The sequence below is a fragment of the Phaseolus vulgaris genome, chromosome 3 (genome assembly GCF_000499845.2).
Source record: "Phaseolus vulgaris cultivar G19833 chromosome 3, P. vulgaris v2.0, whole genome shotgun sequence".
Classification (NCBI taxonomy): Eukaryota; Viridiplantae; Streptophyta; class Magnoliopsida; order Fabales; family Fabaceae; genus Phaseolus; species Phaseolus vulgaris.
Window position 1 is genome coordinate 30,102,365 of NC_023757.2, and position 121,896 is coordinate 30,224,260.

At 33.1% G+C, this 121,896-nt stretch overlaps 9 protein-coding genes across 16 annotated transcripts; 3 read left to right on the forward strand and 6 right to left on the reverse strand.

The window, feature by feature from the left end:
- Nucleotides 1–2,493: 2,493 nt before the first annotated feature.
- LOC137805530 (uncharacterized) lies at nt 2,494–3,540 on the reverse strand. Its single transcript, XM_068605474.1, has 2 exons — nt 3,162–3,540; nt 2,494–2,903 (listed from the first exon to the last, which is right to left on the reverse strand). Exons 1-2 carry the CDS (start codon nt 3,538–3,540, stop codon nt 2,494–2,496), a joined length of 789 nt encoding a protein of 262 aa, XP_068461575.1.
- Nucleotides 3,541–46,223: 42,683 nt separating this feature from the next.
- On the forward strand, nt 46,224–73,150 carry LOC137807049 (E3 ubiquitin-protein ligase UPL6-like). 4 transcript variants are annotated; one of them, XM_068607469.1, is made up of 27 exons: nt 46,305–46,700; nt 48,542–48,639; nt 48,798–48,925; nt 49,244–49,355; nt 54,372–54,552; nt 55,225–55,263; nt 55,387–55,569; nt 55,758–55,940; nt 57,365–57,431; nt 57,663–57,778; nt 57,888–58,171; nt 60,125–60,221; nt 61,309–61,452; nt 62,038–62,121; nt 62,201–62,287; nt 62,464–62,604; nt 62,717–62,842; nt 63,072–63,170; nt 63,366–63,433; nt 64,259–64,325; nt 65,614–65,784; nt 65,878–65,967; nt 67,387–67,467; nt 67,725–67,798; nt 67,882–67,953; nt 68,062–68,151; nt 72,824–73,150. In XM_068607469.1, the coding sequence occupies exons 1-27, from the start codon at nt 46,542–46,544 to the stop codon at nt 72,888–72,890; spliced, it is 3,108 nt and encodes a 1,035-aa protein (XP_068463570.1). In that variant the 5' UTR covers nt 46,305–46,541; the 3' UTR covers nt 72,891–73,150. The 4 variants fall into 4 exon arrangements, with proteins under 4 accessions (XP_068463572.1, XP_068463573.1, XP_068463570.1 ...); XM_068607470.1 differs by having other exon boundaries at nt 68,071–68,151; XM_068607471.1 differs by lacking the exon at nt 55,225–55,263 and having other exon boundaries at nt 46,224–46,700.
- A 796-nt stretch (nt 73,151–73,946) lies between these two features.
- Nucleotides 73,947–77,428, reverse strand: LOC137807051 (small ribosomal subunit protein bS1c). Its single transcript, XM_068607473.1, has 7 exons — nt 77,030–77,428; nt 76,644–76,919; nt 76,468–76,548; nt 75,681–75,962; nt 75,502–75,612; nt 74,624–74,710; nt 73,947–74,208 (listed from the first exon to the last, which is right to left on the reverse strand). Exons 1-7 carry the CDS (start codon nt 77,327–77,329, stop codon nt 74,104–74,106), a joined length of 1,242 nt encoding a protein of 413 aa, XP_068463574.1. The 5' UTR covers nt 77,330–77,428; the 3' UTR covers nt 73,947–74,103.
- A 7,548-nt stretch (nt 77,429–84,976) lies between these two features.
- Nucleotides 84,977–87,244, forward strand: LOC137805531 (protein MAIN-LIKE 1-like). Its single transcript, XM_068605475.1, has 4 exons — nt 84,977–85,044; nt 85,467–85,700; nt 85,775–87,004; nt 87,077–87,244. The coding sequence occupies exons 2-4, from the start codon at nt 85,467–85,469 to the stop codon at nt 87,242–87,244; spliced, it is 1,632 nt and encodes a 543-aa protein (XP_068461576.1). The 5' UTR covers nt 84,977–85,044.
- A 562-nt stretch (nt 87,245–87,806) lies between these two features.
- On the reverse strand, nt 87,807–90,686 carry LOC137805532 (protein FAR1-RELATED SEQUENCE 6-like). The gene is made up of 4 exons (XM_068605476.1): nt 90,555–90,686; nt 88,293–90,452; nt 88,026–88,217; nt 87,807–87,953 (listed from the first exon to the last, which is right to left on the reverse strand). The coding sequence occupies exons 1-4, from the start codon at nt 90,684–90,686 to the stop codon at nt 87,807–87,809; spliced, it is 2,631 nt and encodes an 876-aa protein (XP_068461577.1).
- A 960-nt stretch (nt 90,687–91,646) lies between these two features.
- LOC137807052 (uncharacterized) lies at nt 91,647–94,286 on the forward strand. Of its 2 annotated transcripts, none has more exons than XM_068607476.1 (5): nt 91,647–91,825; nt 92,323–92,403; nt 92,535–92,659; nt 92,768–92,953; nt 93,534–94,286. In XM_068607476.1, exons 1-5 carry the CDS (start codon nt 91,813–91,815, stop codon nt 93,903–93,905), a joined length of 777 nt encoding a protein of 258 aa, XP_068463577.1. In that variant the 5' UTR covers nt 91,647–91,812; the 3' UTR covers nt 93,906–94,286. The 2 variants fall into 2 exon arrangements, with proteins under 2 accessions (XP_068463577.1, XP_068463576.1); XM_068607475.1 differs by lacking the exon at nt 91,647–91,825 and adding an exon at nt 91,865–92,174.
- A 942-nt stretch (nt 94,287–95,228) lies between these two features.
- On the reverse strand, nt 95,229–98,223 carry LOC137807054 (leghemoglobin reductase). Its single transcript, XM_068607481.1, has 2 exons — nt 97,659–98,223; nt 95,229–96,675 (listed from the first exon to the last, which is right to left on the reverse strand). The coding sequence occupies exons 1-2, from the start codon at nt 97,908–97,910 to the stop codon at nt 95,425–95,427; spliced, it is 1,503 nt and encodes a 500-aa protein (XP_068463582.1). The 5' UTR covers nt 97,911–98,223; the 3' UTR covers nt 95,229–95,424.
- Nucleotides 98,224–99,627: 1,404 nt separating this feature from the next.
- LOC137807055 (probable protein phosphatase 2C 13) lies at nt 99,628–102,212 on the reverse strand. Its single transcript, XM_068607482.1, has 2 exons — nt 101,716–102,212; nt 99,628–100,971 (listed from the first exon to the last, which is right to left on the reverse strand). Exons 1-2 carry the CDS (start codon nt 101,875–101,877, stop codon nt 99,973–99,975), a joined length of 1,161 nt encoding a protein of 386 aa, XP_068463583.1. The 5' UTR covers nt 101,878–102,212; the 3' UTR covers nt 99,628–99,972.
- A 1,682-nt stretch (nt 102,213–103,894) lies between these two features.
- LOC137807053 (hydroxyproline O-galactosyltransferase GALT3) lies at nt 103,895–111,979 on the reverse strand. 4 transcript variants are annotated; one of them, XM_068607477.1, is made up of 8 exons: nt 111,546–111,979; nt 109,719–110,539; nt 109,109–109,341; nt 108,741–109,019; nt 107,990–108,118; nt 106,937–107,113; nt 106,744–106,851; nt 103,895–104,355 (listed from the first exon to the last, which is right to left on the reverse strand). In XM_068607477.1, the coding sequence occupies exons 2-8, from the start codon at nt 110,503–110,505 to the stop codon at nt 104,149–104,151; spliced, it is 1,920 nt and encodes a 639-aa protein (XP_068463578.1). In that variant the 5' UTR covers nt 110,506–110,539; nt 111,546–111,979; the 3' UTR covers nt 103,895–104,148. The 4 variants fall into 4 exon arrangements, with proteins under 4 accessions (XP_068463578.1, XP_068463580.1, XP_068463579.1 ...); XM_068607479.1 differs by having other exon boundaries at nt 109,109–109,308; nt 111,546–111,734; XM_068607478.1 differs by having other exon boundaries at nt 109,719–110,823; nt 111,546–111,694.
- Nucleotides 111,980–121,896: the final 9,917 nt, after the last annotated feature.

Consider the following 121,896-nt stretch of genomic DNA (forward strand, 5'->3'; position numbering starts at 1 on the left):
AACACTAATGGTCTTGCTACTTGTGGAGGTATTTTTCGTGGGAGTATGAGAGTTTATTTGTGGTTTCTTTGTGTTTCTTAAAGTTATGGTTACTGAGTTTTATTATACATGCTATGTATACCAAAGTTTTAACTACCAACTACTTTAGATTCTAAAATTAATAGTTAAAACTTTGATAGTTAATTAGATATCAATTTTGAAACTAATTTATAAATTTAGAAATTAAGTTAGATACCAATAATTTCGCAGTCTATAATACAGTATTTAATTTAATCAATATAATAATAAATTATTTTATATCTCTAAAATTAGTTTATATTTAATAATTTTCTAATAATAGTACTTCACATTAAAAATTTTAATTGAATTTGAAGACAATAATCAATCAATTTAAAATTAACTATTACGAGTCGTCATATTTTTATCAGTATAGGTTTATGTTATTTTTCAACTAATATTAATAAGAATTTTTATGTTAACATCAATAATTTTTTCGGTTATTGTCAAACACTATTTGTTTTTGGAAACATGTGCAAAATGATATTTTCAGTTGATGTTAATTGATTTATTTTTCGACCAAATTTAATTAAAAGGTTGATTGATATTATTTCTTAACTAACATTATTCAAGATTTCCTCGATGAATATTGAAAGGGTTAGATTTTTATCAATGTTACTTAGAATTTTTTATTCTCGCTAATAAAATTATTCTTTGATTTATGTATGTTAAAGTTTTTTAGTTTACACTTATAGAAATAATTTTCTAGTTTATTTATTTTGAGACTATCATTCTTTTATTGGTGTTTATTAGGATTTTGTCGATTAATGTGAATGAAGATTATTTTCAGTAGAAAGTCAAATATTTTTTTAATAAAATATATAGTGATTTTTATGTGTGAATTTGAATAGTCACTACTAAAAAATAGTTTAATAAAAAATAAATTTTAAAGAAAAAAAATAATTAATTAATTATTATATTAATTAAAATAAATAATTTTTAATTTAATATCTAATTAATTATTCAGATTTTAACTATTAATTAGTTATAAAATTGTTAGTTAAAATATTAATAACTAACTAAATATCAATTTAGAAACTATTTATTAATAATATAAACTAATTTAAATATTAATATTTTTTAATTTGTAAAATAATATTTAATTTTGTCAACTAAAACTTTTAGAGTTAACTATATATTAATTTAGAAATTATTTATCTATAATATAAACTAATTTAGATACTAATAATATTTTAAATTTTTAAAATAATATTTAATTTTGTTAATATAACAATTAATTATTATTTTTCTCTAAAATTGATTTCTATAAATTAAAATTTAATAATCAAAAGTTTAAAATAAAAACAATTTCAATTTAATATATTTAAATTTCCTTAAAATCATAAAATTATCTATTTGTTGAAGGTAAAAACTTTAATATAGAGTAAAGTACAGTATAAACCAAAATTTTGTGACTTTGATCCACGTCACACGAGCAAACAATCTAGCTTTGGGAGTTTTTAATGCGAACTTAAAAGTTCCCCAGTTCTAAGTTACACTAAAAAGGGATCAAATGCAAACGAGCAAACAACCTAGCTTTGGGAGTTTTTAATGCGAAATTAAAAGTTCCCCAGTTCTAAGTTACACTAAAAAGGGATCAAATGCAAACGAATTTTGAGTGTCTGTCATAAATGTCTTTTTTTTTATCAGTAATAAAAAATAATAAATGAGAACTATTTTAAGAGTGGTTCAACCTTTATATATAATACTCAAAAAGACCAACTTCATATGATTACTGTCGACTGACTACAAAACCTTGCCCGTACTATACCCTGAAAAACAAACTTCAAGACACCATCCTCTTACACACTATTGGTTCCAAACACCAATTAGAAAAGGAAAACAAGAGCGATTTTTAACTGAAATCCAAGACCACACCTTAACTTGTACTAGAACGAACACCTCAGACGCGTCAGCCACACCCTTTTTGAAAATGATAAAATTTCTGTGATTCCAGATTTTTGTCACCACCCTGACCCAAATTGTGCTCCACACATCATTTACCGAATCTAAAGACATGCTTATCCTGAATTGATCAAAGTTTGACTTAAGGTCATTGTGATACACGAACGAAACTCCAAGCCACTTAAAGCATAGACACCGAACATGCCAAGCAAACCTGCAATAGAAAAACAGATGGCGACAAGACTCTACGTCCTCCCCACACAAACAGCACGCAAAATTTTCAACCAGCACCCATCTTCTTAACAAATTGACCCTAGTAGCCAACTTATTTTCCAACGTCCTCCACGCAGTGAGAACAACAGAAGGAACTGCTTTACATCTCCACAACTTACTGAAAACCGGAGAGGAGCCCACCTCACTGTATTTCCTAACAAGGTTATTGGAAAAGTTAACTGAAAACGTTTGAATACCCCCAACCTTCCAAACCCAACTATCCGCCACTCCTTGAACCAATCCAGCCTCAAGCAAAACCTAACTCAACTGGTCTACCAAAGGCTGCTCCCAATAAAAAAAGGATCTTCGCCAAGCAAGCTGCCAAATCCACACGCCATTAGCCCAAAACCCAAGCTCTGCCACCTTTGCGTCTTTTGCCGAACAGATAGAAAATAGTCTCGGAAAAACTCTTTTCAGTGCATCACTACTCAACCATCTGTCATCCCAAAAAGAAATATCCTTTCCATCCCCAACTTTCCACTTAAAATCATCCTTAAAGCTTCTCCCCCAACCCTCTGAAACCCACACCTCTTTCAAATCTTTCCACCAAAGAGAGCTTCTATGACTTCTTCCTCCCTCTCCCAAACTTCTCCACTCGCTGTATTTAGAGAAGACAACCTCCTTCCACAGACCTCCCTTATCCGCACCCAACCTCCAAATCCACTTACCTAGCAAAGGCAAGTTAAACAACTTTGGGTCAATGATACCCTGCCCCCCAAACTCGCGAGGCTTACAAACCATTTTTCAAGAAACCCAAACGATCTTCCTTCCTTCAGAACCCCACCCTCAGAGAAAATTCCTTGGAATCCTGACCAACTTTTCTGCCACCCCGGAAGGTAATTTGAATAAGGACATAAAGAATAACGGGATAGAGGAAAGAACAGACATAATCAAACAAATCCTCCCAGCCATCGACAAGCACCTACCTTTCCACCTGCTTAATCTAACCTGGACTTTCTCTATCACCCCGTTCCAAAAAGCACTATGCTTATGATTCCAACCAACTGGCAGACCCAAGTAGACGAATGGAGAAACCATCGTGTCACAGTTAAGGATAGCTGCAAAACGCTGAAGCGAAACATGATCCATCCCCGTCCCGCCAAGTCTACTCTTCAAAAAATTAACCCTAAGTCCAAAAGCCAACTCAAAGCAATGCAAAATTGCCTTAATGTTAAACCCACTTTTGGAGTTTGCTTCGCAAAAAAACATAGTATCATCCGCATACTGTAACATATTTACCTTCACTTTATCCTTGCCAACTTTCAGACTGTCAATCAACTTCTTTTCTTCTGCCACCCTTCCCATCCCAGCTAACCCTCTATGTGAAACTTTATTGAATGATAACTTGAAAGCTCTACATGTAAGATGGTTTTTCTTTATTTGTTTTCTCTCTTTACTTGTAAAGCTCTAGGTGGCATGTCCTTAATGATGAGGTAGAGGTTGATGGGAAGATGCCACGTTTGAGTGTTAGGATGATTCTAGAATCCGATTGCAAGATAACATTATTTGTGAAGTATATGAAATTTTTGGTAAGTCATTTCGTAATCCGTGATTGAAGGTTGGGAGACTATGAGTCGCTTGGGTTGTTGAACCTGTTGTTCAGGGTATTAAAACAATCTTTGATAAGCATTTTTGTATTCTTTGGTTTAATGTTGGAGGATGGTGAGTCGTTTGAATTGATGGTCGAACCTATTATTCAGGTTATTAAGACGATCCCTAATAAACCTTTCCACACTCCTAGACTCAACGTTGAGAGTTGTGAGTCATTTGGGTCGATCCCTAATAAACCTTTCCACACTCCTAGACTCAACGTTGAGAGTTGTGAGTCGTTTGGGTTGATGACTTAACTTGTTTGAAATATTAAGTTGATCCTTGGTTAGGTTTTTCGCACTCCTTGACTTAAGGTTGGGGGTTGTGAGTTGTCCACGTTGTTTAGAGTATTAAAATAATCCTTGATAAACATATTCACACTCATCAACTCAAGGTTAGGGCCTGTGAACCATCCAGGTTCATTGATGGATGGGCCATCACTAGTCTTAGCCATAGGACGAGTCTTAATAGTATGAGTTCGAACCCTAAAAAAAATATGATGATAGTATGTGAGAATTGCAAAAATATTTTAACTATAAATACCTTAAATATTACTACCAATTAATGGGAAATAATGATTATCATTTATAATCTGAACGATTTAGATGCTATCTGATATCATTAATAATCTATCAAAATGTAAGAAGAAAAAAAGATAATGTCCTCAGAGCATAACAAAAACTAATACATCCTTAAAAACAATAAAAAAACATAATAACAACAAAAACGATATAAAAAATAATTAGTGACTGAAATCCAAAAATTCTTAGACCAAATCAATAATAATAATAATAATAATAATAATAATAATAATTGTTTATGTGCTTTTACATGAGATTTATTTTTTAGTATTAATTATAGTAAAAGTTGTGGAATTTTCTATAGTTATTTTTATATTTATAATTTCAATTTCATTTTCTATTTTATAAACAAATTAGATAATCTCATATTTAAAATTACAATATAAATGTACTATTTTGACAAATATAAATATATTGTTAGAAATATATAATAAAAACAGTAAAATTCAATACTCACACGGATATTTATTAATTGTTAATTAATTCAAAATCCAAACCAAATAAGGTTGAAAAAATGTTATTTTGATAAATTTCGTTTTTTATCGATTCAGTTTTAAGTATTCGCATATCACTTTTTGTCTGATGCATTTTATTATAATTTAATTTAAAGCCTAGTTGGAGTAACTTAGGAATGAGCAAAACCAACAGAGTGTCGGAAAGATATGGAAATCTGTGTGTAAAAGCAATTCAACAATGTTTAGTAGTTGGTGAGACATGTCCTTTTGCAATTTTAAAAATGATTTTTCTTCACGTGTATTTTTTCTCAGGAAATTTGGAAAAAAAATGTTTTCTTTATTGAAGGTTTGTATATTTATAAAAAGAAAATAATACTTTTGACACTTCTTTAGAAATTTACATCCACTTCACATCTACTTTAATAATATAATAATATATTTAAATTTAAATTAAAAAATAAAATAAAAATTATTAAAATACAGAATTAATGTATGTTGTGTGAGAGCTACATGAAGGGTAATGAATTTGTATACATGATAGGGTATCAAGCTGAAAGTGACATCATTCACTACTGAAATTACTCTTCATTTTTGGATATGAATTAAATAATGGTTCATAAGAAATATTTCATATTCTTTTGTCCATGACAGAGGAATTTGGATATGTAAGCTCTATAGAGTCAATAATTACTGTGTTGATTAGTTTATTTTAATCTTTTATATTATTAAAATGTAAATATTTGATTGATGGAGAGAGAAAAAGAAGAATGAAAAGAAGCATATAATGTGACAATAAGCAAGCAAATGATATTTTAGTTTAGATATTTAGAAGATTGAAGAGACATTGAAAAATGTTTGATAATGGGTTTATTGAGTGTGAAGATAATGATTAAGCCTATGAATTAGATAGGACTTGTAGTTAGTTAGGCAGAGGGTTCCGTTGGCTGCTTTCAAAAGAGAATTGAAATTTCATAAAGTTGATGGAACCCTCTTAGCTTCTTCTTCAGCTACAGCAATTCCTCTTCTTCAACAATAATATCCTTTTTGGGAAATTTTCAATTCATATTCTATGCATTTCATTCCACCTCACATTTTTAAATAGCTTAAGCTGCACCAGACATTTCAATATCTCACTTTCAATTACATTGTTTTGATAGAGAATTTTATCATTTAAGCATACATGAGAGTTAATAGTTGTATTCCTCGTGTGAAGATATTTTTTTTTAGTTTTTTTTTTTTTTTTTTTATCTTATTGGTTTTTTACTAGGTTTTAAGACTTTAAAAAAAATGAAAAATAAAAAATAAGTAAACAAAAGCATAATCACCATCTGCAAATATACCACAAAATTTACTTCAACCACCACCATCATTTGAAAATAAAGAAGAAGACATTATACTCTCTATCATACTAAGAAGAATATTGTTGAAACTAAAAAACATGAAGGTGTAAAGGAGAGAGAATTTGTCTATACTTTTTTGTAAAAGAATTTGAGTATCCCTTAAATACTCATATTTATTTATTTGTAATTTTTAATAAAAAAAAGGTATAAAACAAAACCCAGAATCATTTTATTTACTTTAAATAATTTAAACAAAAACATATGAAGCATGCATTCAACTAATTGTTATATTTAAAAAATAAAAAATAAAATAAAATAAATAATTACACATTTATCTTCACAAATATCAAATCAAAAAGTTAAAAAATATATTATATTTTATTATAAAATAAAATTAATTAGTTATATATATAAAATAATCAATTATCTTATATAACATAACATCACGTTACCCACGTAATCGATTATATCAATAATATAATCAATTACATCATATATATACTAACGAAAATACAAACATAATTGTGTTGGTGTATCTGCATTTTTTTCTTTTACTCATATTTTGCGATGATAAAAATTTAACATACATACAAAAATAAATTTAGATGAGTCGAAATTGAAAAACAAAATTAATATGTAAAAGAAAAATAATGAATTGATTAAACAACATTTTTTTTCCTGATTTAGGTCTCTGTTCTTCTTCAAGCTTCTTCTCTTCTTATAGTTGCTTGAAATGGAGTGAAGAGAGTGATTGGAAATGAATGTTATTTTATTTGATATGTGAGATTTTGTGTGAGAATGAATGATAGTATGCTCTCTCTATATAAAAAAAATTGTACATTAATATTAATTTAAAAAATTAAACAATAATTTTATTTTTTAAGTAATTCATATGAAATGACAAAATATTTCATTATACTAATAAAATGAGATATATTAAAAGAGGATATAATCAGAAAATATTTGTATACACAAAAAACGGTTATAATGGAAAATATCTTTTATATATATGTATAGATAATCATTAATTATATAATATAACAATAATAGTAAAGTTATAAAATAATAATAGGATTATTTATAAATAAAAAGTATTAAAATAATAATATTTTTATTAAAAATAAAATTTATAAAATAAAAATAAAATTATAGGATAATAATAAAATTTATAAAATAATAATAATAAGACAATAAAATTTGAATAAATAATAATAATAAATTTATAAAATAGTAAAAAAAAAATTAAGAAATAGATTCTAAGCTTAATTCAACTTTTTTTTATCAACAAGAAAAAATAAATAAATATGAATCACGTAATCCAACCCTTTTAAAAAACAACTCATTTCAAAAGAGAAATCCTATAAGCTTACCAAAGCTGCCAACTCAAAATCAACAGGGACACCGAAAGGAAAAACACCACAAAATCAACTTACTCAAATTCCGATAGTAGCCCAATAATGAGTGACATAATAAATCCAACAAAGTTTCGTTAGGATAAACTCTAAATGACTTTATAAAATGATATTTACACTCACTTATATACTATTGACACTTTTACTTGACGTGAGATCTCCAACATTTAATAACAAGAAATGAAATAAACTTATAAAATAATGATAATATAATTATAAAATAAAAAAAATGTAAAATTGTAATAAAATAATAAGAAAAATTTATAAATAATAAAAAAATTAAATTTAATAATAATAACATTAAATTTATAAAATTACAATTTAATATTTAACTGAAATTAATTTATAATAAAAAAATATAATTGAATGGTTTTAAAGATATATTATTTTATAATTTTTCTAATATTTATTATATCAATAAAATCATTATTTATTTTTAACTCACTTTCCCCAAATCTAAACACCTTTATTTTCTACTTTCTCTCTCATTTCTTTTTCTTAATATTATCTATCTTAACTCCACTTCCTAATCCAAATACACAATAAAATAATGAATCCAACAACCTTTAATTTGATGTATAAGATTCTCACATTTTACATAATTTCCAAGGGCGTCCCCACCCCATTATTGATTTTGATGGAGAAAATTGTAGGAATCTCTCATAACTCAACAAACTATCCCAATTATTGTTCTAAACAGTTTACAATTTGTCTGATAGTAACTGCAAACTTTTTAGACTGTATATCGATTGCAATATCCTCAAACCAAAACTAGGGTAATGCATTCGTCTCAAAGTTCCATTTTGCACATTGTTTTATTCACCATTTGTAATTACAAAAGTGCAACAAATGACTGTTATTATAAGAACTGAAACCTATTTGGCATGACTGGTTTTTGGTTAAATAATTTGTATCAGACATGAAACGATAATGTTTTTATAGGAAGGAAATAGAAGAAGGAAATGGATGACTAAGATGTTAGATTAGTTTGAGAATAATATAATATTATGTTGGAACAGCAGTGTTGTATAGAGTGTGAAAAGGGGTTTCTGATAAAGAGACAAGGTGTGTAGGTATTCTGGAAGGATGAGTTGTTCCTACACCCCACAAGGAAACTAGAGTCAGAAGTTAGATCAGGATTCTCATTCATCTAAGACACGTGCCATTAGCCTCCCATCCTATGCAACGCTTTTTCAGGATATCATCTTGTCAAGCCCCACCAATGGGAGCTTTAATTATCAGCATTATTAGTGCTATACTAATTTTAATTGTGTTTCGTTTTTCATTGCCATTTTATCTTCCACTACCTTTTATTATATTATATTATATAATAATACACACAAAAGGAGTTGAAATTTACACCACTCATTATTCATTTACATACATACCAAACTGCTAAAATGGAACACAAAACAAGGGCTGAGATACAATAGGAGTGAAAATAACAATTTTTTCTCTAAATTCAAAATCTTGATGGTATATTGTTGAGTGAAAATTATTAGTATCATCGTTAAAAAAAAAATTATTAACAATAAAAAATGAAACATTTTTTTTATCAGCAAAGAATTAAATAAATTGTAGGAGACATTAATGGAGTGTCTCAACCCAATACAAACCAGAACCCATATCAGAAAAGACATAGGTTTCTTAAAAGCATTTTATAAATGTTCTAATCTTATTACAATCTATACAAGTTATTGCATAACTCTAAAAATTCAACAAAAAAAAAAGAGTATCTTTCGAACTACAATCAATATATTTCTTGCTCGGCTGAACAAACTATATCTGTTACTGACTAGACGGATACAGAAACAAATAACTTGTAGTGAACTTAGTAGTCAAAATACAAAAAATTTTATCTAAGAAATTATATAGCAAAAATTATGATTGATGTCCAAAAATTAGTTTAGAATTGTTCAGCATAATAAAACATCAACATTAATTATTTTTCAACATTAACAAAACTAAGATATAGTATGAGAAACACTAGTTATTCAATATTCAAACTTTTAAGGCAATATTCTAACTTTTAAGGCAGTTTCTTTTATTTTCAATGGTTAAAAATAACAATACTTTGTTATTTGAGTATTTTGGTTAATAATGAAAGCGCGTTTTCTTGTACTAACATTTTTGTTCATACTAAAAAATAATGGCATAGTTTGAAAACATATACCACAATGGTTGTTCTTAATTAGCACTAGTTGAAACCGCAAATGTATATGGTTTGTTAGGTAAAGATGGCAAAGATATTATGAGAAGGAAGTGATGAAATTTGGTGATATAAAAGCAGTGATTATGCCATAAAAGGACAGCTATGCCAACCCCATCTCTTGAAACTGATAAAATTATACTTAAACTAATAATTAGTGAGTGAAAATTGAAAAAATTGACAGAATATAGGTGAGTTTGTTGGGAGGCATGGCACTAGGAATATTTAGGGTTGAGTGAGGGTGACAGTTAAATGAGACATAGGTTCCTGTTATTTGGTCAAAAGATTGCCGGATTTTCAGGATTTATGGCGTTGACTTTTCTCTTATGGACGGCGTTCTCCATCGAATTGCAAACAAACACTATCCTCTATGAGTTTGTGTGACATTTTCAAATCAAAATTTAAAAGTCACTACACTTCCTTCTACTTCTTCTTCTTCTTCTTCTTCATCCATCTTCAATTAATTATACATCTTAATTCATCCGAAAGCGTCTTTGACTTAAATTCCCCACTTCACTTTCTTCATCGTTACCCTTTTTTCCCCTTCTCCCTAATCTTTGACCTCTTTCAATTTTAGCCAAAGCGTGTGTTTTCTCCCCTCTCTTACCAATTCTATGCCCATGTTAGGTATAAAAGGTGAAGAACAGTGGAAAGAGTGCATCCAAACTCAATCAAACAAAAATAAATGGAAACAAAAGAAAATTCAACAATCCATTGTATTCACGCTATGGCTTACCATTTACTTTAATTAATTGTTCTCAACAAATGCCTTATGTGATCTATTGTCTTTAATCTAATGCCAATGCACACTATATTGACTACTTTCAAATGCAATATATGCTTAAATTAGGGATTTCTTTATTATTGTTCACCAATTTCATTTCCACCCATTTTGTTGCTAGGAAAAATAAGTCACTAATCAATGCACATTATATTTCTCATAAAAATACTATGTTTTCATAAATTTAAATTAGATTATGTATAACTTAAAAATATTTTTTAAATGATATAATCTTTTCATATATTTCCTAAAATTTCTGATATAAGAGTTGGAGTATTTCTTGAATGTTTCAATTATATTCATTTAATTATTTTCATGAAAAACCTATATATATATATATATGAATTGTTAATTTTTTTATCTTAATGGATCGTATTTAATTTTTTAATTGTACTGATACATTAAATATATTTAAAAAATTACTGTTTATACTAGTTTATTTAAATAAAATAGAATTATCCGATGTAAAAGATATTTGTGACCTAACTAATACTAAAAATATAACATGGTTGTGATGGCTAATTCTTCTCAGTTAAACCTGTTTTTTTTTTCATGCTATTGGTTACTCAAAATTAAATATCTGTACTGTGCTTGAAATATGGAAATGTACGAATTATACAAAAACCTCTTTAAAACAAGAAAAAAAAAACATTATTAAGCACCGAGTTTAGCCACTGTAAGAAAGAAACAAAGTTTCAATACAGACGGTGTTTTACTTAGTTATTTATTAGTAACGTACAAGCTATAATTTGTTTGAGATTAATTAAAATTTGAGGGCAAAAGAACTTATTTTAAATAAGCTACAATGGACAAGTTTTGTTATTATTATTAAAAGTTTCTTACACTTTCATATTTCTAACGTAATAAAAAATCATTTCTATTTAGTGACAACGGAATAAGTTGGGTTCCTTTTACTTGAAAGATGCAAGTACAACTTCAAGTGAATATCACTTTACTTCATCTAAATATTTTTTGTTAACTTTTCTTAAAAATAAATATCATCAAATATTATTTATGTTGTGTATTGAAGATATAACATTAATTAAAAATAAAATTTTATTATAATATATAAATATAATGCAATTCTCACTTTATAAAGTAATAATTTCTAAGAAAGAAAAAGTTAAAGTAAAACTCACATATATATTAGAAAATGAAAGTTAATTTATTTTAACGATGTAAAATTGGATGGTATATTTCATTATTCGTTTAGGTTTTTTTTGTGTGTAGGCATGAGCTTATTTTCACACTTGAAGCATCAATTTTATGACAAGATCTTTTATATGATTTAGGGTTTAGAGTAAACTCAAGTGTCTCATATAATATAATATAATTTTTATTATTGATAAAAAAAAAAGTTTAATATACTAAATTATATATTTCAGAAAAAAGCATGCTACAAACTTTAAAAAAAAAGTAACTCACTCAAATTAAATTGATGTGAACAAATAGTTTAAGTTAATTCAGATGCCCATCTACCAACCCTAGTTAACCATTATGTGCATTATGAAACATATTCTTCCTTTATATTCTATTGAAGACAAGAAGGGTCCTCCCATTATTCCATTTATTTAAATTAATTTTGTGGGCTATCTTTACTCAAAGTTATGTAAGTGCATAATCAAAGTTCATTTGCAATTGTGGCCTTCTAGTATAGTCCATTTTAATTAAAACGTGAGTGCTCTCGTGATTGAGTAACATACATGAACATTAATTTCTTGAGAAGTAGTATATGCAAGAAAGAAACTCGTAGAAATCCAATAAAACGTGGTAAAAGAAGCCGCCAAAGCAAAACACAAAAGAAAAAGAGGAGCAGCGTTGTCGTGTCCTTTCGACGCACACTAGGGTTTGGGAACTAAATTATTAAGGTTGCAAAGCAATATTTAATCCGAAGCATGAATCTGTGTTCCCTAGTCTTTGCCGGTTTTTGTATGATATACGTAACTATGTTGGTTTCAAACTCTACAGTCGCAACATAAAATTAATAATCAGACAGAAGCAGCCCCTCGTGAAGCCTGCCAGAGCGTGTTGTATATGTTTCATTGCTCTCACTATTCAAATTGAAAATGTCCACCACCATCATCATAATTATAAACATAATATACCTTATAAGCTTGGTCTTGGATAATTTAATGTCATCAACTTGCACATGTACCCTCTTCTTTCCAACGTATTTGATTGTTCAATGCTCAAAATTAGAGGGCTTGCCATTATCTAGGTTGTTGTTCACACCATGGTAATGGAGGTTTCTTGAGTTGTGGCCACCTGCACAGTAACAGTCTCATGCCACGACACATGTCTTTAGTTTAACTAGGGGCTATGTGGGGGACCATTAACATGTGTTCATTTTAGTTTCTCAAACCCACTTTTGGGTTTGGTGAACTTTTATTTGAGATCGAAGACATGTGTATGATTGGATTTGGTTCTTTTTTTTTTTCTTAAAAAAAGATCGCAAGATATGATCTTTGGTTGAAACTATTCGTATCTGGTGCATGGTTGATGTCGAACTGTGATTGGTGCTAGAGAGGGTTGTGTTGTGTTGAAATAGGGTGTTGTTTTTTGAAAGATTCGTAGGTTAGGATGAAAGATTGAGGATATCTAAGTGTAGATTATTTAGATAACCGTTAACGTTGGTGGTTACGTTGTGAGATGGAAAATTGAGCATCATCAGTGGTAACTATCGCATGTGTCGTTTTAATTACTTGGATCCAATACAAAGCCTAGTCATCAAAACGTACACTCCCACTATCAATAATAGATGCTCAAATCAATGCCATTATAAGATTATCCTAATCAGAACACTTCCTTCCTTTTTTGTTTCTTTTTCACGTTTCTAACTATTTCTCACTACATCCAAAAAAATTAAAAATGTCTCATTCTTTACTTACTAGACAAAACATAATGAAAACTTATAATCGTGTATCTCATATGGGATGAATTTGAGGAGTTACTACAACAAAATCATCAAATAGAAACTAATTTTTAGAAACCAAAATAATTGGTTACAATAATAATTAAATTAGAGACCATTTTAGAAATTATATAAAAAATTAGTTTCTAAATTAGTTTCTATTATTGTTAAATAGTTTCTAAATTGGTATCTAATTAGCAACCAATGTTTTAACTACCAATTATTTAATTTATAAATTTGGTCTCTAAAACCTTGGTTGCTAATTAAATACAAAATTAAAAATTATTTAACAATAATAGAAACTAATTTAGAAACCATTTTTTTTTAGTTTCTAATATGGTCTCTAATTTAGTTACTATTGTAACTAATTATTTTGATTTCTAAAAACTGGTTTCTATTTCATGATTTTCTTGTAGTGAGTAAAAAGAGAATTTGTCTTACAAAACACTAAAGACTAATTCTTCTTTATTTATCTTTATTTTTTTTAACCACACTAAATATTTATAGTCGGTTAACATCGTGAATTTAAATTTAACTAATTTTCACAAATAATTTTTAAAATAAGAATTGGGGTGTAATTTAGTTTTATTTTTAAAATAAGAATTGGGACGTAATTTAGTTTTATTTCTACTTGATCTAAAATGTCTCACAAATATCATAAAAAATGAAAATAAAATAAGAAAAAACTAAGGATATATTTATAAAATCCATTAATTAATTTCATGCAAGTTCTTATGTGTAAACATAAAGTAGTGTATATACCTACTTTCTTTAGAATATAAATTAATTGATAACTAATTAGATACCAATTTAGAAATTAGTTTATAAATGACTAATAATAAAAATTACTTTAAATATCAATAATTTTTTTTAGTTTCTAAAATAGTATTTAATTTAGTTACTATAATAATTAATTAATTTTTTTATCTTTAAAATTAGTTTTTATTTAATGATTTTATTTTAGTGTAAGAAAAGTTGATTTGTTCAAATTTGTATCTTTTTTATTTTTCCTTTTTCGCCTGTATATTGTGTTAATTACCTTTTTTTGGATTTTTGTGTTTCCTAATATGTTTTTAATTGAATTAACATAAGACTTACTCGAATTTTTTAAAATACATATGTACATGCTCTCCTCTTCACGTTTAGATCATTGGTGATAATCAAGTGAAGCATGGTATTTTCCTTTTTCATTACTTAAGCAATGTTATGGTGGAATTTGTGTTTTGGCCCAATGAGGGGAGAATACGGAAATAGAAAAAGATGAAGATAGACGATAAAGATAAAGAGGGAAAAGATGAAGATTAAGACGAGGTGGGCATGGAAGTACACAAGTTGTGACAAGAGAAAGCTGAAGAAAGTGACGTATGAAAGTCTTCAAATTTGTGGAAAAAAAAATGTGAATAAGATTGGAGAAAGGTATATAGGAAGTCCAGATTCAATGGCACTCATGAACTCAACTCCACGTTATGTCTTTTGGAACACACCACTTTCTACTTGTAATTTTTTTAATACATTGCTTTGCTTTCTTATAATGCTAATATATTCCCCCATTATCCCATGATTGGTAATTTCCTTTTTCGTTTCTCTCTTTTCATGCCTCGCTCTAAGCAGAAACTTATTTTCTCCCTTTCTTTTCATAATTAGAAATCAACTCTTTTTTTTTTTTGGCTTCAAGCTATTTTGTCATTTTGCATGATGATCTTCTTGTGCTCATCTATTGTTATTGCTTGTTTGAGAAATACTAGTGAGTCATCATGTTACATGTCTAAGTTTTTCCTTAAGTGATCAAACACCAACATCATTTAGTGGTGCATACTGTGCTATATAACTCAAAGGTTCATCTGTTTTAGCTCCATGTATATTTGTCCACCTGAAAATCTTATGTTGAACTTCTCAAGTGTGAGAGATTCACTTCAAATTTAAAAGATAATGACAATTTTTAAGGGTAATATTAGAATGTAAGTTACTTATAATACAACAATCAGGTTTGAATTTATCAACAAGGTGCGAAGAAGTTTGTTTGTGATTTGTTGTTTCTACTAAGTTATGCATACTACTATTTTTATGAAATATCTCAATAGCACTCATTTATAAGGGTTTATTTGTTTTTTTTTTTTATTAATGAATGTCAAGAGGTATTCGTTTATTTTTATTTTTAATTATATCAGAGTTCATGTCATTACTTTGTTATTGTTTTAATTAAATATTAAAGTATGATAAAATTCAGGATTGAGTCGGTCCGTCATCATTTAGACTGAGTGAGTTAATTTTTTTAATCTGTCAACCCACATTGGTTTGGTCCGCCTAACCCACTAACCCGTTGGATCACAGGTGGAACGGATTGGCTTTATTTTGTAATAAAAGTTGTTGGTGGTCAATGTTTTATATACAATTTTATTTACATTAATTTCTTTATATATTATTTGATTTATTGAAGTATTATTGGTATTTACTTTATTTTGTTAGGTATTAAACATTCTTTCATTAGAATATTAAAATTTAATTTAATTTTATTTGCTCTTTATTGATGGGTCGTCCGCCTTCAAGCATGGTGGGTTTAGTCACTAATTTAATTAAAGACTAATTTAGAATATGAAGTAGTTGATAGTCAATATTGTTAGAATATATGACTTTAAACTAGAGGGGGGGTGAATTGTTTAAAGAGAGTTTTCGTATACTTTTCAGCCTTGAATGAAATTATTTCAAGAAAACCTTGATTAAGAAATCAGTTTTTCAAAACATAAAGCAAAAGGCACAACACTAGTATAAACAATCGGTTGTTTTACCGAAACAATCGGTTGTTTATACCATTTAACAAATATCAAAACTGAATTTTAAAGAGTTAGGGATAAAGAGAATGCACACAAATGTTTATAATGGTTCACTCCAAATCCAGAGCTACATCCAGTCTTCTCAGAAACCCTATGAGGAAATCCACTAAGCAATCACAACTTGATCACTTACACCACAACCAAGAAAGTGACCTTGAACACCTCAAAACACACACTCTTCTTGGCCAACACACCAACACTAAGATTGCTGATCTTGATCCCCTCAAGAACACACAACCAATCTCAGCAAACACAGAAACGAAACTTGTTCAGCAGAGTACAAGGATTACACTTGTTACAGAAGATAATATGAAATCAATACAAGCAGAATCCTATTCCACACACTTTGATCAATCACAAACTCTAAGCAATCTCAGCTCTCTGAAAAACTCAAAAACTCTTTTCAAAATCTTGTAAAAGATTGTTACTCAAATATGTTTTTCTGAATTTATTCAAAGATGATGTTTGTTATCAAATCTTAACAAACTCTTAAATTGCATTAAAAGATTGGTCAAAGCATTTAATGACCGGAGCGTAAGTAGTTAAATCATTTAAAGCTCAGTCAAAGATAAAACAGTTTTTCTATTATGGTCCCAAAACAAACAATCGGTTGTTTCCTCGAATCAATCGGTTGTTTTGGTTTTAACAGCTCAACCATTTGAAAAACAATTTTCAATATTTTCTCAAAACATCTAAGTATAAACAATCAGTTGTTTCGACAAAACAATCGGTTGTTTTAACTTAGTTTGAAAAACATTTTACTTTCACAAAGATTGAGAATGCCTATGCTTTAGATTCGATCAAGGGGTGGATTACAACACTCAAACTACCCCAGAACTAAACTAAACCAGCACAGCAACAGCAAGCACAGCCAAGGCTTCAACATCCTTCAAAGGGTTTGGATTCTTCAAAGCTTGAACACCACTTGGTTCAACAAATATTATATATTAATTTAGAAATTACTTTATAAATTTTTATTAATAATAGAAATTAGATATTAATAATTTTTTACCTAAATTAATTAATTGGTTCTAATTTAGTTGCTATTTAATTATTTTGTTGTTGTGAAGTCTTTATAATAATATGAAGCTTATAAGGTAATATGATGTTTATGTATCTTAAGGTGGATAAAAATGCTTTTTCATAAAAGAAAGCATGTCAAATGTGGAAGACAAACATTTTTTAAAATCCTTTTGTCAATAAAAAAAAATCATTATAAAAATGAATAAATTAAACAATGTTAGAAACTTGTAAATAAATTTAAGGTTTTAAGATTTTGATTTGATGCATTATAACATATGACTTATTAATATTGATTTGTTTAGCCCCTAACTCTCTCACACACATAAAAATATATATATATATATATATAATATTTAAATATTAAAAAGATGCAATTTATTTGATTTTGGAAAATATTTAAATTAAATAGAGTGATTATTTTATAAATAGATATAAAAAAATTTATTCTTTATTTATTATAAAATTTCACTCCTTTTTTTTAATAAATTATTATAATTTTTTCTAAATTTAAAGACTAACCATTAATAATTTTAAAATTAGATCGCACTTATAGAACGGGACGAAAATAAAATCAAATACATCTTATCATAATTTTTATCTTAGCATATTATTGTTATTTTTTTAGACAAATCTTTTTTTTTTATCTTTCCTTTGTTTGACCTATACCTGTCAGATTCCATGAAGAAGAAAACCATCAATGGCGGTACAAGGCAAGGAGGGACTGATAACATCACTTAAAAATAGTTTTTTTTTTTTATATATTAATGAAGACGTTTTGATTTCTAGGTGTGTGATTTAAGGCTTTTATGAAATTTATGTGTTTTTTAAGTATTTTTTTTTTAAGAATAAGCTATCTTCTAGTAAGGGAAATTAATCTAAATGGAATTGAGAAAGATGATTACATCCTTTGTTTAGAATGATGGTGAAGAAAACTATATAGTGGATTATACGGAGCATTTGGAAAGAATTGGAATTTGAAATTACTTAGATTTAATTTTGTTTACTTAAATGTGTTATTGGTATTGATGTTATTACAATGGTTATGAAATCAAAATCAAAATAATCATGTAAATATTGAATATGTCTATTTAGATAGTATATTAGTGCTTAAAACTAAGCTAGTTGGTTTGAATTGAATAAAATTGTTTTGGAAGTTGTCAAGAATATGTTTTAAAGTGGAGTTTCATTTTCATCTATGTGTACTATTGTTTTAGTGTTAGGTTGGTCACTCGAGTGAAGCTCAAATAGTAACATTAAATGCATGTACAAAGCATTTATGATCACTTAAGTGATATAGCTTCTCGCTCTAACCATAGTTTAAAATTTGAGTGAGAGAGATGCTAAGACAAATATCTCTCTTGTGAAATTTTAATCATTCAAGCAACCATATTCAATAACTTGAAATGATTTTTTGTGATTTTGAATAAGGAGTAATGTTGTTAAAGCGATAATTTGAGCAATAAGAGTCGACTTTGATTTCCTCTTTAGTGAGAGTTGGTCACTCAAATGTTCATTTGGACACTTAAGTGAGGAATAAGCTAAATCTATTCTCTTTTCTTTAAAGATATATTGTTTAAGTGACATATCATATTGCTTAAATGACATATCCTATCACCAAAGTGTTGGTTCATAGGTTGAGTAAGGGAGAATTAGTGTTAATTCCTTATCCTCTTGAAGTATGGTTCAAACAATGATGCTCACTCAAGTGACATTACTCTATTTCCACATGCATGTCTTTTTTATAAAACTAAAATGTTATATATATGATTAATGTTTGTTTGAAAATTTATGAATTAATTATATATGAACTTGATTGAATGATAAATAATATATACTTCAGATGATAATCTCACTGAGTTGTGGTTTGTTGTATTAAGTAAATGAAATATCTTAATTTTACTCATATAATTAAGATATCAAGTGGGGGGAAACAAAGGAAGTTATAACACAACTTTTATAGATTTTGTGCAAAGAATTACCTTTACTCATAAGGTTGCTATATCAAAATGACTTGTAGTGAATTAGGCGTTAATATCTAGTAAGACATATTTAATACATATCTTTTGAAAAATATCATTTTTTTTATTAATCACCGTTATTTTACTTTGATGAGGTTGATATACCAAAATATTTTGATTCATGATTGTTAATTTTGTGGTTGGAGTGATTTCTTGAATTTTATGAGTTATGATGTCGATTATGATAATGAGAGTAATGATTATGTATGATGATTTATAACGAGGAGTGTTAGTGTTATAAGTTTGTATGTGTATTTCTAGTGGAATATTAATTCAAGTTGGTTTATCCTTTTATGTGTTTTATTTTGTGATGATTGTTAAAGTCGTATACAAAAACATATAATAGTGTAAGTCAGGATATCAATTAAAACTAGACACATAAGAGTTTTATGTTTGTTTTCTTGTTTCCTTTTTAATATTTTTTTTATGTAGTGTCATATAAGTACGATGATTTAAAACATTATTATATTATATTATATATATATATATATATAAAAAAAAACATATATTTATACACTTAATATAGTTATAGTTTATGGAACGTTACAGTGGTTAATATTAAAAATATGAATAATTTTTTCAAGAAGCCACAATGATAAAATAAGTTATAATTCTATAAGAGTAGTGAAATGGGTCATTGGGATGACATTCTAGTTGTCTTCCTGTCCTCCCGTTTGGTCTCCTCTTCTACTTGTCATTCTTCATCTCTTTAGTTAACTTGCTTCTCAGCTCCACGGTGGGCGTCAAAATGTTCTTACAGGGTCTTGGAAACAATTAACTCCTTCTTCTCCTCCTATCGGATTCTCGGTCTCTTGTTATTGACTTGGGCTTTCGGTTACTGGATCAACTTGCTTTGACTTTGTTATATAGGCTTGGGCTTGTTTTCAGCTATTGGATGTAGGTCAACTCTCGGCTTCAAGGTCCAAGATCACTCTTTGCAAGGGGCTCCAATGATAAAGTTAGAATCATTTTGTTCAGTTATCAGATAAAAACACTCTACTTACCTGTTAAACAGACCACCTATTTATAGTGGTTGTTGTTGGGCTTTAACTTGTTTGGACTTTTACTTTTCACACCTTGCAGTTACTAAGTATATTTTTAGTGTTTTGGGCCTATTTATTAGACTTTGATACAGTGTTATTATTTATTTATATTATTTTAACTTTCAGTATTCTGACATGATAAGTGCAAAATTTCAGTAATATTTTCTATTAAAATATAGGTCCTTATGAGTATTAATTTTTAAAATAAGTATAAAATAACCCCTAATTTATTATACCTTTTACCTATTTTGTGATTTTTATTTAAATAAGAGCGATTTATTCCCAAATTTGTGTTAATTTCAGGATTTTAGGAAAAAATGGAGAGGATTGGGCAAAAAAATATATATATACAAAGCTAAAAAGGGAAAGTTGGAATGCACCAACATTCACCAAAGTTGCCCCAAGCTAAAAAAAAAGCCAAGACGCCACCAGTGAATCTCGCTCAAGCGAGCTCAATAATGTTGGGCCTTTTTATGTGAAACTCGTCCAAGCGAGCCCATTAGCGCCCAAGCGAGAAGTCACTTAAGCCCAAGATAATTAGGTTAAATAGGAGGTTTGAGACAACCCTAGAAATCAGTGATTGAGAGCAAAACATCATTGAGTAAACTGTAATCCAATTGAGAGAATATAAGGTGTTAGAAAACCCTAGAAAAGGTAGCCATCAAGGAGAATTATCCGGAATCTTATTTTCTTGCTCTCTCTGTTTGTAATAACCATCATGTGTGGCTAATTCTACCCGTTGGGATTGGGAATAATTTGTTCAAACTCTTATGTATTGAGGTGATATCTAAACATAATATTTTGTTCTTGATTGAAGATTGATATTATTGTTTTATTTGTAATGCTTGGTTTTCCATGATCTCGAAACTTAGATTTGACTGGAAAGTACTTCTAAGGTTCTGACCAAAATGATAATGCTTAACAGATTTGAATGCTAGGAATAGATTTGAAATGTTATTTGATATCAACGTATAATCTTAATGATATGTTGTTTTTATAAATATGCAAATAATCGATATTTAGGAAGCATCTTAATAATTTTATATGCGAGGAATCAATATAAATTATTTTTATACGGACATCAATATCAATAAAAGGATACAATATTGTCATGCTAATCAAAATACAAAAGAGTGAGAAAGATGAACCTCAATCCCTATTTTTTCAATTGAAGCAACAAACTCTTTGACTTGTTTTCTTATTAATCATTGACATCATAACAAATCTCAATAAACTTTTATTATTTTGTTTTATATTCAGTGAATCTTTTACTTGATTATTCAATTATTCTTTGTGGGCTCGATATCCATCCTTAGGGACAAATTCTTAAATATTGTGAATATTCTAAATTTTTTTAATTTTTGTTTATATTTGTTATTGTGTTTATATTTTTTTACTGTTTTTATTTTGTTTTATTTTTGTTACAAATTTTTTTAATTTAATTTAATTTTTATTTATTTTAATTTACAGATTTGATTTGATTTTTTTAATTTATTTTGAATTTATTTGTTTTTATTTGTTTGCAATGTTAAATTTTAAGAAAAAAAATATTTTGTTACTGCTAGTGAATCATTGTGTTAATCCTTGAAATAGTTGTCTTATATGATATTAAGAGGTCAAATTTCCAAAGACCAATTATTATTTGAAGCAGGGATTGAAAGGGCAACCAAAAGAAACAAAAAGAAAAGACAAAAGAGAGACAAGGAGACACTAGACATGAATCCTCAACCATTTCTTCTTTTCCACTAATTTTTTCACGAGGAAAGCAATATGGCAGAAAAGCAAACACCACCCCCTAGAAAGATCCTTGGAGATTATGCCATGCAGTAGGGACTAAGACATTTTTCTAGTATTGCAATACCTGCTACCACCAGGGCCTTAGAGATGAAACTTGTTTTCTAGTCTCATCAGTACCCACCAATTTACAGCAATGGATCATGAGGATCCATATACACATTTGGCTACATTTTATGAATTGGTGGGAACAATGGGTTTTCAATTAGCTGATATTGAAACTATTTATATGTGCTTGTTTCCTTTTTCATTGGTACGAAAAGCTAAAGAATGACTCAAATCACATCCAAATTAGAGTCTCACTAGCTGGAAGGATGTAAAGGAAAAATTTATGCAAAGATTTTTTCCAATCTCTCGCTACATCAAAACAAAGTCTCTAATCTCTATATATTAAATGCATTTTGTAAGAAAGATCGTATTGTTTCGTGTGCGTGATGATTATTGTGCCTTTGATGTGAAAAGTCTCTAACCCCTAGCTATTGGATTCACCGAAATTTAACGGTCAAAATATTGTGTCGTATCGTTTGGAAGAGGATTTTTATTTCTATAAATAGTCGTTCTTGAGTGACAATGGCCCATTACTTCTATTGGATTTGTCTTCTTGTTGCCAAGAAGTATTTCTTCAAATTTTTAAGAAGGTATTATGTCTTCCTCAAGCTTTGTTTCCGGTTCTGATGGGGATTCGAGGTTTTCGAGCACAAGTGCACAAGTAGTCGGGAGAGTGATTGAAGATATCAATAGGAGTATTCATTCGGCTGCTTCATCAACAACTTTATTAATAACAAGAAATAAAGCTTCTACTGATTTAATCTCAAGTAATGAAGTTCCAGATCTTGAGGCTGAAGAACGAGCCCAAAGGGCGAAAGAAAATTGGAGCCTCATAAGAGGTTATGAATGAGTCGACTATAGAGTTCGAGAGTATTTTCCCCAGTATTGTTGGTTGTCTGCATTTCAAAGTTTTTTGTCAAATATTTCCATTTATTCTCCTGAAGCTACTGAGGAAATCATTTTTTCTAGGCGTTGTCGGGCTATCGATAATGTTTGCCATGGTCGTGAGGGTGAGGCTTGATTTTTATTTAATTTTATGACTGCCTTTTTACACACATTCATGTTCGGTTTCCTCTTGATGACCTCCAAATGGGTGTTCCTCGCCTTTTAAATGTAGCTCCTACTCATTTGTACCCTAATAGTTGGGCTTCTATGCAAGCTTTTCATATTGTTTGTGAATTTCTTCCATTAACTCCTACTCCTGAAGTTTTTCTTCATTTTTATAGCTCTCGGCCTGACAAGCGTTGTGGTCGGCTGTCTTTCATCAGTCGATCTAAGGCTTGTTTACTTTCACCTTTCACTTTCTCTTATAAAAATTTCAAAGGAGAATTTTTTAAAATTCTTATAGAGGAAACCAGGAAAAAATATTTTTATGATGAAAATGTTCCAAAGTTTGCTTTCTATTGGACTAACAGTCCTTTGAAGTTAAACTCTTGGTTGCGCCATTCAATGAAGCCGAAAGATCTTCAAGTCCTTTCAGTTCTTGATCACTTTTCCCATAAGCTTCCAACTTATGGCTTGCTATGAATTTACCTTTCCCCCAAACCGGAAAGAGACTTTATCAGTATGTTTTATTCTGAATTGACTTGCTTTATAAAAGAGTTTTAACTTTTTAAAATTTTCTCTTGAATTGTAGATTTAAAGGCTTCTACTCATCTGAAAGGTCGGGCATATTTTCCAAAACTTTTGAATAAGCCTGGTGCCTCTACCTCTCAGCCGAGAAGAGAAGTTGAGAATGTTGAGCCCATTTCTCAAGTTGAACCTATTCTTGAAAGCGCTAATGTTGAACCTCAAAAGAATAGAGAGAAAAAGGATAGAGGTAGTAGACGGTTTCACTCCTCACCAAGGCGTCATCGTCATGGTGTCGGTAACTCTTCTCTACCTCTTTTAGAAAGTCTTTTGGTGCCTCCATGCGGTTTTGTGAATCTATTAACATCAATTTAAATGGACTTGAAGGTCAAGTTTTTCGGTTAACAACCATTCTTTCTTTGGCGGATGCGGCTATTGATCTTTCAACTTGGTGTTTGCTAATTTTGAAAAAAGTTAAGGAAGAAGCTGTAAATGGTGTTTCTACCACTGAGCATGAAAATTTAAAGAGAGAGCTTGTTGAATCTGGGAAGAGTGTTCAATTTGCTTTTGATGCAAATTTGACTTTAATTGCTTAAATTAAAGAGATTTCAGATGTTCATTTTTGTTGTGATGCCGAGAAAGATTCTTTTAAAGACGAAATTGTTGCCTTGGTTTTTGAAAGACTTTCCTTGCAAGTCGAGAATGAAAAATTGAAAGGAGGTTTGAACGATTTATCTACTTCCAAAAGTGTTGATGCCGAGAAGATAAATCAGTTGGAGAAAGATTTAGAGGAAGCCCAAAGTTTTTAATAGAACAACATAAGTTGGGTTGTTCTAAAGCTCTCCAACAAGCCGAATACTTTTACAAAGTTCCTTTGAATGAAGGAAATTTGATGTTTGAAAATATTTTTACAATGACAACCTCATTCCTACTCAAGAAATACCTTATGAAGAAGATCAAAAAGAAGAAGCCGCCATCACCAATGATGTTGTAGTGGATGTTGAATGATTAAGATCATTATATCTTTTTTTCTTTTTGATGTACTTCTCGGTTATTAGTTACCGATTTTGTGTGCTTTGGTTTGGCCTTTGTTAACTATTTTGACCTTATTAGTTTTAATATACTAGTTTCAACATTATTGTTTGATTACCTTTGTCTCTTATTTTTCTTTCAGTCTTTCGACATCTCTATTGAACAAGATGTTTTGATGTCTCCAAATCCAAGTAGAAAGCTTGAAGACCTTGTTGCGGTGTGTGTGTTGTCTAGTTGTTTGAAACTTGTTAATGCACTTCTTAAGATGATCAAAGTTCATTTGAATCTTTAACCTTTTGAAAAGATGGGTTTACTAAAAGGAAGTTAAATTTCAACAGGTTGAAATTTCGAATCAACAGGTTGTTTGACACTTAGTGGATTTTAAAATGTTTTGGAAAAGCTTTGCCTTTGCCTTTGCTATTAAACAAAAATCAATCGATTGTTTCGATAAATCAATTGATTGTTTTTCTGAAAACCTTAACAAAATTTATTAAGTGGTTTTTATGTTTTAAATGATTCCAACAACTTTTGGTTTTTTGTTTTAACCATTTGATTGAAAGATAAAGAGGTTGTTTTACGCTCCTATGCATTAATGAAGTGAGAGAGATCAATCAAAAACAGTTTTCAAATAGCTTTTGGATCATCTCAAGTGTGGAATAGGATTTGGTCTTGTATTCCGGACTTTGATCTTGTGATTTACCTAGGTGTATTCTATTCCCTTCTTCCTTCATAATTGTATTTATGTACTTGTGTTGCCAAGAAGTGTTGTGTGTTCTTGAGGGGATCAAAATAAAAAATTTTGGTGTGGTTTTTTCCAAGGAATGGTGTGTGTTCTTGAGGGGTTCAAGATCATCACTCTTGGTGTGTGTAGCTTGTCATCTATGGTTGATTACATAGTGAATTCTCAATGGTTTCTGAGGACTGGATGTAGCTCTTGGTTAAGAGTGAACCAGTATAAACATTTTGTGTGAATTTGTCTATCCTTACACTTTTTAAATTGCTTTAACTTTGTTTTTATAAACTGCTGATAAAAACAACCGATTGTTTCGTAAAAACAACAAGTTGATTTTCTGCAATCATATTAAAAGTAGTTTTCTAATTAGCTAAACAGTTTTCTAATTGATTAATTCTCCGTTGTCTTTCACTATACCTTCAAAGTTTGCAAAAATCTTTCATAAATAATTCACCCCCACTTGTTTAAGGCCTATAATTCTAACACTCTCGGCATCATCAACTTAACACAAATCATGTAAAAACAATTAAGTGTTTTAAGCTTACGGTCTTTCAACCTCTCTACCATGTAAAGATGATTAAATGATCTTAAGCCTTTCAACCTCTCTACCATTCAACATTTTCGACCCATCAACTTATAATAAAACAAATCAAGCAAGGATGGTTAGATGGTCTTAAGCCTTTTGACCTCTCGAACATTTGACATTTTGACCTATCAACTTATAATAAAAACAAAATATGTAAAGATGGTTAAATGACCTTAAACCTTTCGACCTCTTGGTCATTCGAAATTTTCAACATATCAACTTATGATAAAACAAATCATGTAAAGATGGTTAAATGGTTTTAAGCCTTTTGACCTCTCGACCATTTCACATTTTCAACATATCAACTTATGATAAAACAAGTCATGTAAAGATGGTTAAATGATCTTAAACCTTTCAACCTCTCGGTCATTCAACATTTTCAACATATACTGTTATGATAAAAAAAATCATGTAAAGATGGTAAAATGATCTTAAACCTTTTAACATCTCGGCCATTCGACGTCAACATATCAACTTATGATAAAACAAATCATGTAAAGATGGTTAAATGGTTTTAAGCCGACGTTTTAAATAAAACTAACCAAGAGCTATATTTACTTGATATGATTATTTCTTTGGTTAAGAACATTTAGCAAGATAAGTTGCTTTTCAAAATGGATTTATTTATATTGAAATAATTTTTGGCCGAAAGGTTTGTGTTTTCTCTTAAGCCGAGAGATTCTACTTAAACAAGATAAGTTTTTCTTGAAGGAGAATTTACTTACGGTGAGAACATCTTTGACTAAGAGTTTTGAAACGTTGGATTATATAGACTTCTCTCGAAAGGGATTCACTTATGATGAAAAGTTCCTTGGCCTAGAGTTTTGGAGCACTGGATTATATAAGTTTCTCTCGGGAGGGATTCACTTGAAATAAAAACTTGCTTAAAAGACAACTTATTAGCTTTAATGAAATGTATTTCTCTCAGGAGGGATTCACCTGGAGTGAAAACTTCCTTGGCCGAAAGCTTATTAGCTTTACTGAAATGTATTTCTCTTGGGAGGGATTCACCTGGAGCGAAAACTTCCTTGGCCGAGAGCTTATTTTTCTTTCTTTGAAGTAATAGAATGAGAGCATACTTTTTTAAAATTGATTTATTAATTAAACAGTTCCCTCTCGAGAAGGATTCTCTTTTGGAATGAGAAAACATCCTTGACCGAGAAGTATTATGTACCTTGATTGATTCTTGATACCATACATACAACTCTTCAACTGAAATAAAACTTCAAATGTCTTGTATTCCATGTTCTTGGAATTGCTTTTCCGTCCAGGGTTTCTAATCTGTAGGCTCCATTTTGTAAATTCTTGGTTATTCTGAATGGTCCTTCCCAATTTGGTGCCAGCTTTCCCTGAGTTGGATCTTTTCTTGCTTCAGCCCTCATTCGCCATACTAAATCTACTTCATTGAAAGTTCTTGGCTTTACTTTTGCATTAAATCTTTTACATGTTCTTTGCTTTACTGCCTCTTTTCTAACCTTTGTTTTTTTCTTGGAGTTCCTTTATTATATCCAAATTTGTTCTCAAACATTCATTATTTATTCCCCAATCTTCAATTTGTCTTCGTAATGTTGGCTCGCCTACCTCGACTGGTATCATGGCATCAGTACCATAAGTAAGGTTGAATAGAGTTTCTCCAGTTAACGTTTGTGGCATGCACCTATATGCCCATAATATTTTAGGCAACTTCTCAGCCCATAATTCCTTCGGACTTCCGAGTCTTCTTTTTAGTTGACTGAGAATGACTTTGTTGGAAGATTTTGCTCTTCCATCCATTTATGGATGTTCAACTAAGGTTGTTATTGGCTTGACCCCTAGATCTGCATAGAATTCTATAAGTTATTTATCATTAAATTGTTGGCCATTGTTAGTTATTATGGTATGTGGGATACCAAATCTACAAATAATACTTTTCCAAATAATTGTTTGAACTTGTTGAGCTATTATTCTTGTAAGAGCTTTTGCTTCTATCCATTTTGTGAAATAATCTACTTCCACCACTAAAAGCTTTATTTGTCCCCGTCCCAGAGAAAATGGACATAAGATATCCATTCCCTACTTTGCAAATGGCCAAGGTGAGACAATTCCTTGTAACTCTTGATATAGTATATGGTTAAGATTGCCAAACTCTTGACATTTCTTGCAAGACCTAACAAAAACATTACAGTCTTCTCATACTATTAGCCAATAATACCCGACCCATAAAATCTTTGTTGCCATCGTTCAAGCACCACAATGTAACCCATAAAGCCCTTCATGCAGCTCTCGGAGAATGTATTCAGCTTGTTCTCGTGGAAGCCATTTTAACAACGGAGTTGAATGTCCTCTCTATACAACTCATCTCCTATCATAACAAATTTGGCCGTTTTTCTTGCAATACTGATGTCATACTCAACACCTTGCTATTGATTCTTGATTACTTCTTTATACATTTTGATCCATTCATTCTTAGTTGTTGTCGTTATCAAACATCTTTCTACTCCAACTGTTGGGTTATTCATTGTTTGTTGTATAATTGAATTGTGTTGAGTTTGTCTTTTTTGACTGGCTAACTTGGATAACAAATATGCTCTTGAATTTTGTTCTCTCAAAATATGCTCAATTTTGGCCTTGTTGAACTTTTGCATGATATTTAAAATTTATGATAATATTGTAACAATAAAGGATCTTTTATCTCATATTCACCTTTTATATATCCCATAGTTAAATTAGAATCGTTTCAGCAAACGACCTTCATAGCTCCCATGTCCTTAGCAAGCAATAGTCATGCAATTAAAGCTTCATATTTTTCTTGATTATTAGAGGTCGGTCTTGAAATCAAATCTCAAAGCTACTTCAAGTTGGAAATGTGTCAGCCCTTCCAACAATATTCCTATTCTGCTTCCTTTCTTGTTTGATGACCCATCTACATATAAAGTCCGCGTTTTTTCTTCAGATGCTGTTGTGGCAACTCGATGATGAAATCTGCAAGGGGTTGTGCTTTGATTGTTCCTCTTGGGTCATACTTTATTCCAAACTCTGAAAGTTCAATTGACCAAGCTACCATTCTTCCTGCATGTTCTGGTTTTCTTAAAACTTTTGCTATTGGACAATCGATTCTCACTATTATCTGATGATTTTGAAAGTATGGTCGAAAATGTCTTACTGCATACACTAAGGTAAGGGCTATTTTTTCTACAAGTTGGTACCTAGTTTCGGCATTTTGTAGGGCTCGACTCACAAAGTAGATCGGCTTTTGTTTTGGAAACTCTTGGATTAAGGCTACTTTTATGGCTTTATGTGAAGTTGCTAGGTATACAATGATGGGCTGAGATGACACTGGTTTCACTGAAATTGGGGGTTCAACTAACATTTTTTTTTATCAATAAGAAGGTTTGATCACACTGCTCATTCCACTTGAAAGCTTATGCTCTTCTCAATAGTTTGATTATAGGTTTCGTCTTTTCGGCTAGGACTGGTAAGAATCTGGCCAAGGCAATCAACCTTCCAACTAACCTCTAGAAACTTGTTTTAAGTTAGTTGGACTCCTCATTATTAAGATTGTTTTGCATTTATCGGGATTTGCTTCAATCCCTCTATTGGTCAACATAAACCCTAAAAACTTTCCACCTCTCACCCCAAAAACAAATTTCTCAGGATTCAACCTTATGTCATACTTTCTCACTCTTGCAAACACTTCTTCAAGATCTTTAACATGGCTTTCCACTTCAAATGACTTAACAATCATGTCATCTACGTACACCTCTTTGTTCCTCCCAATCTACTCTTTGAACACCTTATCCATTAACCTCTGGTATGTTGCCCTGCATTCTTTAATCTAAAAGGCATGACTTTATAGCAACAATTAACCACCTCAATAGTAAAAGTCGTCTTCGGTACATCAAACTCGTACATTTGTATTTGATTATACCCTGAATATGCACCTAGAAAACTCATCATTGCTTGACCAGAAGCTCCATTTACCAACCTATCAATACTATGCAATGGATATGAATCTTTCGAACACGCCTTATTTAAATTTGTATAATCAGTGCACATTCTCCATTTTTCACTCAATTTTTTTACCAACACCACATTCGTCAACCAAGTTGTATACTGAATTTGCCGGATAAACCCAACTTGTAACAACTTCTTGGTTTCTTGAAAAGTTTTCCTTTTTTTCTCTTCCCCCATCCTTCTTCTCTTTTGAGATATCGACTTGGCCTTTCAGCATAAAGACAACTTGTGGGGAAATAACATTAGGATTAATCCCAAGTATGTCTGTAACCTTCCACGCAAAAAAAATCTTATTTCTTCTCAAAGTTTTAACCAGTTCATTCATCAACTCTTCAGGCATGTTGCCTCCAACATATGTGCACTGCTTTTCATTCTCTCTTAATTGAATGGGTGTTGTTTCCTCCTTTGGCTCCATCCTTTCTTCATCATGCATTCTCGGATCAAGATCAACCATTGCAATCACATTTCTTTTGTCCTTTCATCTTCTCGACATTCTTGGTTCTTGAACTATTTTAAGACTTTCCATGTAACATTCTCGTGTCGCTCTTTGATCAACATAAATAGTTGCAACCTCTCCCTTTTCAGTTGGAAACTTCATAGCCAAGTGCGATGTTGACACTATGGCTCCCATCTTGTTCAACGAGGACCTTCCCAATAGAGCATTATACGAAGTGCATGCATCAACAACCAAGTATCTAATTTTAATTGGTTTCATCACTCTTCCGCTTCCAAACGTTGTTTTCAAATCTATATACCCCCTTGTATCCACTCTCACACTCGAAAACCCAATTACCTGTTCTCGATGTGGTATAATATCTTCCTCCCTTAAATTTAGCTTATGAAAACACTCCCAAAATAAAATATCAACAAAACTTCCCTGATCCACTAGGGTTTTCATAACCGCATACACTGTTATCTCCACCGTTATCACCATTGGATCATCTTGTTCGGGATCCACCCTTTAAGGACTTTGATGATTCCTCTCTTCTTGTCTTTCCACCCTTCCTTCCCTTCTTTCATCCCTCCTATCAAATCTTTCTTCCCTTCTACTCGTATACTCCCTTCCTCTCTATTCTGGAATTTTTCCCTTTCTCGCTACTCCTCCATCTCTTACAAAATGCCACAACTCGATGTTTACTTTAGTTTAAAATAACTTTATTCATAAGTGTTTTCATGTGAAATTATTGATAATTTAAAGATGTTTTAGATATATTGTAATTTTAGTTTAAGATGTTTGTAGTATAAGACAATTTTATGACGTCTCTGTTAAAGTTGTTGTTGGTCAAAAGGTGGATATTGGATCTCTGGGTGATCAAGAGGTTAAGAAATTTGTTGAAGTATTATCTACTATAGATAATGCATTTGTTGTTGCAACTATTGATATAAGGTGATTTAGGATCCCATGATGTTATTTTTGCTGATATGCTCTATTTGTAGAGTGTTAATAAATAAGATAATATGTTACAAAAAATGACTCCTTGCCTATTACAATTCTACTTGTTTTTAGAAGGATCCTCTCTACTTAAATTTGCAACTAAAGCAACATGTCCTAAATTTGTTGTTGTTAAACGGATTACTTATAAATTTGTTTCCCAAGATTTAGCCTTGTAAAACTGTCTTGATTATCTTTCAGGTGATCAACAAGAGACTCTAGAGTCATGTTTGACTATCTTGGCGCCTGACATAGTTGAATCTACATCGATTGATATTTTATTAGAAAAACCCAATTTAGTTTCTAAGTTCTAGACTATAAAGATGGATAAAGAGGAATCATTAAGCGAAGATGATGAACTGGTTCAAACCTCTAGGAAACTGAGATGTCCTCCTGAAACTGAAATGAAAGTCAATAAGAAGAAATCAAAAGTAGGTAAATCCAAGATCAAGTAATGATAGTGATATATATGAATATCAAATTATTTCATTACTTCTGCTTATTGCAACCATAACTCAATTTGGTGAGATTTGTTGTAATCCAATCATTCATCTTTGTTGTTTTTATCGGAGTTACACTTTAAAGAATGTTCTTTTGTTTGACTTTTTGTTTGGTTTTTTCATTTATAGGCTTAATCTCCCAATATAGTTTTGCTTATTGTTCTTCAAAGTTTCTTTGTTTTCTTTTCTTTTCCATATAGATTTAGTCTAATCCCTCAAATAAAATTAATGGTATACAATTTTTTATTTATTTTAAGTTAAAATGTTGGAATTCTAATTTTACCAAGATTTCAAATTTAATTTTTCTCAATTTTACACTTATCACTTTTAATTATTGGTTTTTCTTTAATATGTTTTCTCTACTTTCTAATACGTTACATCCAAATTTGTGTTTGATTTTCATTGTGTACTTAAACAATTATATAAAACATAATTTAAGAGACTTTTTTTCTTTATATAATATTCATTTTACTCATTTTCATTAAATATAGATTCCTAATTCCACCCTTAAATTCGTCGTGGAAAGTTATACGAAACGATTTGATGTAGTTGCTAAAACATTGCAAGTATCTGAAAGCTGTCAATTTTTAACATTCAACTTGAAGACCTCTTTTGTAAGGAAGTAGATAAGGCTAAACTAAGTCAAAAGAATTTGCGTGGTCGAAAAGGGAAGAGAGTCAAAACCTCCAAATTAAAATGCTGAAATAACAAAATATTGCATTCTTATAATAAGGTTTAGTGAGTCAGCTAGATAAGCATTGTAGCTATAAACTATAATTTATTTTCCAGTTAGTGTTCTGTTGCTCAATACTTATTATTTTCTATCACATATTTTTCAGTAACACCAAATACTTTACCTAAGCAAAATTATTACATGCCTTTTCTTTTTCTGCTAAATGGGTTTCTGTCCATACAAAGTTCAGATTTTAAGTTTTAGTTTTTGTAATTTTTTTTTTTGAAAATGGGGAAAATGACAACAAGTTTAACCTCTACAGTCTAATTATGGACAACAAAAATAAACAAGAAAAAAATTAACATTTTTTTAATTGGAACCAAATTTTGATTTCTACCACAGCTAAATGCTTATTTAACCATATAATAACTGTTATTGGATTTGTTTTTATATATATATATATAAATAAACTACATTCAGACATTTACTAATAGAACTGGCATAGATAGAAATTCAATTGAATTGAGCTTCAAGACCCATTTAGCTTTATTTGTGTTTTCTAGACTGTATTATTTCTCTACACGCGAATTCTTCCTTCACCTCCATATGCTTTATTCCTCACCTCTATAAAAGATGTGAAATAGCAATTTATCTTCTTCTTTTTTCATTTCTTCCTTTTTTTCTGAAATCTAAAATTTTGAATTCTTCAATTTGAACACAATTTTGTATTTTGAATTTAAAGTTTTGAAGCATCTCAAAACTTTGTAATTCATAATACAAAATTATATTATAAATTTTAGAGTTTAAAATGTATTTTTTCTATGTTTGAAAATACCTTATGAATTCTATAATTCAGATTATATTTGGAAGATTTTTAAGGGTTTGAATATACATTTTGAATTATAGAATTCAAAATACAATTTTTTTCAAATTCTATAGTTTGTAAGGTATTTTCTGGATTTGAAAATACATTCTAAACTCTACAATTCAGAATAGAAAATTGTATTTCAGAATTCACATTGTATTTAGAATTTATTTTTTCTAAGTTTTAAAAATAACTTATGAATTATAGAATTCAGATAACATTAGGAAGATTTTTATGGTTTTGAATATACATTTTGAACTATAGAATTCAAAATACAATTTTTTTTCAAATTCTATAGTTTGGAAGGTATTTTGTGGATTAAAAATACATTTTAAACTCTAAAATTCAGAATAGAAAATTTTATTTTAGAATTTACAAGATATTTTTTAACCCAAAAAATACATTCTCAACTCTACAATTTGGATTGCAAAATTATATTCGAATTTTAGATTTTGGAACGTCTATGGATTATACAATTCATAAATATTATACAATTTATAAATGAAAAAAAAAATCTTCACCTTTTGTCTAAAGGTGATTATGGAATTGAAATATTTATGGAGGTTCAGGAATAAAATATGGAGGCGGGGAAAGAAATTAATTTAATGTCTCAATTTAAACTTTTACTTCCTCACCCAATAGGGCCTTTGATAAAATAATAAAGATGAGATTTCTTTTAGCACCCTCATAATTTCATACGACACTTTATCAATACGAAAATCCTTATTTTGTCTTTTTGGTTTTATAAAAAAGTAATTTCTAAATTGTAAAACTTAGAAGTGATTTTCTACATGAAAAAAATGTATATAAAAATCATTTTTTGCAAGAAGAAAAAAATTTATGACTTGCATCTAAAAGTTATTTTTTTATAAAATAAGTTTTTGAATTATTTAATTAAGGAATTTTTTTATTGTACAATCGTGAATAATTTTTTCTTTAAGTCCATTCATAAGACAATACATATATAAAATATAGTGGTGAAAAAAAGACATGATGACAGGAAAAAAAAAATAATGATAGCAAGATGGACAATTTTATTTTCTAACCACCTTAACATAGTATATTTCTGGATAAAAGCAATATGACCATTTGATAAATAAAAAAAACTGTATAGAATTGATCAATTCATAAATGAAGAAATGTATTTCAAATGGTTAAATTTAATGTTATAATTATACTTTTAGATTGATTGCTGTTGAAATTTCAGATAAAAAATATTACTTTGGATTTGAGAGTATACAAATATTTTTCTTAAACATTTTATTTATTTATGCTTATTTTGGATTATTTGATAAAAAAATTATATTTACCTTTTTAAGATATAATTCTAAGTAAAATAAATTTCAAATATTTTGAATTGATTTTTTAAATTATATAATTTAAAAGGAAAAGAAAAACTAGTGGAGACTTGCTCGGCACCATCTCCAAGAACAAACTTTCCTAAGGTGGAGTGCCGAAATAAATTACGAGGGTGCAGGAAATATTTTCCTAACATTTGCTGAACCGTGTAATTGAAGGCCCATGTATTACTATTAAAAATTAGGCTTGTTCTTTCTGCACCCCCGACGATTTTCTTCCTGAACCCCACAATTTTAAATATCCCAAAATTAACCTTGACCTACAATTTGAAAAGAGGCATCGTGTTGACTTCCATTGTCATTGTTCATCTTCATCATTGAATATCAACTGTTGTGGAGGATCGTTGTAATTGTTTGGAGCAAGGTGGAGGACTACGCAACATTGTCGAAGTGTTGTTTGGGTTGTAGAGGTAAGAGTTAAGTTTTTTTAGGAGCATGGTGGTTATGGAGATTTTGGGGTTACTGGATATCGAGATCCGGTAATGTATTCTGAATTCATGAATCTTGAATTGATTAAATTGTGTTTTCCAGATGAGGGGTGTTTTGGAAGTTAAAATTTCATAAATTGTTGTTTTCTGGATTACTGAATCCGGAAGCCTAAATTGTATTACAGATTGGTGGATATAGAATTTTTTTTTTTTTTGTGTTATGGATTCTTAAATTCAGAATGTGTAACTTGCATTATGGATTTCTGAATCCAGGATTTTTTATTTTTTTTTGTGTTATGGATTCCTGAATCCGGAATGATCTTTTTGAATTATGGATTGTTGGATCCGGAATGATTTTTTTGACTTATGGATTCATGGATCCAGAATGCAATGATTTAGTTTCATTTTTTTTTATTTGTAGAAGCATGGACAGTAGTGAAGAACTTGAACAAGAATTATATGATGAGGTCGATGTGTGGGATGATGATGATATCGAGAATTCATTATGTAAATCGAAGGGATATGAATGTACAAATGTGTTTACTACAGATGAGGTAAAGTTAAGTTTGTAAAGCATGTTTAAGTTGTTTGTTAATTAGTAAATGAAATAATTTGTTATGATAACTTTTGTAGGTATTTCGTACTCGGGATGAGCTCCTAAAGTGGTTAGAAAAGTTGCGTTTCACTTTGGTTTTATTATTGTGATATTGAGATTGGATACTTCAACTGACCAACAAGGAAGGAAGACATTTGTATTATTAGGTTGTGAGAGAGGAGGTAAATACAAACGATATAAGAAGGATTTACAGGTTACTGAGAGTGGAACTAGGAAATGTGGTTGTCCTTTCAGATTATGAGGGTATCCAGTAAAGAGTGGTGACAGATGAATATTGAAATTAATTTGTGGGTCTCATAATCATGAGTTGGCAAATACATTGGTTGGTCATCCATATGCTGGTAGGTTCACATGTAGTGAGAAGTCAATGCTTATGGACATGACAGATAGTTCGGTGAAACCTATAAATATTTTGCTAACAATGAAAGAACATAATGAGAAAAATGTGAGCACAATAAAGCAAGTTTATAATGCACGATATATGTACAAAAAATCAGTACGAAGTGATAGAATTGAAATGTAACAATTGATGATGTTACTTGAGTGAGATATGTATGTCAATTGATCTAGGTTTGAAGAAGGGACGAATGTTGTGCAAGATTTATTTTGGACACACCTTGATTCAGTGAAGCTATTGAATGTCTTTAACATTGTATTGATGAATTGTATCATTTCTACAAAAAAAATATAAATATAAATATAAATATAAATTCTATTGAAACCAAAAGAGAGAAAAAAAAACATTGTACTAAACAAATATAACTAAACTAAATAGACAAAAAAATTATTAAAAGAAGAAAAAAAAGAAGCTCATTGCAAATCATATACGAAATCCAGAAAAATAAAATAATATTTAAACCAGAATAAAATAACATTTTGAACAAACATTTAATTAAATAGAATAATTTGTGAAGTAATAAAATTAAGATATAATTGAGTGATAGCAGTGAGGTGAGAGAGATTTAAATATTGTATCTAAGATCACATCATAAATTCAAATCTTCTTGTAAGAGCTTAACCAAAAATAGTAATGGTGTTGGACGTTGTATTTGATATGATCCAATTAAATAAAATGCATTTTGGAATAGATTGGATGTTCGAGTTGTATACATTCATATTATATTGTAACTCCCGTCATATTTAAATTGTAACTTCCATCATATTGATATCCCACTAGAACAATTACATTCGAAGATAGAAAAAATCTTAGGATGAAGTTATATATGTTGTAGAAAGGAAGACCATACAATCACAAATCCGAAACCTTCATGGATCCACAAATTCAGAATATTCTTGGAACCACAAATCTAGGATTTTACCGGAAGCATAAATATGGGATTTTACCGTATTTTGTGATCCGAAATTCTACCAGATTCTACAATCTGAAATGTGAGAAAGCACTTACGGAAATAAAAATCCATAAAAAAATGGATGTGTAGATTCGAAAGCAAATAAATTTACTTACCTTCGTCAAAAGTACTCTAAATCACCAACAAAAAATGTGAGAATGAAAGGAAAATGATTTGGAGGTGCCATTGCTGTAGAACATGAAAGACACGGCTGCGCAATCTGACAACATCCTTGCCTGAGTCTCTCTAGGGTTTTTTTAAGTTAAGGATATTTCTAAAATTTTAAAAACTAATAAAGGCGTTTTAGTCCTTGCATAAGAGTGTGGGGGTGCAGGAAGAAGAACGTGGCGGTGCAGGAAGAAACTGCCTAAAAAATAATATTTTGTTAAATTAAGGAATGATTTTGAGGGAATAAATTTGAGAATAAAGTGTGAAGAAAATGATATTATTTTGATTGACATATATAAAGTTGAAAAATTAAGAAAAAATTTATGAAAGTTTGTGACTGATATTGTGAGTATCATTGAAATTGTAATTTTTTTAATTGATAAAAAAGTAATATTATAAAAAATTTCTTATATTTAAAAATAATTAATAGAAAAATATGATTGATATATTTGTAGATTTTAATTGTTTGTAATTAAAATATTGTTTTCAGCATCTAAAAATAGACTTCGTAAAAAATAAAAAGATATGAATTTTGTATAATTGTCGCAACATGAAAAATTGAGAGATTTTCTTTAGTTTCATTTTAAAATAACGATTTTAATATTTATATACTATAATTAATTTTATTTTATTTTATTAATTATTATTAATTATTTAATATTTTTACTATATAAATCTATTTAATAAATAATATTTTTATTTTTAGTATAGGTACACATACAAATATTTTCAGAAAATAAAATCAAATAAAAAATATTATTGTTAATATTATTATTTAATAAATTTATTTTAATTATTATTAACATTTTAAATTTGTATTTATATTAATTATTATAATTTATGATTTTATTATGATTTTAATTATGTTTTTAGGATTATTATTTATATTTTATTAATTTTTTTATATATTATTACTTGTTTAAATTTAATTTTTATTATTATTATTTTATAATGTTTACATTTATATTATTATTATTATTATATAAATAAATTTATGTTATTTTTATTATATAAATATATTTATGTTATTATTATTATTATATCAAATTATAATATATGATTATGTTATAATAATAGATTATGTTATAAAATTCTTAACGATTACATATTATGTTATAAAATTTATAATATAATTAATAATTGTTTTTATTGTAAATATATTCTTATTTTATTTTTTTATGTTATAATATAATTAATTTAAGAAACAGAAAGGATTTGCATGTTAGAAAGAAAGCTTTTTTTATCAGAAAAAGAGAACCAAAGACAAAAAAATATTGAGAAAAAGTATGAGAAAACATATTGACAAACAAAAAAAGAAAGGATGACAGAGAAAATCAAAGTTTGCAACTTTAATAAAACAAAAACAAAGAACAAAATCAAAAATAAATTGAAAAAAGCTTTTGCATGTCAGAAAGTAAACTAATAGAATAAAAAAAAAGGGAATAAAATACAACCTGAACAGTTGCAGGGCCTATTTGAATGCATGGAGGATCTGTGAATTCAATAGTAATGATAAAAAAACAAACACACTGAATAAGTTGGATGAGATGAACAAAAAGCCAAAAATGAGAAATAAGATGAACACATGCTTACAAACCTGGAACACGAACTCAACAAAAAAGAGGTAAAATACACTGAAAAAATTGATCAGATGAACAAATGAAAAGAACAAAATATCACAAAGGCAAAAATAAAGAGCAATGAAATGAACACATGCTTACAACCCTAGAACACGAACTCAACCTTAGAAACGGTATAAAGATTACCTCGTTCGATATCAAATGAAAAGAACAAAACCGAACAAAAATGAAATAATGGTTCTATACAACACTGTATATATAGTGAAAAATAATGGTGTTTTGGGGAAAAATACTTTCAAATACGGCATCTCTGAAGTTGCCGAATTGGTGAAAATGAGTAAAGGAGAGTAATTAGGTTTCAGAGGCAGAGAGAATGGGGAAAGCGAAAAAAACGCTAGAAAGCGGAAATTCAAATTCAAATTCAAAAACCGTTACCTGAAGGGTGCTCTGTCATTGTTCTCTAACATCTGCTGGAATCGGCATTTGCACAACCATACACGCTTTTCGAAAAGTCATTGCTAGGCACACAGAACACACATTCAAAAACCCTAATTTTTACTCAACCTATGTATATTGGGCCTGTTCACTCATTTTGGGCCAACAGAATCATGGGCTCGTTTTCTTCACAATTAAAGCCTCACAATTTGCCACGTGTAAAACATTCTTCTTCTGGTAAATTTCATTTTTTGTTTATTTTTTTCAAAAATTCGTGAAAGCGACACGTGTAGAAAGTTGTCTGTTTGTGCTCCCTCAAATGTTATAAAAAACAGAGAACAAAAAAAAAACAAATATTGAAGAAAGCCTTTGCATGTGAGAAAGTAAACTAATAGAATAAAAAAAAGGGATTATAATACAACCTTAACAGTAGCAGGGCCTGTTTGAATGCATGGAGGATCTGTGAACTCAACAATAATGATGAAAAACAAACACACTGAATAAGTTGGATGAGATGAACAAAAAGCCAAAAATAAGAAATAAGATGAACACATGCTTACAAACCTGGAACACGAACTCAACAAAAAGGACGTAAAATACACTGAAAAGGTTGATCAAATGAACAAATCAAAAGAACAAAAAATCAGAAAGGAAAAAATAAAGAGAAATGAAATGAACACATGCTTACAACCATAGAACACAAACTCAACCCTAGAAACGGTATAAAGATTACCTCGTTCGATGTCAAACTAAAAGAACAAAACCGAACAAAAATGAAATAATGGTTCTATACAACACTGTATATATAGTGAAAAATAATGGTGTTTTAGGGAAAAAATAGTTTCAAATACGACATCTCTGAAGTTTCCGAATTGGTGAAAAGGAGTAAAGGAGAGTAATTAGGTTTCAGAGCCAGAGAGAATGGCGAAAGCGAAAAAAACGCCTGAAAAAGCGGAAATTCAAATTCAAATTCAAACACCATTACCTGAAAAGTGCTCTACCATTGTTCTACAACATCTGCTGGAATCGACATTTGCACAACCATACACGCTTTTGGAAAAGCCATTGCTAGGCACACAGAACACACATTCAAAAATCCTAATTTTTCCTCCACCTATGCATATTGGGCCTGTTCACTCATTTTTTGCCAACAAAACCATGGGCTCGTTTTCTTCACAGTTAAAGCCTCACAATTTGCCACGTGTAAAACATTCTTGTTCTGGTAAATTTCATTTTTTGTTTATTTTTTTCAAAATTTTTTGAGAGTGACACATGTAGAAAGTTGTTTGTTTGTGCTCCCTCAAATGTTATAAAAAACAGAGAACAAAAACAAAACAAAAATTGAAGAAAGCCTTTGCATGTGAGAAAGTAAACTAATATAATAGAAAAAGGGGAATAGAATACAACTTAAACAGTTGCAGGGCCTGTTTGAATGCATGGAGGATCTGTGAACTCAACACTAATGATGAAAAACAAATATACTAAATAAGTTGGATGAGATAAACAAAAAGCCAAAAATAAGAAATAAGATGAACACATGCTTACAAACCTGGAACACGAACTCAACAAAAAGGAGGTAAAATATACTGCAAAAGTTTATCAGATGAACAAATCAAAAGAACAAAATATCAGAAAGGCAAAAATAAAGAGAAATGAAATGAACACATGCTTACAACCCTAGAACACAAACTAAACCATAGAAATAGTATAAAGATTACCTCGTTCGATGTCAAATGAAAAGAACAAAACCGAACAAAAATGAAATAATGGTTTTATACAACACTGTATATATAGTGAAAAATAATGGAGTTTTAGGGTAAAAATGCTTTCAAATACGGGATTTCTGAAGTTGCCGAATTAGTGAAAAGGAGTAAAGGAGAGTAATTAGGTTTCAGAGGCAGAGAGAATGGGGAAAGCGAAAAAAACGCTACAAAGCGGAAATTCAAATTCAAATTCAAAAACCATTACCTGAAGGGTGTTCTGTCATAGTTCTCCAACATCTGCTGGAATCGACATTTGCACAACCATACACACTTTTGGGAAAGCCATTGCTAGGCACACAGAACACACATTCAAAAACCCTAATTTTTCCTCCATCTATGCATATTGGGTCTGTTCACTCATTTTGGGCCAACAGAACCATGAGCTCGTTTTCTTCCCAGTTAGAGCCTCACAATCTGCCATGTGTAAAACATTCTTCTTCGGGTAAATTTCATTTTTTGTTTATTTTTTTCAAAAATTCGTCAGAGCGACACATGTAGAAAGTTACCTGTTTCTGCTCCATCAAATGTTATAAAAAATAGAGAACAAAAACAAACAAAAAAAAGTATTAAAGAAAGCTTTTGCATGTCAGAAAGTAAACTAATATAATAGAAAAAAGGGAATAGAAAACAACCTGAACAGTTGCAGGGCCTGTTTGAATGCATGGAAGATCTGTGAACTCAACAGTAATGATGATAAACAAACACACTGAATAAGTTGGATGAGATGAACAAAAGGCCAAAAATGAGAAATAAGATGAACACATGCTTACAATCCTGAAACACAAACTCAACAAAAAGGAGGTAAAATACACTGAAAAAGTTGATCAGATGAACAAATCAAAAGAACAAAATATTAGAAAGGCAAAAATAAAGAGAAATGAAATGAACACATGCTAACAACCCTAGAACACAAACTCAAACCTAGAAACAATATAAAGATTACCTCGTTCGATGTCAAATGAAAAGAACAAAACCGAACAAAAATGAAATAATGGTTCTATACAACACTGTATATAGTGAAAAATAATGGTGTTTTAGGGAAAGAATTCTTTCAAATACGGCATCTCTGAAGTTTCAGAATTGGTGAAAAGGAGTAAAGGAGAGTAATTAGGTTTTAGATGCAGAGAGAATGGGGAAAGAGAAAAAAAACGCTAGAGAAAGCGGAAATCCAAATTCAAATTCAAAAACTATTACCTGAAGGGTGCTCTGTCATTATTCTGCAACATCTACTAGAATCGACATTTGCACAACCATACACGCTTTTGGAAAAGCCATTGCTAGGCACACAGAACACGCATTCAAAACCCTAATTTTTTCTTCACCTATGCATATTGGGTCTGTTCACTCATTTTGGGCCAACAGAATCATGGGCTCGTTTTCTTCACAGTTAAAGCCTCACAATTTGCCACGTGTAAAACATTCTTCTGCTGGTAAATTTCATTTTTTTTTTATTTTTTTCAAAAATTCGTGAGAGCGACACGTGTAGAAAGTTGTCGGTTTGTGCTCCCTAAAATGTTATAAAAAACAGAGAACAAAAACAAAAACAAAAATTGAAAAAAGCCTTCGCATGTGAGAAAGTAAACTAATAGAATAGAAAAAAGGGAATAGAATACAACCTAAACAGTTGCAGGGCCTGTTTGAATGCATGGAGGATCTGTGAACTCAACAGTAATGATGAAAGACAAACACAGTGAATAAGTTGGATGAGATGAACAAAAAGCCAAAAATAAGAAATAAGATGAACACATGCTTACAAACCTGGAACACAAACTCAACAAAAAGGAGGTAAAATACACTGAAAAAGTTGATCAGATGAATAAATCAAAAGAACAATATACCAGAAAGGCAAAAATAAAGAGAAATGAAATGAAGACATGCTTACAACCCTAGAACACAAACTCAACCCTAGAAACAGTATAAAGATTACCTCGTTCGATGTCAAATGAAAAGAACAAAACCGATAAAAAATGAATTAATGGTTCTATACAACACTGTATATATAGTGAAAAATAATGGTGTTTTAGGGAAAAAAAATGCTTTCAAATACGACATCTCTGAAGTTTTCAAATTGGTGAAAATGAGTAAAGGAGAGTAATTAGGTTTCAGAGGCAGAGAAAATGGGGAAAGCGAAAAAAACGCTAGAGAAAGCAGAAATCCAAATTCAAATTCAAAATCCATTACCTGAAGGGTGCTCTGTCATTGTTCTGCAACATCTGCTGGAATCGACTTTTTCACAACCATACACGCTTTTGGAAAAGCCATTGCTAGGCACACAGAACACACATTCAAAACCCTAATTTTTCCTCCACCTATGCATATTGGGTCTGTTCACTCGTTTTGGGCCAACAGAACCATGAGCTCGTTTTCTTCACAGTTAAAGCCTCACAATTTGCCACGTGTAAAACATTCTTCTGTTGGTAAATTTCATTTTTTGTTTATTTTTTTCAAATATTCGTGAGAGCGACACGTGTAGAAAGTTGTCTATTTGTGCTCCCTCAAATGTTATAAAAAACAGAGAACAAAAACAAAAACAAAAATTGAAGAAAGCTTTTGCATGTCAGAAAGTAAACTAATATAATAGAAAAAAAGGAATAGAAAACAACCTGAACAGTTGTAGGGTCTATTTGAATGCATGGAGGATCTGTGCACTCAACAGTAATGATGAAAAACAAACACACTGAATAAGTTGGATGAGATGAACAAAAATCCAAAAATGAGAAATAAGATGAACACATGCTTACAATCCTGGAACACGAATTCAACAAAAAGGAGGTAAAATACATTGAAAAAGTTGATCAGATGAACAAATCAAAAGAACAAATTATCAGAAAGGCAAATATAAAGAGAAATGAAATGAACACATGCTTACAACCCTAGAACACGAACTCAACCCTAGAAACGGTATAAAGATTACCTCGTTCGATGTCAAATGAAAAGAACAATACCGAACAAAAATGAAATAATGGTTCTATACAACACTGTATATATAGTGAAAATAATGGTGTTTTGGGGAAAAAATGCTTTCAAATACGGCATCTATGAAGTTTGCGAATTTGTGAAAAGGAGTAAAGGAGAGTAATTAGGTTTCAGAGGCAGAGAGAATGGGGAAAGTGAAAAAAACGCTAGAAAGCATAAATTCAAATTCAAATTCAAAAACCATTACTTGAAGGGTGGTCTGTCATTGTTCTGCAACATCTGCTGGAATCAACATTTGCACATCCATACACGCTTTTGGAAAAGCCATTGCTAGGCACACAAAACACACATTCAAAAACCCTAATTTTCGCTCCAGCTATGCATATTGGGCCTGTTCACTCATTTTGGGCCAACATAACCATGAGCTTGTTTTCTTCCCAGTTAAAGCCTCACAATCTGCCACGTGTAAAACATTCTTCTTCTGATAAATCTCATTTTTTGTTTATTTTTTTCAAAAATTCGTGAGAGCGACACGTGTAGAAAGTTGCTTGTTTGTGCTCCCTTAAATGTTATAAGTATAGATGTTTAATATATGATTATTTAAAATTTTAAAAAAGTGAAAATAAATTTGTTATAATTAATATGAAAAGGTATTTGGAAGATAAGGAGGTGGAAAATTTGACTCTGTATTCTAAGGGAATTAAATCCAAGATTGGGTGTCTCTTCTGGTGCTCAAAGTTGATGAGAATAAAGTGTTTTACTCAACCACAAAAAACTGCATTGAATATAGTTTTCCAAAAAAATGCAGTAGCATAAAAAAATGAATTTATTTTTTCTATATTATCTGTACAACAAATTTCGCCCACATTTTTTATAAAAATAATTAAAGTTGTCAATATGTGTAAAAATGCATTGGTGATAGTTATTGTAAATATTTTCTGAAAGGAAAAAAAAACCCTTCTTGGTAGACTTTTTTCTTACCCAGCATTTCTGAAAAGTGAGGGAAAAACGAGAAAAAGCTAAGGAAAATTACGTGTTCTTCTTCTACTGAGGCTTTGTTTGGATTGAGGAGAAGATTTGTGAGGAGGGGAGGGAATGGATTTGTGAGGATTGAAGAGGATACGTGAGGTTGTTTGGATTGAGGGATGATAGAGTGGATTTGTGAGGATGGTTTATTGTAAGTTTACAAAATTATCCTTCTTATTAAAAAATATTTAAATAATGAATTATGATTTTTTTGTGTGTAGGTTTGAATTAATTAAATATTTTTAATATATAATATCCATAATTATTTATATTTTTAATAAAAAGTTAAAAAATATAATATAAAATATTTTGGTGTTAAATTGAAATAAATTTATTAAATACATTAAAATTTATGAAAATAATATTCATTTGTTAATTTATATAACTATATATATTGTTGATATTATAATTTTATTTTATTATTTATAATTATATGTTGTTATTAATAGTATAATTAAATATTTTTGAAATTATAAATAATAAATAAATTTATGTAATATTTAATTTTATATATTAAAATAAAATGTATGCACAAGGGTATTTTGATAAAATGCAATAATCCTACTAAATCCCCACAAATCTCTTCATTTTGTGAAGAAAAAAAAAAAAAACTCTCCACCCTCTCCCACATTCTCAAAACCATGGAAACAAATACAAAAAATACCCTCCTCCTCCCCCTCTCTAATTGTTAGCAAAAAGAATGAAATTAGTCTATGGATACATTCGAGTACTTAAATGTTTTACAATTAATAAACTAAATTTATTGTTATAATCTATATTTTCTATAAAAAAGGACTCATGACAATAAGCTAGTCCATAAATAGATTCCCTAAAAAAAAGTGGATATAGGATATCTGGTATGGAGATCTACGGAATTCTAAATATGCTTGATATTTCTCAATTAAAAATTTAAAAAAGTCTATTTAGTCAAATAAACTTGGAAGCAAACACACCCTGATATTCCCTTCTCTCCATGCTGTTATTATTATCTTGCTTTGCAGTGATTAAATTAAACGGTTTATTCGATTAAGAATTCTCATTATTACTGTTGAGACTTTCCTCTCGCCTTGCATCAGAGAACACGGTTCCTAGTTTTCTCCATTTATAGGGCAACTTTTTCAGCTAAAACCATTTCTTCCAGCTGAAGCGAGTTCCCATTGCAAATTAAACGCGTTTTGCGTACTGCGATCTTAGTCGTGATTGAAACCAGGGCATGAATTGGCCGAGATGAAGAAAATACGGTAAACAATGTTCTTCAGCGGTGATCCTTCTACGCGGAAGCGTGTCGATTTGGGAGGTCGCAGCTCAAAGGAAAGGGACCGAAAGAACCTTCTAGAACAGACGCGAGTTGAAAGGAACCGGCGCTTGTGGTTGCGCCAGCAGAACTCTGCTGTACTCAGAATTCAGGTTTAAGGCATTTGGTTGATTTTATCCTTTAGTCTTGCAATTTGGTTGCATTATCATTGTTTCTATACTGCAGTCGTCGAGTTTGGTCCCTAAATTCTTCTCATTGTAATGCTTGATGGCAGTGACGTAGCTTGATTGAAAATTTTGGGTAGCAAAAAGCTTGAAATAATTTTGGGAGCGAAAAACTTGAAATAGAATTTTGGAGAGCAATGTGTGTGTGTGTTTACTACAAAATTTATAGAGAAAAGTTTGGGGAGCCAGGACCACCTTTGGCCACCTTTAGCTAGCTCCTGCAATTTAAATCGATTTGGTCGAGTATCGCTCTGCTGTTTCAAGTTCCATCATGTTGGATAAGTTTAGCAAGAAGTAATGATACAAGAAGTGGTGATGCGTATTCTGGCTCAGTGTCTAGGTATGTAAACATGTCATGGTACCTTGGTATTAAGGAAACACATAAATAAGGATTCAAGCTTCTTTCGCTAGTTTTACTGTGCTATCATATTCACAGATGACCTAATTATTGTTATTGTTTTTCTCGATAAAAAAAATATTGTCAAGGAGAAAGAAGAGAAAGTACACCTGAGGGAGGGCTGGAAAACCTCTTCAAAAGGAAACCAAAAGGGAAAGGGCAAACTAAAATTGAAATGAAGCTCTGGAGTCTCTTTTCAAAGATATACATTCCCTTACTGAAATAACTATGAGTGCAGCACAAAAAGTAAAATCCATAAACACGATCCTGTCCCATTATAGATGCAAGGATAAAAGTTTACAGCCTTGAATCTCTGGGCACTCATTTCCAACCTGTTAGTTGTTACATGCAGAGAACTGCAAAAACGACATACTGCTGTAAATTCATTGTTTTCTTATTCTTGCCAAAACCTTTAAAAATGTTTCATAAGAAATTGCACCAAGTTTTGGTTCTCCAAAAACCCCAAACAAAATTGTTCACTGTCTCATGAGGCTATGACAAGTTAGCTTCCTCACATTCGAGGAATAAATGGACAATTTTTTTTTAACTAGACCTCCACATGAGGCAGTCATTAGGAGAAAGAGCATTTTATTACTAATTTATAACATCTTATTCCTTTTATTTTACTTTGTTGTAAAAATAAATGTCTTGACCTTACAATGTGTTTCAGGCTTGCAAAATATGTTTGAATCTCTAAATTCAGGAGATTGAGTCCGAAATAAAGAAAAAGGATTTAAATACATCAGAGCAATCCACGTTCCAATTTAACTATTTGACTTGCGAAAGAGTATATGCAATTAAGTGAAAGAACAAAGGACTTTACTTCCAAGAAAATTCAGGACACCAAATTCGATAATAAACAATTTTATGGCGAAATTATGTACAAAATTCTAGTTCCAAAGGAGAGGAGAAGTATCATAACAAATTTTCCTATATCCTGATTCCTGCCACTTCCTGCTATTTCACTTTGCCACCTCACCATCAAGACTTTATGATGAATTATTTGATGTTGTTCAAGGTTACAATAATGTTTGCTCAAGATTTCAATTACAAGGTTTTGATTCTAGTAATTTAATAACTTAATACTTTCAATTCGTGCACTTTTGTCATGAAATTTTGGTACAATTTTTTTTGTTGATTTATGCCGGACATCACCATAGTATATTCATTGCTACATGAAAAGTGAAAACAAGATTGCATTATTGCATGTTGTGTAGTTCCTGAAGTTTGTCTGCCTGTTTGTACTTTGATGTGTGGTGGGTACTGTGGTAATTGAATACAATGTGTCCCTACGGCTGGGAAGGCACATGATGTTTGTGGAAGTCAAAATATTTCATGTGTCATGCAAATTTTTGACTGGTTATAGCTACAGAAATGCTTCAGAGGAAGAAAAGCTGTCAAAACTGAACAATATAAGTTACGAGAGCAGTTCTATGAAGCCTATGGGAAGTATTGCCAGAATGTGGACAGGTGGATTTTTTTTATAGTTACAAATTATTTGTTGAATATTGTTCATTTTCTTTTTTATAAGCTTTTGTAGTAATTAATAATGCAACTTAGTTTGGTACAATCTTACTTGTAAATTGCACCATTACTAATCAAATGAATGCCATCTTCTGTGCATTCAGGAATTCTTTTGGTCCAGATTCTGATTTCCTCTGTCAGTTCCTCTATTTCTTTAAGGCAGACAATATTGATGATTTTTTAGTTCTTGTGCAAATATGCCGGTTGCTTTGGTGGTTTGTTCAGGATAATGGTAATTCAAAATCAGCCTTCCATTTCTCATGGACAGGATTTTACAGTTTTTTTTTTTGTATTGTACTTTTGAGGAAAAAATTGTGATCTCTATATGATTGCGTCATTTGACAAAGGTTGAATTCTAGTTTTTAGATTTCTTTGTATGATCTCATAAAGACATAGGTATTGAAGTGTTTGACAAAACCATGCTAGTATTGTTAGGTCTGGTTCTTGCTAGAAGAAAAGCAATTTGAAATATTGTAGATTCTTGCATTCCTTCCAGTCTTTTTCCCTTAAGTGTTTGTTACTAAACTTAGAGCTAAAATATTTGCAACAGGGGACGTTGTGAAACTTTTTGCGGGGGTGGATTACTCTTCCACCCGTGCTTTCGTGATTTACCGAGTGAAGCGATTTGTACAGGCTTGTATTCGTGCTTTGCATCAGAATAGGTTGGTTTTCCTGCCATAATTTGATCCAATTTTTCTTAGCTTGTGCCTTTTTAAAATTATCCAATCTGTTTTTTCCATTATCTTTCATGTTGGATTATAAAATTGATATCTTTTTATGATATTGTTTTGCTGATGAGGTTTTCTCCTGTTCATGTTACATTGGTTCTGATGGTATTTTTTTTCTGTGTATTTTTTGTATTGCTAAAGCTCCTGGCAACGTGCCATGAACTCAAATTTATTCATATTATGTAATAATTTTGCTCTATTGTGGTTGGTGTGGTTTGTGACTACAAGCACTAACAACAGCTTTATTAGTATTAACAACAAGATCGGTTTTATCTCTTAATTACTGTTTGGCTACTTTGTGCTTATTTTCACATTATTTTGTAGCAAATATAATAGATGCTTGTCAAAACATACTGATTTCTAACTTGTCATGAACCGACTCTCCCAAAAGCTTAGACTATTAGGTGCAGACACATGAATGATTTATAGTACTTATCTAGCACTACTCATCACATAAGATCTCTTTACACTTGAATTGTGGACAATGCATTGGTCCATCTATCTTGTGTTGAAATTCAACTGTATCATCAGAATAGCGGTGGCAAGGACTGGATTATAAGCCACTTGGTTTACAGAGGTTCTGATGTTATGTTGTGAGACAGCTCTTATAAACTTACAAGACGTTAAATAAAAGGTCATAAGTGGTTTATATTACATTTCTTTCCCTAATAATTGCAAATGTCCCAAAATATGTTGGGATCTGCTGTTGATTTATAGGGGAACTTTAGACTTCAAAATGGAACTGGCAAATAGTATAGTATCTAAAGATTAGGTCATTGGGTAAGAAAAAGAAAACTGAGAAAATGAACTAAAAATACACAGCGGAAGAACTCAAAATGCAATTGCTCATATTTGGGCGTTAGTTTTTCTAGCACTCAGTTTATGTAGAAGGAGCTCTTGCGAGTTAGTTTTCTATCACTCAGTGTATTTAGATGCGAAAATTCCAAGAAATACAAGGACCTTAAATGGAATAAATTATTTCATTTTCACCAAAAACCTTTCAATTTAAATTCAGAGTAACTAACTTTTTTCCTGTTACAGTTCTAATTTTTTTACCCAACAATATCTAACTGTTGTTTTCTGGTGCCATTCTCTTGCCCTAACATATTTCATTTCTTATCTTATTTCATTTATTTATAAATTTAATTAGAATTTTTAATTTAAACATACATGCTGGCGAATAATTAGACCGGGAGGTGTAATTTGTTTAATGATTGTTCTATATTAGAAATCAGCATGCTTAAGTCAACCCAAGGCTAGCCTAAAGGAGGAGTATTGCCCAAGACTTATAAGGAATATTTTAGGTATATTACTAGCCAATGTGAATAGGGATGGCAACAATGTGGGTTTGACTATACCGTCTACTCATCTCTGTCTCTGAATTAAAAATTCTTACCCATCCTTGCCCCTATCATTGTCTGGTAAATTTGTGTCCCATCCCAATCCCCGTTGAGTAGCAGGTATACTCGTACCCTCTCCCATATTGTCCCAAATATTAATTAAATAATTGTTTTACAAAATATAAAAATTACAGCAAAAAAACATGTTATTATCAAGGATTCAATGTCAAACGACACATTTTCTTTTCTTTAATGTCAAATATCAAGGAAGACAAGAGTACACCATTTCACATAATTGAAATTCCATGACTACAACATCTATTAGTTTTGCAAATGTTGAGAAGGATTACCATTGGAATCTGAGTAAACTTGGTAGATATCGAATAGATCGACCTATTGATAAAGAGAACAAAAAAATGTGTAGCTAAAGATAAGATTTCAAATAAAATGAAACTAAGAATTAAAGAGAAAAAAAAGATAATTCTTTTAGGTTATCTAATAAACCACTCAAAATTGAGAGTTAGACTCTCACATGATAAAAAATAAACAAGAAATAAAATATTAAAAGGAGTAGAAATGATCAAATGTGTGCCCTAACAAATGATTTAATTCGATGAAATTTTACATTTTTGAAAGGCAATGCATTGTTTGAATGAAACCACTCATAGGAAAAAATGTGCAATTGAGGTTGCAAAGAGAGAGAAAGTACCTTGAGAATCTGAGCAGACTTAGTGGATATCGAACAAGTCAAATAGTTGAGAGAGAGAGATAATGAAAAATTATGTGGCGAAAGAAGGGTTCTTTAAATGAAATGAAACCAAACACCAAATAGAACAACGAAAATAATTTTTTTAAGTTACCTAATAAACTAAAGATGTTTTATTTTAGTAATTTAAAACTAGGATGAAGACGAGTATCATCCTTGTCTCTTGTAACATCCCTATATTTTTCCATATCTAATAACCATAATGTTGTATGAAATATTAAAATAAATATATAACCATAATACAAATATATCTATAATTTCTTTCATATAATGTTTCAAAATATCTCTCTCTTAATATGACTTGAAATATTTACATAAAATTAAAACAAATTTTCAAAAGAAAATAAAATATTTTCATCATCTAACTTCTCACCGAGGAGCTCTATCACATGTAATATCATCTGCTCCCGTGTAAAATACACGATCATCACAGATCAAAGAAAAACAACCACAAAACAAAGGGTAAACTAGGTATTTTTAAAACTTATAACATAAATATAACTTTAAACATCCACATAAATCCTTTATTTCTCATGCATTTCACATAACCATCAAGTGTCTATCAACAATTTCAATATTCATCTTTCTCATGTCAGCCTTCTACTGACTCACAACACATAGACACTTGACTCTACTTCCGGAAGAAGGAAGAATCGTGCGTTGACTCAGACTCAGAGATCTGCACCTGTCATCCTATCTCACTGTGAAATTCACACAGCTATGCGTATAAATAATCTCAATATCATCTCTCCTAGTATGACAGGGTTAATTCATATAATAGGTCAAGTTAGTTATCTTTCAAACAACTTACCCATTCATATGAACTCCTTCGACTCTCACCACCTGAATAACTTCATCTATATGATTTCATTATCTCAGGAGAGTCATGATATCTCCTTCTAGACGAATCCCTAGTCAATGCACATGCTAAACAATCTTAACACGTTATTTTCTTTCCTGAAAATACTATGTCTTGATTAAAATTCATATTCTGACTCTCACAATATCCAAATCACATAATCAAATCATACCAAAGTTTAGAATTTCCAATCACACAACAATTCATTCACTAATCATATAAATATTTTAAAATTTTCTAAACAATTCAATTATATCTAAAAATTCACTTAAACACATAACTAAGTTCCAAATATATGCTTTCTAAATCAATCATCTAAAATCAAACAACCACTTGTCATCAAACATCTCATTTAAGTAATTTAACAAATATTCAAAAGCAGTTCAACTCATTTATATTATCATTCAACATTTTAAATTTTCAATTACAAACACTTTCAACAACTTATTCACCTTAAAATCAATATAAAATATTCAGAATTAACCAGAAATTTGAACTGGTGATCACGTCACTCCCACATACATATCTTCTAACTTAAGGTTCAATAAAAAAAATAAAACTAGTTTCCCTTACCTGAACTTGAGCAAATGCTCACTAAGAGCTACAAACCCACCAAAAGTTTAAGGATAGCCTAACCTGCACCACAGAGTCTTGATCACAAATATGACTATATCACTTGGATCCTGAGCTAACAAAGACTACTTCTGAAGATACCAACATCACATGCATGATTAACTAAGAGCAAACCTAACCAAATCAAAACTAACTCAAAGGAAAATGAGCCAATAATGAACTTACTCTATCTAAAATTCTGATCGGCAGTCTCGTAGAGTTCACCGCCAGGAGTTCAATGACAGACTCCGATAGTCAAACTGATAAGCAAGAAGATCAGAATCTTAGAGAGAAAGAAAAGGGAAGGAAAAAAGGGAACAAAAATGAACTTACTCTATCAAAGATTCTGATCGGGCATTCTTATAGATCTCGCTGCTAGGAGTCTAATGGTGGACTCCGATCGGTAAACAAATGAATGAGCGAGGATGTCAGAATCTTAGAGAGAAGGAAGAGGAAAGGAAAAGGAAACTTCTAGAGAGATGGTGGTTTTTTTAAAATGAAACCTGAATAACTAATTTTCTATTTATATAGCTTTTTCACTTTAATAATAAAATATTCAGGTGCCATTTTTACTCTAAGACTATTTTTCTCGGTCCTTACATCTCTGATTTAAAAAAAATAAGAAGATTAGAATCTTAGAGAGAAAGAAAAGGGAAGGAAAAAAGGGAACAAAAATGAACTTACTCTATCAAAGATTCTGATCGGGCATTCTTATAGATCTCGCTGCTAGGAGTCTAATGGTGGACTCCGATCGGTAAACAGATGAGCGAGGATGTCAGAATCTTAGAGAGAAGGGAGAGGAAAGGAAAAGGAAACTTCTAGAGAGATGGTGGTTTTTTTAAAATGAAACCTGAATAACTAATTTTCTATTTATATAGCTTTTTCACTTTAATAATAAAATATTCAGGTGCCATTTTTACTCTAAGACTATTTTTCTCGGTCCTTACATCTCTGATTTAAAAAAAATAAGGTATTACCCATATTCATACTTGTGTCGTCAATGCCGGTATTCTCCATCAAATTCAGGATAGATTCGGACAATACTTGCAGGTGCGGGTTTATTAGCCAGCTCTAATTGTGAGACATTTTAACATCCTCCTCTCACTCAAGGCTGAATAGTTGGAGCATGAGGTTAGAATTGAACATAGGCAAGTGTCTGAACTCAACATCAGGCTTGATGGCCATCGGATGCTATGCAAGCATTTCAAAAGTTAAAAAAGTTGTAATCTTTGTGGACAGTTTCCTGCCTTTGCTCTTTGTCTTGCTGCACCATTTATTTTTAATAACTGAAAAAAGTCCTTGTATTTTATTTTTGCTACTTAGTATTTTTGGGTTTCTTTGCTACCTTGCTTATTTAATATTTATGTGGACAGAAAGCAGCTAAAAGATCAGCTTTTGTTGACTCCTGAGGAATTGAATGTATCAGCTGTTCCTTTATTGGAGGTTTTAGTATTGTTAGTTGATTCCAAATTGCCATGGAGCTGTAAGATACTAGAATATCTTTTTCAAAACAATGCACTTGGCCTACTCAGAGAGATCATTCTTACAGGGAAGGTAATGTTTTTTCAGAATCAAGTTAGTTAATTCATAATTTGATAGGTATTTGAGAAATATGCGAGTGAGCAAGGGAAAATAATCATTTGGGTTAACTCTTCTTCCTCCATCTTTTTTTTGTGGATGAAAAAGATCCTTGTTTTCTAAATGTGTGATCTGACAAGAATACATTTATCTTTTAAGAGAAATTTCTTCAAAATGCCTGCTTCTCTGAGCTTTTTGCATTTACAGTTATGTGTTTTAAAGAAAAAGATAATAAAGTTGGGGGAATTTGCAATATTCTCATGAAAGAAAATAAGCAAGGACAACGCCCATTTCTAAATATGCAGCAAAGCTGTCGATATATCTTATTCCTTTATTTCTATTGTGTTTTTTGTAGTATTCTTAATATCTACACTTCAAAAAGATTAAACTGTATGAGAGAAAATATTTTATTGAATTAATTCAATGAAACACATTAGCCTCTATATATAGAGAACTTTAACCCTAAAGTAATGATTACAAAGAGATCTCTAGAATCTTCCAACAACTCACTTGTAATTAATTACAATATCCTATTTTAGCTTATAAAAAATATTTCTCCTGAATCAACATCTACCTTCAGTAACATTTATTGATTATTACCTGAAGCCGGCAGTGCATCCCTAACCAATTTCCCTCTTCCCCTACTAGATCTTGATTGGGGGCATTCTACCTCACCAGAAGAAAAAAGTAGGCTTATTGATTAAATATCCAATGCCATATTTTTGTTATAATTTCTAGTTTTGTTATTTCAGATCATGTATTATATCATTCACCAGCCAAATGGTTAAACTTCACAGTGATTCCCTGTAGGATAATGCAGAAAATTACTTTTCTGCCGGCAAGGGTTCATCATTGGAGCGTGTACTTATGGCTGTAGTACGTCATGCTGGTCAGAAGCCATGTATCTGTTCACATATTAATACAAGATATAGTTTTGCATCTCAGATCATCACAATTCCTTTTTTGTGGCATCTTTTCCCTAATTTACAACAGGTACGTTTTCCATTTATTCTATTTGATGGAGTGCCTGTCCTTTGTAATAAGTGGAAGCTGAAGAAATGTATTAGTCATCAAGGACGTCTATCCTTTTCATAAATGTTAAAGGAAAATTTTGCCAGCCTTAAAGATTTTATATATGTAAATTTTGGCAAGTCTTGTAATATGTTTGAATTAGTACACAGGTTTTTGCGGCAGAGGAGCTGAGCCAATTTTACATTCATCAAATGGCAAAGTTTGGGCAAAATCTGATCAATTTGCTACCTAAGGATATATCAAATGAATTTCCTAGCCATGCATGTATGCTTGGAAATGTATTAGAAACTGCTGGAATTGCTTTGTCTCATCCTCTCTGTTCATTTGATATGGTAAGGAACTTATTCACTGCAGTATACCATCTGCTATAACTTGCGTCATTCATCTCCCTTTTTGACTTATCTATGTCAGAGATTGATCTCGTGGTGGATATGCATTAGGAACTTTGATTTTTTACTTCTATTGACATTGATCTGATGGTGTCTACTAGATTTTGCTTTCGGTTCTTTTATTACATAAAAGTGGTTTTATTATGTCATAGAAGAGAGTTACAAGGAGTGCATTACATATCTTCTGTTTTTTTAGGTCCATATTACATAAATTCTATTAAAGAGTAGACAAGAAAGAGTCAAGTTGTTTTACATTTTATAAGATGACGGAGGTATCCCTTCATTTGTCTCGTGCAATCATGGGCCATTAACCTTATGCTAAATTATTTTGGTTGGTAGCGGGAACAAAGTTCTTACAATTTATCAAATGTCAGTGACTTCTTACATCCTGAGGAGCCCACATCTTATATTGCCTTTTGCACAACATTCAGATTCATAATTATTACAAAAGCTGTCTTTTCATATCCTGATAACTTGGTTTTCTTTTCTGCCACTTATAAATGTGGCCAAACTGGCTATATATATATATAGGATAGGATACTTGTTACAGAAATTTGCGAATTAGGCAAAAAGAGTTCTTTTCTTGTCAATGTCAATTTGTAAGTATCTCAAAAGAATCATTTAGTTATAAACAGAGTATTTTTCAGTTCAGTGTTGGTATGTATAGAACTCGTGCTCGTTCATGTCAAGGCTTCATGCTAATATTCTAGTAGAACTCAAAGCAGAGAAGTGCTAAATGAACAGTATTGACATGACATCCTTTCTTCCACTCTGTGCTGACTCTTATTTTCTTCTCATTGGTTAGAATTCCAAATATTTTTTTCCACTAACTGTTGATCTACCTTAGAGACGGGGTGGTTGAGATTTACAGGTTTGGTAGGTAAGGCTCACAAGGTTCTGCATATTCAATAAAGAATGGAAGTTTGATCTGTTCTTTTATTCTTACAGAAATAGTGACTGATTATAATTTGTTTGCATGTGCATTGATTACACTTAGACCATCTTATACGTAGCATGAGTATGAGTGCATTTAGTACATGAGCTAATCAAGGTCTAATTGCAGAAAATAGTTAGTGTGTACTATATATGTTAACTGTAAGCATAATTTAATAACTAAAGTTGACTGATATTCTAACTGGTACCAAGTTTGCTAATGCACTTCTAACAAATTTAGGGTAATGGGCAAACACTTTCATCTCTAGAGCATTTTAGATAAATTGTTTTCTTTAGATTTCCTTTGAAAATGAATCTTTTTCTTGCACGGATGGCCATTTAAATTATTCAATGCTGTCATGCAATTGAATTTGAAACTTGTGCTTAATAACTTAACTCAGTTTTGAAGTTGACCCATGTTTGATCCCTTTCAGGCAATAGACCTTGCGGCTGTCACTACACTTTTGCTGGAGGCACTCCCATCTGTGAAAACTTTCAATGGTAGAGAAACTATGCTTTCCTATTGTATGATCAATTTTTTAGTTGAATATTTTACTTCTTTATTAAATAGTACCATCATTTATTATTTTTTGATAAAATAATATTCTGTTAAAAAGAATAACAGGGAAATACTCCTTATAATGAATTTTCAAACCTCCCCTCTAGAGTTAGCCTTTTGGGGATAGGTTCAATCCATTCAAAATTCTAAAAAGTCTAGAGTGGGAATTTCAGGTTCTATGAGCGTTGAAGATGATATGACGGGAGATGAATTCATGGAAATAACTTTAGATAGGAAATTGGAGCAGCAAATTAATAATGCCATAAATCCTCGCTTCCTTCTACAACTGGTATGCCTTCTTGTAAATGACACTTGTATCTAGGATCTCTTTTGATTAGAAATCTCATTGACATTTATTTTGAAATTTAATCAAGATTTTTATTTTTTGACATGTGCAGACAAACATACTATTTAAAGAGATTTCATCTGTCAATGATTCAGATTATGGACCCGAAGATAGAGAAGTTACTGCTGTTGATGCGGTTTGTGGGTTTTTGCATGTTACCTTCAGCAAGCTGCCACTTGAGCGGATCATGACTGTGCTTGCTTACAGAACTGAACTTGTTGTTACGCTTTGGAATTTTATGAAGAAGTGTCATGAGAACCAAAAATGGTCATCACACCCCTCAAATGATGCAGCTGGCTGTCTGTTACCTCTGGCTGTATTCTGTCCTGTCTACAAGTAAAACATTTTGTGCCATTGTCTTAATAAATGCTTGATGCGAGACATGAAATTTTCCCTCTGCTCACCATGAGTTTCTTTTCCAACCTTTTTTTTTTATTTTGAATATTGTTAGATGTAATGGGCTTAGCCCATACATTTTGTATTTTTCTTATCTATAAATACATAACCCTATGTCTTTAATATACATAAGGGGATTAATTGTATGCCTCTTTTTACTTTATTTTCCCATGGTATCTAGAACTAGGGTAAAATCCTTGCCTCACTCCAATTCTCTTGGTCCTTGGGTTCTAGACTTAGGTGCCACAAATCACATTACTGGTAACAAATATTTTTTTCTCTTCTCTATCTACTTTGGGTTATTTACCTTCTGTTCCCATGGCCAATGACTATAGTGTCTCATCAAATGGTGTTGGTACTATTCATCTTCGCTTTTTATCTATTGATAATGTTCTTTATGTCCCTGGATCTCCATTTAACTTATTATCTAGTAGTTGTCTCACTTATTCCCTTGATTGTATTATTTCTTTTACCAAAGATTCTATTTGTTTATAAGATGAGAGTTCGGGACAAATGATTGGCACTGGATGTGAATCTCATGGTATTTATGTGGACATCTGCACATGTTGGCACTGTAATGAATTCTCCATCTCTCATTCATGCTTAGTTGGGTCATCCTAGTCTTGTCAAGATGCAGAAGCTTGTTCAAAAAATTTCCAAGTTATTGAGTTTGTCTTGTGAGTCGTGTCAAATAGGAAAGCACAATTGTAGTTCTTTTCCTAGTAGCGTTTCAATGTGGTTCGTCTCCTTTTGCCTTAGTTCACTTTGACATTTTGGGATCAAGTCGTGTTATGTCCAATTTAGGATTTAAGTATGTTATTACTTTTATTAGATTATTCAAGATGTACTTGGTTATTTTTAATGAAAAATTGTTCTGAGTTGTTTTCTATTATTCAAAATTTTAAAATCAAATTAAAAATCAATTTGGAGTTACTGTTTGAATTTTGCATAGTGATAATGCCTTGTGAGTATCTTTCTCTTTCTTTTTCAAAATTTTATGGCTTCTCATGACATATTTCATCAAACCTTATGTGCTTATACACCTCAACAAAATGGGGTTGTTAAGCGCAAAAATAGACATCTCATTGAAACAACTCACCCAATTTTAATCCATGGTAAGGTTCCTCAACGTTTTTGGGGTCTTTTGTTGTTCTTAGTGTGTGTTATCTCATTAATTGCATGCCATCCTCGATTATAGATAACAAAATTCCTTAATCTATTTTATTTCCTCTTGAGCCTCTCCACCCCTTACCTCCTAAAGTCTTTGGGTCTACATGTTTTGTTCACAATTATAGTCTTGGTCTTGATAAACTCTTTGCTAGGTCACACAAATTTGTTTTTTAGGATTCACTAAATCACAAAGATGGTATAAATGTTTCTCTCACTCTCTTAACCGATATTTCATTTCAGCAGATGTCACCTTCATTGAGTCTTCCTTATACTTTTAGTCTCCTTCTCCTACTGCGTCTCTATCTGATCAAGTCAATATCACCATTTTCTATGATACTCCTGTTGAGTCTAGTGTAGTCTATCCTGTCTAAAAGTACAACTTTTTGTGCCATTGTCTTAATAAATGCTTGTTGCGAGACATTGAAATTCTCCCTGCTCACCATGAGTGTTTTTTTTCCAACTTCTTTTATTTTGAATATATTTGTTGAAAAGGGGTCTGTGACTAGCATTTAATGTCAAAGGAGGTTACATGATTTTACAAATTCATTAGTTTTGTATTTATTGCCTTTGTTGTACTTATGTATTTAACTCTTGAATTGAATCAATATAAAATATACAGCCTTATGAGTTCTTTTTAACTCTAGCAATTCACAAAACATTATTATTCAACAATATTCTTTGTGATCTAAATCATTATACCATAACCTATTTTTCTCTTATCAGGCACATGCTTATGATTGTTGATAATGAAGAATTCTATGAGCAGGAGAAACCGCTATCACTTAATGATATTAGGACCCTCATCATTATATTGAGACAGGTATATGTTTTTTATGGCTTATTTTTGTAGGGAAGTTCATGACATTTTTGTGGTTGAATAGGACAAGATATTACATTAATGAATGAAGCAGTTGAGTTCAATGTTGTCAAACTTGTGGATCGCAAGATGATTGGAAGGGGAATAAAAGATCGGAACTTGACTCATAAGAGTTAGCAATAAGAAAATCTTATAGACATACACATACATTAAAAATAATATAAACAAGAAAAATAACTCATAATCATAAATATTTAGATCCAATACATACCACATCTCAAAATTGGTTCATAAGTCATAAAATAACTCATAATGATAAATGAAGGACATAACATAATACTAAGAAGAAATGATAGAGCAAAACATCACTAAGAAATATCAAATTAGAACACTTCCAACAACTACCAAAAGTCAGCTATCTTGATACTGTGCACCCTTGACAATTTGGGATGACATGGTCACACGAGCATCGACAACAACAATGGGAGCCTGGACAAGGATGATTATGGTGATGGGAGGGTTGGAGACAGTGATACGATGCTTGAAGACGACCTGCAATGGCAATAAGAAAGTGATGGAGCTCATTGGGGTTGCGATAGTTCATTCAGATGGCAAAATGGTTATAATTTGCATTGGCAAATCCTTGGGGAAATGGGTCTGTGTTTGAAAAATTTTAAGTCCAAATACAACTCGGGTTACTTTATTGCCGATAAAAAAAAAAAAAAACTCGGGTTACTTGTTTTGGGTTGAAAAAACCAAGTCCACACAGGCTCCATTTTGGATTGACGTGACCCAGGATCCTCCAATTTTGCAGGCAAGATCACAATCTGGCAACTATTTGTGAAATCTCCATGCCACCACCAAGTTTGCTTGCTTGGTCACCAAAACTCACAACTTTGTGTTAGTTCATGGGTATACCACGAGTTTGACAACATTGGTTGAGTTAAACCTAAATATAGTATGCCGTATTTTTTTATATTGGTGGCATTGACCCAGAATATATTGCAAACATGTTTTCTGCAGAATCTCTGGATAAAAATGTGACCTTTGCAATTGCAATTAATTCTGGATAGTTTTTCTGTTTCCACAGGTTCTGTGGCAGCTACTGTGGGTGAATCATACTACATCTGCTAATTCAGTAAAATCAGTTCCAATTAGTTCAGCTAGAAAGGGGCAGTTTGTTCAGGCCATTCAACAGAGGGTTAGCATTGCGGTCTCTGAGCTTCTCTCACAGGTAGAAATAGCTCATATGTCGTGTATCTTATATCATGTTCCCTGTTACATTTTGCTTGGAAGCAGAAAAAATTATATCTATATCACAAGGGCGTCTCTTAGGGTTTGGCTTTAGGATAGGTTTGTATTAAGGCTTTTCTACTCTATGCTCAATAGTGTTTGGCAGGATTTTCTGTCGTATTTGCAAACAGGGAGACTGGACAATGTTATTTCATTTTTTTTGTTTCTTCCTCATTCTATTTTCGGGGATACTTATCTTCTCTTTTGTTATATTGTTGCCTTTTTCTCCATTCTCACTATTACTAGTGACATTTTTTTCATCTATCAACACAATAAAAAGAGATACCAAAGCTTTCCAGTTTTCTTTGGATCTGTTGGTTTGAGAACGTTTTCCAAAAGTGTCACTTTCTTTTTCACCTTGTGTTCTTTTTTCCCTATTTGTTGAATAAATATTTGAAAACAAGTCTTTACTGTCCCCTCTTTCTGTATTAAAGATCCTGCTGTCTGTTTTTAAGAGGCATGCATATGAAACATCACCAATAACCATAAGAATTGTTCTAACTTGCATTCTGAATTTCTTCCATAGCTGCAAGATTGGAACAATAGGCGGCAGTTTACATCCCACAGTAACTTCCATGCTGATGGTGTGAATGACCTATTTATCTCTCAGGTATTCTCTCTTTCATTGATTATGGTTATATGATGGAAACTGGAATGTCTATTTGTATAATGTAATCCTTTTTCTACAGGCTTTAGTAGAAAGTACACGAGCAAATGAAATATTGAAACAGGCCCCTTTCTTGATACCATTTACGAGCAGGGTTAAAATATACTCTGTAAGAAACTCTTTTTTGACTTTGATTTGATTTCTGGTTATCCTTGTATTATCTATTTACAATAGATATCTGCAACTGCAAGCAAGGTTTTGGAGTTCCTGTATCATATGTCACTGGATCGGTAATATAATGATTTGCACTTTACAGTGACTTTAGTGTATTTATTGTTTCATTAGTCTCAACTAGCTGCTGTTAGGCAAAGGCATGGATCTCAGGCTGTATTTAGTAGGAATCGGTTCAGAATAAAACGAGACCATATTTTGGAAGATGCTTATAATCAAATGAGTCAGTTGACAGAAGATAGTCTTCGAGGATTGGTATGTCCTTTTCTAAGGCATATTTCCTTATTTGTTATTCATTCCCTATTTTTTGAGGGATCTTGTAAGTCCTCCTTTTATGTGAGAGTGATTCCTTTTTGCTGCTTTGCAGATGCGGGTGACTTTTGTCAATGAATTTGGAGTCGAAGAGGCTGGAATTGATGGCGGTGGAATTTTCAAAGATTTCATGGAGAACATCACACGTGCTGCCTTTGATGTGCAGTATGGATTATTTAAGGTCAGAAATGTTGTGCTATTGTCTATATTTAACTTGAAGATTATTTTCTACTATGTATTTGACCGCATTAAAGAATCAAGGTTATTGAAGTATTAGTGAGTGTGAATATGGATGCAATTGGATAGGTGGAGTGATCAAAAGTTACTTCATTTTGTAATCCTGCCCTTGTCCTTTTATTCGATCCTTTTGATTTACTGATTCTTGCCATGCTGATTGCCAATGCATCTAGGAAACAGCAGATCACCTGCTTTATCCTAATCCTGGATCGGGAATGATACATGAACAACATTTCCAATTTTTCCACTTCCTTGGTACTCTTCTTGCAAAGGTATCCCCTCTCCTCTCCCATTCCCTTTTTAATTTCTCTCTTCTAATAAAGAAGGCCTTTGCATTAGATGCCTGAATTTACTTCAAAGTGCTATTTTATCTTTTTTGTCATGTTGTTTGAACAGTATTTCTCCTATAACTGTACTGCCTGCACTTAATTGGAACTTTGCTTCACAGTTACTACTTGCGTCTGCAGGCTATGTTTGAAGGGATTCTGGTTGATATACCATTTGCTACATTCTTTTTGAGCAAATTGAAACAAAAGTAAGACTCAAGGAGTCTCTTGCTCTGCTTTAGGTAGTTTGTTCGTTTAAATTGAATTAGTTTAAGTGCTCAAATCTTGGATTTTCATACATTATTTTTCATGCTTACAACTGCTTTTACTAGTATGAGATTCACAAATTGACTTCATAACTTTTATAGCTGTAGACGGATAAATTGTATTTCTGGATTTCAATTAACCTTGTGCCCTTCCAGTTAATATAGGGGTATCACTGGATCTTACAAAAAAATCCAAACAAACTTGCAAGAAGTTTAACTTTAAATTTGAACTTAGATCTTTGCATTTAAATTATTTGTATATAGTAAGAAAGTTAATGCTCCTTTTCCCCTTTATTAAAATATTTCTCATGGATTAAATAGATATTTTAGGTAAAAAATGCATATATAAAATATTGCCAAGGTGGTGTTAGTAGCAAATGAGTTGTCTCTGAATATGTTGAAGTCCTTTTACAACCTATATTCCTTTTCAACTGCAGTTTTAATTTACACTTGAAATGTTCAAGATAATATTTTTCCAATTGTAACCTTACTTTCACACCTATTTTCTAATTATTTGTGCATTTCTCGAGAAATTGAAACAAATAAATGACATAAATAAGATAGATAAAGTGTATTATAAAAAGTTGAATAATTTTTTTATAAAAGTGAAAACATTAATTATACTAGTTCATGTGCCACAGCCTTAAAGAAGATACTATAAGAGGAACAAAGGTACTAGTAGTAGTAGTATGTGTTAAGTTGGACTGCATGCTTATAATATGATTATCTATTTCACGCTTTCTTACACCTTTAGTTAACTTGTACCAGGTACAACTATTTGAATGATTTGCCCTCCTTGGACCCAGAATTATATCGCCATCTCATTTTTCTCAAGGTAATGTCACTTCAGTCTCTGTCACTTTCATATACTTGCATCTACCTTAGTATTATGCTTTGTTTGGATTAAAAGGGGAGTGGAAAAAGAAAGAAAGGAAGAAAGAGTGAAAAATGAGGTTGTTTGGATTAATGAAAAGAGGGTGAGAATGAGTAGAAAGTTTGTACCAAATGTGATTGATGTGAAAGCAAATTTTTTTTTTATAAATATAATAGATTACAAAAAGGCCCTTGTTTGTATTTTAATAAGAATGAGTATAAATTAAATTTGAAAAATAATAAAATAGAAATAATTAATTTATGTAATGGAAATAATATTCTTAAAACATTATTTAGTTTTTGAAATTAAATATATATTTCACAAGAATAAACTCATTTAAATTAGATGAATTAAATATCTCAGATTTAACGCTGCCAGCTGATTCAAATTTTTTTCTATATCATTGTTTAGAATGCATTTTCAAAAAATACAATAACTATGCATGTGTAGTTGTTGACAAACATAGCAACCGGACTAGACAAATGATTCATTTCTATTTATTTTCCATGGGTTTCAAAACATTATTATGTCTTTAGACGTAATAGATTATGTGTGATGACATAATTGATTATAAACCAGAAGTATATACTGTGCTTTTCCAATGTCCATAACTGCAAATGCTCTACAATTTTTCTTCATGCACATAAACAAAACCAAAAAGGGTCATGATTCTGTGTTGGAATATGGGCCACGTTGTGAAACACAACATGCTACCTGTTGTTCCACTCTTTTCATTACAATCATGGGGGGGCATTTCCACCCCTACCCCTCTGCTTTACATCTTCACAATTCCGCTGTTTTTGCACTCATACAAACATGAATAGTAAGCCATGAATTTGTGTGTCCTTTTCTCCATTAACAGTACATCAATGGATCCAAACAGAGGCTTAAGGTAACTCTTAGTCTTTCCAATACAAATAACACGGGTAAATAACAAAAAAATATACACTTCATCGTCCAGTTTAATATTCTGACTTTATTTACATATAATTCCTTTTCTAAATATTGATTTCTTTGTTCTGTAATTTAGGCTGTAAAAGTCTAATATGAACTTAGTAGTTTTTTATTAAATAAAATATACAACTGTTAAGTTATTTGAAATACGAACTATGCTAGTTAAATATGTATGGGCTTGGGGTTGTAGGCTTGATGTGATGTGTAGTTTGTCCAGATGATATATTTTTTATGTAGGACGTCTGCTATTTTCTTATTGACCCAATGTTGTCCTTCTAATCTGTTTGACTAACAGCATTATAAGGGAGACATTTCGGAGTTGGAACTATACTTTGTTATAGTAAATAATGAATATGGAGAACAAACAGAGGAGGAACTCATTCCTGGGGGAAGGAACCTACGTGTCACTAATGAGAATGTTATTACTTTTATTCATCTTGTAGCCAATCACCGCTTGAATTTTCAGGTAAAGTTCTTTTGAAAAATGTAATTGTATTGCATCTTGTACTGCAAATCATTCCATATTGCAATTAAATAATAAAAATAATTGTGCTTTCAGATACGCCAACAGAGTTCACATTTCTTGAGGGGATTTGAGCGACTTATTCCGAAGGATTGGATTGATATGTTTAATGAACATGAACTTCAGGTTTTTTCCAGTAACCCTGTCCAATTTTGGGTCTCGAAAGCTGTGCCATTCCCTTTTCCCACTGTATTCTTGGTTTTGATCATAAAGGGCTCATAGTATTATAATTCGTGGGACCACTGATTGTAAATTCTACTTTTTACAAAAATATGAACAAAATCGTGTATATATATATATGGCTATGAAAACAACAAATAATTGGAACAAAGTCAATCACATTATTAATGTGTCATCAAACTAAGTTCATAGTAAACCGTAAGAAAGAAAGCATGTCGAAAGTCATAATTTTTTAGTAACAAACACCTCTTAGAAGTCCAAGACAAAGAACACCTAGATGGCTAAACCCTAAACAGTAGACACATTATTAACTCTTTCAAATTAAAACCAAAACTCGAGATCTTCATTAGCTCCATTTCCTTCACAAAGCACATCAATAAAAACATCCTCCTCAATAAAAACATCCTCCTCTAGAGGTGTGATGGCAAGAATCCTTTTTCCAACCACCTTGGCCTCGACCTTCACTAAGTGCTCATCATATTCATTTGAATTTGGAGCATAACTTAAACATACGTTTTCATTGTCTCCTTCAACATTTTCCATAATCCATTCATCAATGCATGAAATAACATCGTTTTGAGTTCCTGCCCAATGGTGCTTCAGGCATTAAAGTCCCCTTTTTGGAAAAATTTGATTTGAATTTTTCTTGAACCTTCATCAATGCATATTCCATCTTCCAACCCAAGTCTGGTCTACTACCTGAAGCATTTTCCACTTTCTTAGAGCGAACATTTTGTGAAGAGGAACTGTCATCATTGCTAGAAGCAATGGCAACATCACTAGAGGGAGAGGGTTAGAAGCCCCAACTCCCAAAGCCATTATAATTGTGCTTGTGCATTTTGGTTTGTAAAATCAATTTAAGTTAAGAAAAGAAGAGGCATAAACAAAAGAGATAAAACCGACATGTGAAAGATGTGCAAAAGTGAACAGGGAGTTACGTATGTTGTTACAACCGATGGAAGATCTTGCTGGACAATCTGCAGGATCTCACTCTGTCGTGATCATGCATGCGATCTGAAATGGAGTTGTGCGAAATTGTGGAATTGGACAATTCCACATCTAAATTGCGATTTTAACTATATTGGTTTTGATATTTGCTCCTGTGATGGGTTTAAGGATGTATTCAACAACCAGAATATGTAATAATTCAACCTTGTAAAACCTAGAAAGGCACGTAACTGAATTTTATCTTAAGTTGTAATTTTGTTCCTAGTGATCATTAGTTATTACAATGTTAACCAAATCTTATCCTAAACTTCTGTATTTATTATTGCCATTTTTTTGGACGTGATGTTTAAGTAGTTTTATCGTACACTTCTGTGTTTCATCGGAATCCAACTTGCTTGACATCATTGTTTTCCACAGCTTCTGATATCAGGTTCAGTTGACAGCTTGGATATTGTTGATCTACGGCTGCACACAAACTATGCAGGAGGTTATAATAGTGTAAGCCTTCTGGCTTTTTTTGTGCTTTTAGTCAGTAAGGAACAAAATAACATGTTAACTCAATAAGATCCACATGAGAAGTTTGTGAATGATGTAGCATACATTTTTACTTTTTTCTGTTTAAATACACTGCCGAGTCTTACCTCTCAAATCTCAATCCGTAATTTTCTGATGACGAGGCCACACACCCCATTAGGCTTAAAATGCACTGTTCTTGTTGACACTATTGAATTCTAACATGTGGTTTCTTACGATAGGAGCACTATGTTATCGAGATGTTTTGGGAAGTTCTTAAAGGCTTTTCGTTGGAAAACAGGAAGAAATTTTTGAAGTAAGCAATACATATATACATGAATCGGTAGCCCTTTTATATGACAGATCTTAATATGGATAATAAATTTATCATCTCTACAGGTTTGTGACAGGTTGCTCTCGTGGGCCATTGCTTGGTTTCCGAAATCTTGAACCTTTGTTTTGCATACAAAGGTGAATTCTGCTCCAGCAATTATGTTCTGATATTTAATTCTAACATTACTAAGCATATCTAGAAGACCAGGATGACAGATTAGAATTGTCTAATGTCTCTCGTTGTAGGGCTTCCAGTAATGCTGCGGAGGAATCACTCGACCGATTACCGACATCGGCTACTTGTATGAATCTACTAAAGCTTCCGCCTTATACAAGGTTTGTCCTAGGCTAGGTTACCTTTGCAGACCGGTATTTTCTGTAGTTGCAATTGTAGACTTTTAAAACAACCAGAATTGGCAATATTTGAATTGATAATTGTTGCATAATCAGGAGAATTATGCTCTAATTAAGTGCAGATTCCATTTTATATTTATTAGGACAGATTTGTTAGTGATTTGATTTTATTTGATTTGTACAGCTTTAAACAACCATTATAATTGTCTTTTATTACCTATTATTTCCTTCCTTAATTAGATTGTAAAACAGTCTATAAATAGAGACTGTAAGTACATTTGTAATACACATTAGAAATACATTCCATCTATTTCTTTCTATTCCTTTCAACTTGGTATCAGAGCCATTTCGAGCCTATCCTAGCGAGTATTTGTTGGGCCTATCGTGCCACCCGTTATCGGGCCGCTATCGGACCACCCATAATATATAGTCCCACGCACGAGTTGGCAGTCTCGGCGTGAGGGGGGTGTGTTAGAGATCCCACATCGACTAGAGATTAGAGCCTTTCATTGTATATAAGTGGGTGCAAACCTCAACCTCATGAGTCGGTTTTATGGGATTGAGTTAGGCATAAAGTCCACTTCTTAATATGGAGGCCGACCTCCGCTGCCGCCCGACGTTGACAGACGTGCCGACCTCTGACGCCGACCTGCGCTGCCGACCGTCGTTGACCGCTGCTAACGCCGACCTTCGTTGCCGACCTCCGACGCCGACCTCTACCTCCGCTACCGACCGACGTGCCGACCTCCAACGCCGACCTCCGCCGTTGACCGCTGGAATTTTTTTTTCCAACATTTTTTTTCCAAACAAAAATCACCACCAGTATTTCGGTCAACTCTTACCAATGGCAACTAACAACACAACCTCTCTTAGCTCCAATGATTTGCCGATGTTGCAAAGCAGTTATCGTCTGGATGGAAACAACTACCTGCAATGGGCCCAGTTGGTTCGTGCTACTCTCAAAGGAAGGAAGAAATTGAGTCACCTAGAAGGGAACCCTCCAGCCAAAACTGATTCGAAATATGAAGACTGGGATGATGAAGACTCTCTTATCATGACCAGGTTATGGAATTCTATGACGCCAGAGATTAGCCGAAATTGTATGTTCTTCTCCACTGCTAAGGAGATTTGGGAAAACCTTTGTCAAACATACTCTATGAAAAAAGATACTGCAGCATGGTACGAGATAGAAAACAAGATCTTTCATACCAGCCAAGGGAGCCTTTCAGTAACAAACTACTATGGTTTGTTTCATTTATTGATGATTGTACTCGCGTTACCTGGATATTCCTCATGAAAGATAAGTCTGAAGTTTTTCACTTGTTTGTAAATTTTTACAAAATGGTTCAAACACAATTTGAAAGTCTAATTAAGATATTACGTTCTGATAATGGACGAGAATATGTCAACCAGAACCTTTCAAAGTTTCTTCAGGAAAATGGAGTTGTTCATGAATTAACCTGTGTGGACACTCCACAACAAAATGGGGTTGCTGAAAGAAAAAATCGTCATCTCCTTGAGGTAACTAGAGCTTTACTTTTCCAAATGTCTGTTCCAAAATCTTACTGGGGGAAGCCGTCCTGACTGCCACTTATTTGATTAATAGATTACCTTCTGGGGTTCTAGAGGGTGTTACTCCTATTCAGCTTATGACCATATTCTATCCTTTTATTCACATGTTAACTAGTCTTCAGAGTCGTGTCTTTGGTTGTCCAGCTTTTGTACATGTTCATAGCCCGTATCGAGGTAAGTTAGATCCTCGTGCCATCAAATGTGTCTTCATTGGTTATGCCCCCAACAAAAAGGGGTACAAATGTTATCATCCTCAAAGTCGTAAAGTTTATATTTCCAAAGATGTCAGCTTCCATGAAACAGTCTTTCTTTCCTAGTTCTCAGCTTCAGAGGGAGAGTATTCAAGAAGCTGAGGACCTTGAGTTGCCACCTTTTCCTTTGTTGTAGAATGACAAAGACCCTATGCCAACATCATTACCAGAGAAGAATAATGAGGACAAATACTTTGGGAAACAATACCAACGAAGGCAACAAGAACCCGTCCTGATCGAACAGCAACTTCAATTGTCCGAACCGGAGGTAAGAACTCATACCTATGAGACTCTTGAGGACACTTTAAATAAAACTAACCTTGATGATTTACCTATTGCCTTGAGAAAAGAAAAAAGATCTTGTGCCAAATATCCTATATCAATTTGTGTCTACAGAAAAACTTTCTATGCAGCACCAGAGTTTTCTTTCAGCTATTGATTCTATTAGAATCCCTACATCAGTACAAGAAGCCTTAAAGGATGAGAACTGGGTTCGAGCCATGAATGAAGAAATGAAAGCATTAGAAAAGAATGAGACTTGGGAGATTGTAGAGAGACCAAAGGATAAGAAGGCAATGGGTTGTCGGTGGATATACACAGTGAAGAATCAGTCTAATGGCACGTTGGATCGATATAAAGCAAGGTTAGTTGCAAAAGGGTACACTCAAACCTATGGGATCGATTATGAGGAAACTTTTGCTCCAGTAGCAAAAATGAATACAGTCAGAATTATTCTCTCCTTGGCAGCGCACTTTGATTGGGAGATGCATCAGTTTGATGTTAAGAATGCCTTCTTGCATGGATGCTTGGAGGAAGAAGTATACATGGAGATTCCACCAGGTTATGGTAATGTTAATGAAGAAAATAAGGTGTGCAGACTTAAGAAGGCCTTGTATGGTCTTAAACAATCACCTCTTGCTTGGTTTGGAAGGTTTACTCAAGCTATGGTATCTTTGGGGTACCGACAAAGCCAAGGTGACCATACTCTGTTTATAAAACATTCTCATAATGGTAAACTCACTCTACTTTTGGTCTATGTAGATGATATGATTATTACAGGTGATGATGAGATTGAAAAACAAAATTTGAAGGAGAGACTAGCTGCTCAATTTGAGATGAAGGATCTTAGGAAGCTGAAGTACTTTCTTGGGATAGAAGTTGCTTACTCAAGATAGGGCATCTTTATTTCTCAAAGGAAATACATCCTTGATCTTCTCAAAGAGACTGGTAAGTTGGGTTGTAAGCCCACTGGAGTGCCAATAGAGCAAAATCATAGGATTGGGAATGATGAGGAAAACCCAAAAGTGGAGAAGACACAATATCAAAGACTTGTGGGGAAACTCATTTATCTATCACACACTAGGCCAGACATAGCCTATGCAGTTAGTGTGGTTAGCCAATTTATGCATGATCCAAGGGAAAGACACTCACAGGCAGTAGATAGAATTCTTCAGTACTTAAAAGCCTCCCCAGGAAAAGGATTGTTATTCAAAAAAGGGGAAAACTTATCCATGAAAGTATATACTGATGTTGACTATGCAGGATCGATTGTTGATAGGAGATCCACCACAGGCTACTGCATGTTCTTGGGTGGAAATCTGGTGACATGGAGGAGCAAGAAGCAAAATGTAGTTGCAAGATCAAGTGCAGAGGCAGAATTTAGAGCCATGGCTCAAGGGGTGTCTGAACTATTATGGGTGAAGATCATACTTGATGACCTTAAAATAAAATATGAAGCTCCTATGGGCTTGGCGTATGATAATAAGTCTGCTATCAGTATTGCACACAATCCGGTTCAACATGATCACAATCCGGTTCAACATGATCGAACAAAGCACGTAGAGATAGACCGACACTTTATTAAGGAGAAGTTGGATGATGGTCTTATAGCGCCACTGAGTACATCCCGTCAAGACTACAATTGGCAGATATGTTTACTAAAGGACTTCCCACAAAACAATTCGAAGATCTTACTTGCAAGTTGGGAATGATAGATATACATTCACCAACTTGAGGGGGAGTGTTGCATAATCAGGAGAATTATGCTCTAATTAAGTGCAGATTCCATTTTATATTTATTAGGACAGATTTGTTAGTGATTTGATTTTATTTGATTTGTACAGCTTTAAACAACCATTATAATTGTCTTTTATTACCTATTATTTCCTTCCTTAATTAGATTGTAAAACAGTCTATAAATAGATACTGTAATCACATTTGTAATACACATTAGAAATACATTCCATCTATTTCTTTCTATTCCTTTCAACTATAATGCTGAACGAAAATTAAGAGATTCTGTTTTAGTCTGTGAAAAGTATATGAAATAGCGAGCATTTGGCTGGAATTATGTTTGAATTTGAAACAATTTATTCTGAGAAAGAACAGGGTTAAGATCATCACAGGGCATAGGTCGAGATTTTTTAAATGTGTCATTATTGGCGCTAGGCAGTGAGTTTTATATTTAATTATTTCAAAAAAATAATTCCAAGATATAGGGTATGGAGATATACATTTCATGTCAAAAATAGATCCTTTGTAGATTCCTTCTTAACTAGAATTAATATTTTCGATTTTTGGTAGATTGGAATTTTGATAGGAATGAGGGGAGCATTTGTAACATCCTCATGTTCTTTTTATTTTTTGGAAAAGTATGTATTGAGATATAAACAATATAACGGAATTTTTAGAAAAATATGCTTTTAAAATATTATTTATGATTCGGGAGAGTTTCTGCATGACTTATCGTCTCGTTGTGCTTCATATTATTTTTTGTTGAAGTAGTTTCTGGTGGTTCTTCTAAATCATTTCCCCTGACAAAATTGTTGCAGTAAGGAGCAATTGGAAACCAAACTACTGTATGCCATAAATTCCGATGCTGGCTTTGATTTAAGTTAAAAGTATGAAGTGGAATTTACGATATCCGGAAGGTGTGAAGCTTGGTAGAGATTGACTCCGATGACGATTAGTTGAACAGGAAATGGCAAATAATCGGATGGATAGAGTTGAATAAAAATATCATGTGTGCTACTACTGTATGTATGTGTGTGTATATGTATATATATTGATTGCCAATTTATGCCCTTTATCTAAATGTACATACCTAAAATGTGAATTATTTTTTGAAATTCACACTTTGGCAGGTGTTTTCCTGATTACTTTCTATGATCATAAAAGCAAAACTCCACCAGGACATTTTGTACTTTTGCATTTAAGGGTGATGAGTCTGGAAATTGGGTTTTCAAAGGGAAGTGAAAGCACAGATTTATCATATTAACCTACTGTTTAATCTTTTTTTAAGACAAAAAAATAGGTGTGGATTTGAGTTTAATAATATTGAAATTTGTATATTGATTGAGGTGAATATTAAGTTTAACAATTCCACACTCGATCATCACTAAACTGCTAAAAAACTTAATGTAAGATATCATTATTGTTTTAGAGGATTTCATTCATTTAGTTTAGACTTTTGTGGCAAGATATCATTTTTTTTTCAATTATATTTTTGTTTCTTTTTCAACTTTTCAACTTTTCCATTTTTTTTTGTTATTTTAATTATAAATCCCGATTACCTGCCTGATTAAAACTTAGACGTTATATCATTGAACTGGTTTGAATATTGGTAGTTAAAATTGAAAAAACAACTAAACGAGTCGTGTTCACCCATCCGACTTTATGTAGAATTGACCCACTGGCCCTTGATAATCATAATGCAACTCTGCATATGGGATTTCTTCAAGAATAAAGAAATCTAAAGTATTCAACGTTGTAGAAAAAGATAGAAGAAAACAAATGGAGAACTGGAATATGATCATTGTTGTCTCAACTGCAGTGCAGGAATTATAATAACCTATTATGACGACGTGAGCGTTAGTGTGGTTTGCTATTTATGTAGATGCGTAACAATGAATATAAATATATATACTCCTCTGAGTTGCTTGAACGATGAATGTATTCTAGCGAAGAATCACTTCAGATTGTATTGATAATATTAATAGTTCTATTTATTTGACTCGGTAATACATTTGCATCAATACATCGTTCGGCAACAATATTTGATTGCTACAAGCAACATTACAAAATGTAACAAAAAAAACCTCGAAATTCTCAATCATGATTCTTCAGCTGGTGGCACCTCACTCAGATCTAGTCCCTCTTCGGGCAAGTCTGAAGTAAATTGTCCCAGGATCCCATCACCGGTGAGAGTCAATCCACTCTGCGAAACAAAATGGAATAATGAGTGACATAGAGAGGTCCATGAAATGCGCATCTATCATTATCTCTAGTATGTATGGATGCTATAGGAAGATACCAAATCCCAAGATAAATTTCTAGTGGCAGGAATCAGATATATGTTCGCATCTCACGTCAGGTAAAAGTGCATGAGAAACATGTCTGAAGTAGCAAATTCCTTTTTTATGCAAATGCACTATGACATTCCTTTCCTTGTCTAGTAAGATCCATTTTTAAATAATTTTATTCTAGTCATTTCAGAAACTGCAATAATTTTCAGCTGCAGAAAGAACCTGACTTTGCTATGTTTTTCAATATTAGTCCCACTTTAATCATTCGCTGTTTCTCCCTTTTTATTCAGATTCAGAATTTAGAAGAAATAATAAACCCATAGATACCTCAGGCTGGAACCTAAGCATGTCAGCACGAGCCATAGCTTCTGCTTGGGCTATTCTCTGTCTGAACGTTTGAGCCATGTCCTCGGCCTATATAACAAAAGAAGTTCAGAATTGTGTGAGTGACTTCCCCTTCAAAAATGCCAAAGCTAATGAAAATGGATTTAAATAGATTTAAAGCATGTAACACAAATCGAAGAAAAAGCTTAGAAATTGGTGTATGCACTTAACTTAATTCTAGAATTGGGTGAAAATTGTCTTCCTTTTAACAATTAGAATTCTCCAACTCCCACTTAGGTTGAGAATTGAATGGATGAAAGCTATTTTAAGTGTAAAATTTGCATGATCCAATAATGGCCGAATAGTTTAGAGTACAGTTTTACTCCAATAGCTAAGACGAACCTATCCCAATTAATTCTGTATCTGTATCTGCAACCTCAGTTACAGGTAGTTAGATTTTTTACTGCTCTTGCTCTGACAAAACAGCTATAAGCTGCTGAGTCTACTGGTTCATTTTACAGAATATTTTCACATTAGAGTCTCTCTCAATTTCAACAGATAACAGATGGTCAAATAGGTCTAAAAAATTACTAAGATAAATTTTGATACTATTTTAGAATTTGCATTTAGGCTTAACTCAATCTCAAAATCTAACATAGAGAGTAAGGGTTATCTACTTGTATGTGTGTGTATAAATGATCTCCAACAACTAAAATAAACAACGAAACCTCTATTTTAAGCTTCCTATATGATGTCAAACTATGGCATTAGATAGCTAAAAGTGGAAATAAATGGAGTTTTTAATTGAAGCATTTGAAATCACACGTTATAATTTACGTATGTAATGAGTAAAAGGTTCAAGAAGCTTGTTCATAACATACCTTCTCAAAAACAAGCTTTGGATTGCGGATCATGTCTCCAGGTGTGGGCTCTAACTTCTTAGTGGAAAGACTTACTCGACCTCTCTCACGGTCATGACTTAAGATCATCACCTAAACAAATTGTAAAAGTTTAATGTCCAATCTTGCCAAAAATCTCCATTACTCACTATAGTTTTTACCTTTAATATGTCACCAGGTTGAAGAACAGTTGAGATATCGGTTACACGGTCATGACTGATCTGACTAACGTGAAGGAGGCCATTAATTCCACCAATGTCAATGAAGGCACCATATGGCTTCAGACTTTGAACAGAACCAGTAACCACTGAACCAATTCCTAGCTGTGCCTGGTTGCCAGCAATGGCCTTGCGATTACTGAGAACAAGTCTAGATTGTTCCTCATCCACCTCCACAAACTTAAGGGGAAGCTCCCTTTCAAGAAGCTCTTCTACATTTGAGTTCTGATAAGATAATAAATGAGAAGAATTTGAGCTGTTTGATAAAGGTATAAAAAATTTAAACCCATTGTCACGGAAGCTAAATGAAAGAAAGAAATGCAAAACTGATCTAATTTATAACTTGTAGAAGCAAACAAGTTCTGAAGAAAAATGCATGACCCAATTTCAACTTCAATGAGAATATAAGAAGTTTTCTTTTAACTGTTTACATGGAGTGTTAGTAAATGTTTTACACTAACAATGTGCACTTATTCATGGATACAACACACAAAATGATATAGGTTTTAACTTGTAGAAAGAAGCAAAAAAGTTTCGAAGAAAAACGCATGACTCAATTTGGACTTCAATGAGAATACAGGAAGTTATATTTTAACTGTCTATATGGAATGTTATCAAATGTTCTGCACTTATTCACTGATAAGATATTTTGAACTGTCACATGGCATACAGCAAGCTTAAACCTGGAGTGAGTCCATAAATGTGAATACAGCTAAAGTCAAGAGCTAACCGTTGACAATTGTGACAATGGAACAAACCCTCTAAGCCCTTCCAATTCAGCCACCACTCCACCTTTGTTCACCCCCACAATCTGTTAATACAATAATCTTATCAAAATAACCCTATTGCTTGAGTTAGGATAGGAGTAACTGAAGTCAGCGTAGTTTGGTAGTAAGACAAACCCACCTTACCCTTCACAGAAGCATCTTCTGCCTGAAGTTGCCTACAACGTTCCCATGCAAGATCATACTGAATCGACCTTAAACTCAAGATCAAGCTATCATCCGCTTGATTCTCACCAATGATCAAAAACTCCTCTCTCAACCCAGCCACAATGCCCGCTTCTTGCACGTGCTTAATCCTGCGGATGCTCGCTTCCTGTAGTGGCAAATACGCCGAGGACTTTGCAGTGATGTCAACAACTGCTCCATTGTTATCCGTGTAGAACACAGTACCTTTAACCTGAGTGAAACACGTAACCCAATGTTTATTAAAAAGATGATCTTTCTTAGTTTGACGATGACCCAATTGAAAATTGAATGGAAAAGAAGAAGAAGGAGTGCAGCAGTGACCTTGGATCCAACTTCAGAATCAAAGTCATACTTCTCGAGAGCGGCAGTGAAGTCTTCAAGGGTGAAGGAGACACCTTCCATGGGAGCAGTGCGGCATCTCTCGTAGGCTTCTTCGAAGAGCTTCTTGAGCTTGGTTCTCTCTTTGTTCTGTGCGTTGGATAGTGCTACTGAGTTAACAATGGGAGTTGAAGAGCGCCTGTGGTTGTGGCGATGTTGGGTGAAAAGGGATGGTTGGGAGAGGGGAGAAGAAGAGAGTGGAGAGCACTTGAGAGCGGTGAACTGAAGAGCAAGAGAAGCCATCTGTGTGGTGCCATTGCCACAGATAATGTCTCATTCTTATCATCACTCAAACCATTCCTCTCACTTTGACAAACAGGATAACGTTTCAGATCTAACTCTTTCTTAATTCTTTTTCATCATCTTTTCCTTAATTAATATTACACCAATTTTACTTTATTACATCACATTGCTTATGCAAATGTTTACAACTTACCAACCAAGAGAATAATTAAACATAAAACTTATCAATTTTATTCCTAAATAATTTTAAATACTTCAATACATTTTTCATAGTCAACCTAAATATATAGCTACAAATTAATTATACCAACATGGATATAAAATAATAAGCTTATAATAATACTTATGTAAATTTAGCTGGCTACCCAAATTATTTTCAACATTTCAATTTAGTAGACATAGATTTTATGCTGAAATATCATTTAATAAATTATTTAATTCATTAAATAAATATACTAATAAAGTTATAAAGTAATAGATATGTACATTTATAAAAAATTTGCACATCCTCACTCCCTTGGGTCCAAGTCTTCAAGGCGATGAGGACATTGGAAATGAGGTTTTGGCGACCAATAAACAGGAAAGTCATCCAACAAGGTCAGATCGCCAACAGAAGGGCGGACTTTTATGAAACATGTTTTGAAGTTTTTATATAAAGATTGAAAAGAGGAAAACAAGCTTCTCCCTAACACGTTATTCAATGATGCCCACAACTGTATACTAGAATTTTTAAATTCAAAAAAAATAAAAGAATACATCTATGGTTGGGGGTATACCAAACTGAGAACACAAAATAACAAATGTTTAGATAAATGCCCAATTGTTCGGATGCAGCTAGGTAGAAGCAACGTTGAGTTCGGTCAACAACTCCTTCTCGAAAATGGAAAGAGGAAGACATAGTTTAATCTTGGTGAAAATTGTTGTATAGAAAAGGCAAAAGGGGCCTTTAGGATCAGAGGATTCATCACATCATATGGGTTCACTCTCCCCACATGCAACTACCTAAATTAGATACTAGTGCGTTTTGCTCAAACAGCCAGACTCCCTCAACTCCCTTATTTTTAAATGGGTAGTAAATGCACAGGTTTTTCTACGGAGTTCTTTTTTAGCCCAAGGGTAGGCGAAAACATAATTCTTCTCTAAAAATTTAACACATACAAACAACAAAAATACAGAAGAACAACTCAGCAAAGAGGATGACGAAGGTAATATAGCAAACCCAACAATCCAGAAACAACAGATCCCAAAGAGAGTATAAGTCAAAGTAAGAATGACTCAAGTAAAAAAGACGAAATGAGTTTCACATACCTGATAATCAATTAGCAAAGGAAACGAAGGGGCACTATCGAGGAGGTGTTTTTTTTCTCATTTCTGATGTTGATTAAGGCACAAAAGAAAGTACAAAGGAGAATAAATGTTCACTTATTTTCAAAATAAGAAGTGGAAGCGTCAGAATACTCCTGATAGTGTCACGTGTACACATCGTGTTTTCTTTAATATAATCGTCTCATCAAAGGGTGCTTTGAAACCCGTGCACCACCAACCTTCCGTACCAACGTCTTGTCATCCTAAAACACTAACAAACATCTTCGTCTCGCTCTACTCGGCTTGAGGCTAGGGGGTTGTGTACCATTTGATATGCTCGACCCACAATTCGAGCACTCATATCCTTGCCCCAATAATATGAGCAATAGGTATTAGTACACTCCTTTCGAGCCCAATAATTTAAAGTCGACCCAAAACACGAATAAGTCAAATGGCTCCAGAAGAAGGTCGGCCTTTGGTAAATAATTAACATGCTTCAGAAACAATAAACAAAAATAACATTAACATTATAACTTATTCAATTAGTCGTTTCAACAAAAAGGTAAGACTCAGTCAGATGTTACTCTGCAAAATCTAGAACCCCAAATACAGGGGAGCATATTAACCAATTAATTATGTAGTTACCAACTCTTGAAACAGGACTGACGAGTGTTATAAAAGGGCCCTAAGACCCTGAGCAAAGGGTAAACATTATTCCATACAATATACACTACACTCATACATTTTATGCTCTCACGGACTTGATCATCGAAGTCTTGTCAACAGGTGGAACTCTCCTCACTTTGAATTTCAAACATCTCAAAGCGACAATAGTAGAAAAGAAAAGTTAGCTTAAAGTTCACCACTTAGACCCGATCCAGGTCCGTCGACGAGAACAAATACCTTACATTATATAAGCTCATTTTTTTGGAGAAATAAAAGTATTGTATAATACTTTTGCCATTTTCATGAAGTATGATGTTATTTAATTTTACATATTTCTCATTGAGACAAAAGTTATAATTAATAATTAAGGTGTAGTTTTTTTCTACTTAAGAGCGTTTAAGCATCAAAATTAAATTGTGACTTGATCCATGAGGCATCATTGGATAATTGATGACCTACAACAATCTATGTATATTACTAAATTTGTCAAGGATGAATATACCCTCCTTTAAAAGATAAGAAATATTATTCTTTCTTTCTTATTTAAGAGAATAACACTTCAATAGTCACAATTTGTTTGTGACTTGACTCATCATACCCTTATCTATAAACCTTACCTCTCTTAAAAAATGAAATCTTATATTTCCTTAATGTTTATTATATGAAAATATACTTTTTATTATATGTTTCAAGAGAATAGAATTTCATATACATGCATATTATATATATATATATATATCCATTCAATAATTTGAACTTTGGCATGTCTACATTGTGATATTGATGTTTATGGTATAAAATGCAAAGTAAAACATTTTATTTGAAAAATAGTATAAATTTATCTTATTTGGAATTCCAGATGAATGAGTATGATGAACTAGGAAAACAACAAAACCCATCTTAGATTAGTCTTTTTATTTTTCAAAAGTTGAAATATAATGACACCACTAGCTTAATATGATTAATTAACAAATTGGTTCCATATATATTTTCTATGACATATACATCAATATCTTTTTACGTCATGCGTTCAAATAGATATGAATCAATATATTCAAAGTTTTCTCAATATAATCATTATAAATGATAAGTTATTCAGATTTCAATCGATACTACCTCATTTTTTTTCATATATATATTTGACAAATAATGTATTGTGTTTCTAAAATGGTTTGGGAAAACAAAATATATGCTCAAATGACACGTTTGGAGACGGAAAAAAGAAGAAGGAAGAAACAGTTAAAGGATGATGTTTCTTATTTTCTCCAAAATTTTGAAGTTAAAGAGTAGACACTATTACAAGTTGGCTTTTATCAGAGGAATAAAGGTAGAGGTTGAAGATATTGTTAGATATGAAGTCAGGACCAATTGGGTTGGGCTGATTAGGCACCATGTTTAGTGGGTGGGCTTAATCATTATGTTCCTTTTATAATCTCTATTTAAAGAGATCATTGTACTTGTAATTGGTGTGCAACAGGACATAATGAAAACCTAATAGTTGTCTGTGTTGATGTAGGTTGCAGTTGGCGACCGAACCACGTTAAATCTTGTGTCGTTTATTTTTCTGCAGTTGATTCGTGATTGTGTGTTGCTTCCGCGTGCGTTTTTCCCATCAAGTGGTATCAAGAGCTTTGGTTCGTTTACACACTAGAGATTCGATTAGCATAAATTAATCGATGAGACATGAAAATTGCGACTGCAGTAGCGTCCCAAAGTTAGGGTTTTGCAGAGATGGCAACAACATCCCAAAGCTAGGGTTTCATAGAGGCGACGACAGCGTCCCAAAGCTAGGGTTTCGCAGGGGCTGAAGCAGCATTCCAAGGCTTAGGGTTTCACAACGGTGCAAGGAGGAGGCTCCCATATCTGCTTCACAACAGTGGTGACCAGCGACGGTGGTGGTGCAGAGCGTCAGTGCAGTGGGGACTGCGACCAGGTCTGTTGGTGAGTGATTTTGGGTGGTGCAATTTTTGTGTTCTTGATTTAAAAAAAAAAATTGCCAATATCTGAAATTAGTTGTACCGAGTATCTCGTCTAGTCATTTGAGATGGCAGAAGAAGGGAGGTTCCGAATTGAAAATTCGATGGTACAAATTTCAATTGGTGGAAAATGAAAATTGAGGATATGCGAGTTCAGTTACTGAGCACATCAATATGATCTTAGCCAGACTTACGTCAGTGGGCATTAAGTTCGATGATGAAGTTCAAACTTTACTACTGTTATTGTCTTTGCCTGACAGTTGGTCCGGAACGGTTACAACAGTTACCAGTTCAGAGGGATCCGATGGATTCACTTTTGAGAATATTCGTGATCTCATTCTTGGCGAGGATGTCAGAAGAAGGAGTTCTGGGGAATTATCTAGTGAATCGCTATATGTCATCAGAGGTAAGAAAAATATCAGAGATAGTGGGAGCAAGAACAAAAGAAGGAGTCAGTCAAAGACTTGGGATTATTCAAGTGTAACATGTTGGAACTGCAAGGAGGTGGGGCATTTCAGGAATCAATGTCCAAATGATAAACAAGTCAACATTGCAGAAGACTCCGCGGACGAGGACCTTTTAGTCTATTGCGTGGATAGCAGTGTGGATTCCTGGGTCATGTATTCTGAAGCATTGCAGAATCTAGTTATTGGAGACTTTGGAAAGGTAAGATTAGCAGACAACAGAACTCTTGATGTTACGGGCATGGGTGACATAGTGTTGAAGACACCAGTTGGTTTCTGGACTTTGAAGGATGTCAAAGTTGTTCCAAGCTAGAGAAAAAGTTTGATTTCTGTTAGGCAGTTAGACGAACAGGGACATGAAGTGAAGTTCGAAAATTAGCAGTGGAAGGTCGTCAAGGGAAATCTTGTCATGGCTTGCGAAAGAAAGAGAGGTTCGTTGTATATGGTCGGATTACCGCGTCTGAGGGAGTGACCATCCCAGTTCAGAAGATAAACAAAGTTCGGTTCACAAAATCTCGTGGGTAGAAGAGGGTTGTCTTTACAAGAGAGAAACCTAGAGCCATAGGTCAGATTCAGGATGAACGAGCATGGAAAGGTTCAGGTAGACCAGTCAGAGGTACTTGTGGCAGTGGGAGCACGGGTCGTGCTTCAGCTAAGGTTCTTAGACGATAGTGGGTTAGGAGAACCAGTATTCCAGCGGTTGAAACTTCTCTAGAAAATTTCTTGTTGAATATGGAGAGTGTTTGTTCTCAGGTTATTCCAGGATCCGGCACTTCCTATAAGTGGGAGTCGGTAGGAACGGAGAACGGGTCAGTGACTGACGTATTAAAACTCAGGGGGAGTTTTAACGAAGTCTTCAAAATGATTAAGAAGGTTGGTGGCAACTAGAGGTGGAACATTGAGTTCCGTCTACAGATTACAGAAGTACATGTACACAGTTGAAGCGCAGGTGAACATTGTTCCATGACTTCAAGTGGGAGATTGTTGGGTATGAAGTCAAGACCAATTAGGTTGGGCTGACAAGACACCATGTACACGGTTGAAGCGCAAGTGAACATTGTTCCGTGGCCTCAAGTGGGAGATTGTTGGGTGTGAAGCCTGGACCAATTGGGTTGGACTGACTAGGCACCATGTTCAATGGGTGGGCTTAATCATTATGTCCCTTTTATAATCTCTATTTAAAGAGATCATTGTACTTGTAATTGGTGTGCAACATGACATAATGAAAACCTAATAGTTGCCCGTGTGGATGTAAGTTGCAGTTGGCGACCGAACCACGTTAAATCTTGTGTCGTTTATTTTTCTACAGTTGATTCGTGATTGTGTGTGTTGCTTCCGCATGCGTTTTTCCCATCAGATATCCCATATATTAAAAAAAAAATGTGTATCATTTCACAAAGTTTGAAGATATAAACAATTAAAGGTTGATTTTGATTTACTAATAGGCAATAATAATAACCTTTTTGTATAATATTTTTGAATTATTTTTATTAACTAGTGAAGTTCTTATATGATACAAATGTTATTGGAGAATTAGTTGAGGTGATCCAGTTGATACTTAAAGGCAAAGAAAGAGTTGTTTTAAACTTGAAAGATAAATAGTAAATGAATGCTACTGTTTTTTTTGCTATTTGTATAATCAGGATGAGAATAGAAATTAGTCTGGGCGTAAAATTGGATTGACTCGTTCGCATAAAGAAAATACGATTTGATTTTATCAGTATTTTGTGTATAAGAATTAGTTCGCGAATCGGTTGGTTAGCTCGCATAATAAATGTTTTTTTTTTAAATTAATAAAAAATAAAATTTTAAATATAAATTTAGAATAATATTTTTATTAAATTAATTAGTTTTCTTATTTAGATTAATTAGGTAAATATATTAACACCCATGTGTAATAAGACCGTGACTACCCTTTCTAGGTATTCAATGGTCTGTTTTCTCTCTCAACTATCCTTTTTTCACCTCCATCTGCTCTTGTTTGATTACGAAATTCTTTTAACTCTTCCATCTGCATAAACTTCGATGCTCGTTGCCTTAATTCATCAAGGTTAGTTGCCGGCTTCTTACCGAGACTGTTGGAAAATGGTCCTGGTTTTAGTGTTGTTATCATGTGATGCATTGTGACTTATGGGCTAAGATTTCAAATACCCAAAGCCACCTTTCCAAATCGTTCCATGAACATCCTCAACAATTCTCCCTTCTCCTGCCTTATGTTTACCAACGCAATCGATGTTAAATGATGAGCCCGACTAGTCGTAAACTGAGCCATAAACTTCTCCACCAATGTGTCAAAAGAATCAATGCATAAAGGTGATAAACGTGTAAACCAACTCAGAGCTGCTCCTTTCAATGTGGTTGGAAACACTCGGGACATTATAGCATCATTCCATGTGTATAAACTAACCGGAGTTGTATAAATTGGAATATGTTCATCAGGATCTGTATTTCCATCATATTTGTCTATGGTTGGGCTTTCGGCTTCTCTTCAGGTTTGGGCTTTTGACTTCTCTTCTCACAGATGAGTGTGTGTACCGGCAAGACGCTTCAATGCCAAAGTCGAAAGTAGTTTTACATTCATCAGATAAAATTCACTCTACCTTACCTATAGAGTTGATCATCTATTTATAGGATTTTCTTATTAGACTTATACCTTGTTTAGGCTTTTCTTTCTGCACCTCTTTATTATTTTATACACACCCATTAATTTGAACTCTTGATTTGGATCATGCTACAATGATTATATATATGTTTATTTTATCTTATATATATATATATATATATATATATATATATATTTCTCGGTATAACTTCTCGATATATTCTCTCGATTATACCTCACGTGTTAGTTCAATTTTAATTATTAGATATTAGTAGAGTTTAAGCCCAAAGATAATTAAATCCAACAAATTAAAGGGTTTGACAGGGGCAATTTGAAAACACAACCATTCTTAAAAAAACTCAACAAAACTTACTTCTTTTCACAATGCAGAAAGGCTCATTCTCCCTGCACCCAATGCTTTGTGACTGGCACCCAATCAGATTTGTGAAAAGACCATATTACCCTTAATGAAATTAAAAACACTTAAATTATGATCTGCACCCAATGCCTGCACCCAACAATAGGGTTCTTCTTCTTCTTCTTCTTCTTCACCGTGAAGCAGCAGCCACCGTGAAGCAGCAACCACCGTGAAGCAGCAGCAGCCACCGTGAAGTTGCAGGGAGACACCGTGAGCCACCGTGAGCCACCGTGAGCAGAGTTGGTTTGCTTCGTCGTGAGTGCTTCATCGTCAAAGAAGTTGAGGTACCGTTCATGGATTTTTCTTCGTAGAGTAGTACATTCCGGATAATTTTATCCGTAGATCACCCTTTGCTTCTGGATAATTTTATCCGTAGACCACCATTTGGTTCCGGATAAATTTATCCGCAGAAGAATATTGGCATCCGGATTTTTTCATCCGGACTTCATTAATGGCTTACGGATATTTTTATCCATAGTGCAAGAATTGGTTCCGGATTTTTTTGTTCGTAATTCAAAAGTGGGTTCCGGATATTTTTATCCATAAGCTACGTTTGACTTGCGGATATTTTTATCCGGATTGTTGTTATTGGTCTGCGGATATTAATATCCGTATTAGTGTGAAATTTTTCACAAGTGTTTTAAACTATATGTGTTATAATTTTGTTATATATGTTGGATTGAATGTTACTTTTATGAAATGTAAGATGGTGCGGACTAGAGGTGGAGGAAGTTCTAATTTGGATCGTGTGCGTCCAACTGCATCGATTAGAAGAAAACGGGGTGGGTCTAGTACTTCAATTCCAAATCAAGAGTTTGAAGATTATATTGAACAAGAAGAAGTTGAAGTTGATGATGAAGGCTATCCAGGAGGGCCATTGGATAAGTCCTTACTTGTTAATTATGAACATCACGTAGCCAAACAGTTGTGGGATGGTTTGGTAAGTAATGAAAAATAAATTTTTGTATTTGTTATGTATTCCTGATTATTGATGATATATGTTGATTATTGTAGGATCGTGGTGAGCTGAAGGTCGTTTCACATGGGAGGAAGATAAATAAGTTAGGAGCACCTCATGAGCGCATAGAAGCTGCTGTAGAATTGTCTGGCTTAGGTGGTCTGCTTCATGCTAGTTATGAGAGTCTAGACCGAGGACTGTTGTGTGCTTTTGTAGAGAGGTGGCATGCAGAGACAAACAGTTTTCATTTACCGGTTGGGGAGATGACCATCACTCTTGATGATGTGTCAAATTTGTTACATTTACCCATTGTCGGTCAGTTTTACACACAGGAAACCTTAGATTCTGATTCGGCGACTGATTTATTGGTAGAAGCCCTCCGTGTTGACCATGCACTTGCATCTGAAGAAACAAGACACTGTCGGGGAGCTCATGTGCGCCTTAGCTGGTTAAGAGAAGTGTATCAAGATGCATGCTCAAGGAGGCAGTGGACTGTGGCTGCCAGAGCATACTTACTTCACCTTGTCGGTTGCACTATTTTTGCGGACAAGAGTGCTACATCAGTAAGTGTGTTTTATCTTGGATTTTTTGTTGATTTGAGGCTTACCGGGGGATATTCTTGGGCAGCAGCTGCCCTAACTCACATGTATGAACAGCTAGGAGATTGTAGTTATGCAAATACAAAGCAACTAGCTGGTTATGCAACATTGTTGCAGGGGTGGATTTATGAGCATTTCCCGTCTATAGGGATGAGACGTATGCAAGCATTGTATTCTGAAGATCAACCTCGGTGCAGGCTGTATGATGCTGGAAAAGGTACTTCAATTGTTGTTGTACGATCACAGTTGGATACATTGACACCAGCTTCCATTCGGTTTTGTCCATACAACGAGCACAGGGAAGAACGTCCATTCGAGTGGATTTCCTTATTCTGTGGTTATTTGAGGCTTGGAAATTGGACACAGCTGCACATGCCAGAACGTGTTCTGCGTCAGTATGGCTATACACAGATCATCCCTCGCAACCCATCTGTAATTGGACATGGTCATCCGGATACAAATGAAATGGACCGTCGATGGTTACATTTCAATGATTATGTCATACATGACTATGCCATAGCACGTCATCCTGACGCTTGCGTTCAAGAGTACATGGGTTGGTTTAGATCTGTATCACATCCATATGTGATTAATACAGATGAGGATGACCGTCCTGTACCGGTACCCTCAGATGCACGTCATCACGAAGCAGTGCCAAGTCATCATGAGGAGTCACATTCTGCTCTGGTATGCTTCTAACCTTGTTAAGATATTAATTTCTATTGTTTTTTTCTAATAGTATGTCATTCATGCTTGTAGGGTATTTGTCGTAGAATTACAGAGACATTGCAGCCATTACTTGATCATGGCGATGTCGTGGAGGGCAGCCCTGTTTGGGAAGGCATACAAGCAGCCATTACGTTAGCACGAGGAGCGACTGATGAAAGAGCTGTTTATGTCAGGAGACATGCACGTAGGAATGATTGATTAGGATTTCTCAATATGTCAGATGTATTACGATTTCTTTTTATGTAATATTTTGATCCATGACAATGTATCTGAACCTTAATTATATGTTTCAATATGATCCATGACAATGTATCTGAACCTTAATTATATGTTTCAATATGATCCTTATCGGTTCTTGCTTCACGTTACTTTTATTTTATATGTTTCAATATGATCCTTATATGTTTCAATATGATCATTAGTACAGAAATCATTGGCTTACGCATATATTTATCCGTAGGCAAAAGTATGACTTACGGATATTTTTATCCGTAGGCATAATAGTGACTTACGGATATTTTTATCCGTAGGCATAATTGTGACTTCCGGATTTTTTTATCCGTAGGCATAACTGTGACTTCCGGATTTTTTTATCCGTAGGCATAACAGTGACTTCCGGATTTTTTTATCCGTAGGCATAACAGTGACTTCCGGATTTTTTTATCCGTAGGCATAACAGTGACTTCAGTGAATATTGTAGGACAACTGCAAATGTACTAAACATCCATAAATCTAAATTATGCTATTACAAATGTTATAATTACAAATATCGTCTAATGGACATTAGTTGGGTATAAACTTGTATCCGGCTAGTGTAGTATGTTGACCAAGTTTGGGCCGCCGGATAACGATGTGATGCCCACAATATATCCGTAGGTGGAATTGGACAACCATCTTTGAGCTTGACCTATAAAGGTAATAAATATAAGGTACACAAATCTTGATTTAGCACATCAATCTTGATTGGTTTAGTTTATACCTGGACAAAATGATTTCCGTGGACATGTCCAATTGCAATGATTCGGTGTTGACGGAAGTTACTTGGTGCTTGGGTTCTTAAAGGAAAAATACTCAATGATTGTAACATGGACAAAGAAACAAGAATGACATTATACCGATTTGCAATAACATATCCCATGTCTGGAATTGTCATCCACTTATCTGTTCCTGCCTGCAAGTACAATTGACAAACAAAGTTAAATAAAGAAATGCAATGTAAAAATGAAATGGTTTTAGTGGTTGGTACCATAGACATGTGTTCCACTAGAAGTGAGTTCTTCAAGTATTCATATCTATCATCACCACCAAAGAGTTGAACATATTCTTGTCTCCATTCACTTAGTTCTTTTAACAAATTCATTCGAACAACAGCCCATGACTCCTCTCCCATTCCCAATTGGGCAGCAACAGCACGGTAGCCACAATGGCCATCAGCCCTAACGTCAACAACATCAACAATATATGGATGATACCCTACAGGGAACTGATCAAGGAAAGGAATACATTTTGCTGGTACAATTTCTGGTAAGCTTTCTTCATTAGATTTTTTGCTTGCACAACTATCATGTTGTGAGTGTAAGAAATCCACATGTTCAAAATAAGAAGGGATTCGCTTAGTTGATCTCATGAATTTGGTAGGACGAGACATCTTTACAGCACCTTTTGTTTTCACCTTATGATCTGGTGCGTAAATAGATGTTTTCTCTGGAAAGGCAATATCCTGCAATTTACTCTTGATGTTAACCTTACCTGCAACATCCAACTCTTTAAACCGCTTCGCGATGACCTCAAACTCTTTATCAATTGACAACTCAGATGAAGATTGTTCAGTAGCAATGTCTTCAAAACTTAAACGAGTCCACATCACATGTACTGATTTAAGTGGTATGCTACCAACACCAAATGAAGCCAATTGACACGCACAAGGAAGACCATGAGTACATGTAAGACTACATCCACACCTACTTTTATCAAACCCCACTGATTTAACCCTATCAAGTTCTTCTGAAATAAGGTTCAAAGCATATTTAGACACAAAACCTAACAATTTTTTGTAAGCTGTAACCTTGAACCGATGTCCAACCACATGCAAACTCTTTTGGAATGAATCTTTGATTGCATTATGTTGTAAAATAATCATCTTATTGATGGAATCCCAGCAGAAACATAAATCCCCCATCGAATTCTGAAGAACTCTCTTTAGGCTCCAGTGTGCCGACTCAACTCTGTTACTTGTTGTGTTTCCTAAGTGCATCACCTTATCTATCCATGCCTTGACAAATTTTTCTTTATGTGGACGTAACCATGTATCCATCACATAATCAACAAATATAGGCCATGGAGAACAGACAACTCGAAGAGCATTGACACGATCTTCAAAGGCCTCAACAATATCACAATCCACAACAGATCCCCACACTTCCATTACTTGATCCCATGCCTCTCTTGGATGCACCAGCATTTTACATTTTGCTTTCACATTTTTATCAATGTGAAACCGACATAGCAAATTATAAGCTTCAGGAAACACCATTCTAATTGCATTCATTAAGGCAACATCTCTATCACATACCACCACCCTAGGGCATGAATCAACTCTTAAAAACAACCCTTTAAGTCTGTCAAGGGCCCAAAAAAAATTATTTTCCTTTTCTGCTGCTAGTAAACAAAATGCAACGGAGAAAGTCAAACCTGTAGACGTAATCCCAACAACCTCAAGTAACGGCATCCTATACTTGTTCGTCTTGTACGTACTATCCATTAATATGACAATGTTAAATGAGTTCACCAATTTTACTGAATCTGGGTGTGTCCAAAATATATCTTGCACAATATTAGAGACCTCATCGCACCTACACCAATGCACGTACCTGTCTCGCTCTAGTAACAACATCAGTTGTTGCATTTCTGTTCTGTGACCTCGTTGTGATCTTCGGTGAACAGTGATTGCATTATAAACCTGCTTAATCGTTGTCACATTCTTCTCATTTCTCTCTTTCATGGTTAGTAAAATATTTCTTGGCTTCACCGCAGTTTTACTCATATCCTCAACCATAACCTTTTCCTCTATACTTAACCTTCCAGCATAGGGATGACCCACCATTGTCTCTGCCAAGTCATGATTGTGAGAACCACAAATTAATTCAACCTTCCACCCTTGACCACCTTTGACTGGTTTGCCTCGCAATCTGAAAGGACACTCACACTTCCTACTTCCAGTTTGAATGACATCTACTTCTTTTTTATACCGTCTGTATTTACCTCCTCTCTCACAACCTAACAATACATAGGTCATCCTTCCTCGTTGGCCCGTCCATGTATCTGACCTTAATATAACAATGACAAACCCATAACTATAGCCAACACTTCTCGCCCAATCTAACAGCTCATCTCGATCACGAAATACCTACAATAACATTCTTAAAAATTTAAAAGAACATCTTGATCATCATGCCAAATTTAAAAATAATTCATATAAAAAACATTCACAACCCAACATTGACCATACCTCATTTGTAGAAAATGCCTCACTACATTCATGTGCCCTGTGTTCATTATCTAATGCGTTATAATTTGTTGACTGCTCCAGATCAACATCATCTAATCCATCCCACACATCAATCTCCCCTAAAACTCCCATGTATGACTCTGTTGAATCCATTCGGTTGCTGAAAAAAATTAACACTTCACTTCCGGATAAATTAATCCATAACCAAAAAAATATCAACAGTTAACTTCCGGATATATATATCCGTAAGGCAATATTATGAACTACGGATATTTTCATCCGTAAGGCAAATACTAGTCCCGGATATTTTCATCCGTAAGGCAATATTATGAACTACGGATATTTTCATCCGTAAGGCAAATATGAACTACGGATATCAGCGTCCGTAGGCAAATCCTAGTTCCGGATATTATTATCCGTATACAAAATTTTGACTTCCGGATATTAATATCCGTAGGCAGAAAATTTGAATTCCGGATTCCGATATCCGGGACCAGCTGAGCTCGAGAAAATAACCAAAGACGAACGAAAATGGATTAATTACCTCCTTTAACTTGCCAAACGAAGCTTACACTCAACTTAGCAACAATGAACGAAGCACAACCTTCTCTTTTGCAGCTCAAACCAAAGCTTCACACATTCATGAACTTCTTCTTCCTCACCATTCAATGTTTTCATAAATGAAGAAGACAAGGGCATTTTTGGATTTTAAAAAATGTGTCGGGTGCCAATCACAATTGATCGGGTGCAGGAAGCAATTGCCATGCAGAAAAGGATTAACTAGAGGAAGATGATGATTTGAGATGAAAAGTGTGAAAGTGAAGTAGAAAGAAGACAACACCCAAAAACTGCAACCACCGCAGACCCATTCCATTCCACCACTATAGTCGTTGCACGCAAAAAAAAAATAAAAAATCTTAAACATAAGTATCTACATGGACGTACCATGTGTCTTAACTCCACGTATGTAAAATTATCATAAGTTAATGTTGTTTGTGACAAATTAATAAAAACGGTTAAATTGCATACTTTTTAAAAAAATGAGATTAATTTTTTTTTTAAATATCATTGTAATAAATTAATATTGACCCTAACCAAAAAGTTAATTAAGAAAAACAGAGAATCACAGAGAAAGTGAGAAGGGTGATTTGGGTAAAGAAAATGGAAGGTATTTTAGGGAGAGCATAGAGGTAAAGCCAAATTGTTGGTCTGTGTTTCTGCGCCTTCTCCACCGCCACCGTCACCGTCACCGCCAGATATGAGCTCTGCCGGTAAGGCTTTTCTTTTCTTTTGAATTCTATTCATTCTCTGTTTCCCCTTCCCTCTTCTTTTCAGCTTTCAATCCAAACGCCCACAATTCCATTTCCCCCAAAACAAACTACTCAAAATGCCGATATCTCTTCTACACCATCTTACTTACACGATTCGTGATTTTATGCGTACTTTTAAATACCCATTTTATTCATTCTTTTCACACTCACTCTCTTTACTAGATTTCTTTTCTCATGCTTACTGTGAAAACCCTAGTTCTCTGCATTTCCCCATTTCTTCATTTATTTTAACGTTTGATTTTGTGGTGGTTGATGTTTTGTTTCGTTACACGCATGGGTAAAGGTAAAGGTAAATCAAGTTTCAGTTTTTCTTTATGGGTCTTGATGGTCGAGTACACTTCTTTCTTGAATCCTATATATGGTTTTTATCGCTGTAGGTCTATTTTTGGGATATAAAATGGAGTTTCTTTGAATCAAATTTAGGTTTTATGTTTCAGATACTGTCAACGCAAGTTCTGCTGAGCCTGTCAAAGAACCTGACATGGGGTCTAGCCTGGAAGCAAAACAGGAGGATACTGGTGAGGTTTTGGCTTCGATATGCATGTTGAGACTTTTGTTTATCTTTGACAATGATTGTGTCTGTGGTGGAGAGTTTAATGTTTTTGTTGGGGATAAACTTGGTCACATCACATGCTCTTTCTCTTGGTAGAAATAAAAGCTCAAGCTGATGCCATGTGGGAACAAATGAATAAGGGAGTATCTAACAAGGTCCTCAATAGATTTACAAGCAAGCCTAAATCCGCCCCCAAAAAAACTGCAAGAAAGACATCTTCTGTAAGGAATTGCTGTTGTTCTCTTCTTCAAGCCACTTGTAAAAAAATAAAATAAAACATTTTTCACTGTTACAGGGTTTAATTTCTTTCCTGATAAATTTGAACATAGAATTGGATGTCTTATTTGGGGTTGGCACCAAAGGCAACTGAATCCTTTGGGCAAGGTGCTTCAAATAATGAACATGGCATGACACAGAGCGGCACCAGTGAAGAAGCCAAGAAGATTGCTGCTGCTGCTCTTGCAGCAGTGAAAGATGATGCTGCCATGGCTGCCTCAAACAGGGGGAAACTTGTGGTAAGCTTAGTGCTATCTATTGTACCTATTTTTGGTCATGTGGCAATCTAGCTGAATTGGGAAAATTTTGTGTGCTTTTAGCCAAATGGAAGCGCAAAATATGTAGACTTGAATATTTTATTTAGTTATATTTCCATATGTAGAGATGTCTGAGTTATATACAAAAAAAAAAAAATGCTTTGACATAGATAGAACAGGATTTAGCTTATATCAGGCTGTTTCAACGTGTAATATACTAGGGGTGCCTACTGTTAAGCCCAACGCAATTACGGTGTATACCGTGCACAAAATTTTTCACTTTAAATTTGAAATGCTTTGGATTCTTTATTTTTATTTCAATAGGTAGAGAAGCCTGAGTAATATAATAAAATGCTTTGATATAGACAGGACATGATTTAGTTTATATCCAGCTATTTCAATATGTCATGGATCAAGCCCAGCACAATGAGTATGTACCATGCCAAAAAAAACACTTGAATATTTGAAATGCTTTGGATTTCAACTTGGTTGATGATCTAGCATTCCCAGCACCCATGTGGGGCATGATTCTCCGTGTTTGTTGATTTCCTTTGTTTATCAGATTACTGAGGTTCGGGATTTTGCTGGTCAAGAAATTGAAGTTAAAAAGCTTGTTGATTCTGACTCAAAGGAGGCAATGGAAAGAGCCAAAGCTCCTCCACCGTCTGCAGTGGATGTTGTCCTTGAACAAATCAAGAAGAAACAGAAGCTCAGTGTACTTGACAAGACCAAAAAGGACTGGGGAGAATATAAGGAAGAAAATAAGGGATTGGATGTAGAGCTTGATGCCTATAAGAAAAGTTCCAACCAGTATTTGGACAAGGTTTCTTTCCTACAACGAACAGATTATCGTGAATTTGAGCGAGAGAGAGATGCACGATTGGCTTTGCAAGCCAGGAAGCGACCAGATAATATGCAAGAGGATTGCATATGACTGAAGGTAGTTGAAGATTGGAGTTGCTACAAGAATTATTTACGGTTATGTATTCAGTTGATGGTCTAAGTGCTATTGTTCATGGGAAGGTCTTGGTCTCTCAAGAGGTATAAGACCTTTGATCACATTAATGGAGTGTGATGCTTGTTGAGCATTTGAAATGCTATTCAATGACATGGGAAGGAAAAATACGGGGCTAAAGAGAAACAGGTCTAAATTTTAGACTGACATTTGTTTATTCCATTCCTTGAGAGCCTCAAAAAACACATTTACAACTCGCCATAGGTGGTTTCAAAGAACAGATTTTGTGTCTGTTCATTATTTGGTTGTTTCATTTCCTCTTTTAAGTAAATACTAGGACTCGATTTTTTTGCAGAGCAACTCGATTCTTAGTTTCAAGGCGTAAGTTATCGTGGCCAGATTACTAATAACTTTAAAGTTTTATACGATGTTTTTATTCTCGGCCACTTAATAGTTATTTTATTTTTGTCTTTGATAATGGTATTTTCTAAGGTATTTTGTAAGTTTTGTATCTTTTGCAATCTGCTTAATAAGTAATATATGTGGTCTATTTGAGATTTGGGATTGAAGGAAAAAATACCTTTAGTTATTATTACTTTTAACCATCGTGCCAAAAGCTAATCATGTCTAAAAGGATTTGAAACAAGGTATGTGTTACCGTAGTCTGCCTTACTGTCCTTAAGGATACGACTAAACTACAAATAACATCCATAAAAAACATCAATCCACGTCACGTAAACAATCATAATTTTTTATAATACAGTGTAGGAAGGTAATAGATAAGATAACGCATAATTGTGGCAGCTGTTCATCTTGAAGATTTTTTTTTATCACAAATACACCATGGAGATAAATCATGTGTTTAACTGCTTACTCTGTGCTCTGATCCTACAAAGAATGTTTTTCCTCTTAAATTATACACCGAATTAAATTTTCTTTCAAAAAGTTTGTTTTGAGTTAATAAAAACTGCGTTTGACTTAGTTTTGATAATTTTAGAAAAACTTTCTCAATTTTAAAAATAATTAAAATAAAGTAAAACTAAAATAATTCTCACGTTCTATTTAACTTTTCCACTTCCTTGAAATGAAAATAAAAACTTTACGAGAATAGAACTATTGAAAAATAACAAAAATCATATTATTTTATAACATTCTAACTAACCAAAAAAATTATTCTTCACACTCAAAAATAAAGATTCGGTAAATGAAAATATCTCTAATTTCATCTATAAAGATATCGTAACAACGTTCCGCAATCCCATTAAGTTGTCTTCGCCCTGTAAGAATTACAACATAGTCCCAGAGAGAAGGGGAGATATATATTATTGAACAAAGACAAGAACAACACAATTATTCCTCTTATTATGCAAACAAGTAAACAAGGGGATAATTTGCATTTAAAAACCTGAATCTAAATTTAACAGAGGTGGTATCATCTCCAAGTCAATGTAAAATTGTTGGACAAAAATGAAACGAGAATGAAGAAGCAACTAGCTCTTCATATGTGAATGGGCTTGTCATAAGTGGCCATTGCGGCTTCTTTCACAGCCTCGCTCATTGTTGGATGTGCATGGCACACACGTGCAATGTCCTCACTAGACGCATCATACTGTAATGCTATTGCTGCTTCATGAATGAGCTCTCCTGCATTGGATGCCATAATGTGCACTCCCAATATCTTATCTGTCTCCTTCTCAGCCAATATCTTCACCAGTCCTTCAGCATTATCAATTGCCTTAGCTCTGCTGTTAGCCATAAATGGGAATTTGCCAACACGGTATTCAATTCCAAGTGCCTTCACCTGCTCCTCCGTCTTCCCAACATATGCAACCTCGGGGGTTGTATAGACAACACCTGGGACTTTGTCATAGTCCACATGGCCAACCTTACCAGCTATGTATTCGACACAAGCAACCCCGTCTTCTTCTGCCTTGTGTGCCAACATTGGGCCTGGAATTACATCCCCAATCGCATAAACACCAGAGACATTTGTGGCAAATCTTTCATTTACCAAAATCCGTCCGATCTTGTCAGTTTCAACTCCTATCTTGTCTAACCCAAGTTCAGAAGTGAATGGAGTCCTACCCGCAGATACAAGGACAACATCAGTTTCAAGTATAGTTTGATCACCACCAGCAGCTGGTTCAAGGGTTAGCTTCACCCCATCCCCAGAAGTATCGACTCCAACAACCTTCGTGTTCAGCTGGAATTTCATGCCTTGCTTCTCAAGAGAACGCTGAAACTGCTTCCGCACCTCAGCATCCATGGTTGGAACAATATCTGATGCAAACTCAACAACTGTTACCTCAGAGCCAAGTCGGCGCCATACTGAGCCCATCTCGAGCCCAATGTAGCCTGCCCCAATAACTACGAGTTTCTTGGGGATTTCAGTCAAAGAAAGAGCTCCAGTTGATGATACAATTTTCTTTTCATCAATAGTGACGCCAGGTAGAGATTTCACATCCGAGCCAGTGGCAATTATAATATGCTTGCCTTTCACAACAGTATTTCCACCGTCAAGGGTATCCACAGAGACCTCGGATGGTGAAACAAACTTGCCATAACCTTTGACATAGCTTACCTTGTTTTTTTTGAACAGTCCTTCAATACCCTTGGTAAGATTCGAAACAGCTTTATCCTTTTGGGCCATCATGGCAGCCAAATCAATCTCCACGGATGAAAACTTGACTCCATGGTTGGCAAATGCATGTTTAGCCTCATGGTACATGTGGGAAGAATGCAAAAGCGCCTGAACCAAAATATGGAGGTACCCTCCTAAATGAGTACATAGATCTCTAAAATGCTAATCAATTACTTTATTCAAACTATAAATGGAAACACAACAACAAAAACCATAGTCTTTCACAGCAGATAGATGGATGGATCAAATGAGATGACATTGTTTGTATATAGGAATATATTTGTTTAAAAATACAACGATTGAGATCATATTGGTGATCAATACAGAGAAATTATAGAAAAGAAGTTAAAGTATAATCTGCAGCAGGATGTGAAATGTCTTTATATGGAAAATCAAATAAATTACAATGAATGAGATGAACTTTATTGGAGGGCAGGGTCTCAAGGTGAATTATATCCCTGAATTTTTTTACCAAGTCCCATACCGATTCATGAAACCAGTCCCACCTAGTGAGATAAGACTTGTTGAAGAAAAAACAATTAATTGTATAAAAATTGGAAAGCCAAACAATAAGAGTTTTCTCATCCAGCTAATATTCCGGTTGAGACCTTAAATTTTGATATTGCAAATCAAGCAACTCATCCACACAACAAGAAAAATATACAAAATCCGCGGAAAAAAACAGAGCACAGAAACATACTTGCACTCAATTCCTAGATAGTAAAAACCCCAAAGAGGAAATGAAAACACATGCTCACACACAGTTCATCAGCTTCACTCCATCCTAATTACTTCCCCCTACCACCACCACCACCACCACCACCACCTCACCATAACAAAACATCATCCTCTCACTCCAAAAAAAAAAATAATCTGCAACGCCAAAAATAAGGCCTTTAACTACGAAAATCCCCAATTCAAGAGTTTTTCCTTTTAATCTCTTCCAAAAAAAAAGACAGCAATCAGAAACGACGCAGAAAATATAAACGATCAGGAAACCAAATTCCCAATCCCGTACAGAAAGAAAAGAAAAAATTCATTAAAATAAAGGAAAAACAAAGCGTGAAGAAGAAAATGAAAAGGTAATGAACCTTGGAAGGGATGCATCCAACGTTGAGACAGGTGCCGCCGAGAGCTCCACGCTTTTCGATGCAAGTGGTTTTGAGACCTAACTGCGAGGCTTTAATGGCGGCCACGTAGCCGCCGGGACCGCCGCCGATGACGACGACATCGTTCTCGTCAGATCCGGATGCGAATCCCCTGAAAGTTGTGAGGAAAAGCGACGACCTGGATGATGAAACGACGGCGTAAGCCTTCCTTCGAGCCAAGCTTGCCATGGCCATGATTCTTCTCTGTCTTCGGATTTGATTTGATTTGAGTTAGTTGTTACTCTTCCTCTCACGACCTAACACACCACACAATCCATGCTCTTTCTCTTTATTATATAATTATATATAAACTCCTTCATCTCTCACATTATAATATTATAATTCTAATAAATTAAAATTAAAAATGACAAATAACTAATGTTTCCGATTAACTCTCCCTACCATCTTAGCCCTTAGATGCATTTCTTCCCCTTCTTTACTATTTTTTATTGCACTTTTTTTAAATCTCATGTTTTTCTGTTAATTATTGCTAAATTGCTTTTTATTTATTCTACTTTCTCGCATGGCTGTGCTTTTTGGACCAACAAGTTAGAATCGAATTAAATTAAGCAGGGACATTGTTTTCTTAAAATTATTTTTAATTAACATCGTGTTTTCAACAAATTTATAGTGTTTGACTAAAAAATACTTTCATGTTTTATTACAACATGAAAAGTTACTTATAAAAAATATCATGACATGATTTTTTTTTAAATATACACAAATATTATTTTTTTAAATGATAAATTCGAGTATAATTTGTCATTCTCAAAATTCAACTTTTCATGATATTTGATTTTTCAATTTTCCATAATTTGAAAACATCATTTTAAAAAAGCAATTACAGTTTTGGAAATGATTTGTAATGGGAACATTTGAGTGGAAGAGGCATTTTTTGTTTATTTCCTCATATATTTGTTTTTTCTATACATACAATCAAGAGTTGAAGTGTAAACACGTTTAAGGAGTTATTTGTTGCTGTGATGCTGCATCTTTGTTGGGTTTTGATTTGATAACAAACTCATTGGAGTAGCATACACTTAATGAAATAAATTAATGTACTTTGCAGAGCATAATTTGCAGAACATTGGTCAGGTCTGTACTAAATATTTTACTATGTCAAATTCAATGCATGATAAGATATTGAAATACCTTTTTTATAAAATTTTGAAAAACTTAAATTTATTTTAAAAATCAAGAAAATTTGAATTTTTAATTCAGATTTCTTTAATAATGGCTCTTTCTATTATTGTTACCACACTGTTATCTGAACCCACTAGTATTACCATTATCATCACTCCCTTAAATTAAAGGTTTAAAACTCAACAAGAAATCGTTGTAAGAGAGTTTTATATTCACCGAAAAAACAAATACTAAATAGTTTTTACAACTATATATTTGAGATTGCAGTTTCATGGTCATAATCAATTAGAGGTTACATTACATACTTATACAAATCTTCTTGGGGCAGAAACGGCTGCCATATGTTTAGGATCTGGAAAAGAAGGGATCTGATAGTTGGAACATCTGGGAATAAGGATGCCACACAACAAATTTCCCTAGTCATACGTTTGCAAGATTTAGATAACGAAATAACGGCCTTACACACCTTACCAAAGCCTCTAAGTATTTGGTTGGACTAGGGCAACTGACAGGCTCCATTCCCCCCTCCTAGAGGACAAAACAACACAAGTTGAAAATAATATTTCTATTATAACCGAAAAAATTCATCACATGTGATAAGGTATTAACTTGTATGATGCCAAACGATAATATTGCCCCATTACATAGGTCCTACAGTGATAAGATGGGCCATGCATATCCATCCATAAAACATGGAGAGGGTCAGGAACAATAAACAAGGCTCAAACATGAAATTAGCTATGCATTCGGCTATTGACGACACCTCATCTAAGTAAATATGAAATAAATTTGAAATGAGTATCAATTTTTAGTGGCATGCAACCCAGAGAACTACTGAGAAAGCCTCTAAAATCATTTCTATTTACAGCAGCAGAAACTGTTAAAATGGGAACGGCCATGGTGGCCACCGAATCTAATCCGCCAAAATTACGATTGTCTCTATACCAACAAAACCCAGAACTAAATAGGTCTGAACCCCCTCTACCCCTTACCAAATATCTCTTCTATCCCTACAAAACTGCTGGCTGCTTTTTAGCTCTCTGAAACAGCCTAAAAAACAGATAATTTCTTTTAATAAAGGAACATTTGTGAATCACAAGAATTGCATTTACAGTCAATTTCGCTCAATCAAGCTCTTCAACCTATTACGGGCCTCTTCAGACAGGCTGCAAGCTTTGAATCTTCGCCTTTGGGGTGGACATGATTCAACAATGGTTTCAATGGGCGACAAACACACAACAATCACAGTGAGATTATCCGATGTATCCAGGCGCAATGCTTCCTTGACTAGTTCCATAGCACACTTCTGTGGGTCATTATGCCTTCTTAATCCTCGGCGAACAAGACTAACTGCAACTTGGCTTGACATTACATCCCAAATCCCATCACACCCAATGATCAAGAACTCATCCTCCTCACTCAATGTGGCCAGTCGAACATCTGGCTCAGCAATAAGAGGAGATGCAGCACCGAGTGGAAATTTCAAGTCCCAATCCCCAAGGGCACGGGTTACTGAAAGATAACCATTGAGGTATCCATCATCAAAGAATCCACCTACCTCCTCCACCCTCCGCTGTTCCGGCAGAAAACTTGGCCTGTGATCATTAGACATCTCAACAGCCACACCCCTCCGGCAAAGAACTGCCCGACAGTCACCAGCATTAGCAACAAGCAAGTGCCTTCCAAGTACAAGGGCAGTCAATGCAGTAGTTCCACATGAACTACTAACAGTTTGTTCATCAGCCAAGGCAAGATCTGCCCGTATAAAAGCTCTCCTATGAGAATCCTCTAACTTGTCTAGAAAGAACGCATCAGTATCATATGTCTGCAGCATGTTCGCATCTTCAAAAAATAATCTCATAGCATTCCTCTTAACAAAAGCAGCTGCATCAGGCCCTCCATGACCATCAAAAACTGCATAAAAAGCACTCCGTATCGGGTACTTGAACACAAATCCAAGATGAGCACCTAGATCGTCAATACAAATGTGCTCATCATCCATAGAAACCCGCGGCCCAATCTCAGCATAGCTACCAGAACGCGCATTTGGGACAAAACTCACTTCAGGGGTCTCCATACTGGAACGTTTAATGATATCAGAGTGATTCACTGCCTAACAAACATGTAACACAAAAGTCAGCACATCAAAATTAAAGAGATCGAATCAAAGTGTTAAAGAATAAACATGAACCTGACCATTAAACTCACAAAGCATAACAGCTCGAAACAACTAAAAGACGATAAATAAATTATAAATTTCAACTGAGTGAGGAACCTACGTGTTAATGGCGATAAATAAACATCCAAATCCAAATTCTACTTCCAAAATTCAGATTCATAAACTCCACAAACACTAGTCCCTAGTTTGGTAGAGAAGAGAGCTAATTTTGATTGTTTGGTTTAGGGAGGAGAAAAAACTGATGAGACTACTCTATATTCATCAACTATTTATGTTCATCAATTTATCATTATTCTTATTTTCTATCAAATTACTCAACTTTCAAAATACTTTCTCCTTTCTCACATATTTCTCCTCTCTACCAAACAATTAAACATTCAATCTATTTCTTACCTATTTGTCTTTTCTCAGCTTAATCCTTCTCTATTTTCATCATTTCTACTTATTTCTTCTATACCAAACATACCCAGAGGAGTATTTGATCTTCTCACATTTATCAATAAAAAGAAACAAAATCAAATTCACAAACCCGATTCAGATTTGACAATAAACTAACCTAAAAAGACGACTCAAAAACCAATTCCTTCAAGCATATCAAACCAATAATAACCGCAATTAAAATCAAACCCGAAAGGAAAAAAAAAAAAAAGACAAAGGGATTGAGATAAAAAAACATACTTGGCCAAAGATCGGAACAGAAGGTGAAGGCGATTTGGGCGAAACCTCGACCTCGACGTTGTGTTCTTGCGCAACGCAAATATGATACTTCACGTCCAACATCGGAATGGTCTGCTGACAGATAATTTCCGCTTCCGCTACCATCTTGGGGCTCACGATCATCCTCAATTGCCGTTCCGCAACGAAATCAACCAACTAGAATTTCCTTAATTGAATTTGAGAAGATTTGGAGTTTTCTGTGAAGAAGAAGAAGAAGAAGAGAACAGTGACAAAATTAGGGCTTCTCTTTCTTTCACCTCTATGTATGTGTCTGCTTCGAATTATGCGCACATGATACTTAAAAGGGTGCTTAATCCCAACACACTAATAACCACGTCGGTGCGCGTGGCATGAAAACTCAGTAATGCCCCTCGAACACGGTGTCGTATCGTGTTTGTATTTCCTCTCTTTCTAGACACTTCGCTGAAAGGTTATATGTGTGACGCGAGGACAAGAGCGTGAAGTCGTCACGCCTCTTCTAAGATAAAATTAAGTTCGTGAATCCGTGGAATGAAATGACGTAAGTATCCCTAGATTTGCTTATGATTAACGTTAGTTGTTAGTTTAGTGACCCACAGATTAATTAATTAATACAAATTTAAAAGTTTAACTTTGCGGCTAAGCACGTGGCAATCCATGAGTTGTATGGTTGAAGGTTGAGGTTGCGTATAAGTAATTATGAACAGTGAAGATTGTAGCTTTGCCTTCAGACGTTGACTTAATAGTTAGTGAATAACTAACAACCACGTAAAAAAAAAAAAGTTGTGGTTCTGGCTATGGATGCATATAAAATATTCCAATCTTTCTGAACACGGATGAACTTATCCATATAAATTTTGTAAAGTTTTTAATACTATTATTATGAGTATAAAATGAAATTTTGAGAAGAATGATTTACTTTAATCCTTAATTCAATATGAACTTTATCTAATAATACTAACATTTCCTAAATTTATACTGCTTTTATTTCTCAAATTCCTTGAAATTTTGGGCTGCTATTATTGTGGACGAAGGGTTTATTCAATAACTATACATCATCACTTAAAACGAGAATCCCTTGTATAAGATACTTGAATGGCTTTTATGATATCTTAGAAGAAGAAGAAGTAATAAACACACTAACAATATAAAATATTATAATACACTCACAAGTTATCTTACATTTTTTTAAAAAAAAAAAAAAACTTAGTCAAGAATTCCAATTGCGCATTGCTGAAATTCCACCTTACGTGTATCCTAATGTTTGATGCCATACTTTTATCAAAAATGGTGATGAGTGTCTTATATATAATATGCATTTGAAATAAAAATAAATAAATAGTTTATCTTTTGTTTAAATTACTTTCGAACAAAGGAGATTTTAGTATGTAGGAGATGTTAATGGGGTTAAATATTTATGTGAACATAAACTTCACAGTGACATCCAATTAAAGAACATTTTTATCATAATCATCTTAAATAATGTAAAAACTTTTATACGAGTAACATATATGACTATGAATTGTTAAAATTAATGGGGGTTAACAGGTGGATACATAGGTTGTCTTCGATATAGACGTAGTAAGGTTATTAAGGAATTGACTAAGAGAAGTAACTGCTCCCCAGTTTCCCACACAATGTTCAAATTCAATGCATGCATGGTTAAGTCTTTGTTTGACTATTATTACTATTGGAAAAGAAGCTGTGGAAAGCACCAGTAGTTTCCATTTCAATCCTACTCTAATTTTATATAGTTATCCATGTTAGTGGCACGTTTAGTCATAATCTGATTATGAGTTGAGTTTGATTTTTGCTCTCTCTACCCACTAAACAACAACTAACTTTTCATTTTTATAATCAATATGGAGTTACTTTTTAAGCATGATATAAGATAACCATTATTTTTGGACTAACTGGCTCCTAGTATACTTACACTGATTAAGCCTTTAATAATGCAGAATATTTTGTGTAGTGTTTATATACATGCTACAGTAGTATTATAGGATACAAGGGACCAAATGGAAAGTAGTGGTATTTATAGAGGGACCAGAAGGTAGCACTTCTGGAACAAAACTAACAAAGACAGTGCATGGGAAATGAACAAAAATACAAGACTAAATTATAACCCCTTTATAAAGGGAGATTAAAAGGAAAAGTAATATTTTGAAGGACCAAAAACACCATCCAGAATTCAATGTTCATTGTTCAGCACCAAAATGCCAGAAGTTACAAAACAGTTTTAAGCATTGAACTAATTGTTTCTGCTGAAATGATTGTAATGAACGAATAAATGAATGAGCAATAGGATACAACATAGATGTAAGATGATTAGCGGTAAGTTACATATAACCTAAACATTTAAGAAAGCTAAGACCTCAGAATCAACTGTTACAAGTATAAAAACATAGATATAATCTACTCACAGCATAGTGGTTGGCGTTCTTTCTGCAATTTCTCCCAAAGGCAAAGCACCATCCTTGGGCTTTGATAGTGGGCAAGGACATAATTTGATTCACATCCGGCATTATAAAACCTCTCATCATTCATATAACGCACTTCTTTCCCACCATTTGCGAACTGTTCAATCCATATGCCCATCGCAACATCTTCCAGTTTAAAGAGCTAAGAAATATATAACAAAAGGCAGTCAAATAAAGGTGATCTTCCATCAGAAGACATTGAAAATAATAAATAATACAAAATTTTGTTCAATAAAGACATTTATGACAGGGCGAACATAGGAGCAGTGCAATGATCACAATTAAACTTTTTTACTAATACACCCATATATAGTTAAGATAATACTGGAATTATACAAGGTTATCAAACTTGCGGGGTTCATCCTGAGTAAAATTGTTTTTTGGAAGACAAACAGACTTGCAGATGTATAACTTTAAGTTGAGAAACAAACAAATTAGAAAAACTGTGTTGCTCTCTTATTTGATGAGATTGAGTCTAATAAAATGGATAACTAAAGAAGGAGACAGTGTTGAGGTTGAAGATGATGGTGTAAATGTTGACTTAGCTGAAACAAGTTTAAATGATTCTAGATGCAGCTAATCTTGATAATAAATTTTTTTCATGATAATGTTGATGAACAATTTTCATCATAATCTCGGAGATGATTTTCTTAGAGGATTAGATGAATGAGACATTTAAACTTGATATGTTTTAGTTATTTAATTATCTTATCAGTTTGACAACTAATATTTTGTTGGTGTATGAACTTGTTTATTTTAATATTATAAAATTGGTATTATGAATATTTTTTTTATTAAATTTTGATATGAAATAACGAGTTGAGTCGGGTTTACAAGTCGAATTTGCACACCTCCCATGAGTTTGAGTAGACTCTCGAGTGTGATATCCTTGCTCTTATAGTAGTCAAACTAACTTATATAAATTAATCAAATACATAAGAACTAGCTTATTAGCCTTACCAAACACACCCTATATCTATTTATATATCTATGTAGCATACACCTAAACTTTTCTTGACCATTAGAGTTGGAATATTATCAATTTCCACACACAATAAAATTTATTTCCTACTGTAAGACCATTTATGTAGAAATAAAATTCACAAATAAAATTTTAATTCATAATATTAAATAGACATAATTAAAACTGTTATAGTCTTTAACACCCAGTAGACCAATATGCAACCCATATTATTATATATTGTAAACTATGAAATAAACAAAAAATTGTTACATTTTTTAAAAATTGTAAAAGCTTCTTAAAGCTCAATGGATCTCCAAACCGTGATCACGCACCTAAAATGTTTCAAACTTTAATACTTAAACACACTATTATTACAGTTAAAATATTATATATTACTATAAAATAAAATAAAAAATTGTTACAGTTTTTAAAACTCAGCTAAATTCCCCGATATATTATAAACTTATATATACATATATATACACACGTTTCTGTGCGCCGTTTATGCATGTTTAAAGAATGTTTAAATCAATATTGTATTTTATTTGGTACGAAGGGAATATATTATTATTTGTCTAAATAAAAAAGTTAAAGAAAATAGTAGAGGATATATAAATAATTCCTACATTCTCTTCTAAGTGTGCCGTTTCTGACAGATTTTTGTTTCTGTTTAGCTGGCATCTTCAAAATTCAACACAACATTGTTTACTATATTGTTATTTAGACAAAATATTTAATTAGGTTACATGTATACATTTATTTGATGTAAATATGAAAAGGGTAAAATAGAAAATCTCATAAACATTTTATTAAAGTCAAGAAATTTTTTGGTTTCTCCATAAACCTTAAGGACACTTAAAAAGGAACAGTGAGAATAATTTAAGGTACTATTAATTAAATAAAAAAATGAAAAAATGTTATTGTTTTAAATCTAATAAATTCTCTAATTTAATTTTGTAAAATTAAAATTCCTTCATTATTCTTGTACATTCTGCTCCAGAAATTTCCATTTTCTCAATGTCTCTTTTATCTTGACTTAACATTTTGTTTTCCTCGTTCTCTTATCATAGGTTGAGATAATATGTCAGGTGACTTACAACTAGCAAGAAGAAAGTTTTCACACAGTGCATCATCCAATGCATTTACATCATTGAATGAAAGTATGGATTAAGAGTCGATGCAAATTATCATGTGTTCTTTTTGTATTCTTTTTCAGTCTCTCATTCTACTGTCATTTATATTTTAAATTTTTTCATAAATTTTATCATGTTTTCCTTTCTTCTCCTAACATTTTCATTTTCTCATTGTATATTTTATATTGGTTTAACATTTTTTTTTCCTCATTCTCTTATCATGGTTGAGAGAAAAAAATATATAGCCCAGTATGTCTAAGGTGACTTACTATCAACTTTTTTTAAAAAAATTAACTACTTTGAAATTTATTTGATAAAAAATACTAATTAAAAAAAAAAACTTTAACAAGCATATCCTTGAAATATCGAAAAGACTCTAAAAAAAACACATTTTTAATCTGCCATCCTGTAATGGGAAAGAAGAAATTCTTACCTTGAGCTTTCTCTCTTGGTGGCCATTGACAATGAATTTTGCTATGTCTCGAGAGATAACATAGCCAGGACCATGTGCCCATAGTGGGTATGTATCATGTGGCCATTCCTGAAATTATAATAATTAAGAATATAAATAAATTTGGGGAAAATGATAATGTAATTAATTAATAGCACCATACAGGCATGAATACCTCCTCACTGATGTACCACTTGCTGCCTTCATCCCTCTGAGGAGATGATTTAGAAGATATGAGACCGTATAAGAGGCCTTTGGATGGCTTTTCTTTAAGGCTCGAAAGCACTTCATCAATCCTAACAAAGGCATCATCATCTGTTTTCATTATGTATTTAGAAGGGATGATTTTTGTCTGCAATTTTCAAAAATAAGACCACATTAAATACCTTGTAGAAAGTAATGGCCAAAATAGAGAGTCTACACAACTTTTAAATGATATATTTGAATAGATGGATAACAATTGTTCAATTGTTCAATTGTTGAAATCATTTTATGGTCTTGAAAAAAGTTACAGGCAACTTCTTGATTTTGATAAACAGATAAAGTTACAAAAGCCATTGCTTAGATAAAAAATGACACTGTCACAGAAATAAAGGTTGTTAGAAAGAATAACTCAGAATATCATTATTGGATCTTTATAATACAAAGTGTCTTACATGATCTTTTAGGACTAGGAATTAGTGTTTTTTATTTTTTATTTTGTATCACATCTTTCACAACAATTTCAATATAAGTTTACTGTTTTGATAATTCCTATTTCTTTTCTAATTTTGATTACTCTTTCAGTTGTATCCCTCAAGCTTTCCCCTTTCTGTTCTTGGGCTGTTTCTTGGCATTCTTAAGTTAGAACCATAATTACAGGAATAATTAACTCTTGAAGAGCTCTTAGAACTTTAATTAAAGTGTATACATGCAGATCAACCAGACCAAAAGTGCAATTTAAACCACCATATGCGTCAGGTAACATTTTAGCAACTGTACTGCTATCCAATGCTTTTGTTAAATATTTAACAAAAAAAATCAAAGAGACCAAAATTGTATAATTATGACATTTGAAGAATCAAAAGTGCAATTAAGTGTAAAACTTCATACCACACCAAAAAAAAGTGTATATATATACCTTCATACCACTCTATCTTAGGCTGTAAGCAGTTGACTCAATAATTTGAATCGAGATAAACAATAGCAATCCCAATATATTATGTGCATAATATCTTAATCAACTTACCCCCATAATGCAAATTGCAATTGTCTTCAAAGAAATCAAACTATAGTAATCTACAAAAGGCATTAATTGAATATCTCCATATGCTTGAGCTTCAGTCCATAACTCAAAATTAACCCTATTGTTCTTGTGCTGCAATAAAATCAAATAAATGTCACCCAACAATTATTTGAAAAGAGAAAAACATTTTAAAAAAATTGCTATAATTTAGAATGCTTGGTGGACTCCGAGATACAGAATTTTATGGGCTAGAGTGCTAGAGATCAGCAGCTTTGGTTTTAGCTTTCGATCACCATTTTCCTGTGCTAAAAACTAAAATAAATTAAATATTCATTTTAATAATGAATCCAACTTGAGCAATTCAGCTAATATCCCAACCACTTCATACTGTCATTCTACATAATGTAATTACTTGAGTATATTCCTTAATGAATATGGCACTAGCACTCCAGACCCCAGTTGTACTAAACTATTTTACAAATTGATCTAAGGAATCATAAAACAAAGCCAAGAGAAGAGCTTGACTTAGGAACCATTGACTGATTATACGTATAACAATGAAGGTCAGTATTCATCGATCCCTTTATAAACCAGCCAATTTCATCCATATTTCTTTCAAACAAAGAGAAGTGCATAAATAACCAGGAAAGCAGATCTTTAACAAAATTCTCCGAGGCAGAATTAGTGCTAAACTAGAACAAGAATTATACTAATGTATAGTTTCACTTGTACAAGTTTAAAATGCATTGCTTACAAGCCCAATGAAAAATCGGACAGCAACTTCTCCAGAACGTACAGCCTCATATTGCATCCAAGACCTCCTCAGGGCCATGCGACGCTCAAAGTTGTTTCCAGTAGAGAATACTCCAATTAACAAAATAAGCCTTTTTTTGGGGATTGAAGGAGCCTTCAGATTCTCAACATCAACAACTATATCATTATCTTCAGTAACAGGTAAACCTTTAGCCAGGATTGATAAGAGACTTAAACTGCCTGCTACTTTAATACTGCTGACTAACCACGGTTCAAGGTTCTGCATTCATATAAAACCTGTACAAGGTTAAAATGACTAGTCTATCAAAAGCTTTTGTTTTTAGCAGTATTTCTCTTCCCATACCATACCTCCCTATATGCAAAAGATGTTTCATGCCTTCCATTCACAGTCATATGAAATCCCTCTGAACCAACCCACAACGTGGAAGTGAAAGCATTACCCTCAGAAAAAGGGAAAATAGCATTTCTATGTGCACTTTCTGAGGAAATATTAGAAGGTACACTAGCAGGTTGACCAAAATTTCCATTCCCTTTGGTGTTACTTCTGACTGCTTGCACATTGCAGAGAACAAGTCCATCAACTACAACATCCAGTTAGATTATTTAGAAGTTACAGCAAAACTCCCTCTTAAACAATTGCACTCAAGAGTAATAATGGGTCCACAATAACACAAAACAAAAGAGCTTTTTGTTACGAATTATTATATGATTAGTCTTACAAAGCTATAGCCTATTGTAGAGGGGAAATGATATTTTTAAACAAGACATCATCCTGGTTACGATATAAATTTACAATTTTACATCCTCTACAAGAAAAGGAAGATATTTCTAGTTAAAAAGTGCTTTTTATCCATTATAGTGTGCAGAATAGACTAATTTAACAATTAAAGATCTATAACTGCTCATCACTTACAAAAATAAAAAATTCACGATTAAAATGAAAAATTACTAAATATACCTTCTTGGATGTTGGCAGACCCATGTGCAGGACACCTTTCCTCTTTTCCCCACCCTAAATCACTAGTCCATGTATTTTGAACAATATATGGTTCCTCTGTCATGTTTTCTCCTGGAAGACTCACATTATAATGCAAGATAACTGGAGGATTTGGCTCCCCTTCTAGCTCTTGCCCAGCAAGGCCAATCTGGAAGCTTCTGTTTTGTCCATTGGGGATTCCAATCAGTGTAATAGAAGAATCTACAACCAGACCACAGGGGAGATCAAGAGTGATTCCACTATCTAGTTCAGCCTTACCAGGTGAGGTCACAGAGAATGGGCAGTTTTGATTTTCAGGGCCATCCATCCTATTAACCTTAGAAGCTTTGTCCTTTTCAATGGTGGACAGCAACTCTTTCCATGCTACAGAAGCCTCTTTAATTCCTTGAGCCGTTTCATCCAAAGCATCTGACCTTGACAGCAAGGTACGTAAGGAATCCCAAATAAGCACAGAATCCATATCTCCTTTGGATAAATTTTTCATGCCATACAGATCATTAAGCCCTGCAACATGTACCAAATGTGGCCTTCTTGTTGGTTTCGGTACCCTTTTTAGTTCCATCTCGGAAGAGTTTACTGAAAGATTGCTGCTTTGTTTGATAGAATCATCTGGTGTATGGTTATTAAAGAAATTGTAGGCTGATTGTTTTGCTGACTGCTTCTGTGGCTGAATTCCTTTTAGGTTGTAGAGGAAAAACAACATCATACCCAAAGCTATTATCAACAGGCCTCCATACCACTTCCTCATTTTCAGTAAACCTTGAACTAAATATAGTTTTTTTCTGCATGCAGATAAATTACACAACTTTCACTACAAAATAAATGGATAGAGTCGCACCACCCACTCGATAAAAAAAATAAAAAAAAGAGCTTATTGACAGAATACAATCGATATGATCTAATCAATGGAGAGATCCTATTATAGTAATGAATTATCATCAGCGCTCCTTTTATGCCCTTTTGAAACTGATGATGGGGAAGGAGCACATCCAGGTTTTTCACATCCGCATAGGAAATCCATACCATAATAAGGCATGGTATATGAGTGGATGGGCATCAGAGTAACCTATTGAAATATTGAAAATGCATTACGAGCACAAGCACTTGATTTGCAATTTGGTGTTCAATTTACCATAATAGAGAGAAAGTGAATAAAGTTCAGATTATTGATACCATAAGCTCTATTCAATTTAGTCCTTGATATTATAATAAGAAAACCAAGTTCCCAATTATCAGAATCGACAATCAATTTTACCCTGAAATTGGTTTGACCAATCGGTCTCTATTAGTCCCTCAGATTACATAATCAATTACTTTAGTTCCTGCATGTGTTAACATTGACAAACTGATCGCTAAATTTAACACTCATCAATCAACTAGATACATACATTAGGAATCAAATGCTTGACGCACATCAAAGATAAGGATTATTAAATTGACCAATGTGTACCAAAGTCAAAGACCAAAATGACTATAGTAGTCAAGCATAGAGACCAAGTAGACAGATCCTTAACATCATGGACTAAATGACTCAGTTGCTAACTTCAGGGACAAAAACATGTACTTAAATGTAAGTAATGGTCACTGCAACTGATATTCAAGTTCTTTGCAGTAGAACTGAAACAACAGCCCAGAATAACATAATGTTCTGGTCAGCGTTTAATTCAAATCTTATGGGGCATAAGAAATTTTGTTGTAAAGCCTCCACCTTTATTTTTTTTTTCCTCCACAAAGGTGTACAAAAGAACAAGATCCGGAGAACGGAAGAGAGAGAAAAGAGGGACTGACCATTGAAATGGTGGTTTGAAGTTAGAGAGAGAGAGTGGGACGATGGGTGACACTGAAATTCCTCCATAGTTGCACCACCATTCCCATTTCCTTACTGCTACTCTACACCCACTGGACGACGTCGTCTGGTGTTTGGTGATGCGAAAGACATGGATGGACACTGTGGACACTAACCTAAATATGATGTATTGAACACATCCAATAACAGAGTGACACTCATTAATAAAAATAATGTTAAATTAAAAAGAAAAGGAGTTGTTTCATTTCATCTCTGACGTTGCATCTTCCAAATTTGAATGTGTTGTGAAGTATTTTCGACTAGGGAGTGAAAAAAAGCACAGAAAAATAAGTGAAAAAAAAAATCATATTGTTTGGATTACGAAAGAAGAGTAAAAGGTAAGTCAAATACTAGTTTAAAAAACGGCTAATTCTCCTGGATTAGATTAATTCTGACTTACATTCAACATTTTTTTAAAAATTCTAAAATTTTTCTTGTCACTTGTATTTAAAAAAATATCGATATTTTGACACCTTTAGTAAGGTTTTCTAGAATACAACTAGGTGATATGTCAATTTTAATATTAAAGAAAGAGTGTGTGGGTTCCACTTGTTGAGTTGGAAAAATTATAACATTTGAAAGGTGTGTTTCTGAAAGGGTTATTGGAATGCGTTCGTGAAAGGGTTTGTCGAAGCAATAGGGATTTTAAATCCATTGATCGGTGCGTTTGAAAGGTAGGATTGTAGATTGTGAAGGATTGTGGACATCGTTTGCGTTTGAGGTTCTTCATTGCGAAAGAACAGGTTCGAATTTGTGTGCATTTTGAATTGGGAGGTTGTCGATTGGTGGGGTTTCAGAGTGTAGTGGTTTAGGGTTTTGGATTGGGCGCTAAACAATTGTGTGACGGTTATTGAAGGTAGAAAGACGTTTCATAGAGGTCTGTTGGCATTAGGGTTTTGGTTGAAGAGTGCAATTTCGAATCGAGTATGTATTTTGGTTCGTTTGCAATAAGCTTATTTGTTTGATTGTTTTGCTTTTGGTTTGATTTTCGTAGTGTAGCGTTGAGTGTAATGTAATTGCGTTTGATTGTTTGTTGTTGTGGTTTTTGAGTTTTGAATTTTTAATTGATTTGGATTTCATTGTTTTTTGTTTTTTGCTCTGCGATTTTTGGAGTGGTTTTCAACTTGTTGTGTGTGTTATGAGTTGCTGGTGATAGAATTTAATGTGAATGTTTGCAATGTGGTCTGTCTAGGTAAGTGGTGACCCCTTTTTATGTGGTCACCTATGAAAATTTGATATAATTTTTTTAAAGAATGTTAGTTAAAGAAAATTTGTATCATTATGAAAAAGTGCAATATGTAATGACTGTTAATCATAAATAAGTAAAATTGTTAGTAATCATCATTGTCATACTGTTCAATAAGAGGGTTTGATTACATAAAAATCATGAAAATGTGTAGATTGTTGGACATATTAGAAGAAAAAAAACAGAGAAGTGCTTGGAATTATAAATTTAGAGGAATAGAAAAGGAAATAATGCAAAAATAATGGACCAAAGAAGGATAAGTGGCAAATAGAATAGTGGTTGTAGGCCACCTAACATAGATTTGGTATAAAACCTTGTGTAGTTTAACTGAAAAGGGTCAATACGACTAAATTTATGCCATTGAAAAAATGAATTTAAAAAAAAACTTGATCTGCAAAATGCAATTTCGTTAGTTTGTTTGGTGTTATGGTTTTTGAGTGTTTAAGTTTAAATGCATTTGATTTTCATTGTTTTTTGTTGTGCGATTGTGGGACTGGTTTTGAAGTTTTTGTGGGTCGAGTAGGTTAGGGACTAAGTTAGTGGTGATAAAATTGAATGTGAATGTTAATGTCCTGAATTAGTGACATTGTCATGGGGAAGTGGTGATCCCTTTGTTTTTATGTGGTGACTTATGAAGCACTTTTTGCACTGTGACATTGTCTTACCACTGTTATGTTTGCATGTGATGTTTTGGTGTTGTGAGGGTTGAAAAGGTAGTGCACTGAGGCGATTGAAGGTTAGAGAATTGATTATTGTAAGGGTAGGTTCAAATGTAATTTGTATAGGTATTTATGCATTGCCTTGTAACCTTCAAAGTTAATGTTTGCATTTGGTTTTTTTAGGGTTGAGATGGGCAAGGAGGATGGGGAAGGGGTGAGATATGTGGGAATAGGTGGTGACCTGCCACCACGTATATGCATAGTTAAAATTCGTGTGCTTTTTATTAATTTCTTGCATGTATTTTGGTGGGGCAGTATTTATTTTGGTTTTTGTATAATTGAATTGTGGTGTTCATGGTTTTCAATTGATTAAGTAATTACTTGTTCAAGATATAATGTCAATTAGCGGATGTTCAGATGAGGAGGTTCTTATGATTGATCGTCATCCCGAGCCTCAAGCTAAGGTTTAATTGAAATGATGATTTGTGTTTTAAAGTAGACATGATGTTATATTTATTTTTTTATAATTTTATATATTAAAGTGTATTTTTATTTGATTTGATATACAAATGTTTAGGCATAATTGCATGTCAAAGTGTTTGGAATAAGCAATTAAGTTTGAAACGTGGGAACGATATTTCCTTAGAGGACTTTTGTAAGTTGTACATCCTGTTAGGTCTGTCAAAGTTTATTTTGCCTACTAGAATGAGTTTAGTTCATGATGGATTGTTTAACATTGTTAATGATTTAGACAAACTTGGTATGTATAATTGGGGGGTTTAGTGTATGACATTTTGGTTGATAGTTTGTGTTTGACTTCAAAATGGATGACCTAGGAAAGTATGTCGTCTATCCATGTGGATGGTTGTGTTTACCTCTTGCGGGTAATATGAAACATTTTTCTTATTGGTAAATGTTTGTAATAATTGTGCATGTGTTTGACTTTGTAATAAATGAATTTTTTGTATTCATTCTTCAGATATGGGCGATGGAGCATTTGTTCTCTTATAAGCGTCAAGTACCTAGGAGTGGAAATAAATATCCTCGTATCATACATTAGATGGATGTTAGAGTTGATGACCATGAACCTCGACGTGGTTTGCGTAAGAATAAGGTATGTCATTTGTATTGGAATTTGTATTACATTAATGTTGTTCTAAATGTAGATAATTAAGTTTGGAATTATATATGTCAACGAACATGTTGTTGTTGAGTTATGTGCTTCCAATGAAGAACTTTGTAGTGAATTTGTTCAAGAAGGTTTTCACCAAATTGGCTGTGGAATTAGGAAGAAGAAAACAACAAAGGATGAAGTTCGTGCAATGACGGTGAAAGTTGTTGAACTGATGCGCAAATATGAGGAACATGAAGTATTAATCACGAGTATGGAGAAAGAGGTCAACGACATACTTGAGTTAATTGCAAGTAGAAATTCGGTTCCTGATGATACTTGGTCGGAAGTAGTTGAAGTTGAACCTCTTTCAGTGGATTGCACATACTTCAAAAAGCCAAAAAGTAGTCACGAAGATGTAGATGAAGAGAAAAACTTACATGGAGATGAAGATCAACCAAATGAAGAAGTCAACATGTTTCCTAAAATGAACCATGAACCCAAGAAACGTTTCAAGACTGCTATTTTAAGTTAGTGAATGTATGGTTTATTGACATTGTTTAAACGATTGTAATTTGTGGTTTTGTACAATTTATGTTCTTATGAAATTGTGGTAACACAAATTTTTGTTGAAGATTAATTTATTGTGGAAACTCACAATGTGTGAGTGGAATAATTTTGTTATTCATTCATAAATGTTTATTGCCTTGGTCAGCTTTGCAACTATATTTGTGATTGTTTTGTATTGTTCAAATGTTTTTGTTGAACTTTGTAGTGAATGTGGTCAATTGTATTGTGTGTAAATTGAGTTCAGTGGATGTAGTTGGTGACCCATATGTATTTAAGTGCGGACTTGTGAAGAACTTTATGCATTGTTATGTTACAAAGTTTGCATGTGATTTTTTTGGTCTTTAGAGGGTCCACATGGAGTGCATTGAGCTTAATCCAGGTTATGCAATTCAATAGTGAAAGAGTACCTTCAAATGTGGTATGTGAATGTAAGTGGTCACCCCTTACTTTTTAGGTCGGGACCTATGAAGAACTTTATGCAGTGTGGTATAGACATTGAAGTTAATGTTTGCATCTCATTTTTTTTGTGTTTTGAGGGTTGAGATGGCAGTTCAGTGACCTCATTGCAGGTTAGGCAATTCAGTAGTGGAAGAGTAGCTTCAATTCTGGTGTGTGAATATAAGTGGGGACCCTTTCGATTTTATGTGAGGACCTCTGTACAACTTTATGCACTGCCATGTGATCCTCCAACTCAATGTTTGCATGTAATTGTTTTGGTGTTATGAGGGTTCAAATGGGACTCCAGTGAGGTCATTGGAGGTTAGACAATTGAATACTGGAAGACTAGCTTCAATTCTAGTTTGTCAATCTAAGTGGGGACCCCTTTGATTTTATGTCGGGACCTGTGTAGATCTTTATGCACTGTCATATGATCCTCCAAGTCAATGTTTGCATGTCGTTTTTTTGGTGTTGTAAGGGTTCATATGGGACTCCAGTGAGCTCATTGGAGGTTAGGCAATTCAATACTGGAATAATAACTTCAATTTTGGTGTGTGAATGTAAGTTAGGACCTGTGTAGAACTTTATACATTGTCATATGATCCTCCAAGTCAATGTTTGCATGTCGTTTTTTTGGTGTTGTGAGGGTTGAGATAGGACTCCAGTGAGGTCATTGGAGGTTAGGCAATTGAATAGTGCTAGAGTACCTTCAATTCTGGTATGTGAATCTAAATGGGGACGCCTTTGATTTTATGTGGGGACCTGTGTAGAACTTTATGCACTGTCATGTGATCCTCCAAGTCAATGTTTGCATGTCATTGTTTTGGTGTTGTAAGGGTTGAGATGAGACTCCAGTGAGCTTATTGGTTTAGGCAATTGAATATTGGAAGACTAGCTTCAATTCTGGTATGTGAATCTCAGTGGGGACCCCTTTGATTTTATGTGGAGACCTGTGTAGAACTTTATGCACTGTCATGTGATCCTCCAAGTCAATGTTTCCATGTGGTTTTTTTGGTGTTGTGAGAATTCATATGGGACTCCAGTGAGCTCATTAGAGGTTAGACAATTCAATACTGGAAGAGTAACTTCAATTCTGGTGTGTGAATGAAAGTGGAGACCCCTTTGATTTTATGTAGGGACCTATGTACAACTTTATGCACTGTCATGTGATCCTCGAAGTCAATGTTTGCATGTCATTTTTTTTGTGTTGTCAGGGTTTAGATGGGACTCTAGTAAAGTCATTGGAGGTTAGACAATTCAATAGTTCTAGAATACCTTCAATTATGGTTTCTAAATCTAAGTGGGACCCCTTTGATTTTATGTGGGGACCTATGAAGAACTTTATGCACTGTCATGCGAGCCTCTAAGTGAATGTTTGCATCTGGTTTTTTTGGTGTTGTGAGGGTTATGCAATTAAATAGTGCAAGAGTAGCTTCAATTGTCCTATGTGAATCTAAGTGGGGACCCCTTTTATTTTATGTGGGGACCTGTGTAGAACTTCATGCACTGTGATGTGAGCGTCCAAGTGAATGTTTGCATATCGTTTTTTTGCATCACCCCAATTTGGTGAATATAGCAAACAATATGTCATTGAAATATAGGAAACAATATCTCATGCAAATGTTAATAATCGTCATTTAACATTATTCGACGTTACATAGAAGTTCGACCTGGATAACATTGATGAGTCTAATTCGTTATTCTTCGATGACCTTGAATAATAACTCCATCTTGTTTGCATATGAAAATACATCAGGAAGTGAAATGTTTGTCAATAAACATGGGCAACTTCCATTATACTTTGTAAAGTGTTGCTCATTTATGGTATTGTACCTCGAGTAGGTGGTGGAAGTCTTATTACTGGATAACAAGCACGAACTAAGTCCTCAGTGGGTAGACATATGTCAAAATTGAAAACTTACATGTATGACAATTTAATTAAAATCATGTAATGTAATGTAAAGAAAGCTATGATTCTATGAAGTAGACTTGTATTACACTTATGTTGTTTGATTACCTACCTTGACAATGTTGTTAAGAGTTATATTAAGGTAGAAGTTCCTTCGATTTAGACTGAAAATGTGAACCTAAAAAACACACAAAACTACTTCTATGAATGAGATCACATATGGAATTGTAAGAGAATTGGTTGTTTTTGGTGGATTTATACATTCTTTAAGACTAAGATAGAGCCAACTGCAATTAGACATCCAAATTATGCATCCATTAAGACCTTTCCATGAACACTTCCACTTGTAGTCCCCGTCGGATCCTGTAATGCAAAAAATTTAATATACAACTTCTTATGCACAATGTATGAAAGACTACATAATACGTATGTTACCTTAACCGTTATTAACATGTGTCTTAGACCAGTGGGTTTACATGATTTGATAACACAAGTTAGGAGTGGGAAAACATCTAACTCTTTCAAACTTCCCAGGGATGATATTTGTTCACAATCATGTCCATCAATTTGTCCTTCAAAATAAAATTAAAAGATCATAATAATTATATTTGGCGGTTGAATCATAAAAAGGTAGACTCAATATTACATTGGAATTGAAGGATTTTTTCTGCCCATTTCCATGGGTTGGATGTAAAATCACGCTCATAACTTTGTTGACCTATACGGTTTATAAATTCTTGAGTGTTTATTGCATCGTCAGAGTTCCAATTAAGAATCACGACTTGCACATTACCAGCTGGTCCCGAAATGACATTAGCAGGGGAATTGCAACGACATACAAAACTACCAATGTCCTTGTCGTCGATATCAAGTCGTTCCCATGGCTCCATTTGGAATGGATGTTTACATAGAATTTCTTAAGAATGTCATGCAATTTATGTATGACCGGTGCCCACGCCTAATGGTTGAAGGATGATTGACTATGGCTGAAGTGCATTGTGCAAATAACTTTAGGTCATGTCAATTAATTAACATAATAGGAAAACAAATTTATTTTTAAAAATTTGTTAGGTGAGCTGCAGTAAGTCTACCTAAAAAGTAGATCAAATACTACTTTTTTAAGCTATAAAGATGGAAATAAAGCTTCGATTGAAGTACAATTTTGTAGGAGGTAGGTGGCCTCCTTAAATGCTCACCTTCCCCACAAATAATATTATATTCGTGGAATTTATGTTACCAAATTTCCATCTCCGTGCACACAATAAAGACAAAAAAATCGTGGGCTTCATCAAACTACATGAGCGTCCGGGTTCCATTGCAATTCTTTCGAAAGTGAAGACATACACACGTGGTTCTTTCATTCACTGCCATCGTTCTTGTTCAGGACATTTACTACACATTCAACTTTGCATAACCATTCAAGGGATTGAAGGTACAGTTACATTCAATATAGTTTCATTGTTGGGTGGAAAGTCATTAAATTTTTTTTCCTTCCATTCCATTGACGTTTTTGCCAATTCTATGGTGCATTGAATTTTTTTGTTCCATTCTCACCCACATTGAAGTCTCCTAATGGTGCCACTGTGACACACACATTGCAACTTATTAGTTAGGTGGTTGGACTGGATGTGGCTTTTGCAAATTGCAACAAGTTATGCTAAAATTGTTTACAAATTTTTTGTATGCATGGTATGTATACTTTATAAAAACCTATTGGATGAAAAAGTCAATGCATTTAAAATCTTAAAATGAATTAGTATTCAATATTTTTGTTTTGGTTAATAGATTTCTTGCGTCTTTAGATCTTTAATATTTATTAATTTTTCACAATGGCTTCTGGTAAAATTTCGTAAACAACAACTACTTTTGTTTCTTCTGCAATCCACGTTTGAGGTGTGTGGATGAGAATCCAAAACACAGCTGTTGATCTATCCCAATTCTATATGAATAGGTTATTAATAAGTTACTGCAAAATGTTAAATAATTCATAAAACTATTCATAGCTTTAGCCAAATTGTTAATACATTCAATGTAAAATCATATTCCTTAGTCTTGATAGTTTTATCTTTTAATGTATATTTAGAAGGAGAAAAAAAGGAACACGATGAGTTACTTTTAGGGAGACTTCTCTGTGTCTAAGAGTTAGCATAAAAAGTTTGTTTTGTCTTCCCTTTAGTTAATTTTTTTTTATCAATTCAAATGTATCTGAAATGTAGAATTATTTTTTTCATTGTTTCAAATATTGAAGTCAAGTTATATGAAGAAATTTGTATTGATATGCATTTATCTTTTTCGTTAATGTAATTTAAGCTAACCATAGTATGCACAACCTTTTAAACTGCACAGTTCTAAGTTAATGGAAAATTTGTCACTTGATGACATTTCCTTCTTTGAAGAATCTTAGCATTGGAACCCTTTAAATGTTGATGATTCAGTGGCAAATATAGTTGATGAATCAGATTCTCATATAAATGTTCATGACACAGTTCCAAATGTAGTCCATGAATCCGTTCCTACAGTTGGAATGTGTTTTGACACTACAGATGGCGTCAAAAGTTTTTACTGACAATATGCCATTAAAAAGGGTTTTGCCATTAGAACACGAAGTTCAAGGAAAGGACTTGCAAGGAATTGAGGTACTTTATCTTGGCATGTGAAAGGGCAAGAAAATACGTGTCTGCGATTCCTCCCGAAATGAACACTCGCCCTACTCAGATTGTTGAATGTCCAGCTCGTATAACTGTTGGCTTAAAAGAAGGGAAATGGTATATTATGTTCGTACATGAGGAAACACTCACATGATATGAGCCCCACGAAGTCTAGATTGTTTCACGGTAATAGGAAAATAAGTTTACACACAAAAATAGTGCTTGATATAAATGACGATGCTGGGGTCCATATAAATAAGACTTTTAGGTCTTTTGTGTCTACTGCTAGTGGTTATGAGAATCTTGACTTTGTTGAACGAGATGTGTGTAATTATGTTGCCCAAAGTAGGAGAGTATTGAGGAAGGAAGGTGATGCAAAAGCTCTTTTAAGTCATTTTTGTCGGATGAGGGAATTGAATCCATAATTTTACTTTGACATTGATTTGGGCGATGATAACTGACATGTATTTTGGGCTGATGCTAGAAGCAGGGCAGCATGGGATAGTTTTGGAGACATTTTATGTTTTGATACCACATACCTAACAAATAAGTATGATATGCCATTTGCACCTTTTGTTAGTGTAAATCATCACGATCAATCAATATTGTTGGGATGTAGACTCCTATCTTCTGAGGACACAAATGTATTTGTGTGGCTTTTTCAGAGTTGGTTGCGTTGCATGTCATACAGGCCCCCCGTAGGCATTGTGACCGATCAATGCAGGGCAATGAAAAATGCAGTTGAAGTTGTTTTCCCAAATGCACGACACAAGTGGTGTCTCTAGCACAATATGAAAAAAATATCAGAAAAACTTCAAGAATATAGTTAGTACAAGGAAATCAAACGTGCAATGAAGATAGTAGTCTATGAGTCCACAAATGTTGATGATTTCTTGTCTTCATGGGCGAATTTCATAAATACGTTAGACTTAAGTACAAAACGATTGGTTGAGTACGTTATTTGAAGAACGACAACGTTGGGTTCCTTGTTATCTGAAATCATTTTTTTGGGTCGGAATGTCAACAACGCAGAGGAGTGAAAGCATTAACGCTTTTTTTATGGGTACATTAATTCAAGCACAAGTTTGCAACAATTTGTGCACTAGCATTGAAAGACAGTTCCAATCACAATACACACATGCAAAATTCAATGAAGTGCAAGCTGAGTTTATAGGAAAAATGAATTGTGTTGTTAATAATGCCTATATTGAGGGTGATGCATGTCGCTTCACTGTTATAGAGGAGCCATTCCGAAATGGTCAACCAGAACACCGTAATGTAGTTGTTCTTTTTCACCGGCAACACCTAGATGTATGTTGCACTTGCTTGTTATTTGAATTCAGGAGAATTTTGTGCCGACACTGTCTCATTGTCCTTGCCCAAGAAAAAGTCACAAAAGTTCCAACAAAGTATGTATTGGTAAGGTGGAGTAAAAACATAAGACGAAAGAACACGTACATAAGATCATCCTATGGCACAAAAGATAAGGATCCACAAGTTGAAAGGTATGATGGGTTGTGCAAGAAGTTTTATGACATAGCTGAACATGCCAGCAGGGAAAATAATATAACAAAACTCTTGCATAAACATCTTGACACATTTATGATGGAATACGGTCAACGAAGACATGATAAAGATACAACAAAGCATAACATGTGTGGAGGTCCTGAACAAGCAACACCAAGTATTCCTACCACAACAGTGAACATTAA

What these genes read in the sequence shown, in the direction of transcription:
- LOC137805531 (XM_068605475.1), top strand. Translation starts at nt 85,467, where the DNA reads ATGGTGCGGACTAGAGGTGGAGGAAGTTCTAATTTGGATCGTGTGCGT. An exon ending in AACAGTTGTGGGATGGTTTG is followed by an intron (nt 85,701 to 85,774) that starts GTAAGTAATGAA and finishes TGATTATTGTAG; the next exon opens with GATCGTGGTGAGCTGAAGGT. An exon ending in AGGAGTCACATTCTGCTCTG is followed by an intron (nt 87,005 to 87,076) that starts GTATGCTTCTAA and finishes TCATGCTTGTAG; the next exon opens with GGTATTTGTCGTAGAATTAC.
- LOC137807055 (XM_068607482.1), bottom strand. Translation starts at nt 101,877, where the DNA reads ATGATCGTGAGCCCCAAGATGGTAGCGGAAGCGGAAATTATCTGTCAG. An exon ending in CTGTTCCGATCTTTGGCCAA is followed by an intron (nt 100,972 to 101,715) that starts GTATGTTTTTTT and finishes CATGTTTGTTAG; the next exon opens with GCAGTGAATCACTCTGATAT.
- LOC137807051 (XM_068607473.1), bottom strand. Translation starts at nt 77,329, where the DNA reads ATGGCTTCTCTTGCTCTTCAGTTCACCGCTCTCAAGTGCTCTCCACTC. An exon ending in CATTGTCACAATTGTCAACG is followed by an intron (nt 75,963 to 76,467) that starts GTTAGCTCTTGA and finishes TTATCTTATCAG; the next exon opens with AACTCAAATGTAGAAGAGCT. An exon ending in AACCTGGTGACATATTAAAG is followed by an intron (nt 75,613 to 75,680) that starts GTAAAAACTATA and finishes CAATTTGTTTAG; the next exon opens with GTGATGATCTTAAGTCATGA.
- LOC137805532 (XM_068605476.1), bottom strand. Translation starts at nt 90,686, where the DNA reads ATGGGAGTTTTAGGGGAGATTGATGTGTGGGATGGATTAGATGATGTT. An exon ending in AGGCATTTTCTACAAATGAG is followed by an intron (nt 90,453 to 90,554) that starts GTATGGTCAATG and finishes ATGTTATTGTAG; the next exon opens with GTATTTCGTGATCGAGATGA. An exon ending in ACGGAAATCATTTTGTCCAG is followed by an intron (nt 87,954 to 88,025) that starts GTATAAACTAAA and finishes TTACCTTTATAG; the next exon opens with GTCAAGCTCAAAGATGGTTG.
- LOC137807054 (XM_068607481.1), bottom strand. Translation starts at nt 97,910, where the DNA reads ATGGCCATGGCAAGCTTGGCTCGAAGGAAGGCTTACGCCGTCGTTTCA. An exon ending in TTGGATGCATCCCTTCCAAG is followed by an intron (nt 96,676 to 97,658) that starts GTTCATTACCTT and finishes ATTTTGGTTCAG; the next exon opens with GCGCTTTTGCATTCTTCCCA.
- LOC137805530 (XM_068605474.1), bottom strand. Translation starts at nt 3,540, where the DNA reads ATGGGAAGGGTGGCAGAAGAAAAGAAGTTGATTGACAGTCTGAAAGTT. An exon ending in TAGATTAAGCAGGTGGAAAG is followed by an intron (nt 2,904 to 3,161) that starts GTAGGTGCTTGT and finishes TGCCTTTGCTAG; the next exon opens with GTAAGTGGATTTGGAGGTTG.
- LOC137807052 (XM_068607475.1), top strand. Translation starts at nt 92,138, where the DNA reads ATGTTTTGTTTCGTTACACGCATGGGTAAAGGTAAAG. An exon ending in ACGCATGGGTAAAGGTAAAG is followed by an intron (nt 92,175 to 92,322) that starts GTAAATCAAGTT and finishes TTTATGTTTCAG; the next exon opens with ATACTGTCAACGCAAGTTCT. An exon ending in AGCAAAACAGGAGGATACTG is followed by an intron (nt 92,404 to 92,534) that starts GTGAGGTTTTGG and finishes TTCTCTTGGTAG; the next exon opens with AAATAAAAGCTCAAGCTGAT.
- LOC137807049 (XM_068607469.1), top strand. Translation starts at nt 46,542, where the DNA reads ATGTTCTTCAGCGGTGATCCTTCTACGCGGAAGCGTGTCGATTTGGGA. An exon ending in CTGCTGTACTCAGAATTCAG is followed by an intron (nt 46,701 to 48,541) that starts GTTTAAGGCATT and finishes TTATAGCTACAG; the next exon opens with AAATGCTTCAGAGGAAGAAA. An exon ending in GCCATCTCATTTTTCTCAAG is followed by an intron (nt 64,326 to 65,613) that starts GTAATGTCACTT and finishes TTTGACTAACAG; the next exon opens with CATTATAAGGGAGACATTTC.
- LOC137807053 (XM_068607477.1), bottom strand. Translation starts at nt 110,505, where the DNA reads ATGAGGAAGTGGTATGGAGGCCTGTTGATAATAGCTTTGGGTATGATG. An exon ending in GTCTGCCAACATCCAAGAAG is followed by an intron (nt 109,342 to 109,718) that starts GTATATTTAGTA and finishes TGGATGTTGTAG; the next exon opens with TTGATGGACTTGTTCTCTGC. An exon ending in ACCAAGAGAGAAAGCTCAAG is followed by an intron (nt 104,356 to 106,743) that starts GTAAGAATTTCT and finishes TATATTTCTTAG; the next exon opens with CTCTTTAAACTGGAAGATGT.